The sequence below is a fragment of the Orcinus orca genome, chromosome 1, assembly GCF_937001465.1.
Source record: "Orcinus orca chromosome 1, mOrcOrc1.1, whole genome shotgun sequence".
Lineage (NCBI taxonomy): Eukaryota > Metazoa > Chordata > Mammalia > Artiodactyla > Delphinidae > Orcinus > Orcinus orca.
Genome location: NC_064559.1, coordinates 103,381,326 through 103,525,504, shown reverse-complemented (window position 1 = coordinate 103,525,504; position 144,179 = coordinate 103,381,326). Strand labels below are relative to the sequence as shown.

The following is a 144,179-nucleotide window of genomic DNA, read 5'->3' as shown; positions in this document are numbered from 1 at the left end:
TAATGGAGGGCTTCTGCTTCTGGGTGAAGTGTTTCCAGCTGTTTTAGGTCTTTTTGCCATTCTGCTCAAGATTCCAAGAGGGTGTCACTGGCCCCTTCTCCCCCTTGGCCAGGGCATGTTGGGGTTCCTTGATTGACAGGCCCACCGGATTGCCCAGTGAAGGAGGGAGATTCTCCAAAGCCAAACCCAAGTGCTGTTATCAGTGGAGGAGGATGGAAACTGTGGCAAGAGCAACAGTAGACTTTGATTGGCATGATCTCTGATTTTCTTTCTTTTTCCTTTTTAATCATTTTTTATCAAAGGAATACATGTGTATGCTTTTAAAAAGATCTATTAATATCAAAAGGCCTTTAAAAGAAAATTGTAAGCAGTTCCCTACCCAAGGCCTGCCCCATGGAAGTTACCACTTTTAACTCTTTTAGCTCTTTCTAGTGTTTACTGCCATGTTTCTAAATAGTATGCTTATGATTTATCAGTTTTAGACATCATTGACTTCCTATTGTAGGAATTATAGGAAGGTTTATACTCCCACTCCTTACATGCTCCCTTTTCCTTCTCTCATCTTCCCAAAGAAATTAATATCACAATTTTTTTTTTTTTGCGGTATGTGGGCCTCTCACTGTTGTGGCCTCTCCCGTTGCGGAGCACAGGCTCTGGACGCGCAGGCTCAGCGGCCATGGCTCACGGGCCCAGCCGCTCCGCAGCATGTGGGGTCTTCCCGGACCGGCGCATGAACCCGTGTCCCCTGCATCGGCAGGCAGACTCTCAACCACTGCGCCACCAGGGAAGCCCCACAACTTTTTTTATATCATTATTGGAGTATAATTGCTTTACAATGGTGTGTTAGTTTCTGCTTTATAACAAAGTGAATCAGCTATACATATATATATATCCCCATATCTCCTCCCTCTTGAGTCTCCCTCCCACCCTCCCTATCCCACCCCTCTAGTTGGTCACAAAGCACCGAGCTGATCTCCCTGTGCTATGCGGCGGCTTCCCACTAGCTATCTATTTTACATTTGGTAGTGTATATATGTCAATGCTATTCTCTCACTTCATCCCAGCTTCCCCTTTCCCCCTGTGTCCTTAAGTCCGTTCTCTATGTCTGCATCTTTATTACTTCCCTGCCACTAGGTTCATCAGTACCGTTATTTTAGATTCCATATATGTGCGTTAGCATGCGGTATTTGTTTTTCTCTTTCTGACTTACTTCACTCTGTATGGACTCTAGGTCCATCCACCTCATTACAAATAACTCAGTTTTATTCCTTTTTATGGCTGAGTAATATTCCATTCTATATATGCCACATCTTCTTTATCCATTCATCTGTCAATGGACATTTAGGTTGCTTCCATGTCCTGGCTATTGTAAATAGTGCTGCAATGAACATTGGGGTACATGTATCTTTTTGAATTATGGTTTTCTCAGGGCATATGCCCAGTAGTGTGATTGGCTGGGTCATATGGTAGCTCTGTTTTTAGTTTTTTAAGGAACCTCCATACTGTTCTCCATAGTGGCTGTAGCAATTTACATTCCCACCCACAGTGCAGGAGGGTTCCCTTTTCTCCATACCATCTCCAGCATTTATCGTTTATAAATTTTTTGATGATGGCCATTCTGACCGGTGTGAGGTGATACCTCATTGTGGTTTTGATTTGCATTTCTCTAATGATTAGTGATGTGGAGCATCTTTTCATGTGTTTGTTGGTAATCTGTATGTCTGCTTCGGAGAAATGTCTGTTTAGGTCTTCTGCCCATTTTTGGTATATCACAATTTTTGACTAAACTATGATTCTATTAATAACATTGTGGTTAAGAGCCTAGTTCTGGGAATCTGACCCAGTGGACTAGAGTCAGGGTTTCAGTGTTTGCTTTGCCCAAGATCACTTTGGTAAATTACTTTATCTCTTGTCTCAGTTTCCTCCTCCTTAAAATGGGGATAATAATTGCACCCTTCTCATAAGGTTGTTGTGAAGAATGCATATGAACCATTAAGCACAATGCCTGGCACACGGTAGGTGCTCAGATGTTAGTTGTTATTTTCTGTTACTTACTGGCTAGAGTGTTTTATCTTCCCCCGGTCAAGGGATGGAGAAAGTCTGGGAACTCTGTGGTCTGGTCAAGGTTTGCTCCTTCTCATTATGTTGATGTTTGCTCTTACATGTTCCTTTCCCCTTTCCTCTACCAGTGGAGGGTCTTGAGGATTAGAAGGAACCTATAGGTAGACCCAGAGTGAAGACCTGCGTAACCTTCGCTAGTCCCAACTCAGCCAGGACTGTCTTAGAGTGATATAGTCAGGGTTCATATTTTAGCATCCCACTCTGGGCTCCTTTCCTCCTCCTCCTTTTTCAGAAATCATGGCCAAGGCAGCTGGTATCCCATGATGCACTGGACTCTGATAAAGTGATTCCCTTTAAGTATCCTATCAGTGTTACCCTTCCTTAGAATATTTGCTCTCCCCTCCCCCACCCACCACCAGTCCTCTCTACATTTTTTTATGTTGGTCAGTCTAGGCCAGAGAGGTTCTCTCAATGCCTGAGTGGATTTGAAATTTTATATCAGTTGCAGTCTGAACCTTTGTCTTTACCCTGGAATAGGTGTCATTCCTTTAGGACCTCAGAAGCTGCATTAGTTACATACCAAGTCTTTCCTGAGACCAAGTCTTTCCTGAGCCCGACTCTTTTTTTTTAAACTAAAGCTGTAATTTACTGAACGCTTACTATAGGCCTCATTTTCTTTTTATAACAGCTTTATTGAGATATAATTCACATACTGTACATATCACCCATTTAAAGTATACAGTTCATTGGTTTTTAGTATATTCACAGTTGTATAGTCATCAGCACAACTGATTTTAGAATACTTTCATCACCCCATAAAGAAATCCTGACCCATTAGCAGTCACTCCCTGTTTTCTTCCAACACCCCCCCAATCCCATCAGTCTCTTTCTCTATGATTTGCTTATTCTAGATATTTTATCTAAAAGTAATCATATAACATGTGATCCTTTGTGACTGGCTTCCTTCAATTATCATGTTTTTAAGGTTGATCCATGTTGTAACATGAATCAGTATTTCATTACTTCTTATGGCTGAATAATATTCCATTGTATGGATATATTATGACATGTTCATCGTGAATAAATGTGAGTGGACTTTAGGGTTGTTTCTTCTTTTTTTTTTTTAACTTTTATTGGAGTATAGTTGATTTACAATGTTGTGTTAGTTTCAGGTGTACAGCAAAGTGAATCAGTTATACATATATGTATATCCACTCGTTTTAGATTCTTTTCCCATGTAGCCCATTACAGAGTATTGAGTAGAGTTCCCTATGCTAGACAGTAGGTCCTTATTAGTGGGTGGTTTCTTCTTTTTGTCTATTGTGCATAATGCTGCTATGAACATTTGTTTACAAGTTTTTATGTGGATTTACATTTTACTTTCTCTTGGAAAGAAATACCTAGGATTGGAATTGCTGGGTGAGAATGTTTGCGTTTTAAAAGGGGATTCATCTGGAGTCACTGATGCTTACTCCAAAGGAATGAATGAATTCTAAAATGGTGGAAGCCCTGGCTCTGTGACACCTGGGTGGGGAAGAAACTCCTGGGCAGAGGAACCATTCAAGTTTGGTGACTGCCTGTTCCTTCCACTCATGAGACCTGCCTCAAGCTCAGCCCATAAATTCCTCCTCACTCCACTCCATCTCCCCCATTCATTGCAAGTTCTCACCTTCAGGAGCACTACAGCTGATGTCTCCAAGCCTGCCAGGAATTTGGGGAATCCTGGGCTCTGTGGGAGGATCTGGGTGAGGAGGCTTACCCAGTCACCAGGCTTTGGGCGCCAAAGTTTGCCCATATTTCTCCCGGGTGGGAGTAGCGGGGCGGTGTGTGCACGCAGATGGTTTTGGTTCCACACACGCGTGCTCAGAGCAGGTGGGACAGGTTTCCTCGCTTGCTGGTAATTGTGGTATGTGCCTCTTTGGGTCATGATGCAGAGTCTTGTGAAACACCTTTGTCTCCTAGGGGTGGGGATGTTTAGTTGAGGGAACAGGTATGCGCCAGGGAGGCTGTTGACCCAGATTTAAGCCTAGCCAGCAGGGGCAGGAAGAGGAGAAGAAAATACAGGGGAAAGAAGAGGAAATGGTCTTCTAGGGCCTGGAGGCAAAGAAGCAAAAATCACAAAACAAGGTAATCAGAGACTAGAGAGGGGAGAGGGTGCTGGGGACCTGGGAATTCCAGGCTGGCTGGGCACTAGGTGGGTTTCGTGAAGGGAGATTGGCTGAGCAAAAGGGTGTCTTTCTCAGAGTGGAGAGTTCAGGAGCCCACCTCCCTCTATGTACACACTCTATGTTCCAGGCCCTGGTGTTTCCCTGTGCTAGGGATCCAGGGAATGAGAAAGGCTGCCCCATTTAGGGTGCCACCCTAAATCCCTTTTTCTCATTTCACCTCCCAGTCATCCTGGTCAGCCCTCTGCATAGAGCTTGTCCAGCCCATGCCTCTGGGCGGGTAGCCAGATAAAAAGCAAATACCTGTTCTGTTGGCTAATCTGTGGGGAGGAGCAGGACTGATTCTTTGTGCCATCCCCAACAAAGCACCATCTCTGACCTAGAGAGCCCTGCAAAAGGCAGGACCAAGGGTACCTGAGATCTGTGAGCTGAGTGGGTTAGCAGTCTCAGCCAGGAGAGGGTCATCCCCCAACCACTGCATCCGGCCTCTTTGACTTTATTGGGGCTTTCCTCATCCTGACCTCTTGGGAACCATTGTTTCAAGGTGCTGGCTATTCCCATTTCTCAGAAGGGGAAAATTGAGGTGGCTGCTGCTGTAGCAGCTTGAGAGACCATGTACATTCCCGGTGGGAACAGGGAACAGGGTAGAGGGACAAAATGGTGGAAGAGTGGGTTGTAGGGAGAGGATAAATTAAGGATGCTGGTTTGCAGCTCAGGGGCAATCTTCCACTTCCCTTACTTCCTTCTCGGAGTCCCTTGATCCTCACCCGCCATCCAGTCCTCATGGCCCTCATAGCAGCCTGGGGAGTGGGAGCTGGGGAAACGTATTTTCCCATAGATCTTTCCCCTATTGACGTGAGCCAGTGATGTGAGAACCTCCGGGGCCTCCCTGATATATCTCCGTATCGCTCCTCCTCAGCGTCTTGATCTCTAAGCCCTCAGCTCTGTGTTGACCCCCCTCCCCACTCTGAGGCGTGAGTCACAGCTGCAGATTTGTTTGAACAGAGTGGAGAGGCTGCCTATAATTTGGAGTTGGCTGGGCTTCTCCCCAGGAATGTTTATGAGGTTAGAGACTGCTTACCTTGTGATTAGCTCTGCTCCTTTTTCCTTAGAGAAGATGGCTCCCCTTCCTATCTTGCCGTTCAGAGAGCACCCAGTGGGGACCACCCTGCTAGACATCTTGGGGTATTCCTAAAGCTCCCTGGAGCCTGCTCGCAGCCTCGGGGTCACTCCAGCCCCAGAAAAGGACCAATGGCACCAAGCAGAGAGGGGCCTGGGTTTTCCTTCTTGGCTATGGTTTGGGGTCGTGGGGTGAAGTCTGTGGCCTTACAGACCGGATCCTCTGGTCCTAGAGGATGAGGTGCCAGAGAGAACCCTAGATTTAGTCACAGGCTTCTTTTAGACAGTTTGTCTCACCTACTCTCCTCCCTTGCGGTCTTTCCAGAGCTCCTTGGGAAAGTTAATGCTGCCTTACTTTTGTGAAGTGATTTATGGTTTGCAAAGCACTTTCACACTGTTCCTACACATCTACCTACCCTGCCTAAAGTGTAGGCAAGGTAGGTATTATTACCCCCATTTTGTAGATGGAAAATTGCCCGGAGAAATAAAATGATTTGGTCAAGGATTAGTAGGTGGGATTTGCTCAGATCCCACCTCTAAGTTTAGTACTTTTTCTTTCCTTCTCTTTATTTTATATATTTTATTATAGGAATGTCACACAAATACATTTTTGTTGCAGAAGTTTAAATCACTATAGAAGTATATGGACTGAAAGTCCCTTGACTCCCTTGGCTTTCTCTAGCTTAGTGTATATGAATTCAGTGCTTTTCTGTTGTGCTTACTTTCAAGAATTGCCAACGTGGCATGGTGGGTAGGAGCACAGACTCTGGAGCCACAGGGCCTGGGTTTGAATCCTGGCTCTGCTCCTTACTAGTTATATGACCTTGGGCAAGATACTTAACTTCTGTGCCTCAGTTTTCTTGTCTATAAAATGGGAATTGATACCTACCATATAGTTGTGTCGTGAGGATTAAATGAGTTAATACATGTAAAGCACTTAGAACAGTGCCTAATAGGGCTCAGCATGTAGTAATTGCTTTATTTAGGAACTGGCAATTACCAATACTATGAACATATGTGTGTACTTAAATAAATAAGAAGTCACATTTTATGAATGAATTTGTGACTTGCTTTTTTTTCACTTAATATGTCTTGGAGGTCTTTTCCTGTCAATTTATAGAGGTTTATTTATCAGCAGTGTAGTATTTCATGGTGTGGATGTTACCATACTTGACTCACACACTCACTTACTCAAGAATATTTATGCTGTTTCCACATCTTTAACTATTGTAAAGAGTATTACAGTCAACAGTTTTACACACATCTCTTTGGGCAATGTGCATGGATTTTCATAGGCCATATTCGTAAAAGTTGAATTACTCAAAGGGTTTATAAAATATGCAAACTCTTTATTAATATCACCAAATTAGTTTCTAAAAATACTTTTATAATCTCCAACGATATACATGGGAGATTAGTCTTTTTCCCTGCATCCTCACCAACCCTAGGTATTATCAGTATCTTTAAAATTTGCCAGTCACTTGATCTAAAAATGATATTTCTCGACTTCCCTGGTGGTCCAGTGGTTAAGAATTTGCCTTCCAACGCAGGGAGCCGGGGTTCGATCCCTGGTTGGGGAACTAAGATCCCACATGCTGCTTAACTAAGCCGGTGCGCCACAACTACTGAGCCTGCATGCCACAATTAGAGAGCCTGAGCACTGCAACTATTGAGCCTGCGTGCTCTAGAGCCTGAGCGCCTCAACAAAGAGCCTGCATGCTGCAACGAAGATCCCGCATGCTGCAACTATGACCCCATGCAGCCAAATAAATAAATATTTAAAAAAATAAAAATAAAAATGATATTTCTGTAGGATTCACATGAAGTAACTCACTCGCTTTACTGAAAAGCAAGAAAGGATTCTTGTGTATATGTCAAGTTTTTTCTTTTTCTTTTTTTTTTTTTTTGGCCACACCGTGTGGCCTGTGGGGTCTTAGTTCCCTGATGACCAGGGATCGAACTGTGCCATGCGCCCTGCAGTGGAAGTACGGAGTCTTAAACCACTGGACCACCAGGGAAGTCCCTATATGGGAAGTTTTAAAGCAAAGCAATAAAATGGTCCTGGTGTACTGAACAACCAGGTTAAGAAACAGAACATTACCCATACTTTTGAAGCCCCCTGGGGTCCTTTCTGGATCATAACCCCTCTGCTTCCTCCATAGAATTTGTGAATTTTGTGTTTATTTTCTTGCTTTTTATTATGCTTTTACTGCATGCTCAAGTGATATCTTGCTTAGTTTGACATGTTTTGAACTTTGTATACATGGTATCTATATTCTACTGCTTACTTTTTTATATAACATTAATTTTGAGATTCCTTCATGTCAAAGCATGTAGCTGTAGTTCATTGTACTGATATGCCATATTGCATTCATCCGTTTACTTGTCAGTGCACCATTTGGGTTGTTTCCAGTGTTTTGCCGTTGCAAGCAGTGCTGCTGTGAGCATACTTCTATGTGTCTCATCTTACACTTTTTAAATCAGAATTGAATGAAATCCCCCCCAAATGATAACTCATTATTATTTTCATTTGCATTTCCTTGATTACTGGTAAGGTTGAGCATCTTTCATATATTTATTAGCCACTTATATTTCTTCTTAGTGTTGCCTTTCTTGGTCTTTGCTCTTTTTTTTTTTTTTTCTTGTTTTCCCCTTTTCATGTCTGCTTTTTTCCAGTATTCCCTACCGCCTCTCTAAACTGAGGAATCTAATGTTCTCAAAAGAAAGAGAATTGGGAAAATCCTGGACCACATTACCTGAAATTCACACAACATATATTCTTTGATATGCCCGCTCTAAGCAAGGCACTGTACTAAATAAGCCATCGAGGTCTTCAGAGAGCTTATGATTTTATTGGGGAGATGAATGAATAAGTAGTTATGAAGGAAGGGGACCAGTGTTACAGTGTAGGATAGGTAGGGTGCAGTGGTTGCAGGAGCAGGCTCTGACTAAGGAGTGCTAGGGTCGGACCCTTAGAGCTGAGCCTTCAAGGTTGACTGGGAATTCTCCAAGGAGGCAAGGGAGGGAAGCGTATTATCCCTGGAGGAGAAAACGACATGTACACTTGTGGGGAGGTGGGAGTGTGTATTGCATTGGAAAACTCATCAACAGAAATAGAAATTTGGATTTGGATGCCTTCCTGCAATTGGATCAGGAACGTTTGGGATAGCTAATGTAGGGTACAGGTGGGGTACTGGTGGGAGTCAAGACATTATGTGATATACACTGTGATAGGTCTGATCATGCAGGGACTTTAATGCTACAATAAGGCGTTTTAAATTTTTTTGTTTGCTTTTTTAAAAAAAGCATACATTTATGTGTGTTAAACAATAACATACATACATAAAAGTGCATATATCATATATGTACAGTCAAGTAATTTTCACAAACTGGATACATTTCTCTAACCATCACCCAGATCAAGAAGCAGATCATCAAGAAGCCCCCTCTTGTCCCCTTCTAGTCATTACCTACCCTCCACCCTCAAGGGTAACCACTGTCCTGACTTCTGAAGCATGTATTAGTTTTGCTTGCTTTTATACTTTTTATATAAGTGGAATCATATAGTATACTTTTGTGTGTGACTTCTGTTGCTTAACATTTCTGTAAAGTTCATCCATGTTGCATGTTCACTCTTTTTCATTGTTGTGCAGTGTTCTGTTGTATGACTGTATCACAGTTTATCCATTCTACTCCAAAAACATTTGGGTAATTTCTAGCTTTTGGCTATTGTGAAAAATGCTGCTATGAACATTCTAGTATATGTTTTTTATGGGGAAAGTATGTATGCATTTCTGTTGAGTAGATAACCAGGTGTGGAATTGCTGTGTTATAAGGTACGCATGTGTTCATCTTTGGTAGATACTTCCAAAGTGATTGTGATAATGAGCAAACCCACCATCCATTCTGATTTTTCCACAGCCCCGGAAACTTGGTATTTTTTTTTTTTTCATTTTAGTCATTCTGATGAGTAGTTTGTGGTTTCGCCTTATGGTTTTAGTTTCTAGTTCTTTGATGATGATGACTAATAAGGTGGAACCCTTTTCATATGTTTATTGGACATTTGGATATCCTCTTATGTAATGTATCTATTGAAGTCTTTTACCCATTTTTCTGTTGGGCACCACTCTGTCTCCCTCTCATGTTCCCTCCCTCCCCACTTTCTTTCTTTAATTATACTTTTTATTTTGAAATAATTTTAGATTTACAGAAAAGTTGCAAAGATAATACTCATATACTCTTCACCCAATTTCCCCCAATGTTAGCATCTTAATAACCATGGTGCATTTGTCATAACTAAGACATTAATGTTGATACAATACTATTAACTAAATTATAGAATTTATTTGGATTTCACCAGCTTTTCCACTAATGTCCTTTTTCTGATCCAGGATTCAGTCCAGGATACCACATTGTTTTTTTGTCTTTTTGTTTTGTAGGAATTCTTAATGTATTCTGAATATCCTTTGTCAGATAGTCATAGAGTGAATATCTTCTACTCTGTGGGTTGTCATACTCTCTTAGTGGTGTCTTTTGATGAACAAAAGTTCAGAATTTTAATATAGTCCAATGTATCAATTTTTTATGGGGAGGATTTTTTTTGTGCTGTGGTTAAGAAAAATTTTGCCTTTCCAAGGCCATGAAGGTGTTCTCCTATAAAACCTTTACTGGGGCTTCCCTGGTGGCGCAGTGGTTGAGAGTCCACCTGCTGATGCAGGGGACGCGGGTTCGTGCCCTGGTCCGGGAAGATCCCACATGCTGCGGAGCGGCTGGGCCCGTGAGCCATGGCCGTTGAGCCTGTGCGTCCGGAGCCTGTGCTCCACAACGGGAGAGGCCACAACAGTGAGAGGCCCGCATACCGCGGAAAAAAAAAAAAAAAAAACACCTTTATTGTTCTGCTTTTCACATGTACATCTACAATCCACTTGGAATTAATGTTTGTATATAGTGTGAAGTAGGAGTTAATATGCATCTTTTCCCATGACAAGGCATATTACTTTAACCTATAAGCATATGGAATATGCTTATGGAAAATATTTTAAAGAGGAGCATTATGTCAAATTTGAGGAACTGGCATTTTTTATGTCTATTAGTCACTGTGTATTAGTCACTGTGTTCTCACTGTGTATTAGTCACTGTGTTCTCACTTAAATGTTATACTATCCATCTTACCTAATACTAAACTAAGGCTGAGGGAGAATAAAATTAATACACACAACAAATGAAAGCTGGAGCCAGTGCTTGAGCCAAGGTCTAACTGTTCCAAATGCTATTCTTTTTCTGCAAAGAAGAGAGAAAATCAAGTTAGGCTTGAGGAGTAATGGACCAGGCAGTAAATCTGGTGGTGATCTAGGTACTGCTGTGTATCATGTCATTCTATCAAAATAAAATATATTTTCTAAAATAAAAAAGTAAATATATAAAAAATAAAATGCAAAAAGTTGGTAGGAACCTATACTGGGGTGGGGGTAGGCTGAATAAATTAGTCTGATCTATTCATGGAATACTAGTAGCCATTAAAAGCAAATTTTGAAGAATATTTATTTATTTTTAAAATGTTTATTATTTGGTTGTGCTGGGTCTTAGTTGTGGCAGGCAGGCTCATTAGATGTGGCACGTGGGCTCCTTATTTGTGGCCCAAGGGCTCCTTAGTTATGGTACGCAGGCTCCTTAGTTGTAGCATTCAAACACTTAGTTACAGCATACATGTGGGATCTAGTTCCCTGATGAGGGATTGAACCCAGGCCCCCTGCATTGGGAGTGCGGAGTCTTAACCACTGTGCCACCAGAGAAGTCCCTGAAGAATGTTTAATGTGATGGAAATTAATGATGAAATATTAAAGGGGGAAAAAAGCAAGTATATAACTGTATATAGTAGTATGCCTTTCAAAAATATACATAGAAAAATTATAAGGAATACACTAACATTTTAATAGTGGCTATTTTGGAGTAGTAGGATTATAATAATTATTTTTTTTAATAAATGTATTTATTTATTTTATTTATTTTTTGCTGCATTGTGTTCGTTGCTGTGTGCAGGCTTTCTCTAGTTGCGGTGAGCTGGGGCTACTCTGTTGAGGTGCATGGGCTTTAGGTGCATGGGTTTCAGTAGCTGTGGCTCGCGGGCTCAGTAGTTGTGGCTCACAGGGTCTAGGGTGCAGGCTCAGTAGTTGTGGCGCACGGGCTTAATTGCTCCACAGCCTGTGGGATCTTCCAGGACCAGGGATCGAACCCATGTCCCCTGTATTGGCAGGCGGATTCTTAACCACTGTGCCACCAGGGAAGTCCAGGATTGTAACTATTTTCATTATATTCTTTAATTTTTATCTCTGGAAGTATTACTTTTTTTTTTTTTTTTTTTGCGATATGCGGGCCTCTCACCAATGTGGCCTCTCCCGCTGTGGAGCACAGGCTCCGGACGCGCAGGCTCAGCGGCCATGGCTCACGGACCCAGCCGCTCCACGGCATGTGGGATCCTCCCGGACCGGGGCACGAACCCGCGTCCCCTGCATCGGCAGGCAGACTCTCAACCACTGCGCCACCAGGGAAGCCCTGGAAGTATTACTTTTTTAAAAAAAGACAGTTGTAGATTCACATGCAGTTAAAAGAAATAATAGAGATCTCTGTACCCTTTACTTAGCATTCCTCAGTGGTAACATATTGCAAAACCATAGTGCACTGTCACAATCAGGATAGTGACATAAATACAGTCAAGGGACAGAATATTTCCATCACCACAAAGATACTTCAGGTTGCCCTTTTAGAGTCACACCCACTTCCTTCTCATCTCCATCTTCTCCTAACTCCTGGCAACCCCTAATCTGTTCTCCATTTGTATAATTTTGTCATTTCAAGACTATTATCAATACATAAATGGAATCGTATAGTATGTAACCTTTTGTGATTGACTTCTTTCATTTAGCATAATTCTTTGGAAATTGTTGTTGCATGCATCAATCATTTGTTCCTTTTTATTGCTGAATGGTAAGCATTCCATGGTATGGCTGTACCACAGTTTGTTTAACCATTCACCTACTGAAGGGCATCTGGGTTGTTTCTAGTTTTGGGGTATTACAAATAAAGCTTCTATAAATATTAGTGTGCAAGTTTTTGTGTGAACATAAGTCTTCATTTCTTTTGGATAAATGCCCAGGAGTATAATTGCTGGGTCATATGGTAGTTGTATGTTTAGTTTTTAAAGAAATTGCAAACTATTTTTCAGAGTGGCTGTGTCACTTTGTATTTCCACAAGCAATGTGTGAGTGATCCAGTTTCTCTGCCTTCTTGCCAGCATTTGGTGTACTTTTTGTTTTAATCATTCTGATAGGTGTGTAGTGGTATCTCACTGTGGGTTTAATTTGCATTTCCCTAATGACTAATGATGCTGAACATTATTTTATATGCTTATTTGCCATGTGTATATCTTCTTCAGTGAAATATCTTTTCATGTCTTTTACCCATGTTCTAACAAAATGTTAGAGAGTAAAATCTCTGTATTCATGAGAGATGTTGGTTTGTAGTCTGTTTATTTGTTTTTTTCTTTTTAAAATTGTCTTTGTCTGGTCTTGGTGCCACACAATAAGAATAGATTGATGAAATGAATTTGTTCCCTCCTCTTATTTTCTGGATGAGATTATGTAGAAATAGAATTGGTGTTAATTTTTTAAATATTTGGTAGAATTCTCAGTGGAGCCATCTGGGCCCGGATAGTTCTTGAGAATATTTTTTTTTGGCCTCGCCACGCACTTGTGAGATCTCAGTTCCCCCACCAGGGATTGAACCTGGGCCACAGCAGTGAAAGCCTGGAATCCTAACCCTTAGGTCACCAGGGAACTCCCGAAAAGTTTTAAATTACGACTTTAATTTCCTTAATAGTTATAAGGCTATTCATATTACCTATGTCATATTAGCTGAGCTGTGGTAGTTTGTATTTTTTGAAGAATTGATTCATTTTGTCTAAATTGTCAAATTTATGTTCATAGAGTTTTTCATAGTATTACCTTATACTTTCAATATGTGCAGGATCTGTAGAAATATCCTATTTCATTCCTGATATTGGTATTTATGTCTCTCTCTTTTATTCTTTGTCAGTCTTGCTAGAGGTTATGATTTGCATCGATCTTTTCAAAGAACTGCTCTTTGTTTCATTGGTTTTTCTCTATTGTTGTTCTGTGTTAAATTTTATTTATTTATGCACTTATCTTTATTAATTCCTTCCTCCTGATTGCTTTGAGTTTGGTTCTTTTTCTAAATTCTTGTAGTGAGAGCTTAAATTATCTGATATTAATACAGCACTCCTGCATTCCTTTGATTAATATTTGCATGATATATCTTTTCCCATTCTTTTACTTCAACCAGCCTATATTTTTATATTTAAAGTATGTTTCTTATAGACAGCATATAATGAGTCATGTTTTTTTTTTAATCCATTCTGCCAATCTGTTTTTTATTTTTATTTTATTTATTTATTTATTTTGGCCGTGGCCACGTGGCTTGCGGGATCTTAGTTCCCCAACCAGGGATTGAATCCAGGCCCCCTGCAGTGCAAGCGTGGAGTCCTAACCACTGGACTGCCAGGGAACTCCAGCCAATCTGGTTTTTTTTGTTTTTGTTTTTGTTTTTGTTTTTGTTTTTGCGGTACATGGGCCTCTCACAGCTGCGGCCTCTCCCATTGCGGAGCACAGGCTCCGGACACGCAGGCTCAGCGGCCATGGACCACGGGCCCAGCCTCTCCGTGGCATGTGGGATCTTCCCGGACTGGGGCACGAACCCGCGTCCCCTGCATCGGCAGGTGGACTCTCAACCACTGTGCCACCAGGGAAGCCCTCCAGCATTTATTGTTTGTAGATTTTTTGGTGATGGCCATTCTGACTGGTGTGAGGTGATACCTCACTGTGGTTTTGATTTGCATTCCTCTAATGATTAGTGATGTTGAGCATTCTTTCATGTGTTTGTTGGCAATCTGTGTATCTTCTTTGGAGAAATCTCTATTTAGGTCTCCTGCCCATTTTTGGATTGGGTTGTTTGTTTCTTTGATATTGAGCTGCATGAGCTGCTTGTAAATTTTGGAGATTAATCCTTTGTCAGTTGCTTCATTTGCAAATATTTTCTCCCATTCTGAGGGCTGTCTTTTCGTCTTGTTTATGATTTCTTTTGCTGTGCAAAAGCTTTTAAGTTTCATTAGGTCCCATTTGTTTATTTTTGTTTTTATTTCCACTTCTCTCAGAGGTGGGTCAAAAAGGATCTTGCTGTGATTTATAATGTCATAGAGTGTTCTGCCTATGTTTTCCTCTAAGAGTTTTATAGTGTCTGGCCTTACATTTAGGTCTTTAATCCATTTTGAGTTTATTTTTGTGTATGTTGTTAGGGAGTATTCTAATTTTCCCATCACCGCTTATTGAAGAGGCTGTCTTTTCTCCATTGTATATTCTTGCCTCCTTTCTCAAAAATAAGGTGACCATATGTGCATGTGTTTATCTCTGGGCTTTCTATCCTGTTCCATTGATCTATATTTTGTTTTTGCACCAGCACCATACCATATTGATTACTGTAGCTTTGTAGTATAGTCTGAAGTCAGGGAGCCTGATTCATCTGGCTCCGTTTTTCTTTTGCAAGATTGCTTTGGCTATTTGGAGTCTTTTGTGTTTCCATACAAATCGTGAAGTTTTTTGTTCTAGTTCTGTGAAAAATGCCATTGGTAGTTTGATAGGGATTGCATTGAATCTGTAGATTGCTTTGGGTAGTATAGTCCTTGTAAAGAACATTTAAGGCAAAGGAAATGATGAGAGCACTGTTACAGAAGTGGGAGGACATGGGACGTATTGGACCAGGGGCAATGAAGAGCAGTAGCAGGAAATGTGAGTTGACTCAGACTGTGGAGAGCCTTAAATGCCACACTAAGGGTCTGGCTTTTATTTGGTAGGAATTAAGTGTTTTTGTAAAACTAGCTACATTGCCAGGATTGGGAAGGCTTAAGGGCCATGTGGAAGTGTCTTCCATTTTTCTTAAATTTGGGTTCATTCCGAGAAGTGGGAGGAGGCTAATATTTGAGTACCTCCTTCTTATGTGGCAGAGAACAACCTCCATGCATTTTCAGTTAATCTTCAACCAAAAGCCCTCAGTTGGATGGTATTCCCATTTTATAGCGAGAACACTGAGAGTTAAGTAGCTGACTACAGAGACTGATTACTTCTCCACCAATTCACTCTTTCTTGTGTAGGAAGGGCTATTGTCTACCCAGAAAAGCTTCTCCCAACTCTCTGGGCAGAGTCCATTCTTTCTTCTTTCTTTCTTTCCAGCAGACATGTGGAAGGTTAGGAGGGTTCCTTAAAATGTGTTAAGAGTAAGATGGCATTTATACTTCTGGACCTTATGGCAGGGTATGACCAGATGACCTCAAGGTCACTTTCATCTTGGCTAGTTCAGCACCCATCTTCCCGTCGTTGGATGGGAGAGGCATATACTCTTCTTTTATGCTGCCATAATATCAAGGCTGGAAGGAGGCTTAGAGATACTTATTCCAACCGTTATTTTTCCAGTGAGATCCAGAGGCCCAGAGTGGCTAAGCCTCTTGTCCACCTGTACACATAACATGGGTTATTGGCAGGATTCGGTCCACTCTGCCTTGCTGATTCTCTCTCAATGTTATTATCTCTCCAAATCTCCAGCCCCCCACTTTTCCCTCTTATTGCATGCTTTCCCTCTCGGGTTTTCTATCTTGCTCACAATGTGTGTGTTTTTTTTTTTTTTTAACATCTTTATTGGGGTATAATTGCTTTACAATGGTGTGTTAGTTTCTGCTTTATAACAAAGTGAATCAGTTATACATATACATGTGTTCCCATATGTCTTCCCTCTTGCGTCTCCCTCCCTCCCACCCTCCCCACAATGTGTTTTTTAAAACTTCTTTGAGTTATGAAAGAACATCTGCTTTTCCCTTTGAAGTTAGGCTGATCTATTGTATTGCCTGTTTTCATTTGGATAATTTCTGTGTGGCTTATAGAAATAGGGGTTTGGATTCATGTACCTTCCTATGGTTTGGTTCTGGAAGGATATCTTAGTCTTATATATCAATAACTACCTGGTTGGCTGTCAGGTGCAGAAATTCTGGATTGGGGATGACCAATCCAGGGATGCTGTCTTCAGGGTTGGGGAAAGGAGAGTGCATGCAATGTGCTTCCTGTAATCCAAGGACCAGGGTAGCCCCTCTGCAACTACACAGAGCAGTGTGCTGTGTAGTCTCTGTGCATTGTAAAGAGCACTGTCAAAGTCCCCGGAGACATCCTTATCACCTAAGAGTGAACTGATCTTGGATGAGCTGATGTCACCTCCCCGGACCTCAGCTTTTCTTGCCTGTAAAATGCTGATAATAAGGCCCACTCCACAGGGCTGGCAAAAGTGCATGTGTACTGGTAGTAGACTATAAAGGTAAGAGGTTATTGTTGCTGTCATTGTCATTATTAGGGCAGCGTGGACATTCTCAGGCTGACTCTCCAGGGTGAACTGACAGGAGATGAACTTGAACGCATAGCCCAGAAGGTATTGAGGTTTCTGGTGGGGCAAGGCCTCCTCCCCTGCGCCAGTTCTCCTACCTTGCTGCCGACTCCTCGTCCCAGTGCTGGCTGGAGCCATCTCCTCTGCTGCCCGGGAGCATCTCCTTTCAGACACCCCCGTCTGACCTCAGCATTGTGCACTGCTTTGGGGGATAGAGAGACCCCTATTAAAATTAAAACTAACCTGCAATTTCAACTAATTCTCCCCGTCCTGTGTTCTTGTTGCTGCTGTGTTCATCCTGTGGCTTCTGGTAGAGGTTCTGAAATGAATTTTTGGAGGGGAAAATCGGACTAACCCTTCAAGTCTTTTGAGGAGCAGTTCTTCTACATTGGTTGAGGGGCAGAAGTTCTGTGCTTGTCGTATGGTTTCTGAGCCACTTTTCTCTCTCTCTCCGGTAGGCCGGCAGGAAGACCTATGCCATGGTGTCCGGCCGCTCATCTGGTCATTCTCTGGCCTCAGAACTGGTGGAGTCCACCGATGGACATGAAGAGATCATTAAGGTAAGCTTAGTTCACCTCCACTGTTTCTCCCTCCTCTCTTTCTTCCTATAGACATGGGAGAGGGAACGGCTGACTTCGTCAAAGGGACCTTGTGGCTTGACTAGGAAGAACCAGACCTGCAATGCTAGCTCCTGGCCATCTCCTGGAAGGATCTTAATCAACACCAGGAGACCACAGTCAGTCTGTAGTGACTTTGGTGCGACCCGGCCCCGGGCATGGGGATGGATGGGATGACCTTTCTAGGTGCTTATCCACTGTCCATGTTTAGCTGCTGGAAGTTGTGGAGACCGGTGGGAAGTGTGTTTATGGAACTTATTTTTAAAAATTAAAACAATTTTTGTTATTTCTTTTTTAAAAACAGCTTTTTGAGGTGTACTTCACATACCATACAATTGACTTGGTTAAAGTGTACAATTCAGTGGTTTTTAGTATATTCACAGAGTTGTGCAACCACCACCACTACTAATTTCAGAACATTTTCAGTCACTCCTTCTAGCTCCTGGCAATCACCAATCTACCTTCTGTCTCTATGGATTTGCCCCTTCTAGACATCTCATATACACAGAATCACACAACATGTGGCCTTTTGTGTCTGGCTTCTTTCACTTAGCACAGTATTTTCAGGGTTCAGCCACGTTGTAACATACATCAGTACTCACTGCTTTTAACGGCTGAATCATGTTCCCTTGAATGAATATACCACATTTTGTTACCCATTCATCAGTTGACGGACATTTGGGTTGTTTCCACTATCTTTTATGAATAATGCTGCTCTGAATATTCATGTACAGGTTTTTGGGTGAACATATGTTTTCAGTTCTCTTGGTATATACCTAGCAGTAGTGAAATTGCTAGCTCATATGGTAATTCTATATTTATATTTAATCTTTTGAGAAACTACCAGACTTTTTCCCAAAGCATCTGCTCCATTTTATATTCCCATCAGTGATGTATGAGGGTTCCAGTTTCTGTACATCCTCATTAACACTTGTTATTGTTCATCTTTTTGATTATATCCATCCTAGTGGATGTGAAGTGATATCTTGTGGTTTTAATTTGCATTTCCCTGATGACATCTTTTCTTATGCTTATTGCCCATTTGTATATCTCCTTTGGAGAAATATTTATGCAAATCCTTTGCTCGTTTAAAAATTCAATTGTGTTTTAATTGTTAAGATTTAAGGGTTCTTTCATATATTCTGGATAATAGACCCTTATCAGATATATGATTTCGAAAAAAATCTTTAATTTTTTCCCATTCTGTGGGTTTTTCTTCTGTTTTTACTTTTTCTTTCTTCTTCTTTTTTTTTTTAAATATTTATTTATTTATTTGGTTGCACCAGGTCTTAGCTGTGGCAGGCAGGCTCCTTAGTAGTGGCTCACCGGCTCCTTAGTTGTGGCATGCAGACTCTTAGTTGTGACATGCCTGTGGGATCTAGTTCCCTGACCAGGGGTCGAACACAGGCTCCCTACACTGGGAGCGTGGAGTTTTAACCACTGCACCACCAGGGCAGTCCCCTGCTTGCCCCACCTTTAATGGTAGTTTATAACATCTTTGTATCCATAAATGGGTGCTTAGTGTTCTAGTATACACATACCATAATTTCTTTAATCCTCCATTGTTGGACATTTTGTCTATTTCCATATTTTACAGCCATAAACAATATTTTGTTTTTTGTTTTTTTTTTAAATTTTTTTTTTTTTTTAAGCGTTACGCGGCCTCTCACTGCTGTGGCCTCTCCCGTTGCGGAGCACAGGCTCCGGACGCATAGGCTCAGCGGCCATGGCTCACGGGCCTAGCCGCTCCGCGGCATGTGGGATCCTCCCGGACCGGGGCACGAACCCACGTCCCCTGCATCGGCAGGCGGACTCTCAACCACTGCACCACCAGGGAAGCCCCATAAACAATATTTTGTCGAGCATATATGTTACTAATTTGTGAATGTGCTTTAAAATACAAGTGATAAAGAACTACTTTCTCAATTGTTAAAGATTCAAGCATGGTATACAGAGAAAAATGTGTAAATCCCCTTTTACAACCCCCTTTCCATGAATTTGCATATATGTACGGGAGTATTTATGCTAGTTTAGCTAAATTTATTTCATTAGGATGAATTTCCAGAAATAGATTTGATAGGTTAAAGAGTAAATATGGTTTATTTTAAATTTTTTATTTATATTTATTTTTGGCTGAGTTGGGTCTCAGTTGCTGCATGGGCTTTCTCTAGTTGCGGTAAGCAGGGGCTACTCTTCATTGCCATGTGCGGGCTTCTCATTGCGGTGGCTTCTCTTGTTGCGGAGCACGGTCTCTAGGCACGTGGGCTTCAGTAGTTATGGCACAGAGGCTCAGTAGTGTGGCTCACGAGCTCTAGAGTACAGGCTCAGTAGTTGTGGTGCACGGGCTTGGTTGCTCCGTGGCACGCGGGATCTTCCCAGACCAGGGATCGAACCCACGTCCCCTGCATTGGCAGGCGGATTCTTTACCACTGCACCACCAGGGAAGCCCCCAAAGAGTAAATATAGTTTTAAGTCTTCTGATCGGAATTACCAAATTGCCACCCAGAAAGGTGGTGACAATTTACCCTTCCACCAGCAGTGTATGAGGCTGCCTGTGTGGAGTTAATTTAACTGGAGTTTTCTTTTTATTGAAGTAGAGTTGATTTACAATGTTGTGTTACTTTCAGGTGTACAGCAAAGTGATTCACATTCTTTTTCCTTATAGGTTATTACAAAGTATTGAGTATAGTTCCCTGTGCTATACAGTAGGTCCTTGTTGGTTATTTATTTATGTATTTTGTCTGTGTTAGGTCTTTGTTGCTGTGTGCCAGCTTTTCTGTAGCTGCGGTGAGCAGGGGCTACTCCTCGTTCCGGTGTGCAGGCTTCTCACTGCAGTGGCTTCTCTTGTTGTGGAGCACGGGCTCTAGGCACTCAGGCCTCAGTAGTTGCTGCACATGGGCTCAGCAGTCGTGGCTCGCGGGCTCTAGAGCGCAGGCTCAGCAGTTGTGGCACACAGGCTTAGTTGCTCCGTGGCATGTGGGATCTTTCCCGACCAGGGGTCGAACTCATGTCCCCTGCATTGGCAGGAGAATTCCTAACCACTGAGCCACCAGGGAAGTCTTCTGTTTTATATAGTAGTATATATATGTTAATCCCAACCTCCTGATTTATCCCTCCCCCCCACTTCCCCTTTGCTAACCATAATTTTGTTTTCTATGGGTCTATTTCTGTTTTGTATATAAGTTCATTTGTATCATTTTATTTTTCTAAATTCCACATATAAGCAGTATCATATGATATTTGTCTTTCTTTGTCTGGCTTACTTCACTTAGTAAGATAATCTCTAGGTCCATCCATGTTGCTGCAAATGACATTATTTCATTCTTATGGCTGAGCAATATTGTATTTTGTGTGTGTGTGTGTGTGTGTGTGTGTGTGTGTGTATGTGTATATATATACACCACATCTTCTTTATCCATTCATCTGTCAATGGACATTTAGGTTGCTTCCATTGGAGGTCTCTTAATTAGTGTTGTTTTCCTTATTTCAGGTGTACTTGAAGGGGAAGTCAGGAGACAAGATGATCCATGAGAAGAATATTAACCAGCTGAAGAGTGAGGTCCAGTATATCCAGGAGGTGGGCACCCCTTCCCTTCGTGGAAATGACCTAGGTCATTTCTCTGAACCTCACATTTATTTGGCTCCCTTCTTTTGTAGGTTCTGATTTTCTCCCTTCTGCTCCCTTCGTATCTCCAAAGCACCATGCCCCCTCATGTGTAAATATCATTTCTGACCCTTCCATTCATCAACCAATCCATTAATCAACAAATACTTATTAAGCACCATGCACCTAGCACTGTCCCCCCAGTCATCCTACCTAAAATTGCCAGCCTTGCTTCCTTACTTTTCTTTTTTCTTTTAACATATTTATTTATTTATCTTTTGTTTATTTTTTTGGCTATGTAGGGTCTTAGTTGCGACACACGGGACCCTCGTTGTGACACGTGGGATCTTTCGTTGCGGCGCGTGGGCTTCTCTCTAGTTGTGGCATGCAGGTTTTCTCTTCTCTAGTTGTGGCGCGTGGGCTCCAGAGCATGTGGGCTCTGCAGTTTGCGCCACGCAGGCTCTCCAGTTGAGGTGCATGGGCCCTGCAGCGTGTGGGATCCTAGTTCCCCAACAAGGGATCAAACCTGTGTCCCCTGCATTGGAAGGTGGATTCTTTACCACTGGACCACCGGGGAAGTCCCCTCCCCACTTTTCTTAACCCTCACTCTGGCTCATGTTTCTCCTTGGCACTTGTCACCATGACATATTACATGTTTTACTTATTTGTCTTTTGGGTTGTGTGTCTCCACAACTAAAATGTTAGGTACACCAGGGCATGGTTTTTATTATCTTGTTGCTTGTATAGGAGGGACTGCGTTGCAGCCCCACTTGACTAGAATCTCTCCTTTCCCAGCCAGTACTTAGAACAGTACCTGACTCGTAGGAGTATGGGTTGTGGATAGGCACAAAGGTGGGTGAGTTGGTGTGCTCTCTTTCCCAAAGCTAAAGCCTCTTGCCCTCTCCTCCCAGGCCAGGAACTGCCTGCAGAAGCTCCGGGAGGATATAAGTAGGAAACTCGACAGAAATCCAGGAGATTCTCTCCATCAACAGGAGATACAGGTAATAGGAAATGGTCCATGGTTGGGTCCCCACTGAGGAGGTGGGGTTGTACCATTTACCAGTCACCCAGTGGGTGCCGAATCTAATGCCACTGCCAGGAAAGGCGAGAATACAAGTGATGCTGGCTTCTCTGAGCACTCACAACATTGTTAGGGCTCTCCAACAGATGGACACTTGTATTCACACTAATCAGCCTACATACAAGCACACCTGTTCCTAAAACATGTGCAAAAATTGAATTTATATCAATACAATTATTAGGTTAATGGCAGGCCATCTTATATATAAGGATTCTGTGATCAATCTTCTTGTAGTACAAAGTCTTATAAAGAGACAATTAACCTATAAATCCAAACTTCTCATAAGCTGATCTTGCTTAATTTGGTGATGCTTGTGGTGTAAATTGGAAGTCTTGGTCCTTGTCTATTATTACTGTCTGTGTCTATAGCTATCTCTACCCTGGGACAGGAAGCTCCTCCAGGTTAGGGTTCACCCCCTGACCCTCGTCTCTGTGTCCCCACACCTCAGCCCAGGGTCTGGGATGCACAAGGTCATCAGTAAATGTTTGTTAGACCAAACTGATTGGAGAATCCCTCTTGGGGTGGATGATCTTGGGATCCTGTTTTTCAGTTCTTCAAAAATTTGAGGATAGAAATGTCCCCAGGAGAGCAGAACTATCTCTTCCATGACTTCACCCTCATCTTCCCTTAGATTCCAAACTGTGTCTCCTTCATTTGCTTTTGGTTTGGTTGCGGTGGTCCTTCTCCAGTAGATCCTGCCCTCGTTCTCCTAAGGGGAAGAGTGACCTAGCAGCTAGTGCCAGCAAAATTACCCTTCGTCTTGGGCATGTGCTAGGCTTGTGTGGTGGATTCTCCCTAATTCATTTTGCTTTGGCTGGAGGTAAGACTTTCACTGCCTGAGCTCACATCTGGCTGGTGGGAGGTGCTTTGTCTAGTGACTGAAGAACCTAATGTGTTCAGAGCCCGGAGGTCCAGGCACCTTGTTTACACAAAACGGCAGTCGTATGATGACTAATCAGGCTTTGTGTTGGAAAGAACTGCAGCAAATGCCGCTTCCCCTTTTGATTTATGTTGTGTCAGACCTTGTCAGGATCCCCGAGGGGCAAAGGAAACTCTTTGTTTATGGCAGACAGCAGCTTGTATTTCCTGGGCTGCGAGGAATGTGCCTGCACATTTTCCAGTCTGCTGAAAGGTTTTAGCCTGGGGTTTCTTTCCTCCTCCCAACAAGGCTAGATAGAGTATTCCCCCTCAAGGCTGCACATGTTTCTCCACTCCCTCTTTTCTCCATTTTCCCACAGAGCACTAGATGTCTTTTTTTCTTTTCTTTTCTCCCTTCCTTCCTTCCTTCTTTTTCTTCTTCTTCTTCCTCCCCCCTTCTCTCTCTCGCTCCTCTTTCTTTCTATCTAAGATTTGAACTCTTAGAAGAATAATGTTTCAAAAATATGATACTAAAAAAAACGATACAAATGAACTTATATACAAAACAGAAATAGACCCACAGACATAGAAAACAAACTATGGTTACCAAAGGGGAAAGCAGGGAGGAGGGATAAATTAGGAGTTTAGGATGAAAATATACACACTACTATATATAAAATAGATAACCAACAAGGACCTACTGTATAACACAGGGAACTATAATCAATATTTTTTAATAATCTATAAGGGAAAAGAATATGAAAAAGAATAGATATATATATGTATAACTGAGTCACTTTGCTGTACACCTGAAACTAACACAAGATTGTAAATCAACTATACTTCAATTAAAAAAAAAACAAGGAGGGCTTCCCTGGTGGCGCAGTGGTTGAGAATCCGCCTGCCAATGCAGGGGACACGGGTTCGAGCCCTGGTCTGGGAGGATCCCACATGCCGTGGAGCAACTAGGCCCGTGAGCCACAATTACTGAGCCTGCGCATCTGGAGCCTGTGCTCCGCAACAAGAGACGCCGCAATAGTGAGAGGCCCGCGCACTGCGATGAAGAGTGGCCCCCGCTTGCCACAACTAGAGAAAGCCCTCGCACAGAAATGAAGACCCAACACAGCCATAAATAAATAAATAAATAAAGCGAACTGTCAACAAGTAAAATTAATAAACACTATTTAAAAAAAAAAAAAAAAAGGAGAAGAATGTTTCAAAGTTGATTGCTTGGGACTGTTTTCACTACCAATTTTATTTTTCTTTGAATAGGTGGTGCTAGAAAAGCCAAATGGCTTTAGTCAAGGTCCCCTGACCCCACATAGCAGCCCACCCGAGGTAGGTAACAGGGAAAATAGTGGTAACTACTGCTTGGCCAAGAGGCAGGAAATAATCCTTCCTGATCCTTTTGTTTATTGCTTTCTCTGTCTCACTAAATATGAGAGTAATATTTACTTGCTGTAAAAATTCAAACAAAGGAGAAATATATAAAGCGTAAATTTTTCCTTCCCCAATCCCACTCCTTGAAAGTATTCAAGGTTAACAGATTGAAGTGGGTGGGTCCTTTTATTTATTTAATTTTTATTTTTTTGGCCTTGCTGCGTGGCTTGTGGGGTCTTAGTTCCCTGACCAGGGATCGAACCCACACCCTTGGCAGTGAAAGCGCAGAGTCCTAACTGGACCGCCAGGGAATTCCCGTGGGTGGGTCCATTTAGAGCAGTGCTTCTCAGCCTTCATTGCCCATTAGGATGGCCTTGGGAGCTTTAAAGGATGCGTGCCATCCCTAGAGACTGTAATTTAACTGGTCTGAAGTGTGGCCTACGCATCAGGACTTTTAAAAGCTCTTCATGTGATTCTAATATTTAGCCTATTAGTTCTAATATTCTAGTCTAAAGTTCTAGAGTGTTTTTCTATACACAGACAACCATATTTAAAAGCCATATGCATCTGTGTATATACACTAATATATACACATGCACCATATATACATACATGGATAAATGTCTGTATATAATATGCACATACTTTTCACAATTCCAGTTGTGATAAATACATTATTTCTTGCTTGCTTTTTTATTTTTTTAAGCTGAAAAGTATATATAGCCTTCTTTCCATATTTGTATGTGTAAATCTATCTCATTCTCTTGAATGACAAAGTATTTCCTTCCGTAGCTGTACTTTCTTTCCCCGCCCCAACTTTATTGAAGTATAATTGACAAATAAACATGGCTGTACTTTTTTTTTAAATGACATTTGTTATTATATATTTTGTGATTACATAATAATTTAAGACACACATATTGTAGAAAATTAGGGAAATTCAGAAACACAGGAAAGTTGAAAGAAGAAAAAAATATCAATTGTAATCTACCCAGAGAAAAACCAGTTTGATGAAATTTCCTTTGTTTTTCCTTCAGTGCAAATATATACTTATGATATTGAGATTAGACTGTATATAGCATTTCGTTGCATTTGTTTCTTTGCTTGGGCAGGTATATTTTTGGATTAGGTTTGTTTGGCTCTCAAGTGCAGAGCTGAATCAGACCTTCCCATCAGTTCAGGGCTCATTATCATCATTGGTCCCATAAAGACCTCTCACTGCTTTCACTTTTTTTTTTTTTGTCTCCCCCACCAAAAGGTACTCACTCTAACATATTCAATATATGATTTAAATATGCCCATTAAATATGATTTTTTTAATTAATTATTTATTTGTTTTTATTTTTGGCTGTGTTGGGTCTTCGTTGCTGCGTGCGGGCTTTCTCTAGTTGCGATGAGCAGGGGCTACTCTTCGTTGTGGTGCATGGGCTTCTCATTGCGGTGGCTTCTCTTGTTGTGGAGCACAGGCTCTAGGCACGTGGGCTTAGTAGTTGTGGCACGCAGGCTCAGTAGCTGTGGCGCACGGGCTTAGTTGCTCCGTGGCATGTGGGATCTTCCCGGGCCAGGGATTGAACCCGTGTCCCCTGCATTGGCAGGCGGATTCTTAACCACTCCACCACCAGGGAAGCCCGTTTTTAATTTTCATAATGGACTTGTGCTGTATTTCTGTTTTTTCCTTTTTTTATCCAACACCATGTTTTTAGGCTCTATCTATGTTGCTGTGTTAAAATCTGGTTTGTTGTCTCTAGCTCCTGCATGTAAAGTTTTATAACTCCCTTTTTTCTCTTCATACTGTATCATTAAATTTTTCCTTGTCATCAGAGAGTCTTACGAGAATGCCATTTGAAATAAACACATAACAGTTGTGCTCCAGGAGGAGCCTTTTCAAACGTTCTCACCTGCCCAGCAGCATAGGCGCAGACATAGGGGAACTGACCAGATAACTTACTGACGGCTGGATTTGGAATGTTGTGATTCTAGCCACTTACTTTAGATGTGCAGTTTGGATGTTTCCCTTCCCCGAATCACCATATTTGGCAAATATGCTGTTGGCAACAAGTTATAATAACACCTGGCACTATCTGTTCAGCCTTTCTTCTCACAGGCTCCAAGCCCTACCGGATATTATCTTAGTTTTGAGGCAGGCTGTAAGGCAGGGTGTGGTAAGGAGTCTTTTCCCTGCTTCCCAGATAGAGAAACAAGGCCCACAGGACTCAGTGATAACACAGCCACCCAGGGACCCTGTCCGCTCCTCCCAGCTGAGCTCTGTGCTCTGGTTTGAAGGTGCTGCTATTTCCCCGCTGTGCAAGACCGGGAGGGACTTTTCTGTCAGACTCAAGGGAGCTGGTAACTGAAGTGAGCAGAGATGGAGGCGAGAGCATACATGCCAGTTTGGGTGTGCCTGGGGGAGAGGCTCACAGTAACCTCAGTGAGACACCTTTTCCTCCATCGAATCAGATTCCTGGACTTATTGGGTGCTTTTGCCTTAAGCTGCCCATCTGTCAGTAACCCTTCATCTGCTGATCTTTGTGCTAAGTGCAGAGAACCACAAAAGACGTGCCTTTGGGACATGCCCCTCATGATGAATGTGGCACAGTCCCTGCCCTTGGGGAACTGTAGTCCAAAGCGAAACATGGTCCCTGCTCTCAGAGAGCTCTAGTCTGATGGAAGCAGGACAGACACATGAGAACGGCATAAACATACCTGTTCCTTAATCAGTTGATACATGTATAAAGATTACTACAGTGTGTCCTAAAATAATCAGGTGATTGGAAACTAGTTGAGTTCTTTAAGGTATGAGAGTGTTTTCATATGAATAACTCAGAACTCCTTAGTGCCTATGACTGACTAACTCTCCCCTTGTGCGATGTGAATTCTTTTGTGAGGGTGGTCTGAGCAAGATGGTCCAAACAAGTGTGCGTTGTCGGGGGGACCTTGTCTTACCAAGTCACAAACATAGTAACTTCACCTTCCCTTCCCTCCTCTGGCTGCAGGTGGACACCTATCTAGATGAAGATGTCGAGAGCTTGAGGAGGACCGTGCAGGACTTGCTTGTCAAGCTGCAGGAGGCTGAGCGGCAGCACCAGTCAGACCGTGTGGATTTTGAGGTGAGATTTGGGATCTGGGGAGAAGGTGCCCTAAGGGTTGGGCCACTGGATACAGGTGCAGATGAAGTCTTCCTGGCTGGAGTGCCATCAACTGGAAAGGCTAGGCTCTGCGGCCTGGAGCACTTCCTGTCTGCTTTGCCCTTTCCTGGATATTTATAGTTTTTGTTGCCTAAGGCTAGCTCTTGAGTCTCTGCTCTACTGGAGCAGAGTGGTGATGCTGGTCTGGGAGAGCAGGTACTTCAGAAGTCCTTTCTATAAGGACTGCTGGGCTCTAGGCACCATGCAGGCAAGGACTGTTGCTGTCCAGTTCACCACTGCATCCCCAGTGTCTGGGACAACACTTGGCATCAGGTGGGTGCCTCTTAAGTGTGGACAGGGTGAGTGGATGAATTGGTGTGGCCTTAGGAAGAACTGTGCCCATGGAGTCAGGGGACTTTAGATCAAGACTTGGCTTTACAACACAGAGCTCTGTGATCTTTTTTTTTGAAATTGAAGTATAGTTGATTTACAATGTTTTTAGGTGTACAGCAAAGTGATTCAGTTATATACACATATATATATTCTTTTTCAGATTCTTTTCCATTATAGGTTATTTCAAGGTATTGAATGTAGTTCCCTGGGCTATACAGTAGGTCCTTGCTGTTTATCTACAGTATATATAGTAGTAGTATCGGTTAATCCCAAATTCCCAATTTATCCCTACTCCTGCCCAGAGCTCTGTGATCTTGAGTGAGTATCTCAATTATTGTTATGAAAGTAATACTAGGTTATTGTAGAAGATTAAAAAAAATACAAAAATCTCTATATAGAGAAAGCCCCCCACTTTTAAAAGTATGTGACGTCTTCCATGCTTTCCAGACAATTCTTTGGGTATAAGATGAGGTACACTGGGCAAACAGAGCAGTTTTCCTAGCTGCTCTGTATGAGAGTAACCTTCTGTTATCTGGTATTGTTCACCCACACGTAAAGTACTTTTTAGGTCAGAAATATGTAATCATAGGATTCTGCCCTGCCCAGGCTTGCCAGGGTCTGGTGGAAAGAGGAATCCCAGCCTGAACTCTTCTGTTTTATGGACTAAGAGAGAGAATTTTTTTTTTAGGCCACACCACGCGGCTTGCGGGACCTTAGTTCCCTGACCAGGGATCGAACCCGGGCCCCCGGCAGTGGAGGCGTGGAGTCCTAACCACTGGACCGCCAGGGAATTCCCTAAGAGAGGGAATTTTGAGAGGTGTATTGAGGGTGAGGACGAAGGGCAGTGAGAGTGATCAACTGCCTCAAGAGTAGTCGAAGTCTTACCTGAGTGAGTAGTTTAACCTCCCTAACCATCAGTTTCAACTTCTGTACAAAGGGGTCATGAAATATACCTCACAGGTTTGATGTATGGATTGAGTGAGGTAATATATGTAAGTATATTTATTATTCAAAAGGGTTTTAGAAATAAAAAATATCCTATATTTTTCTTAGTGATCCATTTAACACATGGGTTTTCTTATCCTAAATAATTTGGGCTTAGGGTAATACTAAGATTAGTTTGTCTCAGAACAGAGTAGCTGTGCAGTAAAGGAGTTTGTTGTATCTATTTCAGATTCCACAATTTGTATAATTAGGTTGACAATGAATTGGTTCAATGACCAGCTGTTCCTTACCTTATTGGAGTAGAACAGGAGGAAGGGGAGGTCGAGGCTGTAGCACTGACCAGACTGTGAATTTTAGAAAGAAATTTCTACATTGAGAGACACTGTGAAGTACTGGTTGGTTTTGGCAGCATACGGGGGGCTCTGCTGGCCCTGGGTTTCAAAGCTTGAGCAAAAGTGTCCTGAGTAAAAGCCCAAGGCTAGAAGACCCCTGACAGCTGTTAACCACACGCCCATGGCTTCTTACAGGGGGCTGCCCTTTAACCCCAAGGCATGCAGCACCCACCTACGATAGGAGATGCTCCTTGGGTTTCTCCCACTGTTGGGGTAGGTCACCACACCCTCTTATGATTAAGAGGTTCCCTTAGGGCAGAGCTGGCTGGAGCTATGGGACTGATGTGGCAGAGGAGTGTGTTTTTTTTCCTTTGTGATCCTACAGCTGGGTGTGAGGATCATCTGTGGCCCATTAATGCTGTATTCCGAGCACACATCAACCTGGGTGCAATGTTTGTGTACAGAAATGAGAGGCCTTATTTTTTTTTGTGTGGTATGCAGGCCTCTCACTGTTGTGACCCCTCCCGTTGCAGAGCACAGGCTCCGGATGCGCAGGCTCAGCGGCCATGGCTCACGGGCCCAGCCACTACGCGGCATGTGGGATCTTCCCGGACCGGGGCACGAACCCGCGTCCCCTGCATCGGCAGGCGGACTCTCCACCACTGCGCCACCAGGGAAGCCCGAGAGGCCTTATTTTTACATTCCCGCCCATGGGGCTGGCCTGTTCCAGGCTAATATGAGACATTTGAAGGCTTTTCTCTGTCTCTCCTGGTGAATTAGACTTTCTGGTCTCCTTTTCTGAATATGCGGGGTAGGAAGGGCAAGGTTGTCAGTTACCATGAGGAAAACCTCATGGTTTCCCGTTCTACTGGCTCCTGGCCGTTAGGAGGGATTTGCCGTGAGTTTGCTCTGGACAGAGCTGTGTGCAGCATGGACACATCCCATCACACATCATCCTGTGCTTTGCCTTCTCCTCCTTGATTCTGACTTGGGAGGTGCCAGACAGACTGGTTGCTGGTGTTCTGTTTCACCAGGTCTGGTTAGGGTTTCCGGAGGCTACTTGGATTCTTTTTTAGTAACTGACTGGGGAGTCAATATGGGGTGTCTGGGAAGCATTGAAATGGATGACGAAGTAACCGGGTTCTGTCATTCTTTGGCTGTGTAACCTTGACTAGGTCAGCTGATCTTTAGTTGTGAGAGGAGAGGGTTGGACTAGATGGCCATCGGTTCCATTCATGATGTTATGGAGCGGTGTTGTGCTGAGCTCTGGAAAGGTAACAGTGCCCAAGGTCTCCGCCATCGTGAAGTTGATGGTCTCCTGGGGGGTGCACACAAGTGACCGGACAAAATCTGCTCAGTGCTGTAAGAGGGAAGGGCTGTGTCTTCTGTGGACACACAAGGAAGGACTCCTTACCCGAGCTCAGAGCTCCCTAGAAGAAGGGGTGTCTAAGCTGAGACCTGAAGGATGACTGGAGTTGGCAAAATGCACGTGGGAGGAAAGGAGGCAAGTTCTTACTTTTTCACTACAAGTGCTGCTTCTCTCCTTTCCAAATTGGCTTATCATCCTTGACAAAGAGCGAATGCTTCCTGGTGCTAGTAGCCCTTCCGGGTGCCATTTTGGCCTTTCCGGTATTGCTGGAAGTGAGGACGAGGAAGATTGGGAGACAGAAGGAAGGACATGGAGATCTCCTCCCCTGGATTTTTTGTGTTTGCACGAGGAGGAAAGCTGAAACACTGGGTTAAGCTTGGGTGGCACTGGAGGGCTGGTGGGGATGTTGACGAAGTCATCCATCTGGAAACCGGTGCTTGTGGGTTCCAGGTGTCACTCTAAAGTAGAGCTTGATCAACTCTGTGACAATTAACCCTGCAAGTGGAGTTAATCTGCTAGTCTCCTGAGTGGTCCTGGAACAGTGAGTGGGAGACAGCGGTGTGCTCATCAGGGTTGCCTCCCTCCTCCCATCACTGCACCCAGATTCCTGTTTTTTTTGTTGTTAATATTTATTTGGCTGTGCTGGGTCTTAGTTGTGGCGTGTGGGATTTTTAGCTGTGGCGTGTGGGATCTTTAGTTGCGGCATATGAACGCTTAGTTGCAGCATGTGGGATCTAGTTCCCTGACCAGGGATTGAACCCGGGCCCCCTGCATTGAGGACACGGAGTCTTAGCCACTGGACCACCAGGGCAGTCCCCCTCCGGGTTTTTTTTTCCTAAGGTTTTTATCCATGTTTGTCCCTCTGCCTGCTTAACGCATCCCCATCCTGTGTCACAGGTCACACTCAATCGGTACCAGAGAGAAGCAGAACAGAATCAGGTGGCCCTTCAGAGAGCAGAGGACAGAGTGGAACAGAAGGAGGCGGAAGTCGGGGAGCTGCAGAGATGCTTTCTGGGAATGGAGATGGTAACTGTTGGACTCTTGCTCTTCAGCACTCAGACTCCTGGGCCGGAAGGCGCCTGGGGATTGACTGAGGTGGTCGCAGGGACTGTCCTTCTCTGAGCAGCTCCAGAAAATCACATTTCATAGCTTCCTTTGGCAAATACCTTCGAGGACCTTTCAGCCCTTAAGGAATGGGAAGGTCTTTCTCTGTCTAACTTAGCCCTTGACAACTAGAGTTGAACCCATTTCCATTTCAGGCGGGTTCTTGTATAGCTGCCCTTTGGCCTTTGAAGATGGTTCTTCAGGAGCCACTCAGCCTGGTTTCTTGGGGACTGGTAGCCATAGTTGGCAGGGGGGCCTGGATAATGCAGGGCCGGACTCTCCCTCTGGGCAGCTGGGTGAGGCTGAGAAGTTTCTATGTGCTGGGGTGGGAAGGGTTATCCCGGACAGGGGAGAGTGCCCCATCAAACCAGCTTGGGCTGCTGCTCTTTGGCAGCTGTCCCAGGCCCAGCAGGGGCTGACTGCCAGCCCTAGCGCCCATCTCACCCCAAACGCAGGAACTGTCGCCATCTCCTCATCTTAGATTTTCTTCCCTTTGGCCCATCCAGGAGCATCAGGCCTTACTGGCGAAGGTCAGGGAAGGGGAGACAGCTCTGGAGGAACTTCGGAGCAAGAAGGTTGACTGCCAAGCAGAACAAGAAAAGTAAGGACTCTGGTTCACTGTGAGGTTGGGGTGCAGGGAAGGGAGGGCACGGACCTGGGGAGGAAGCTGGTGCTGATGTCAGATTTTCCAGCTCTGACTCACCATGTGTGTGCTCAGCGTGGGGCCCTGCCCAGGGAGACACTGCTGGGGAGGCTCCCATCTCCAAGGAGCTCATTTTCCAGGGAGTAATAACCTGAAGAAAGGGCTTCTACAGTTTTAGAGCCAGGGTCAAGCAGGAGCTGGTAAAGTGTCTGCCGTTGTGGCACATCATTCCTTGGTTGTCATACTGGATGTGGAAGTGGTGTTATTACACCACAGCTTACTCCCCCCCAAACAAAAACCAACTGTAAACTATCTGAGGGTAAAATTGAATACTTTCCTCACAAGTCGTGCTGATGAAAATAAAATGAGCAGCTTCGTGGAGAGCTACTGAACTTCTTTCATCTGAACCATCTCAGAAACTGAGACCCACCTGTCAGCAGTGGCATCTAGGGGATCTCTGAGATCCTTTCTACTCCAGGCTTAGAGGATTTTGCAAATTCCCTCTGATCAGAGGGGATCAGAGGCCCCAGACCAATGAAACCTACAGGGCAAAGATTGAGCCATTCTTGGACCTTCACAAATTTAGAAATTTTTTACGCTGTTGGCAAGTAATATAGAAGATCTCAGATGGTAAATCAAATTTTTTAAAATAAATTTATTTATTTTTGGCTGCATTGGGTCTTCATTGCTGCACGTGGGCTTTCTCTAGTTGCGGCGAGCGGGGGCTACTCGTCATTGCAGTGCATGGGCTTCTCATTGCGGTGGCTTCTCTTGTGGCGGAGCATCATCTCCAGTTATGGCGGGCGGGCTCAGTAGTTGCGGCTCACAGGCTCTAGAGCGCAGGCTCAGTAGTTGTGGTGCACAGGCTTAGTTGCTCTGCGGCATGTGGGATCTTCCTGGACCAGGAATCGAACCTGTGTTCCCTGCATTGGCACGTGGATTCTTAACCACTGCACCACCAGGGAAGTCCCGGTAAATCAAATTTAACATTAGTATATTGGTCTGGACTTCATTGTATAAGTTGGACCTTTCTAAGTTCAACAGACATTACCTGAAGGGCCTTCTAAGGAATTCCAAGATGAACCGACACAATCCTTGCCTTCTTGGACCCCTCAGTCTTCTGGGGGGTCCTTTTCTCTCCTTTGGGATATCCTTGATCTAGGCCTGCCTGACATGAAAAATGCAGACATCTTATTGTAGGCTTCTTTCAGACTTCACAGCAGAATTGCTTGATTTTTTAAAAAAAATTTTTATATACATTTATTTATTTACTTTTGGCTGCATTGGGTCTTCGTTGCTGTGCGCGGGCTTTCTCTAGTTGCAGCGAGAGGGGGCTACTCTTCATTGCGGCGCACGGGCTTCTCATTGTGGTGGCTTCTCTTGTCGCGGAGCATGGACTCTAGGCGCACGGGCTTCATTAGTTGAGGCACGGGGGCTCAGTAGTTGTGGCTCAAGGGCTCTAGAGTGCAAGCTCAGTAGTTGTGGTGCACGGGTTCAGTAGTTGTGGCGCACAGGTTTAGTTGCTCCATGGCATGTGGGATCGTCCCGGACCAGGGCTCGAACCCGTGTCCCCTGCATTGGCAGGTGGATTCTTAACCACTGCGCCACCAGGGAAGCCCCAGAATTGCTTTAAATTACTCAGCACTCCCTCCTCAATGGTGGAGGTGCTCATGGGCAGGAGACTGAGTGGAAGGAACAGGAGAAACACAAAAGACCAGATAATCCAAAACTGAGACTTGGGGATGGCAAATGACAGCTATGCATCATAAATGCTGATTTTCTAAATAAAAGGAGACTGAGTAATAGGGCACTGGAGAGCTGAGGGTGACAACTTAGAATGTTTGAAGCTTAGGAAGGATGAGTTTGGAGGCTCAGATTGCAGTGTCCCCCACGCCGAGCACTGCCCATCTTCTAGCAGTGGGCGCTTGTCTGTTTCCTCAGGCAGACCCAGAGGGTAATGGGTACCAGCAATTCTTCAGCGCTCTGAACTCCTGGACTCCCCAGCCGCCTGACCTTTGGAGATCTTGGCCCAGTTTGCTTAGAAGAGGCAAAGGAAGCAGCAGTGGCTGGGAATCAGGAGACTTAGAAATGGACTTGTGTGAAGAGGCTTTAAGGGTCCTCAAATCTTATCTCCCTCTTGATATAAAATCCCTGCCAAAGCTTGATGGTCTAGGGTATCATAATCCCAGCTTGTACTTGAATCTTTCCAGGAAGGAGGAGTTCATTACACACGAGGCAGTCCACTTTCTGACAACTTTAATACTGAAAAAGTCTTTCCTGTGTTAATACAAGAACTCCTTCCTTGAAACATCTACCTATTGGCTCTAGTTCTATCCGTAGAACTATCCAGAATGACTTATCCTTTCTAACCTTTCTGAGCCTCAGTTCCCTTATTTGGACTAGATGATCTCTAGTGATGCTTCTGATGTGTTGTTCTAAGGTGTCCCACCACCTCCTCCTTATAGCAGACCACTGGGGAATCAGGCAGAGGGAATCATGCCTGATTGAAAGCCCCTGAGCCCAAGGCCCTTACTGTGACTGGGTGGAGAAAGCATCTTTTCCCCTTGTCTCAGCCTTGTGGTCTTAATCCCCAGAGCTGCTAACCTGGAAAAGGAAGTGGCTGGGTTGCGGCAGAAGATCCACCACTTGGATGACATGCTTAAGAGCCAGCAGCGGAAAGTCCGGCAAATGATAGAGCAGGTAAGCAGGGTTAGATCTTACCCTGCTCTGGGTTACCCCCTCTGGAAGTTTCCACATTGTCTAGCCCTGTTTTCCTGTCAAGTCTACACCTTTATTGATTTATTCTCTTGGGTATCTTGGCTTATATTCATTAAGTGTCCCGTAAAACATTTATGGCAACCGATTACGAGGTTAGGGTGATTGGGATTTGCTTTTCTCCCATCTTTCCCCTACTTGTTTGGTTATTTGCCTTGTGCGTTCCCATGGGAGAAGAAGGACGAGGTTATTCTCGCCCACACGTTGAAGAGTGCTGGTAAATGAGTAATTAAGTCCCAGTAAACTCACTTATCTGTGTGTAGATTTTCAGCCTTTGCCCCTCATGCACATTTTCTGCCTTCCCTTGCCTGAGCTAGGGTAGCACACTCAGAATATGCCATTTTGTAGAATCGTTTTGAGAATTTAAGATACCCTAATTGGGAGGGCATAGTTGCTGCATGTCAGCTCCATGAGGGCTAGGATTTTTCTGTCTTGTTCACTGCTATTGCCCATTCTCTAGAACAGGGCCTGTCATATGGTAAGCACTCAGTAAATATCTCTTGAACCAATACGTAATTTGTCTTTCCCAAAGTCAAATGGAAGGGGTTTTGAATCATCCATTACTTTGGATTATCAGGGTGGTGTTCCCCTCAAACCCCTGCCCCCACACCTGGGGTAATCAAGAGTTTAACACTCACTGAAACAAGGCTTTTATAGAAAAGCTAAGCCAGCCACTTGAGAGGTGCAAAACTCTGCCCTTTGTCTCTGCTGGCTCCCCCGCCCCCGGCAGCCGGGCAGCCGGGCGAAGTGCGATGAGTATGTAATGAGTCATTTCAGAACAAGCTTCAGTGTCTGCCATAACTTTGCAGCTCCAGAATTCAAAAGCTGTGATACAGTCAAAGGACACTGCCATCCAGGAGCTCAAGGAGAAGATCGCCTACCTGGAAGCCGAGGTGTGTGTTCTGGGCAGCCCTGGGAAGGGAGCAGACTCTTGAAGAAAAAACTGGACATAGGGAGGGGGAGATTCTGGAGGGGGTCTCGAGCCTGTCTAGCTGCTGCTCGGAAGTGAGTAGCTGGGGTGGTTGGATGATCTTCAGTTCCGCTGAGTGAACATTTTCTAAGACTCTTCAGGGAGTTGCAAACAATGGTAAGACCTGTCCCCACTCTGAAAGGATATATCCTCATGGTGCAAGCCCTGTGCCACCTAGCAGCATGGAGGCCGGCCCTTCATTCTGACTATATGGGCTTGGCAGAGGAGCTGACAGTGGAGCTGAGCTTTGAAGGAGGATGCATTCTACGGGTGGAGTCTTCTCCTTGGCTAAGGCGATGGGCTCGATTAGCTAATGTGTTCTTGGTCTGATTTCTACCATACCTCAGGGCCCCTCCTGTCCATTGACTGACTACCTGAGATTGCTTTGCAGCCATTGTGTGAGGGTCCCAGCTAGTGGGGGAGATAAAAAGAAATGGGAGACAGGGTTGTTTATCTCCAGTCTAGATTTATAGATAAAATACATTTAAAAAATACCTAAGAATACTTTATAGAAAAGCATATGGACAAACATAAGTAAATATCTCAGCAGACTATAGGAAATTATATGCAGGAAATGTATAGAGAGGATTTACAGGAGAGGATCAGTGCTGCACAGTTATTGAGAGAACGCACCTTCAGGGAAGGAGGCTGGAGCAAGTAAGTACTGGAGGGAGAGGGCATCCTGGTGGCACACACGGTAGGGGTTGGGGTGACAGCAGCGCACAGAGGTGGAGACCAGAATGAGCTGGTTAAATGTGGCACGGGGCAAACCAGAGGAAGCCCAATTCTAATCTCATAACTTGTGTTACAGAATTTAGAGATGCACGACCGGATGGAACACCTGATAGAGAAACAGATCACCCATGGCAACTTCAGCACCCAGAACCGGACCAAGACTGAGAACCTGGGCAGGTGAGTGGGCATGAATGGAGTGGGCCCCAGGTAGGAAGTGAAGGAAAGAGGGACAGAGCCGTGGGAAGGAGACCTTTAGTGCCAAGGCCAGGATGAGGCTCTTCTAAATCCAGCTTCATTCTCTCAGTCTCGAATCTGACCCATTCTCCACCTGAGCCACTTTCTAACCAGCTTAGAGTAGAGCCTGATACCAGAACCCCAAAGAGGCCCATGAACAGTGCTAGAGGCGCCTGAAGCCCCTAAAGTCGTATGCAGAAATTGTGAATGTATAGTAAGGGCATGTTTCCAGGGAGAGGGCCTTTTGTTTCCAAGAGATTCACAAAAAGGTCCAAGACTGAAAAAAAAATCAAGAATCACAGCCATACCCACTCCTAAGGTGTTCAGCTGCACCTTCTCTTTTCCCCACCCCTGCCACCAGACAAAAGTACCAGTCCCCTAACCTCTTAGCACTGACAATTACTATTTCAAGGCATGAGAACCGAGATCAGCGGGCCCTGCAGGATAGAATCCAGAGGCAAACTGGAGGGGCGGCTCTGTGAAGGGTGGGCAACAACAGGGCACTCAGCGTTTCCGACTTTCTTTTCAGCGTTAGGATCACCAAGACCCCCAGCCCAAAGCCCATGCCTCTCATCCGAGTGATGGAAACATGAGCTGAAGGAGACAAGATGCTGCTGTTGCTGGTGCCTCTGGCCTGAGGAGCAGCCCACCACCCCTGGAGGCTGCCGGCCCTGACTTTGACTTCCCGACTGCTCCCTTCATGGTTCCGAACGCCAGTCCTCTACGCTGGGCGGACGGGGGATGAGCTCCCCCTCTGGGCACTGCAGCCTCTGGAGGCCGGCGATATCCTGCCTACAGGACCCAGGGCAGTAGCCTTATTCCCATAGTTAATATTTTTCTCTGTAGCAGAGCCTCCCTTCTGTTGTAGACTGGAGTTTGTAGCAGGGGCCGGTTATTCTGCCCCAGAAGCCAGGCCCTCCGCAGGTCAGGAGAGGTGACAAGATCTACCTCAGCCCTAGAGGCTGGAGGCACACATGTCAGCAGTGATTGGAGAGTGGCCCCGGGGCATGAAGTTCCTTCCTTAAACACAGCTCAGTTCTTAGCAACAAACTGTTTGTTTTTCTAATTGCTCCACCCTCAGCCCATGCTGACCTGGGCCTCCTGCAGACAGACAATGGGGCTACCTGTCATGGCCTGTGAACCTCAACTTTGACTGGACGGCCTTGTCTTTTGGGGAGGGGGAATGTCCTTCAGGGAGTAGCTCATAGCAGAAAGGTTCTGTGAGGCCACGGACAGTTACGGGCGACTTCTGTCTGTTGTGAGGACTCCCAGAATCTCTTAGGGTTTCCCCCTAAGTTGCGGAGCAAGATACACCTCATTCTTCTCGACTCAGAGCCTAAAAACTGTTTTCACTGGGTTACATCAGTCTCAGCGAAGAAACTCTCATGGTATTTATTTGGCTAAGTTATTGGTGTTTTTGCTTACAACTGATTAAATACCAAGAGTTCAGAGTTCTGCAGCCTTCTCTTGCGGTGTTTGGATTTGCTCTGACAGAGGGAAAAGAGTGTTCCCAGTGGACTTGTCGATTTCAGAATGATGTCATAGTCTTTTTCTCTCTTTCCTGCTGCTTTTCCCTTCCTCCTCCAAACCTCAGGAAGGCAAGTATTGATATATTCGCCCTGAAGCATCTGGGTCTGAGTGTCTGTTGTTTGGGGGAAGAGAGCAATCAGGAGGGATTGAATTCTTCCCTTAACCCCTCTGCACCCCTCTGCTCCACAGTCAGTTTGTTACCCTGGCTCTGAGTGAACCTGCCACTCATCGAGTTTCTTTAGGGCTCTTCCTGCAGCCTTAAGGAGGAGATAAGCGTCAGAATGTGGTACCGTAGGACACAGAAAAATGAAAAATAAAAATTAAGTCTTTAAGTTCTACTTGGCTCAAAACCAGAAGCCTTAAGTCTGTGGTTTCTGTGCATCAGGCCTGAGCTCCCATGCTGGCTTTGTCCATCGTGTTCTGGTGTTCTGGTGTTCTTCTCGCCATTCCCATTTGTGAAACGAGGGGGCTGGACCAGATAATCTCCATGAGCCCTTCCAGTTCTGATATTCTTTCCTGTGGCATGTTCTTTGTGGGGTGAATTTAATAAATTATGTTAATGTGTCTCTTTGAGCTCCTGGCCTGGTTTCTTTTCACTTTTCAGGGAGGATGAAAGAGCATAATTTTAGTGCCTCTTGCAGGTGGGCACCCTGCTGTCCACATCTGGGAGGTATGGAGACATCCCCAACACGATGATGTGGGGACTTTGTGGCATTCAGAGGAGTTAGCCTGTCTCTGTTAAACAGCTCAGCTCCATAGTCTGAGTCTGCATTGCAGGAGGTAGCCCCTAACTTGAGCTCTGACCCTGTCTGGGGTGGTGGCCTTGTGGGATCCCTAAGGTTGGCCACTGCGTGTCTTCCTCAGTTGGAAAAGATCTGCTGACAGACAGAGGTCCTGTGATTACTTAGAGATTTACCAATCAGCACTGGAGGGAGACGACTAACTCCATGTGATTCGCAGAAATGAAAAGTACTCTGGAAATGCTGACTGCAGCTGTTTGAGGCTTTAGTTTTTGGCTATCTCTAGGCATCATTCAGTTAATCCACTGATCATCTTTTTCTTTCTGACAAAAAATGTAGTTGACTGCAGGGCCCAACGGGGACATAGCTAAATTTACACGAATCTTCCCTGTACCAAAGAAACTAGAAATGGAACCCCTGTCATCCCTGGCTGCATTTCCTCTCTAGTCCCCTTTCTCCTTCAATCAAAATAATGTAAATTTTTCTCTTGTGACTTTTCTTCCCCTGTCTGCTTCTCAGCTAATTCACATCCAGGCTTCAGGATGCACTGGATACCTCCTTCCATTCCGGACCTGGGTTTGTCTTCTGACAGCCTGGGTTCTCTTCCTTCTCTGGAAGTCTTGCTTGGCCTGGGTGTATCTAGACTGTGCTTGTTCTCCGAATATTAAGAGGGTGGAAGCAGGGTGCGGTTACCTGAGGTGCCAAGGCGACTGACTTGCGTGGCTGGAAGGAGACAGGAGCGAGTGAGCCACCGCACAGGAGAGGGAGGCTCTGGGCTGGGTCTCAAGGACGTGGTTGGATGAGCAGAGCTTCCATCTGGAGATAATGAGGTGGTCTGGAAACGTTCTGGAGATTAGAACTAGAGCTCTAGTGGCAGTTCCCTGGAGGTCCAGTGGTTAGGACTCTGCGCTTTCACTGCCTCAGGCCCGGGTTTGATCCCTGGTCAGGGAACTAAGAGCCCACAAGCCACGTGGCACGGCCGAAAAAAAAAAGAACTAGAGCTCTAAGAGATTCCTGGGACCAAAAAGTGCCCCTGGTGTATATTCCCCTGAGTTTAGTTGTACCACTGCTGAAAGGAACAGGGGCTAAGAAGGGTCTATGGGAAGAAAAAGTAGCTGAGGGAAAGGTAGTTTATATCCTGGCAACTTTTCCATTAGAGATGGAGAATAGCCCAGGGCCTGAGAAAGGGCGTGGTGAGAAGCTGCTCCTGACTTCAGCGGCCTGTTTATTGCCTGAGTTATGTCATTTGTAAGCCAACTCCTCTGTGCTCCTTGAATATGTCGCAGAGGGAAGATTGAGTCTGACTCCCTGGGACCTTTGCCATGACGGCCTGTTTATTTGAGCTGGGTGTTGAGAGCTGCCCGGACACGCAGCCATCATCAGCAGGCTGCTATAAACCCGGAGCATCACCCCAACATGGGAAAAGCTTGCAGAAGCACTCCTTGCCTCTGTCCTCCCACCTCTTCATTTGTCCCCTCCCTGAGTAGAAAAAATTCTGACAGGGACATGGCATTTCAACCAAATGGTACATTGGACCTCTTTTTTTTTTCAGTTTTTAATTTTATTTTATTTTTTACTTTATTGAAAAAATATCTTTATTGGAGTATAATTGCTTTACAGTGGTGTGTTCGTTTCTGCTGTACAACAAAGCGAATCAGCTATAGGTATACATATATCTCCCTATCCCCTCCCTCTTGTGTCTCCCTCCCACCCTCCCTATCCCACCCTCTAGGTTTTCACAAAGCATCGAACTGATCTCCCTGTGCTATGCAGCAGCTTCCCGCTAGCCATCCATTTTACATTTGGTAGTGTATATATGTCAGTGCTACTCTCTCACTTCCTCTTTTTTAAAACTAAGTATCTAAAGCCAAAAATTGATTGGCTTATTTTCAACTCTATTTAAAAAAATTTTGTATTATGAAATGTTCCAAGATGTACTCTGTAAAGATGATTTGACATGACATGGCTTAAAGCAACTTAATTTGACTGAGGAGGGTAATATCCCTTGGGGTAGAAAAGCAAATTTCTGTCTTTAATCAGCTCTTCAATGTGTGTTGCTGTTTTTTGTTGGGCCTCTGCTAATCCCGTGGGCTCCCTCATTCCTCATTGCCAAGCGTTGCGGAGCTTGGGCCTGAGTTTTGTTCAGGCTCTGACCCAACAGCAGATGTTAGCCTAGGGCCCTTGGCCTCTTTTCCATGCTTCGATTTAGGACTCTCACTTCCGCAAGGAGAAAGTGTTTCCTATCTTCCCTGTCCCAGTTCTAAGCCCCATGACCTTGAAACTCAAAGTTGGAGACCTAAATATTCTCTAGCCCCTCTTTCTCCAAGGAAAATCCTTATCTAGCCTGAGGCTAAAGGAGATGTGTTTTTAAAAGGTGAGGAATTTCTAACTCTGTGTGCTCTGTGGGTGGGCAGTGAGACCTACTTTGAACTCTAAAATGTGTGTGGCCTTTCTTCTGGAATCTCTCTTCCTCTGGAGCCCTCTGGGACATGGGATTGAGGGTAGATGGTGGTAGCTTAATTAATTTCCTGACCAGGTATTGGTCGCCAAGTCTTAGACCACAGGATCTCACAAGCTGAGGGGAAGGAAGTCATTTGTCCTCTTGACTTAATCTGTCAGTTCAGGGGGGTATTCTAGGCCAAACTCGCATATGTCTGCAGGAGTTTGAGGACACATATCTGTTTTATATCTATTTCTATGTGTTTGCGTTTGAACTGGCCTGCTATGTAAAACATATGATTGTGGGGGAAAATTGGAAAAACACTGATGTTTAGGAAAAACTCAGTTTTTCACCTGTATGTCTCCTTTACTGCATACACAGAACACTTCACTTCTGGTCACCAAGTATGTGGGGGTTTTTCCCCCTATAACAGGCAATTCTCTGCAACACCAGCTGGGTGTCCTACAATTTAACTCAATTCTGACACCATCTACCTGGAGATAAGGTTAAGGGCTCAGTCTCAAGAGACTGTCCCTCCCCAACCTCAGATGCCAACTGCAAGTAGCAGGTCCCTAGCTGGACTTTTGTCTGACTTGCCTGCAAACCAGAGGTTCCCACAACCCCCTCCTTGGGTTCGATTAATTTGCTAGAGAGGCTCACAGAACTCAGGGAAACACCTACTTACCTTTACCAGCTTATTAAAGGATATAATAAAGGATGCAGATGAACAGCCAGATGAAGAGATCCATAGGGCAAGGCCTGGGAGGGTCCCGAGTGCAGGAGGTTCAGTCTCGGTGAAGTTGGAGTGCATCGCCTTCCCAGTATAAGGATGTGCTCACCCACCTGGAAGCTCTCCGAACCCCATACTGTTGGTATTTTATGGAGTCTTCCTCATGCAGGCATGATTAATCGTGAACTTCATTTCTAGTCCCTCTCCCCTCTCTGGGTAAGTGGGGGACAGGGCTGAGAATTCCAAGCTTCTAATCATGGTTTGGTCTTTCTGGTGACCAACCCCCATCCAGGAGCCCGGCCGGAGTCCCCTCATTAGAATAAAAGATGATCCTAGTGCATTTATCACTTAGGAATTGACAAGGGTGTTAGGAACCCTGTGCCAGGAACCCAGGGCACAGACCAATACATATGTTTTCTATTATCTCACAACTAGGCTGTAGATCTGTCTCCTTGGATATATTGTAATCTCAGGGTCAGGAGGACCAAAATTGACTTCCTTTGAAACTACCTTCCCTTTTCAATTCTCATACTTCCTCTTAGTAGAGAGAATCACTTTCTTCAGTGATTTAGAGCCATCTTTGACTCTTTGCATTTCTTTATTCCTTATATCTAGTTTGTCAATATGTCCTGATGTTTCCTCTTTTGAGATATCTCCCAGACTTGCCCCTTCCCATGTTCACAGCCTCATCTTAGCCCATCTCTTTAAGCCTGGATTACCACAGAAGCCAGTCCTCACTGGTACCCCACCTCTAGCCTAACCTGCCCCAAATCCACCCACCTCACCACTGTCATTTGAATTACTCCCAGATACATTTTCATCCTATCAGCAGGGTTATTTAGCCAGGACAAAAGAAGGCTGATGGAAACATGATAGCAGTCTCCAAGAGATGAAAATCTGTCCTGTAGAAGGAGGTGCAGTTTCACTCCACCTAGCTCCAGAGGGGAGAACTCAGGCTTGTGGGTGGTACCTGCAGGGAGATGGCTAAGAAACAAAAGGACAGTTAGAGTGTCAGTTGGACTGTCTTGACGAGTTAGCAAGTTTCCCTACATATGCCAGTAATATCCCAGTTAGAAAACAATCTAAAATAACAAATACAAAATACCTAGAAATAAACTTTATTTGAAATGTCAGTAATCTATGTGAAGAAAATGACCACATTTTGTTGAAAAATATGGGAAACTTAATGAAGAAAAACTTTCCTGGATGGCAAAGTTTAAAATCGTAAAGATGTCAATTCTTCCTTAATTTATTTTTAGGCTTCGTGTACTTACAGTGAAAATTCCAAGAGTCCTTTTAGAATTAGATATAATTATTTTAAAAATTCATCTGGAAAAATAAACAAGGGAGATGGCAAAGAAAATTTTGAAGACAGACCTTAATTGGAGGATTATTAGCCTTGGCGAATAGTGAAATATTACATAGCTAGGCAGAAATAGACTCAATTTTATATAAGCATTAAAAAAAGGATAAAAGAAGCATTGCAACTCAATGCGGGAAAAGGCGTTTGAACAGTTGGTTAAGAATTTAGAAAATAAAAGAAAAAAGAATTCTAACCTTAAACAGTACACCTGAATAAATTCTAGGTAAATGAAAGAAATTAAATACTACAATTTAACTGTAGAAAAACTAGAAGAAAATACAAATGAATATCAACTCTGAGAGGAGATCCATTTAGAATTTTAGTATTAAAGGTCATGAAGGTATATGTCAATTATATCCCAATAAAAAATAAAAATAAAGGTCATGAAGGAAAATATTTTAGTTCATAAAAATGTAAACTTTCTAAATTGAAGAACTAAAGAAGGCCAAAAAATGGGGAATTATTAGTGGCAAATATGATGAAGAGGCAACATTTTTGTTGATAAGCTCATATTGATAAAAGTACTAAGATCCTTCTAGATCACTGGTCAGGATAAGAATGGATAGTTCAGGGCTTCCCTGGTGGCGCAGTGGTTGGGAGTGCGCCTGCCGATGCAGGGGACGCGGGTTCGTGCCCCGGTCCGGGAGGATCCTGCATGCCACGGAGTGGCTGGGCCCGTGGGCCATGGCCACTGGGCCTGCGCGTCCGGAGCCTGTGCTCCGCAACGGGAGAGGCCACAACAGTGAGAGGCCTGCGTACTGCAAAAAAAAAAAAAAAGAATGTATAGTTCATACAAGAGTTCATATTCTTTTTTCTGCACATGTTTATTAGGCTCCTACTCTGTGCCTTGGACTGAGGATTCAGGTGGGTTTACGACAGTGAGCAAGACAAGCTCAGTCCTGCCATTGGAGCCCTTATGTTAGGTGGGATAATGTGGGTTGCAAATCAGAGAAAATGCAGCTCCAATTGGCTTAAGCAATAATGGATCAGTCTGACTGGCTCAGGTGACTAAAAAGTCCAGAGATGCTTTAGGCTCACATGAGCCTTCATAGAATAATTTGAGGTTTCACCAAAGACCCAGTTTTGTTCCATTTCTTCTCTGCACAAGAGATCTGTGCTTCTTATAATAGCGTAAAATGGGAAACATGTGTCCAACAAAAGAGAAATGGATAGGTACATGCAGATGCATTCACTACAAATGGCCTTTATGAAGACTATGTCACATCAGGGAACTGTGCTTAGAATGTTAAGTGAAACAAAGTAGGACACAAAATTTTATGGACACTTATTACAGCTTAGCAAAAGAAAAAAAATATTTCTAAAAAAAAGGCTAGAAATAAATACACCTAACTGCTAACCATGTTAGTGTTAAGGCAGGATTTATTTTTCTGTTGGTTTTTGTTACCTTTATCCTTCAATTTCCAAATTTTCTACAGTGTTCACTCTTCCCTCTCCAGCAGGGTTGTGTTCCCACACTGCCTTCTGTTCATGCCAGGATCATTCCTCTCTTTGTACCTTTGCTAGTGTTATTTCCTTCGCCTGGAATGCCTTCCTCTTTTGCCCTATTAATCCATCAAATATTTATTGATAATTGATACAGGCGTATAGTGCAGCTTGTGGAATGTAATGTACATGAAAACACTTTGTAAACTGCTTTACAGATGTTAGTTGTTATTGTTAGGAGAAAAAAAAAAGATGAGGAGGATAAGGAAGAGAAAAAACTATTATTTGTACAAAAATGTGCCAGGTGCTAGGGGAGGCCAGGATGGAAAAATATAGAACAGGGTTGCAGTCCTCCAGAAGTTTAGAATCTTGTCAGGTGAGTAGAGGAAAAAAAATACCACCATGTGGAATAGAAATCGATAGAAATGAAATGAATAGAAATAGATAATGGAACATGTGAAATGCGAATGTGAGAGAGGCAGACAGTGATATAAAAGGAAACAGAGAAGGGTGGGGAGGATGTGGAGCTAGAACCAGGCCCTGAGGGATTTGGGCAGGTAGGTTCAAAGAGAAAGGACATAAAGAAAGCTTGCGTTGGGATAAAATGTGGCATGGGGTGGGGTGGGGGGATGAGCCCAACTGAAGATCCTGCTGGAAAGTGGTAGGAGGTTAGGGGGAGGGGGAGATAAGTAGGGTGGGCCTTGCCACAGGTCTCTGCTGGAGTTTTTAAAAACTAGTATGGAAGTCCCAGGTGGATGGTGGGCAGAGTTCTTCCTTGCCTGTCTTGTTCGATACTGAATATCTTAGTACATAGAAAAGTGGTGCCTGGAACACAGTAGATGCTCAATAAATATTAGTTGAAGGGAAGTTGGAATGAATGAATCATAGGAGTGACATCATAAAATAGGAAGGCTAATCCGAAAGAGGTGGATGACATGGACTGAAAAGGTAAAGGCTGACAGCAAAGAGACAAGTTAATAGATTGTTAGGGTACTTCCAGGCAGGAAATAATGAGGGACTGAATTGGGATTATGGCTGCTGGACTTGAAAGTACAGGACTGGTGTGAGAGTCATTTGGAAAGAACCGATAGGCCTTGGTGACTAACCAACCAGATCTACAGAGATGGAGAGAAAACAATCAGAGCTAACATCAAAGAAAGTTAATCATGCTTCAAGACTTGGCCTGAGTTCCTCTTCCAGGAAGTCTTCCCAGAATTCTCAAGCCTGTGCTGTGTGTTCCCTTTCTGAAATCAATTAACATAAATAATCTGTATCGCCCTGTATTAGGATGTAATAATTATGACATTATAATTCAGACTTTGCATATGTTTGTTTCCCCAACTAGATTGCAAGCTTTGAAAGGTCAGGGAAATATCTAATCCCCACAGTGCCTGGCCCTGGTACTGCCACAAAGTCCCCACTGATTTAGAAGAAACCTGTATTCTCCTCTGTGCTGAAGAGGGCACTTACCTCTGTTTCTTGTTTTGAATTGTTTTCATCTTCTCTCTTAATTGGTCCCAGGTAGTATGGAAGAGACCAATCTGGAGTATTAGTATCCTCCCCATGTAAGAGTCGAATGCCAACTATTAGCATTGTTTTCAGCAATAAAGGATTTTATTTATTCCTTCATTCATTTGTCAGTCATTCAACAGTAGGGAAATAATGTAGCATAGAGCTTAAGAGTCCATGAGCTTTGGATCTTGCTTCTAATCTTAGATCTGTCATTCACTGGGCCATGCCGGTTTGGAAAAGTTATTTAATCTCTCTCAGTTTTAATTTCCTCATCTATAAAATCAAGATAATAATGTCTACCTAATAAGAACATTTACTGAGTGCTTACTGCCATTTACTTCCCGTTTTACAGATGAGGAAATTGAGACACAGAGAAAGGATGCACAGGTAGGAAGTGTGGAACCAGGAGTCAGTCATAGAAAATCTTGTCCCAGAGTCCTTGTGAAATGGGAGGGAAGCGGGCAGCGCACAGCCTTTGAAAGAACAACATAGCCCGAGGACATGACATAAACTGATTTGAACCAAATGGGCCCAAGATGGCAGACAAGTTGACTTCCACTAGACCTTGAGCCTCAGTATGTGCTCACTGTAACGCATCAGCAAGCTAAATTACACAGCCATAGGCACCATGACAGTTCCAAGGCTGACCATAAGGATCAAAAAGTGGGCGGTGGGGGCTTCCCTGGTGGCGCAGTGGTTGAGAGTCCGCCTGCCGATGCAGGGGACACGGGCTCGTGCCCCGGTTTGCGAAGATCCCACATGCCGCGGAGCGGCTGGGCCCGTGAGCCATGGCCGCTGAGCCTGCGCGTCCGGAGCCTGTGCTCCGCAACGGGAGAGGCCACAACAGTGAGAGGCCTGCTTACCGCAAAAAAAAAAAAAAAAAAAAAAAAAAAATAGTGGGCGGTGGCCCAATTCCTGGAAATCCCCGCCCCTTCCTGAAATACTCCTCCCATTCATTAGCCTATGAAATTACCCACCCTGATAAAAACTGACAAACCCATACCCTGGTGCCTTTCTTACCTTCTAAGGTTGCCCACACTCTCTGGAGTGTGTTTCTAAGTAAGTCCACTTCTTACCTATCACTTTGTCTCTCACTGAATTCTTTCTGGGATGAGACATCAAGAACCTGAGCTTCCTTAAGTCTTGTGATCTCAGTTGGAAGACTGGGGGTTTTGGCCGCGTTGGAGTCCTGGCCGCATGGGTTTGAGTCCCAGTCAGGGTTTTGGCCGGGTTCGAGTCCCTGTACGTGGGTTCAAGTTCCAATCTGAGGTGCATGGTTTCACTTGTGCTTAATGGTGGGCTCTATAACGTCACAGGTGTGGCGATCGTCAATATAAAACCACATCTAAATATCATATGCAATGTGTCTGGCAGTGTCAGCACTGAATATGCTAATTATTGTTAATAAATCTTTTTGAGCATCTAATATGTCAGTGGTATAGGGTTGGGCTTTGGGGATATTAAGAGGAAAAGACTCTGCCCTCAAGTTACTCCGAGTCTTAATAACCAGATATTTGTGTGCCAGATATTTGTGTCCCAAGAGGCAAACAGACAATCATAAACTATCAGTGCTAAAGCAAACTTTAGAAAACATCCAACCCAACTCCCTCATTTTCCAGAGGAGAAAACTGAGGCCCAAAAGTGGGAGTGTGGTATGAGTAACTAAAGGTTGAAGCTTGGACAAAAATCCTGATCTCCTACAATGGAGTGGTGTGTCCTTGGCATAAGAAAGTGTTCAAAAAACACAGAGAGATGGTCCTTATCCAAGACCTGTGTGCAATTACAAAGCAGCTTTCCTTGGGAAGCAGAAAATGGGAGAAGTGGTCACTGACGGATGGAGGGAAGCCCACCAGATCCGCCCGGCTCAGCTGTCTCAGCTGGTCTGCAACTTTTTAGCATTCTCTGTTTTCCTAAATTTCAACTGGCCATTTGCTTTTGCTTTCCTGTCTTCTCATGAGGGTGGATGTTCCATTCCTGCTCACTTCTCTAACCAGGGTGTGTCCTTAGCTAAATGACCATATCTCTCTTATCCTCAGGCTCCTTCTCCACCAAAAAACAACCACCACCACCACCAAAAAAAGGGGGTTTGGCCAAGGTTCCTTCCAGTTCTAAAATCACACGGGTCCTGGGACTTCCCTGGCGGTCCAGTGGTTAAGACTCTGTGCTTCCAATGCAGGGGGCATGGGTTTGATCCCTGGTCGGGGGAACTAAGATCCCACATGCTGGCGCTGGGGGGTGGAGGGGGGCACAGCAATGTTTCAGAGCACATTTCGTCAGCCAGTGAACCTGAAAACAAGAGGAGTTTCTTTGTTTGCCAAGCGGCGGTGCTTGCCACAAGAGGGCAGCAGGGCCTTGAGCACCTGGGCAGGTGCCTACTGTGGGCCCCACAGGAAGACAAGCAGGCTCTCTCCTCTGACCGTGCCTAGGCCCCCGGAGTTTTCCTGTTGTAAATCCCAAACTCACTTATTTAGCGAAGGGCAGCCAGCCAGATTGGAGTGAGACAAGGGAGCAGTTTTGCAAATTAAGTCTAGCACCAGAAAGATGAAAGACCAGGCCTAAAAAGAAATTGGATTCTAGAAAAGTAAATACTTTATGAAAAATTGAAAACGTATCCCTGCCCTAGTTTAAGTTGCCTACGGCTCACATCATCGGAGGCAGAGCTTTGAGAAGAGCTGGGAGTATATTACAGACCAGTAAACATTTTAGTAGGCTGAAAGGTTTAAAGCTCATTTGGAAGGCTTGTGTGTTAGACCAGCATTTCTCAGAGTTCCTTGAGAAATTTCAGTTCATTTTGCTCATGTTTAATAAGCTCTTAAGAAAGAATTCGTTCTGGAAGTTTCCAGAAAGCTCAGCCAAACCAACACTAAATTAATTAATTAATTTATTAAGGAGAGGATGAAAATTATCTTGTGTTTACTGAATGAAGAGCACCGGCCTGGGCACCTGAAGGGTCTGAAAGGATGGAGAGGAAGTTCAGTGAGGGTGCAAAGGAGGGCTGGGTGCTGCCTTGGCTTATCCTCTTCAGAGTTCCACTCAGCAATAATCACATTTGAGGTCATCACAACAGCCCAAAGATTCCACATGGCCTGCCCAAGGGCCTTTCAAATATATAAAAGAACTTTGTTCCTTGAGAAGACAGTTCCCCTTAGATTATAATCTTGCAAAATACCTAGAACACCCACAGAACAGGATCTATAAGGACATGAGCTTTATATAGGAAGATAACATTGCTCATTCACCAGCAAAAGAGCTAGAGCTCTGTTTTTGTCCCCCTCTCCCAGGGCCAAGGAGGGGTCATGGTTGGGATTAAGCTGCCCACTGCCTTACTCAACCAGCCTCATTTCTGAGCCTCTGCTACCTTGCCAGTTGTTTCCAAAACAGAAGGACTTGCCTTTCCTCACCTCTCTGCCTTTGCATATGCTATTCCCTCTGCCTGGAAATCTTTTCCCTGCCTTATCTTTCCAGCAAGCTTGTACTCATTCTTCCAAACCCCACTCAATGATACTGGTGAAATCTTCCATGACTCCCCAGAGAATCCCCAGACAGCTAATTATCCTTCATCTGTGCTCCCAGAGCAGCTGGTATAAAACATCACATTGTACAGTAATTGTTTGTTTTCATGTCTGCGTCTCCCCTCAGGCCTGAGAATTCCTAAAGGACAGGGGCTGATGGTTTATCCCTGTATCCTCAGTCCTATATTGCCTGGCACACTGTGCATACTCAGTCAAGGCTGGCTGAATGGAAATGGATTCTCTTTCCTGTAACCAGCAGGGTGTTTTGCAAGGTGACTGACCAGGATCACTGAACAAAAGACAGTCATTCCTGAAGGGAGCCCTGGGGCACTTGCCTAGTATCAGGAGCTAAATACCTATAACTGATTGCTAACATTGAATTGCATTGGAGGGCACACATCACTCAAAACTCGATGGAGGCCATTTGTCTAGAATCCATTTTATTTACAGCAGAAGATTACGTGTAAGGAGACACCTTCTGATGGTGTGACTAAGCTCTGGGACATGAATTTAAGGGAGTGGTGAGTGTTCCATGTTGAAGGTCTTTATAATCTATGATATGTTTTGGAAAAGACTGTCCAGAGTGAGTAGGTTAAATATGAGTAAATGATGGGACTTCCCTGGCGGTCCAATGCTTAGGACCCTGTGCTTCCACTGCAGGGGGCGTGGGTTCGATCCCTGGTAGGGGGAACTAAGATCCCGCATGCTGCATGGCACAGCCAAAAACCAAAAAAACAAACAAAAAAACCCCAAATAAATATGAATAGAAGACCTCTGCTTTCAAGTTTATGTAATAGAATGGCTCAGCTCTGGGCTCTGGACCTGGGGGCAGGGGCTTTGGTAGCTGCAGCGGGAATGACCTGGTCCTCTATGAATGGGTGTTTGGGTTGGATACCTAGCTGCCATTTCTCTACACAGCAGCTTTGCCTCATTTGCAGACCTCTGAGGAATCAGTAAATATTAGTACATATGTGTTGTCAGTAAATAGAGTTTGCAAGAGCTGCCAACACCTCCCGATGCTTTGTGCTTGTGCTTCTCTCTGGCTCCGAGTCTTCCTCTCTGCCTTCTTGTCCCAAAGCCTCTGGGCAAGGATGTGGGGAGAGACAGCTGTATTGAAAAGGACCAGAAGACAAAGGAAGGAAGGGGAAGGTAACCTTCAAGGGGAAAGTAAGTGGGTATCATAGTTGATTCCATTCCGGGCAGGGGATTCCCTTGCAGGGCATTTTTCGGAGACGGAATTTCTTGATCTGCGCCTCAGTCAAAATAACAATGAATATGAGGAAAGAGGAGAGAATGGCGCATGATCTGGACAGAAGTGATAGCTGAGGCTGGGAAATGATTACCACCCACAAATCAAAATAGGTAAAAGTTCAACATTGTGGTTATTAGAACCATGAATTTATATTGTACATTTTTCAAGTTTAGCACAATTTCTTTGCTCTATGTCTTAAATAACCTCACTATTTTATTAATTTTTTGTGTGTGATAGAATATGCACAACATAGAACTTACCATTTTAACCCTTGTTAAGTGCACCTTTCCGTGGCATTAAGTACAGTCACATTGTTGTGTGACCGTCACCGCCATCCGCCTCCAGAACTTTTTCACCTTCCCCGACTGAAACTGTATACCCGTTAAACACTAACTCCCCAGTTTCTCCCCCATTAAGCCCCTGGAAACTACCATTCTTTCCGTCTGCATGAATTTGACTATTCTAGGAAACTCACTGTTTTGTAATTAGACTATTTTCATGAGAGTGTCCTGCAAAATCTTATTTCTAAAAGTATCTCTTCATATAGATGAAGTAGGTGTCATCATGCCTAGTTCGTAGTTGGAGAAACCAAGCTGAAGAGAAGTTCAGTGCATCAGATACAAGTGGCTGCTTCTCCAGATCTATTCTGCCCTGTTCCCTTTCCCTCTCACCCTTCTTTCTTTCAGCAAGTCCCAAATTTTGTTGGTATTCACAGGCAAACTATGCACACAGGGAAGGGGCTACTCTTAGCCCCAGGAGTATGTCTTGATGCATTTGAGTCAATCACTGTAATTTCAGTTCCTTTGCCAATGATTGGTATAGGGGATTAGTAGGTGATACACTTTTGGCCTATGAGACATGAGAGAAAGCTGATGCAAGGATTCTAAAAAGGGTTTCTTTGCTTTGACAAATACACACTTCCTATTTTCTGCTTCTCAGTATGGTGGCCACATGTGTGAGTGATGCCTGGAGCTCAGCAGCCATTTTGTCACCATGAGAAGAGTTAGCCACATCACCCAGATAATACACTGAAGATGGAAGAGGGGCAGATGGAAAGAATCTGGATCCTTTATCATGTGAATGACCTTCTGAATTCACCAACTCTGGAACTCCCCACTTTTAGTCTTGCTATTTATGCAAGATCATAAATTTCCTTATTATTTAAACCACTTTTGCATTTTCTGTACTTGCAGCCAAAAGTGTACTATTGATAAATGTCTTGTTAAGGATTAAAGCTAAACAGGAACCAATGCAGAGGACCCACGTCTCACATGCTTTTCTACTGGATGATGCTATTGACTCAGCATTGGTCTTTTTGTTATGAGCTAGCCCAACCTATTGTATTATTTCTGAACTGTTGGCTCTGGGAAGCAATTTCTAGGAAAAGGGACCCCTGGAAAATTGAGTTTGATTTTCAGAAAAGAAAGGGGAGGGGAGACGTTGGAGAAAATGAAGAGAGACACAAATAACAGAGTGACAATTGCCTAGGGAGTTGCAACTGGAAGGATGGTAAAAAATGATATTTGGGAATAGCTCTGTGAAACATGCCAGTCAGGTGTGGTGAGACGGAATGGATGAAAAAAGCCAGCCAGTATGGCTGTAAGAACCAGGGAGCTTTTCTCTCCAATGGGAAACCCAGCAAATCTCAGAGATTTGTCGTGTGACAAAGTAGAAGACAAGGGCATCATATGAAGGTGACGAGGTAAAGGGCTTTGAAATACTGCAACTACAGAATACTGATAGGAAACTAACGTAATTATAATTACACACGAAGCTGACATCAACGCTCACTTACATTAAACCTGTGGCAGATTGTACTAGCTATTCCTCAGAGCCTACACAGCAAACTTTCTTTTAGACATGTGAGCTGGGCATGTGATCCTGGTTTGGACAATCACTGTTCTTCATTCTCCAGGCAACTTCAATCAGTCCAGGTGGTAGGCACATGACTCAAGGAATGGCAAAAGTCCTTCCCTAGGAAATTAGATACAGACACTGCGAAAAACAAGGTGTTTTTTGCTAATAGACAAAGAGAAACAGAGATGAGCAAAAATGAAAGGCAGAAGAAAAAGAGGGAGATGACCTTGAGTTCTCTGTGTCAGACCTTAAGGCCTAGGTTCCTATAACATTTGCTCTAAATCTATGAGCTATCCCAGTGTGGCAGATTATGTTTTCCAGAAATGGCCACCATGATATATCCCATCCCCTATACTCTAATTACACTGCAACATCGATACTCCTTCCATGGAGTGGTGGTGTCCATATCCCCTCCCCTTGCACCTGGACAGACCTTTATGACCACTTGGACCAAAAAAGTATGGTGGAAGTGCTGCTATATGACTTCTGACACAGAGTCATAAAAACGCCATACACTATCGCTTTATTCTCTTGGGACATCTGATTTTGGAAACCAGGCACCATGCTTGAAGAAGCCGATAGCCACATGAAGAGACCATGTATAGGAGTCATGCCAACAGCCCTAGATGAGGTCCCAGCAGACAGCCAGCCTCAACCACCAGAAATGAGACATTTCCAGATGAACCCAGCCATCGAGTCACCCCTAGCCTTTGTCTTCCCAAGTGAGGCTCCAGGCATCAAGCAGGGGCAGAGACAAGTCATCCCTATGTATCCTATCTGAATTCCTGACCCACAGAGTCCAAGAGAATAATAAATCGATGGTTTTAAACCACTAAGCTTTGGGATGGTTTGTTACACAGCTACAATTAAGGAAATACCCGGTGTCCTCCTTAGCTATGTGAACAAATAAATTCTCTTTTTTGCTTAAGCTAATTTGAATTGAGTTTGTCACTTGCAACTAAAGGAATCTTGACTCATAAACCCTCTAGTTTCTAGGTCTTTTTTTTTTTTTTTAAAGAAGATGTTGGGGGTAGGAGTTTATCAATTAATTTTTATTTTATTTTTGCTGTGTTGCACCTTCGTTTCTGTGTGAGGGCTTCCTCTAGTTGTGGCAAGCGGGGGCCACTCTTCATCATGGTGTGCGGGCCTCTCACTATGGCGGCCTCTCTTGTTGTGGAGCACAGGCTCCAGACATGCAGGCTCAGTAGTTGTGGCTCACGGACCTAGTTGCTCCGCAGCATGTGGGATCCTCCCAGACCAGGGCTCGAACCCGTGTCTCCTGCATTAGCAGGCAGATTCTCAACCACTGCGCCACCAGGGAAGCCCTGTGTCTCCTGCATTAGCAGGCAGATTCTCAACCACTGCGCCACCAGGGAAGCCCTAGTCTCTAGGTCTTATCCACTCTAGCATATCAGTTAATTCAGTTTACCAAAAAAGTGATTTTTCATGTGGTCTTCACAGAAAAAAGTACAGAAAGGTAGTGAAAATGAAAGAAGAGTCAGAATTAGTGCAAAGGCCTAAAAAAAAGAGCCCTCTTTTTGTTTTCTTCAACTCATGACTCCCTGGGAAATGGCATGCCTTATTTCCTCATTCACGCCATTTAATTTTTCTGCTTAGGGTTGGGTGCTGGCCACTGATCTGCTGAGTGATTTTTTTTTTTTTTTTTTTGTGGTATGCGGGCCTCTTACTGCTGTGGCCTCTCCCGTTGCGGAGAACAGGCTCCAGATGCGCAGGCTCAGCGGCCATGGCTCACGGGCCCAGCCGCTCCGCGGCATGTGGGATCTTCGCAGACCGAGACACAAACCCGTGTCTCCTGCATCGGCAGGCGGACTCTCCACCACTGCGCCACCAGGGAAGCCCTGCTGAATGACTTTTGAAAATCATTGTACCTTGCTGGATCTACTTCCTTTTTCAAAGGGTGATAGCGGAGGGAGCTATTCCTTTACCAGCAAAATGAGGGAATAGGGCTAGATGTGATATTAATTAGTATTTTTTTATTGGATTATAATTGTTCTACAATGTTGTGTTAGTTTCTGCTGTACAACAAAGTGAATCAGCCTATGTGTATACATATATCCTCTCCCTCCTGAGCCTCCCTCCCTGTTAGTACTCTTAATAATAGCTCTGTGCTAAGTATTAATATTATGTTAGGTGTTTCCCACATATTCTCATTTGGTCCCCACCATGTCCCTATGCAGCAGGTATTATTAGCCACTTTATGGTCCTTTCCTGGACTAACATTCTATCAACCTTTGTTGAGCTCCTTCTCTTGTGCCTCTCACTCTGTTACACTCTGAGGGCATGACAAGTCACATGTAACAAGTTCCTTGTTTTCAAGAAGCTTATGTTCAGATTGGAAAGGTAAAGCTAAACTAAGTATTAAATTGATCTAAACTGAGTAGCACTGACCATAGATGCAACAGGAGTTATATTCGTTATCTATTGTCCTGTAACAGATTACCACAAATTTAGCAGCTTAAAACAATACACATTTATTATCTCACAACTTTTGTGGTCCAGGAGTCAGGGTTCAGCTTAGCTGGGTCCTCTGCAGGGTCTCACAAGCCTGCAATCAAGGCACTGGCTGGGCTATGTTCCCTAGTGGAGCCAAGAATCCTCCTCCAAGCTCACGAGGTTGTTGGCAGAATTTCTTGCAGGCTTAGGACTGAGGGCCCTATTTTCTCGCTGTCCACTCAGGGCAACTCTCAGTTCCTAGAGGCTCCTGCAGTTCCCTGTCATGGGCCTTCTTCACCAGCAGTTCACAACATGGCAGCGTTCTTCTTTAGGGCCAGCAAGAGACTCTCACCCCAGTCAGCTAAGAAGGAATGTTATCTAATGTACCTGTAACCATGGGAGTGACACATCATCATCTTCACTATATTCTATTGTCTAGAAGCAAGTCACGGGTCCTGCCCACACTCAAGGGGAGGGTATTACAAAAGCGTGTGACTCACTGAAGGGGAGATGGGGTCACTGGAAGGTGTATTTGTTGCAGGGATTTAAAAAAGAGAGAGGGGACTTCCCTGGTGGTGCAGTGGTTAAGAATCCGCCTGACAATGCAGGGGACACGTGTTCGATCACTGGTCCGGGAAGATCCCACATGCCGTGGAGCAACTAAGCCCGTGCACCACAACTACTGAGCCTGTGCTCTAGAGCCCGCAAGCCACAACTACTGAGCCTGCGTGCCACAATTACTGAAGCCTGTGCACCTAGAGCCTCTGCTCTGTAACAAGAGAAGCCACTGCAATAAGAAGGCTGCACACCACAAAGAAGAGTCGCTCACCGCAACTAGAGAAAGCCCGTGCGCACCAACGAAGACTCAATGCAGTCAAAAAAAAAAAAAAAAGTGCTTAGAATAGTGTTTGGCACATAGTTACGTTGAGAGAGACAGTCCTTCATGGGTCTTTCATGCTTCTACCCACCTTCCTGGGTATGACAAGAATGCAAAGCGCTGACTGTTTTTACCAGGGTCATTTCTCAGGGTTATGTTTACAGTTAGCAGCTGTGAGTATTGAAGTAAGCTCTCCCTCCAGGACAAACAACAGGTTTGCTTACTGCTTCCTACAAAACAGCGGGTTCCCCAGCTGTGATGTAAGCCCACCAAGTGCACAGCATTCATCTGAGCCCTTCATGTCATCCCTGTGGCACTTGGCGGGGCAAGAGGAATTGATACAAAGGGGCTGAAGCTCAAGTTGCTCCCTATGTCGCGAGTAAAAGTCCTTTGTCTCTGACCCAGGAATTCTGTGTCTTTTATCAGCATCCATGATACAGTAACAGATTAATTTATTAGCCTGCCAGTAGAGTAAAATCAAATACCAGACTTGAGCAGTTAAGTGCTTAAGTAAGCTATTTTTCATTATTTTTGCTCTTGTTCTTCTTACTTGCCTTTGCCAGGCATTCTGCACAATATCTGCAAGTTTGTGTTCGGGTAGGTAGCCAAAAAACATCAATTGCTGCCATATGCAAAGAACTCTACTGTGTTGTTGGGGGAAACAAAATGAATTTGAAGTAACGGTAACTTCAAAATCACTGCTCAATACTGTATGCTATCATTTATACGTGGAGTCTAAGAAATAAATCAAAGTAGTGAATATAACAAAAAAGAAACAGACTCTCAGTTACAGAAAACAAACTAGTTGTTACAAGGGGGGAGGAGAGTGATAAAGGTAGGGGATTAAGAGGTACAAACTACTGTGTATAAAATAAATAAGCTACAAGGATATATTGTGCAGCACAGGGAATATAGCCAATATTTTATAATAACTATAAATGGAGTATAATCTTTAAAAATTGTGAATCACTACGTTGTATACCTGAAACTTACATAATATTGTAAATCATCTATATTTCAATAAGAAAAAAAAATGGATATTTTAAAACTTAAAAAACAAAATCATTGCTCAATTGAAATTATTACTTGGACACTCTAATGTCCAGGTCTAAATCACTGAGACCATATAGTTTCCTCTACATATGCTTTTTTACATAGATGGGGCAAGTTTTTATGTAGTTGCAATATATGAAAAGAAAGTTGCACAAAAATAACTGGGCCTTGGTTCCTGTTACTTAACAGCTGGATGACTTTAGTTCAGTTTCCCAATACTGAAATAGAGAAGCGAATTCATGACCCAGTTGTCTCACAAGATTGTTGGGGTCATTCAATAAAATAATGTATATAGGGACTTCCCTGGTGGTCCAGTGGTTAAGACTCCCGCTTCCACTGAGGGGATGGGGGTGGGGCGCCGATTCCATCCCTAGTCAGGGAACTAAGATTCCGCCTGCGAGCCCGCGGGGACTGAAAAAAAAAAGTATGTAGACACATAAGGTACTGAGCAAACGAGTTGTTATAATTTAAGACTATGTTGACACAAACATCAAGTTGTCCTAATATTATTGTTTTTTGAAGATTATGAAATGAAAGAAAAATAAAATATCCTCCACGTCAGCAGATGAATCTGTCACCTCCACTCCAAGCTGGGTTACCTGCTCACCACCCAAAAGGACACTCCTAAGAAGAGCTTGAAAGGTGAACTACAACCCCCAGCAGGCTTTGCGCCCAAATTGCGTCACATAACCTTAGCTCCGGCCCGGGCCCAGCCCTCTCCCCGCCCCCACCATTCAGAAACTACAACTCCCAGGAGGCTTCACGGCGTCTAAACCGTCCTCTTTCCCCCCGCCCCCTGTCTCCCCTTTACCCGCGCCGGCAGCTCCGTGGCCGACTCGGGTCCCGCCGTCGGCGGAGCGGGCGCGCGCGCCGGGGGTCGCGCGGCTGCTGAGAAGGCCGAGCACGCGCGGAGGGAGTGGAGGCGTAGGGTGGTGGGAGTACGGCTTGCTCGCTCGCAAGATGGCGGATGAGGACGGGGAAGGGATTCACCCCTCAGCCCCTCACAGGAACGGAGGTGGCGGCGGCGGCGGCGGTGGGGGGTCTGGGCTGCACTGCGCCGGGAACGGCGGCGGGGGAGGCGGCGGCCCGCGGGTTGTGCGCATCGTCAAGTCCGAGTCCGGCTACGGCTTCAACGTGCGGGGCCAAGTGAGCGAGGGCGGGCAACTGCGGAGCATCAACGGGGAGCTGTACGCGCCGCTGCAGCATGTGAGCGCCGTGCTGCCCGGGGGGGCGGCCGACCGGGCCGGGGTGCGCAAGGGGGACCGCATTCTGGAGGTGTGAGTATCGGGGCTGCCCGCCGCCCCACCCCTTCTCCTCTGTCTGTCCCTGCATTTCCCCTCTACCCCTGTCAGCCTCAGGCCGCACCTCCCCTCAACCCCCGAACCGGCCCCCCGCCCCTCCATGGAGATTGGCCCTTTTACCTCCCCACACCCCGGGTTTCTGGGACCTCCGCACCCTCCCTGTAATCTCCAGTGTCCCAGCGCCCCTACTGCTTTTACCCCTGCCCCCATTGCTTTGGCTTCTTTTCTGCCCCCTTGCCTTCCCCTTTGGCATGCTGCTTTCTGCTCCTCGGTGCCCCTTGCTTTCCTCTTGTTGAACCTTTTCCTGCTTCTGACTGACAGCATCTCCTTTTCTGACCCAGCCACTGTGTGTCCTCCCCAAGTTCTCATCTTGAGCATCATAGTTTCTTGTTCTCCACCACTCCTTTTAGCCCCCGTGGACCGTCCCTTCTGCCCTCTAAACCAAATAGGCAGGACCTTTGGTCGGCTCCTACTTTTCTTCCGGAAACATCATCCCTCCACGCTGCACTCCTTTTTCTTTCCTTAGTTACCCTCTCCTTATGGTTAAGCACTCTATATTTTTCTGTCCTACCGTGTGTCCCTTTCCTCCCCTCTTTTTTGTATTCATACTCTGAGAATACCTTCTTTTCTGACCCTTGCTTTTTTTTTTTTTTTGATGGTGGTGTCGTGTTTGACATGATAGTTTCTCTTCACAGTAGTCCCCTTATCACACCAGTATTTTGAATCTAGCGTCTCCATCACCACATCCCTCTGAGAGCATGCCTGTTCTGGCCCCTGTCTTCACTTCTGCACCATACTCATATTTCTTTTTAGTCGGGTTTATGGTAGAGCTCTCCTTAGCTCCTACTTCCCCCCAACTACAGCCCCTTTTGGGTCTTTGACCTCCCCACTTTTTCAGGGCATGCCATTTTCATTCTCTCTTCTAGTCTGTTCTCTTGTGATATCATGCTTGACTTTATCCTATTCTTTCTCTCTGAGGTTGTTTTCCCTTCTTTCTCTTTTTTAGGCTCCTTCATGTTGAAACCCATCCTGTTTCCTTGCTGCAGTGCCTCCCGCTTCATATTGCTTCATCCTTACTTCCTCACCGAATACCTTAAAGCTCTGGCAGGATGCTGCCCTGTCTTGCAGTTTCTTTGCAGACCTCCTCCTACTCCTTTAATCCAGGTGTTACATTTGTGTTTTTATACTTTGTATTAAGATTTGTGTAGTGATTGCTGATTGACTGGTAGGTGGTGTATGCTCTCATTGTCTCCATTCTCCTCAGCAGTCTTCAATCCTATATCTCTCTCCTGCTTACTGACTCTTGTATATTCTTTTTTCACACTTTTGCCCTCTCTTTCAGTGCTAGGATTTGCCCTCATGAATCTTTCTCTCTCTTTTTCTGGCTGCTCCGCGCGGCTTGAGGGGTCTTAGTTCCTCCACCAGGGATTGAACCCAGGCCCACCACAGTGAAAGTTCAGAGTCCTAACCACTGGACCGCCAGGGAATTCCCTCTTTCTCATTATTATAAATGTTATTTTAACCATAATTTCCATAACCTTCAGTCTTTCCTCTAGTAGAACAGTAGGTTTATACAGTAGGTTTGATCAATGTTTCAAGGGGATAAGTATTTTGAAGGACCTATAGAGTAGTCTGTCCCTTCTTATTCAGCTTATGCCTCTTACCCTTATCCTTGACATTCTTACTCTATGGTATCCATTCATTCTGTTTCCTCTTACCTTCCACCTCAAGAAAGAGTAGTTCACCAAAGTAAGTGTTTGAAGCTATTATACCTATCCTCTGTCCTTCCTGTAAATAGATGCGTTCTTTTTTCTGTTAATGTCCTATGACTTTTCTGGTACTCTGGCAATATATTCTTAATTTTTTGGGTGTCAGGGCATTCAGATGCAGAATGCAGTAGTGACCTTTTGCTTTGTACCTGGGCACCTAATTCTTTTCTTTCTAGATAACTCAAAATCTGCGGCTGATGTTTCCTTCTGATAGAAGCTCTTGGAATTGTCATTTTCCTTTCCCTTTGGAAGTTAACTTTGTATCCAGCTGTTTATTTTTAAATTTAAAACTGAAGTATTTATTTAAAATTATAAATTTATCATAAAGTTCTAAATCATTTACTCTTTACTGGAGTAGAGTACTGTGGTTTTTGCAGCAGAGTCCAGATATAAACTAGGTACTCTAAAGGAGACCTCAGATGATTCCCCAGACAGACAGAAGGACTTGCCTGAGGCCCAGGTTCCAGTCTAGGCCCATTTCTTCTTCTAGAGAAAAGACATTACATTTTAGTGGTGATGAGTATACAACTTTCTCTCTTTTAGTGGGTGGGGCAAAAAGAGCACTCTTTGCTTAGAGAACCTTTTTCTGGAATGTTGTGATGATTGGACATCTACCTGGCATTGGATTCTCACCTTCCAACTGTATTTTGATTTCCAAATTCTTTGAAGTTTCTCTGCTACTATAGTGAAAATAGTAATAGTTGTAACAGAGCCAAGATACGTGGTAAATTGTTTGGGTCCTCAACTATACAGTTTCTTTCTCTGTCCTTCCCTTCTTCCAAAGTCTGCATCTTCTCCTTAGGTTTTCAAGTGAGAGGAGGAAAACAGAGAGCAAACAGACATTGTTCTTGAGGGATATCTGTATCTGCTACTTGTTTTGATCTTGGTTAGGTTGATGCTGATTTTCCTAAAGCATTCTTTAGGCAACACTTTTTTCTGTCTCTCACCCATGTTCCTTAAATTAACCTCTCTGTTGTCCCAGGTAAGCTTTGCATGTTGATGAAGTGCCATCATGTTGATGAAGTAGGGTCAGAGTAGGCATAGGTAGATTATTATTGTGTAGATGTAGTTTGTATCGAGTTATAGGTGGATGTGTGAACCTTCTTAAACAGATCATTGTTGATTAAGACTTTTCCCGATTTTAGACACTTTCCTCCAATATGCAAATTATTGTATTCCAATTTTCATATATTGCAGTAGTTTGGACAACAGATAGAGGTTTGAAAGAACAGATGAGATTTACGAGAATAGAAGCTTGGACAAAAAAGAGCATTTTTTCTGTGCATTTCTTTAAAGGCTGCTTACCAAGGCCTTGTCCTAACTGAATCTAGGAGAAGTCATTAAATTAAATTCAATATGGTTTGGTTTGTCCTTTCTCCCTTCAAAGCTGACTAGATTCTAACTGGTTAGGGAAAGAGTCATGTTGCAGGGCTTGGTGCTGGAGTATGAACAAGCCTTCTGGGCTCTGAATTTTACTGCAGATGGAAAGTTTTCTTGAATGGCAATGTTAGCCTTCACCTTGTAATTTTTCCAGTGTAACATATATTGAGTGTCTTCCCTTTGATGTATATACACTTGGAGACTAGTGAGTGAAGGATGCTTTCAACAAATAGAACCAAAATAAATATGTCTTTGCACTAATCATATAGCATGTGAAGAAATATTAGACTTCAGGTGATTTTCTTAAGGTTAAGATAGTTTCAAGGGCTCTTGATTGATTTCTTGAGAGATGCCCTTAGGAGGGTTTAAGTGTGCAGTGGATATGGATATTGTACTGTCTATTTTTGAGAGATTAGGTTTGTCTGTTGGCTAGTTTGTTTTGTCTCTTTGGTGTTTGGGTAATATGGTCTTCAGTAAGCATGGACCCTAAGGTTGGCTTGTAAGCATTCAATATCATGATATATTTATGCTAGGCAGAGAGTATATGCCTTACTTCTTTTTTAAAAAAATTAATTAATTTTATTTTTGGCTGCGTTGGGTCTTTGTTGTTGCGTGCGGGCTTTCTCTGGTTGCGGCGAGTGGGGGCTACTCTACGTTGTGGTGCACGGGCTTCTCATTGCGGTGGCTTCTCTTGTTGCGGAGCACGAGCTCTAGGTGCGTGGGCTTCAGTAGTTGTGGCTCGCGGGCTCTAGAACACAGGCTCAGTAGTTGTGGCTCATGGGCTTAGTTGCTCCGTGGCAAGTGGGATCTCCCCGGACCAGGACTCGAACCCACGTCCCCTGCATTGGCAGGTGATTCTTAACCACTGCACCACCAGGGAAGTCCCACCTTACTTCTTGATAACTACAAGATAATATAACTTTTCTGTATTAAAGTTAAACCATAAGAAAAAGATGTTTGTGGGTGTATATATATTTGTTTAGTGATAATTTATTTTAAAAACGTATAAATATGTCATGGGCATTCTTTTTTTGTTTTTGTTTTTTTAAAATTTTATGTGAAAATTTGAAAATTGACTAAAAAGAGGTTGGGGCCACACAAAATATTTTTATGAGTTAAAAAAGTACATTCTTAGGATCTGCTTTCTCAGTTGTAGCTGAATTCTATTTGGCTTAGATTTTCCAGGTAGGTTTTGTAAATGGTGTTTGAAATCATGGTTATTGATCAAAGGAAGTTTTTATGGCAGTGATCCTCAAGCTTTAGTGAGCGTAAGAATCACTGGGTGTGCTTGTCAAAAGTATGGATTCTCAGGCTCACCCTTTAAAGGTTATGATTCAGTAGGTCTTGCACGGGGCCTAGAAATCTTTATTTTTTACTCCCTGGCCAGGTGTGGGTAATGCAGCCAACATACCCACCCCATACCTGGAGTGAAACTACAAGCCTTCAATTCTCAGTTCATTTTATTGTCGTGATTATGTAGAGAGTCATTAGCTAAGACTATATGAACAAAGTGATTTATTAGGCTCTTGAAATCCCAGCCCTTAGGAAAATCAGTTCAGTAGATAGTGGACTAACTGTTGTATCTAATCATCTACACTTTATTTTTTGAATCTTGATAAGCTGTTGTAATAAAGGTGAGGGTTAAGAGGTAGAGCAAGTTAATAATAATTATTATATTACTTTGCAATTTGTATAGTGTTACAGTTTGCACAGTGTTTTTACATTTGATCTTCACAAGAGCCTTGTGAGATAGGGAAAATATAAGCTCCTTGGTGGCAGGGACTATGTCTATGCTGTTTCCGTAGCTAAATATCTAGCGGCACATAGAAAGTACTCTTCTATAAACGCTTGCTGAATGAATGTATGAGTATTATCCCTGTTTCATAAGAGAGGAAACTGGGTGTTGCACTAATGAATGTTAACCAGAATTAAACCCAGGTCTTTGGAAGCTAAATCCAGTGTATTTTCCATTTCTTTGTTTTCTCAGCTATTCTTGACTGTTAATAGTCAACTATTCTTGACTGAAGTCACTTAAAATTCTTAAAATTCAGTCATATCCCTATGAAGTTGGATAGCAGTTGAACTTTGGTTCTATGATTTTGAAATGTAACCGTGTTATATCTTTTTTACCCTGTCTCTCTTATTGTTAAATTGGGTAGAAGACGGGGGACCAAAATAGGCATTCTTTGCCCTTATTTGTTGCTATCTTTATTGGTTATCAGTGAAGAGAGCATGACGATTGTAATTGCAACCCCAAGAAATACTTTTAATTCCATAGGTAGTGGAGGCGGCAAAATAATAAAACTAAATTTGAAAAGAGCATTATCTTCCCCACAGAAATGTCTTCTGCAACGTTGCTGTGACCAGGAAAAGATTTTTTGTTAGTAACGTGAAGATTTGTTTGGGTCATATAAGTTATGGTGAAGAACAGTTCTTTTTCCAGCCACCACTTTTCCAGTTTGTTTCAGGAGAGGGTTTATTACCACGCTCTAAAGGATAATTGTTTTTTTAGATAAGTCCCGTTGGGAATAATTCTTATGATCTGGTAGATAAGCAAAGAGACTCAGTTGACAAGCAAACATTTATGATTTATGATCACTGCACGGTGCTTTGGGAGCATGATCTGTGGTAAGTTCATTGTTAGATGCTGACATTGCTGGCACAAAGGATATTGTAGTGGTTTAGGTTAGCGCCAGTTAGGGTCATTCTGTTCTTCTACTGTCAACTATAGAGATGGTTTCTGTGCTTCACTTAGGCAGTCTAGTAAGAGCCAGTGTATGGGTGGTGCAATTCCAGGCCCACATTTGGAAAAAAAAATTTAGGCAGTTTAAAACCATTTTTAAAAAAATTGAAACTCATAGATTTTGTATTACACCCAGTTAAAAAAAAAAAACCACCTGAAACAAGTTTCACAAAACTGTGTTTACTAGTATCATGCACTCTGGTATTTTTTAGTCCGTCAGTATTTTGGGTTTTTTGTTTTGTTTTTTGAATGCTGATGGTGGCCCACTGCATTAATTTCATGACTCATTAGGTTGTAATCCACTGTTTGAAAACCAGTGATTTAGGGTATCAATTTTATGATGTTGGCTAATAATCACCTCATGTTCAGCCTGGTACCACAATTAAGCACAAACTATGTGTAAAGTACTGTTAGGCTTGTATGAGTCACAGAGTCCCTGCATCCCTGCCCTTGGGAAACTTACACTGCGGTGGGGAAGGTGCATGTAAACAATTTACTGCATGTAAAGCAAAATGAAATAATGGAGATAAATGAAAAACACAATGGAGTTTAGAGGTAAGAAGAGTGAATATGCTTGAGAAGATTGGAAGATTGGTGGGTGGATGGGTCATAGAAGGCTTTTAAACTGTGATTGAAGGACTGGTATAATTTTAGTAGGCAGAAGAGGGGGAAGATTTTATAGGCTGAAGTAACTGTGTGACCAAAGGGAGGATCTTAGGATAACAAGGAATCGAAAGTTGCTGTTTGTTTATAGACACCTGTGCTTCAGGTTAGATCAAATGGGGTTTTGATTGCCGTGCTGAAAAGTTTGGATTTTATTCTGTTTTTGAGGTCAGAATATCGTTATATTTGCATTAATACCCAGGACTCCCTGAGAATTTAGTTTTTATTTAATTATTTACCTGAAGAGGTTGAATAACATTTCCAAGGCCAAAGAGGAAAATCACTGTTAGAAGAATTTCAGAGCATCTACTCTCTTGGGCTGTCTTGTACTATATAAAGAAGGGAACTAAAGACAACTAAGCTCTAATGCCCAGAGCTGGGAGCAGCTGGTGAGGAGCTGGTTGCCTTTAATTTGTATATGTATTTTACTCACAGCACAGTTCAGCTTCTCAAATATCTGTTTCTCTTTCTCTTATGTTTTATATGACTGTACTTACTATTGTGTTTACAGTTGGTAAGTTTGATCCTATATGCCTTAGGTCCACTTGTGCTCTGCCCTACAGATGTTCTGTTTTAGCTGTACTCCTCTGATTTGAAGATGCCTCCTTTAATTTAAATCTTTTATTTTGGCAGACAGCATGTTGCTGGGAGTTGAGTGGGACGGAAGACAGACAGGGAACTTAATATGTATAGTACTAAGATTTATACCTGAAGTCTACATTCAAAGTGAAAATTCTTACAAAGATCCTTCAAATAAGTTTGTTTATTTATTTATTTGTATGTGTTGGGTCTTCATTGCTGCGCGCGGACTTTCTTTAGTTGTGGCAAGTGGGGGGCTGGTCTTCGTTGTGGTGCGCGGGCTTCTCATTGCGGTGGCTTCTCTTGTTTCGGAGCACGTGCCCTAGGCACGCGGGCTTCTGTAGTTGCAGCACGCCGGCTCAGTAGTTGTGGATCGTGGGCTCTAGAGTGCAGGCTTAGTAGTTGTGGCGCACTGGCTTAGTTGCTCCGCGGCATGTGGGATCTTTCCGGACCAGGGCTCGAACCCACGTCCCCTGCATTGGCAGGTAGATTCTTAACCACTGCGCCACCAGGGAAGCCCCAGATAAGTTTAAGAATTGGTGGTGACCGTACAGTGAATTTCTCCTGTCAGTATTGTGAGGGGTACTTCAGAATTAGATTTTGTGATATGGTATCAGTCAAATGCTAGGTAGTATGTGTGTAGTCTTTTTTGTTTATTATTTATTGCTCCCTGCTAACTAATAAGGTTTTCATATAGTTGAGGAAATACACCTATCTGCAAGGTATTAAAGTTGCAGAGTAAGGTACTGCATTTGAGTACTCTTATGTGTACTTCCTTTAATGAACTTCCGTTGTTATGAAAACATCTTTTAAAAAAATGGTTTTTGCTTAAGCTATCTGAAATTGCAGATTCGTATGTCAGACCTCAGAGCAAGACTAGAATGACAGGTCTGTGTATTCTGTGGACTTGAAACACAAGTAATTAGTTTACTTCTCTTTGGAAAAGTACAGAGCAGTCTGCAGAGTCAGCTGCTTGTGTGGATTTTCTCCCAGCTGCTTTGAAGAGGCTGATTACCCTTACAGAACTATTCAGTGTGATTAACCAGGAAGCTCTCTCTCTCCCCTCCAACACCCTGCCCCCGACAGTACTTTTATATCTGTGGGCCTATCTAGTTATATTTATTTAGTATGTTTTGAAAATTGATTATCTTAATATTTGGAGATGTGATGACCTCTGTGAAAGTTTTGGAAACTTCTTCCACTTCTTTTGCTGATCAGTTTAATCATGATAAAGTTTGTAATTTAGTGTGCAGTTTGTCTACTGAATGTATCATGCAGGTTACTTAATTCTTTTTACCCAAAATTATGATCATTTTGATTCTGGTAGGGTTAAAAACTATTTTTTGGATCTGTTTTCTCAAGGTACGTAACTTGCATCTCTTTTCTTAGAAACGACAATGAGTTTTGTTCTCTTTACCTGGTGTTTTGAATCCAAGGAAATGTGACACTAAAGTTTCCCTTTCTGAATTGTGTGCTAATAGATTATTTTAGATTTCCCTGGCCTACCAAATTATCCTTTATGTTTCTGATTTGGAAAAGGTCTTACTGTAACTTTCTTCTTATTCAATATGCTGAAATAGACTACAACTTAACAAAAACTGTACTGTAGTCTGTGTTCCTCAGCTTCCAAAAAATTGTGCAAACTTAATTTGGGTTAAAGGATGGTATTTGATTGCTGAAAGGCCATATGACTTAAAAAGTATCTATCTTGTTATTCATTTCTAAGGGCTTCTTACATAGATGAAGGTATTTTGAACTGTTTTTTCAGTAGTAGTGATAGAGTTACACTTTTCCTCACACTCAAATACAGTACCTCTGGAGACGAATTGAATTTTTAGGAAATGGGTGTTGGGATTCAGGGTGCAGTTTGTCACCGCAGAACAGACTTATCAGATCACATGAAGAAGCATGTTTTTAATTGCATTATGTGATAATTCAGAAATAGTAGTGAAATAGAACTTTAAAATATTAAGATACCTCCTTTGGTAATTTACCTGACTTGCAAACTAAGGTTTTTGATAAAGCAAGTAGATTTTATTCTTTAATTAACTTTCACTGTACACCAAACTAAAAACATTGGGGAGTTGCGTTTAAATTGGCCATTTAGGCAATGGTTCAAATTATAGAAGATCTCAAAGACTGAGTTGGTGTTGAGAAATGCTTTAGGACTGATTATGTTTGTTTTGCTGGTGAATAATTGAGGGGGCCTGAGAAATAGGGTAGCTAGGAGGAGAATGAGTTAGTCAGGTTAGGGAAACCATTATGGCTATTAGCAACTTTCTTACCTTTATCTAGCATTCATTATCCCCGCAGTGTGAAGAAGTAACCTATTTTCACATCTAGCTTTACATTTAAATTGAACCATAGAGTTGTTATATGCTGATCAAGTTTTTAAAGACCAAAGTTGAAAAGTGAGCAAACAAAAAAATCTTATCCAAACAAGATAAATGTATACTTTTATAGCTTTAGTATCGGGAAATTTCTTTAAGACTTTACTGGTAATACTTTAGCCTCTGTCGTGTGAGGAAACCCATTGTGCTTAAATTTTTTTTTTTTTTTGTGGTACGCGGGCCTCTCCCTGTTGTGGCCTCTCCCGTTGTGGAGCACAGGCTCCGGACGCGCAGGCTCAGCGGCCATGGCTCACAGGCCTAGCCGCTCCGCAGTATGTGGGATCTTCCCGGACTGGGGCACGAACCTGTGTCCCCTTCATTGGCAGGTGGACTCTCAACCACTGCGCTACCAGGGAAGCCCCTGTGCTTAAATTTTTTAACTAAATGTGGTACATTTAGTTTTTATGAGATGAAACAATATAATTATAATAGATTATTCCCAGAATTAACATAAAATACAGGCTGCTTTTTAAATGTCAACATGTTTATTTCTTATTCCTTCTTCTTACCTCATTTTGCTATCCTTGGAATCAGTGTTTATTTTTTAAAAAATTAATAGAAACAATTTACTTTTATTTTCAGTATATTTCAGTAAAAGAAAACATAGCCTCACTTTGGAATTGCTTACATAATTGAATGTCATATTTTACTCTTAACCATTATTTTTAATGCTACCCACAATAGAAAACAAAATGATCACTAATACTAAGGCTTGAAAAATGTAGAGCTTGCATAATATTTTTAGTACTTCCCTCTAAATAGTGAAACCAGTATAAAAGTTAAAAATAAGGAATTAAATTATGGAAGTGCATGAAGGAAAACCAGTATTGAGTTTATGTGCTAATCTTAATAATTTTTTTCATTCACTCAGGGAAAACTTTTAATGAGTGCTTACTACATGACACATACAATATTAGACACTGGGGATAGGAAGCTGAATGACATGTAGTCTTTGCACTAAGGAATTTTAGGTTTGGTGGAGAAAGCGGCAGCCTTAGGTTATTTCTCAAGCATAGTTGACCTGATTCTTATTCCTCCTCCCTAACCTCCCCCCCCGTCCTGCCTCACCACAATGGGATGAACAAGTTTAGAGCAATTCCTCCAAGCCGCCATAAGTACTCTTCTGCCCTTAGTTATCTAAACTAGTAATGCAAGTGCCTAGAGACTATGTGCATATTCACAGGAGTCTTCCAGACACAAAATGTACTAAAACTAGGAGGACTGTATAGTTTATTGTCCAGACCAAGACACTTGAAAGGGGCCCATTAATTATGCTAGGATAAAAGGTGTAAACTAGTTGTGTCCTGGCCATGTGGAGCACAGATCCAAAGTCTTAGTAATTTTAATATAGGAGGCTGTTTTAAAATTCTAAGACTAGAATTTTGTATTTTATTAGGAGGGAAATGAACAAGTTTGTTTTTACTCTTGGTGTCAAGTTGTTACATTGGCTTTACAGATAATTATCAGATAACAAATGAACTTCTGAATAGCTTGATTATAATTTTATATTGATTTTTAAAATACCTTAAAACCTTAAGCCTTATTATACTTTTTTTTATTGAATGACAAGATTCATTTATTTAGAAATAAGTCTACCTGTGTAGATTATATTTGTTTCCTGATTGCCTTGGAACTAGAAGTTTTGAGGAATCTATTACTCCTTCCCAAGTAGTAAACCCTTGTTACTTGTGGCTGGAGGTATTGTGGTCGAAAGACAGATGATGCTTATTTGTACTTTTCCTGCCTCAGGCAGCATTCTTTGTGAATAGAACACCCAGCCAAAGGTAATGGTGAGCAGCTTATTTGACATGTTATTTATTCTTTTTTCCCTCTTTGGGAAGACTAGATGCTGATTGACATACCTCTCAGTTTCTCAACCCTGCCAGGGCCATACTTTATCGTTATTAGTACTCTCTTTTGCCCAGCATTAAATTTTTGGATGTAGGTGCTTTAAAATATTGGTATAAATGTTGAATTTTGCTTTTGATACTTAAAAAAGGCTTTGGTAAGGGTTTGTGAATTAGGGCTCTCCATAGAATGCACAGCCTCCACCATTATAAACTTCCCCCACCAGAGAGGTACATTTGTTAGAATTGATGAGCCTACATTGACACATCATTGTCACTTAGAGTCCATAGTTTACTTTAGGGTTCACTCTTGGTGATGTATATTCTATGGGTTTGGACAAATTTGTAATAACAGTATCTGCCATTGTAGTATACAGAGTAGTTTCACTGCCCTAAAAATCCTCTATGCTCTGCCAATTCATTCCTCTCTCCTAAGCCCTGGCAACTACTGATCTTTTTACTGTCTCCATATTTTTGCCTCTTCCAGATTATCATACAGTTGGAATCATAGAGTATGTAGCCTTGTCTTCTTTCACCTAGTAATATACATATAAGTGTCCTTCATGTCTTTTTATGGCTTGATAGCTCATTTCTTTCTAGTGATGAATAATATTCCATTGTCTTCTGGATCTACCACAGTTTATCCATTCCTCAACTGAAGGACATCTTGGTTGCTTCCAAGTTTTGGTAATTATGAATAAAGCTGCTTATAAACATCTGTGTACAGGTTTTTGTGTGGACAAAAGTTTTTGACTCCAAAGAGCGTAATTGCTGGATCCAGGTGGTAAGAGTATGTTTGTTTGTTTTTTTTTGCGGTGCACGGGCCTGTCACAGTTGTGGCCTCTCCTGTTGCGGAGCACAGGCTCCGGATGCGCAGGCTCAGCGGCCATGGCTCACGGGCCTAGCCGCTCTGCGGCATGTGGGATCCTCCTGGACCAGGGCACGAACCCGTGTCCCCTGCATCGGCAGGCGGACTCTCAACCACTGCGCCACCAGGGAAGCCCAAGAGTATGTTATTTTTATAAGAAGCCACCAAACTGTCTTCCAAAGTATACCCTTTTGCATTTCCACCAGCAATGAATGAGAGTTCCTGTTAAGCCATATCCTCATCAGCATTTGGTATTGTCAGTGTTTTGGATTTTGGTCATTCTAGTAGGTGTTTAGTGGTATAAAATTCATTTTTTAAATTATAAAAGTAATGTATTAGTAATGTTAGAAAATTTGGAGACTAAGGAAAAAAAAATCACCTATCGTATCATCCTAACACAACTACTTTTTGTATTTTGGCTGTCCTTTTTTAATGTATTTGTTATGAAGTCATACTGTTACATATAATTTGTGATCTAATTTTTAGAATTAATAGACCATTTTCTAGAATAGTTTTAGATTTATGGAAAAATTGAACAGATAGTGTAGAGTTTCCATATATACATCCCCCACTCCCACCATACAGTTTTTCTCTTATATATGGTTATTTGTTACATGTTTAACATTTGTTAAAATAAATGAACCAATGTTGATACATTATTACCAGCTGAAGCCCATAGTTTATTCTGATTTCATTAGTTTTTACCTAATGTCTTTCTATTCCGGGATCCCATCCAAGATACCACATTACATTTAGTTGTCATGTCTCCTTAGGCGCATATTGGCTGTGACATTTTCTTAGTCTTTCCTTGTTTTTGATGACCTTGACACTTTTTTTTTTTTTTTTTTTTTTTTTGTGGTACGCGGGCCTCTCACTGCTGTGGCCTCTCCCGTCACGGAGCACAGGCTCCGGATGCGCAGGCTCAGCGGCCATGGCTCACAGGCCCAGCCGCTCCGCGGCATGTGGGATCCTCCCGGACCGGGGCACGAACCCGTGTCCCCTGCATCGGCAGGCGGACTCTCAACCACTGCGCCACCAGGGAAGCCCCTACCTTGACACTTTTGAGGAGTACTGGTCAGGTATTGACTATTAGAATTTGTCTGATTTTTTTTCATGATTAGATTGGAGTTTTGGTGATTTTGGGAGGCCAGTCACAGAGGTAAAGTATCATTTTCATCAGTTCATATCAACTGTACATACTATCATCATGATTTATGACTGTTGATATTGACCTTGATCATCTGGCTAAAGTAGTTTGCCAGGTTTCTTGACTTTAAAGTTATTCTCCTCCTCCTCTCCCCCCTCTTCATACTGTACCCTTTGGATAGGAGTCACTATATGCAGCCCACACTTAAGGAGTGGGAAGTTATGCTTTTCTCCTTTAGTATGTAGTAACTGTATAATTTATTTGGAATTCTCCATAGGAGAAGAATGTCTCTTCTCCCCTGTGTATTAATTTATTCTGTCATTTATTTATATCAGTATGGGCTCATGGATAATAATTTTATACTTCGGGTTGTATAATCTGAGACTGCCACTTTATTTTGTTGCTCCAGTTGTTCCAGAATCAGCCATTGGTAGCTCTTTCAGTTGGCTTCTGTGCCCTTCCACCATACTCTCATCAATGTGTGTTTTTTTGTTTTGTTTTGTTTTGTTTTTGAGCACTTCCTTACTTTCTGGTACTACACAGTGCTCCAGGCTCATCTTGTGTGTTTCCTGCCCCAGTCCTAGAATCAGCCATTTCTCCAAGAGGCACTGGTTCTTTTTACTGGAGAATGTTATTAGAAACCAAGATCTAGGCATTAGGTATGGTTCTTGCTAAGAGGGTGTACTTTCAGGCCCTCTCAGCTGTCAGAGCAAAGAAATATATGAGTGTTTATTAACCCCTGTATATACACATATCTATAAATATTTCTATATGTAACCATCTGTATTTATATTAAGTTAAACATGAGTTCTTACTGATGTCTTTAGCTTTTCTTCATTACCATATGGATGTTTTATCCCCTTCCCCTTGCTGATTTGTACATTTCCACTCCAACAATGAGAAACTTGGCTCCCTACATCCACCATTTATTTACTTAATTTTTCAATTCCAGTATACATGTGTAGTAATACCAGAATTGTTAACCTGTACCCCTGCGGGAAACAACTTTACTAACTAGAATACAGTACTTATGTACAGTCCCTTTGGCCTTTAATCTTACAGAATTCATTCATTTCCAGTTACTTAGGTCTGTACCTTTTCCCTCCTACCTGCTTCCATGAGGTTTTTTGAAATAGAGGCCCGCGTACTGCAAAAAAAAAAAAAAAAAAAAAAAAGAAATAGATTTGAAATACAGTTAGAGTCTCTTGTTATAGCCTGGAATTCTCTGAACCTATGATTTAAGAAAAAGTTGCATACATTAAGGTTTACTCTTTGTGTGGTAAAGTTCTGTAGGTTTTGACAAGTGCATCCTCTCATGTATGCAGTGTTACAGTATCACACGGAATAGTTTCTCTGCCCTAAAAATCCCCTGTGCTTCACTTATTCATCCCTCTCCTCCCTCCAAGCCCCTGGCAGCACACTGATCTTTGCCTTTTCTGGAATGTCATATAATTAATTGGAATCATACAATATGTAGCCTTTTCAGATTGGCTTCTTTCCCTTAGCAATATGCATTTAAGACTCCCGCATGTCTTTTTGTGGCTTGAGAGCTCATTTCTTTTTATAGCTGAATGATATTCCATTGTCTAGATGTACCACTTTTGTTTATCCATTCACTTATAAAGGACATCTTGGTTGCTTCCAGTTTTTGGCAATTATGAATAAAGCTGCTATAAACATCTGTGTGCAGGTTTTTGTGTGAATATAAGTTGTCAACTCAATTGGGTAAATACCTAGGGTGTGATTGCTGGATCTTATGGTAAGACTATGTTTAGCTTTTTAAGAAACTGTCAAACTGTCTTCCAAAGTGGTTCTACCATTGAATGAATTGCTGTTGCTCCACATCTTCACCAGCATTTGATATTATTGTGTTTTTTTTAACCAGTCAAATAGGTATTTAATGGTATTTGCAGTTCTCCAATGATGAGTGATGTTGAGTAACTTTTATATGTTTATTTACCTTGTTTTTTTTGTTTTTTTTTTTTTCTTTTTCGGTACGCGGGCCTCTCACTGTTGTGGCCTCTTCCGTCGCGGGGCACAGGCTCCGGACGCGCAGGCTCAGCGGCCATAGCTCACGGGCCCAGCCGCTCCGCGGCATGTGGGATCTTCCCAGACCGGGGCACGAACCCGTGTCCCCTGCATCGGCAGGCGGACTCTCAACCACTGCGCCACCAGGGAAGCCCTATATGTTTATTTACCATCTGTATTTCTTCTTTAGTGAGGTGTCTGTTCAGATCTTTTGCCCATTTTTTAATACATTAAAAAATATCTTATTTATTTAATTTGGCTGTGCTGGGTCTTTCTTGTGGCCCACGGGCTTCTCTAGTTGAGGCTCATGGGCTCTAGAGCGCACAGGCTCAGTAGTTGTAGAACTCGGGCTTAGTTGTGGTATGTGGGATCTTAGTTCCCCGACCAGGGTTAGAACCCGGGCCCCCTGCATTGGGAGTGCAGAGTCTTAACCACTGGACCACCAGGGAAGTCCCTGCCCATTTTTAACTGGCTTGTTTTCTTATTGTTGAGTTTTAAGGTTCTTTTATATTTTGGATACAAGTCCTTTATCAAATATGTGGTTTCCAAATATATTTTCCCAGTCTGTGACTTGTTTTTCTTAACAGTGTCTTTCACAGAGCAGAAGTTTTTAATTTTTATAAAATTCATCTTAGCAATTTTGTCTTGCATGGATCACAGTTTTGTTGTCTAAAATCTCATTGTCATACCCATCACTAGATTTTCTCCTGTGTTATCTTTTAGAAGTTGCATTTTTATAATCCACTTCTTAACATAACATTGGCCCAAACATATTTACAGATTATTTTGTTCTTCATATTTACAATTTTAAATGGTTGCTTTATAGTTAAATTGTTTTGCTATAATTTTCTTTATCATTCATTTCCCCCTATTGCTGACTTTTTATAAGAACAGAAATTTGGAAACAACCTAAATAATGAACATACTTGTACCTTGCTTTTTCTGTGTTCAGGATTATTTCATTTCTTTCAACAAATACTTGAGAATGGTCCAAATGCCACTGTAAAGTTCTTGCCCTCATGGAGCTCATATTATGATGATTTCCTTAGGATAAATTCTCAGTAAGGCCATTTTGGGTTGAAAGAACATGAACATTTTTATGACTTTAGATGCATATTACCAGTGAAATGGCTTTCCATTTTCTACCTGTTTATGTAGTCATCGTCTCATTTTCCACATAAGTTAACATTAAGAGTAACTGAGATAATAGTTTTGTGCTTTTAAAATTGTTAACCAGATTGTTTATTAGAAAAAATGCAAGCGTTTTAGAAACCTTTGACCATTTACTTTCTCTAGTTGTACTTCTCTTGTCCTGTCAGTAAATTAGGTGTTCTAAAATGTTATTATTTCTGAAACAAAATTCCAAAAAGTTCTTGGTATTTAGTGGTCTGGCATTGTACTTTGGTACAGACACGATCAAGCTTGACTTCCTTTGGCTATTTTTATTGCTTATGCATGTCTGAATCCCTTATCTCCAGAGTGTAAGGGCAAAGTACAGCATGATTGCTAATACAATTAGTCAGTTATGTGACTTGATTGTTTGCCTAAGTTAGATATCAAAGAGGCAGAGGTGGATGAAAAGGAGTCAACCTAAGCCAGCCAGATGATTTAACTGCAAAATTTAAAAGGACATGTCTTTACATTTCAGTAGAGTAGTTCCTTGTTTTTAAAGTCTAGTGTCTAGTATAGATGTACTCAACAACTGGGCAATGAACCAGTGAAAAGTCAAAGGAAGGGTTGTTCTTTTGATGAGTTAGGGGACTGTTTTTCTCCAACTTGTAAGATCTTCACCCAATTTCCAAGAAAATATATTGCAGAGAAGATAGGGAGTTTGTTTAAAAAGCTTTGTGTAATTGAAAAGATAGAAAAGCTATGTTAAATTTTTAAAATTACCCATAGTTACCCTAACTTAGCTATTTTCATAGTTTACATACTGTGTCTATTTGGGGGCAGAAATATCTTATGTGCTCATAAGATCACAATGGACGATATTTTTATATTTTAAATGCAAAAAACCTCAAACAATATTTATAGTCTTTGTTTTTTGCATTTTACATATTATAAGGACTTTTCCATGTTTGCATATAGTCTTCATAAATATTTTTTGAGTTGTAAGTTCATTTGCTTGATGTACTTCAATGTTATTAGAAGTTTTTCTAATGTTAGCTATTTGGCTGGACAAATTCTTTTTCAAATACTCTGTGAGAAGAAAATGCTTTACAGCCTTGAATGCTTAAAAATCTAAAAAGGGGATTCTAGGACTCCTAAAAAAGATCAATTATATTTATAATGTAATACAATAGTATTAATCAAGTGTTGAGTGAGTTTGATGTTTCTCACATTATAGCTTTAATAAACTAGACAGAGGTGCTGTTGCTCTCTGGCTTAATTTTATAATCATCTGTTGCTGACATTCTTAACTACACTAGGCTTGAAATACGTGTCCTGTTGTTTTTAGGAGGTTAAGACAAAAGGCCAAAGCAGTAGTAGGGGTAAAACTAGCTCTGGCTTAATTTTCTCTTCATTATTTTGTTGAAATAGGCTTGTAAGACGTGAAAGTATTGAAGGCTTAGCTAATTTTCCACAAAGATATGGGAGGTGAAGGAAAAAGGGTGTGTTTTATCCATTAGACAATTTTGTACTGCAGATATGTGTAGAGATTCCTCTATTAGGATCTTCATAACAACATTGTCAATAACAGCAAAAAAAAAAATTCAGAGTAATCTAAAAGTAGAATAGGGGCTGTTTCACTCTGATGATGGACTATTTTACATTTATAAATGAGGATATTATATAATTTTATTTTAAAATCAACTTTATTGAGGTTTAATTTACATACAGTCAAATGCACACATTTTGAGAGTTTTAAATCTGAGAAAAGTATAGATCCATTTAACTACCACCCCAATCAAGATATAGAGCACATATAATTACTTCAGAAAGCTTCCTTGTGTCTGTTGTACCCCCTACCCCTGCCCCCTCCCTGACAGACAACCACTGATCTGATAATTATCACTATAGAATAGTTTTGTCTATTCGGAACTTCAAATAAATGAAATCAAATCAAACAGACTCTTTTCTGTCTTCTTTGCTCAGTGTATTTTTGAGATTCATCCATATTGTGGGCATCAGTAGTTTGGTCCTTTTTATTGCTGAGTAATACTCTGTTGCATGAATGTGCCACAGTTTATCTGTTTACCTCTTGATAGACATTTGGCTGTTTTCAGTTTTGGACTATGATGAATAAAGCTTCAGTGAACATTCAACTATAATTGTCTGTACGGACATGTTTTCATTTCTCTTGGGTAGATACGTAGGAGTGGAATTGGTAGGTCATATAGTAAATGTGTTTATGTTTCACATTATAAGAAACTGCCGGATTGTTTTTGCTTTATGCTCCCATCAGCAATGCATGAGAATTCCATCTCTTCCACATCCTTGGCAAAACTTTTTTTATTTTAACCTTTTTGTGAACATGTAGCCGTTGTGTTTTAACCTACAGAATTGAGAAGTGTCTCCTACTGCTTGCAGTTATAGGACTTTATTGTCTGTTTTTTACAGGCTGCCTCTGGGGGACTAACTACACTTTAATTACTTTCCTGCGTGTCGCAGGGGGTCAAAATAATATTCTGCTTACCACATAGAATGGCTCCTTCCTGTGGCACGTATAGTGATTGGCTGTGTCATACTTCCATCCATACCTAGTTTCATTATATACAGGTTCCTTCATAAACAGTGTACAAATCCTGACTATTTAGAACTTTTTTTCCCTGCTTTTTTGGGAGTGTTTATATTAGCTTTGCAGTTTCCTCAGCTGGCTAACTTTAGTTGAATAAAAGTCTTACTTAAAGCCACTCCCGTTAGCTAGCTAAAGGCCTCTCCAGTGGGGTCAAATTTTGGTCTTATGTAAAAAATGAGGGGCATTTTATTAAAATTATCAAGTGTATCTTTACAATGCTGAAGACACAAAGTAATTGGGTATCATCTAGATGCGTAAGGAAACTAAATTTTGGTCTTAGTTGTGGATGGTTGGATTTTTTGGTTGCCTTCTTTTTTCCCTCAACATTTAATTTATTTTTAAAATTAATTAATTAATTTTATTTATTTATTTTTGGCTGTGTTGGGTCTTCCTTGCTCCGTGCGTGCTTTCTCTAGGTGTGGCGAGCGCGGGCTACTCTTCGTTGCGGTGCGTGCACTGCTCATTGTGTTGGCTTTTCTTGTTGCGGAGCATGGACTCTAGGCACGCGGGCTTCCGTAGTTGTGGCTCGCGGGCTCTGGAGTGCAGGCTCAGTAGTTGTGGCGCATGGGCTTCGTTCCTCCAGGGCATGTGAGAACTTCCCGGACCAGGGCTTGAACCCTTGTCCCCTGCGTGGCAGGCGGATTCTTAACCACTGCGCCACCAGGGAAACCCTCTCCACATTTTATTTTGAAAAATTTCAAACATACAGAAAAGTTGAAGGAATTGCACGAGAATACCCGTTTACCACCTAGATTCTATAATTAACATTTTACTGTATTTGTTTAATCACATATCTGTTGAAAATTTTTGATGGTGTGTTTAAGCCTTTTTCTTTGTAGAAAAAGCATTGATGGGTAGAACTTACTGGGCAGTACTTACTTTTGTGTGGTATAGGACTTAGTGGTTCTCTGATGCGGTAGTTCTCTTTTGAAGTTGACTATCTTGTGTTTCCTATTATCATTGGTTGAGAGCTCAGTCATTTATTTTCAAATGAATTCCATCTAGATTATGTTACAAAGACAAAAGAAAAGCAAGGGAAATTGGTCGTAGAAAGGGTTTGTTTGTATCATCAGGAGGCCAAAATACTGCCAACCTGCTTGACCAGCTGATAGAAATGCTGTCACATGAATAACTACCTTTTATTGAGTGATTACTGTATTCTAGAGCTTTATCTCATTTGGGGTCTTACAACAACTCTGTTATCTTATTAACCCCATTCTATGAGTTAAGAAATTGAGGCTTAATGAGATTGAATCATTTGCCAAATGTCTCATCTCTTAAATGGCACAACTGGTATTCAGACGGAAGTCTCTCTGACTCCAAAACCCATGCTTTGAACCAGAAGTCTTTAGTGCTGAAAGTTCCCTTTCTGCAGAATTTCTAGTTTACATTCATTTTTGTCTTCAGAATCGGCCAAATTGGGCCACACCTAATATGAGTCTGGTATAGTAGCATTCTTGTGGAAAAGGGGATATCATATAAACATTTTTATGACTATGAAGGGCTCTTAATTCTTGAGGAGGGAGGGCCCTTTTTGAAATCAGGCATCCTGGGGTTTTTACTGACCTATTTCATTCTCTGAAGAATTAAGGAATTTCCAGCTTGTATTAAATTGTGGAATGTATAGAATTCCTTCTACAGTTGAACCAGATAAGTATTAGCAAGTGTGTTTAGAATATGACATTGGTAGTTCTTTCCTGTTTCTTTGTTTTTGTTGTTATTTTGGGTTTTTTTAAGAGGGTTTTTGGGATGATAGCCAATTTGAAGCTTGGTCTTACTATTAAAGAAGTGAAACCTAAGCAAGCTTCCTTGCTCCCTGCCTACTTTTGGAGTAAGCCTCACTTAAGTTTGCCAATTTTCAGGGCTTATTTCTGTGAGTGACCCAAGGAACAGTGTATTCTAACTTGAAAACTGAATGGGTGGAGGTATGCATTGAAAACAATAGTTTTTAACCTTTCTGGAGATTACATACTCCTTTTTTGAAGCTGATGAAAGCTGTGGGCCCTCTTCCCAGAAAACAATGCATATATGTAGACAAATATAATTTTACATACAAATTCTGTAGGGGTTCACTGACCGCCGCCCGCCCCCAAGCCTATCGACAGAGTAGTCCAGATTAAAAATCCTTTAAAATTAGGAAAAATTAGGGAGCTGAAAAATAAGATTTGAGCATCAGTTCTTAAACTTTTTTCACAAATGCTGATCTCATAAAATTGATTATACTAACATAAAAATCATGTTTTAGTATCCAAGATATTTACTTCAGTCTCTACAGTATTAGTTTTCCTCACTTTGTTAAAAAAAAAAATTAACAAGGATATTCGTGAGTTAAGATTCCTAGGGATAGATCAAATTCTCTCTGTTGATTTTTAACTTTTGCCTTTTCCATTTTATTTCTTCTACCATCAAAATATTTTCCCAGAACTAGTAATTAGGTCAAAGATTCAGATGAAATGCTTTACCAATCCCCAACTTTAGGTTTACATTTATTCTTTAACCAAAATCTCTTCATAACCCATAGATACATAGTACTTCTTTCCTTAATATACTTTCTGGTATGAGTGTTCAGGCATTGATCTTGGCAAGTTACATGTTTTATTACATTAATCTTCACAACGACTCTGTTAGGGACTTATTATTGTCTCTCTTTTATAGATGTGGAAAGCAATGCTAAGAAAGGTTAAATGACTTAAGACCAGTTCTGGCAGGGCCAGGATTTGAACCCATGTAGATCTAGCTCCAAAGCCCATTTTCTTCTATTTTACCATCCTGCTCTATGATCAAAGAACTGACCACTTTTTCTGGCCACTGGTCTGACCTGATCTGAATTTTAAAAGCTCAAATTTCCATCAGTGGAGGGAGCTCTTTATTTTCTTCTATAGCTAGCCAGTTGTAAAATTGCTGTAGTGTGTGTGTGTGTGTGTGTGTGTGTATTTAAGTTAGATTTTAGGTTGTGAAATGTCAAGAGCACTGAATTTACTGGCTAGATTGTTAAACCTAGAATAAGGAAGGAGGCTTAGCTGGATGATCTCCTGCCTGTTCTGTTTATATAAATGGATGTTTCAGATACCATACTCTGACAGACAATTCCAGTGATTGAAAAGTTTGTGGAAGGCTTGTTACTAAACCTAGCATCATTTGCAGGAAGGAAAAACCCTAATGGTTTGGACCAAGAGTGAAAAAGAGTTTAAAGGGTAGATAAGCTTTTATGAAACTGACTAAAGTCCAGGTGTGTATTTCCTAACCCTCTTGAGATAGCCGTGGGGGGAACCTCCAGGTCAGCTAGCTGCCTAGTGGTTTTTGCTGAGATAACAGGCGGGGTCAGCATTCTGGGAGGGTAGTTCAGTTTGCTGAGTGAGTTTTGTGAGACTCAGCATCTTTCTTGACAAAATTATTGTTCTTCCAAACCTTGTACTTTTCCTAGTTTCAGCCTTTTTATACACAGTGGAACAGGAAGGAGAATGCGTAGGTTGATTTACTATGTAAACTTAGCGATACATTTTTTAGTTTGAACTGATTACACAGGGCTTTAAGTGAGATAGCACAGAACAGAAAAAAAGTAGATACTAATTGAAGTGATTGGGAGAACAAAGGAAGTTGGGTCAGATAATAAAATTTTAGAGAGTTTATCTCCTTGCCTTTTTAAAAACTGAGTGATAGAGGAAACTAGTGTGTATGAAGATATATATCATTTAATTCCCAAGGTGATGAAACTTGGTATAAAGGAAAATTAAGCTGACCGATTTTAAGATATGGGGAGAAATCAGATACAAATGTAAAAGAACTATCTTAAGTCATACTTTTTGGGTCTTTACGAATTAAGGGAGCATATTTTGTGAAAAATTTCTTTTGACAGAATTCCGAATTCTAAGAAATTTAAAAAGAACAGTTCAAATGGCAGGATTGTTAAAAGCCACTTTATTGTATTGTATACGTGCTTAGTTAGGATGAGGAAATTGGCTTTAAAAGCTTTGTTCCCTCATCAGCTTCACCCTCCTTCCCTTGTGTTTTCCTGAGGCTGTGTGCGAGGCTTTAGCATAGAGGAAGGGTAGGTCCTTTCACCTGTTGCCATTTTTTCCCCCTGCCATAAGTTCACACACACTTTTTCACATTATGATTTGTAAAAACATAAACAGCTTTTCTGGAACCAACTGATCTTTTTATTTTGTGTTTCATACTTCATGACACTGGAGTGGGGGCAGGAGGGTGGAGCTATAAGGTGTTTGGACCCTTCTGGTTTATGGGATTGTCTTTTTCCCTTTTTCCCCTTAGGAACGGCGTGAATGTTGAGGGGGCGACACACAAGCAGGTGGTGGACCTGATCCGAGCAGGCGAGAAGGAATTGATCTTGACAGTGTTATCTGTACCTCCTCATGAGGCAGATAACCTAGATCCCAGTGACGACTCGTTGGGACAGTCATTTTATGATTACACAGAAAAGCAAGCAGTGCCCATATCGGTCCCCACATACAAACATGTGGAGCAGAATGGTGAGAAGTTTGTGGTGAGTGTCAGCCCAACTCCATCCTCAAACACCTAGCTTTTGTTTCTCCCAATCTTATCATTTATGATATATATTAGAGCACTAGGATAAATGACTGCCACCTAGGTCAGTTTGCCTACCAGGAATATGGGTTTACACATAAATAAAAGACACTGGCCCTGATTTATTGCAGGGAGTGAACTACAGTAATGGAAGAAGAGGTATATTTCTGCTTAAGTATAACTCCATTTTATTCTAGACAGTTTTAAGTTTGGATTTGGGCCTTTTGCAATCATGTGTGAGTTTATTTTGTTTGTTCTTTTATTGGTTGTCATATCTCTTTGCTAATAGCAGTCTCTCACTGTTGACTCTGTAGAGTTATAGAGCAAGATTAATTTTAAAGTATGGTGTGTCTTCCAAAACATTTGGGTAATACAGAGTTTGTCCATGTCAGAACCTACAAGTGCCCTATACCCCACTTCATATCTTGTTCTTTTTCATTTTCTTTGGAGATATCTGTGTGAATGATTAATTCTGGTTTTCTCCAAGGTCCTCATTATATTCTGCATGCAATTCACATGGGCTATTTTATACATTTCCAGTTTCTTGCTGTTGTAGATATGCAGGAAAGCCCATCTTGAATTCTGGATGATGTGTGCCAGCCCCTTTCCCAAATGCCTTTGTTTGTTCTTTAAAACCTAATTACAACTGATAGCCCAATCTGCTTAATTTTTCCCTTGGTTGCAGTATTCTTTATTTGCCTTTGATTATTTTGGGAGTGATGGTATAATGAGAAATTCATTAATCTTTGTGGAAAATGCAGTGCATTCTGTAGGTATTGGCAAACAGACTACATGTGTTTAAAGCTGATCTGCTGTTTAATGTTGCAGTCTCTGAAACTGAGATTTGTCCCCTGTATAGGAATGAGCTACTGGATATTTATGGTAAATTCTTTTTAATGTGGACATGAGAAAAGCAAGCAAGGAAGCCTGAAAAGTTCCAGAAGGATCAAATAATGTTTGACTGCATCTGTAATTTAGCTGGAGATGATAGCATGTAGGTTTTATGTCAGTCTGGTCTATGTATTCTCCGAACCATACACACAAAATTTAGAGTTTTGTGTTTCAGAGGTGCTATACTTTTTTTTAACCATTTTTTAAATTGAAGTATAGTTAATTTACAATGTTGTGTTAGTTTCAGGTGTACAGCAAAGTGATTCAGTTATACATACACATATATATCTATTCTTTTTCAGATTCTTTTCCATTATAGGTTATTACAGGATAGTTCCCTGTGTTTCCCAAGTAGGTCCTTGTTATTTATCTATTCTATATATAGTAGTGTATATATGTTAATCCCAAACTCCTGATTTATCTCCCCCACCCCAACCTCGTGCCCCACTATCCCCTTTGTTAACCATAAGTTTGTTTTCTGTGTCTGTGAGTCTATTTCTGTTTTGTAAATAAATTCATTTGTATCATTTTTTTTAGATTCTGCATATAAGTGGTATCATATAATATTTGTCTTTTTCTGTCTGACTTACTTCACTTAGTATGATAATCTATAGGTCTATCCACGTTGCTGCAAATGGCATTATTTCATTCTTTTTTATGGCTGAGTAATATTCCATTCTGTATATGTAGCACCTCTTCTTTATCCATTCATCTGTCAATGGACACTTAGGTTGCTTCCATGTCTTGGCTGTTGTACATAGTGCTTCTATGAACATTGGTGTGCATGTATCCTTTCAAATTAGAGTTTTTCTCCCGATATATGCCCACGAGTGGATTGCTGTGTCATATGATAACTCTATTTTTAATTTTTTAAGGAACCTCCATACTGTTTTTCATAGCGGTGGCACCAGTTTACATTCCCACCAACAGTGTAGGAAGGTTCCTTTTTCTCCACACCCTCTCCAGCGTTTATTATTTGTAGATTTTTTTTAATGGTGGCCATTTTGACTGGTGTGGGGTCATACCTCATTATAGTTTTGATTTGCATTTCTCTCCTAATTAGCAATGTTGAGCATCTTTTCATGTGCCTCTGTGTCTTCTTTGGAGAAATGTCTATTTAAGTCTTCTGCCCATTTTTTGATTGGGTTGTTTGGGGTTTTTTTGATATTAAGCTGTATGAACTGTTTGTATATTTTGGAAGTTAATCCCTCATCGGTAGCATCATTTGCAAATATTTTCTCCCAGTCCATAGGTTGTCTTTTCATTTTGTTTATGATTTCCTTTGCTGTGCAAAAGCTTTTAAGTTTAATTAGGTCCCATTTGTTTATTTTTGTTTTTACTTCCATTACTCTAGAAGATGCATCCAAAAAAATATTGCTGTGATTTTGTTTTGTCAAAGAGTGTTTTGCCTATGTTTTCCTCTAGGAGTTTTATAGTATCTGGTCTTACATTTAGGTCTTTAATCCATTTTGAGTTTATTTTTGTATCTGGTGTTAGAGAATGTTCTAATTCATTCTTTTACACGTAGCTATCCAGTTTCCCCAGCACTACTTATTGAAGAGACTGCCTTTTCTCCATTGTATATTTTTGCCTCATTTGTCATAGATTAATTGATCATAAGTGTGTGGGTTTTTTCCTGCGCTTTCTATCCTGTTCCATTGATCTATATGTCTGTTTTTGTGCCAATACTACACTGTTTTGATTACTGTAGCTTTGTAGTACAGTCTGAAGCCAGGGAGCATGATTCCTCTAGCTCCATTCTTCTTTCTCAAGATTGTTTTGGCTATTTAAGGTGTTTTGTGTTTCCATACAAATAAAAAATTTTTTTGTTCTAGTTTTGTGAAAAATGCCACTGGTAATTTGATAGGGATTGTGTTGAATCTGTATATTGCCTTGGGTAGTCATGGTAATTTTAACAATATTGATTATTCCAATCCAAGAACATGGTATATTTTTCCATCTGTTGTGTCATCTTCAGTTTCTGTTATCAGTGTCTTATAGTTTTTGTAATACAAATCTTTTGCCTCCTTAGCTAGGTTTATTCCTAAGTATTTTATTCTTTTTTATATGATGGTAAATGGGATTGTTTCCTTAATTTCTCTTTCTGATATCATTTTTAGTGTATAGAAATGCAACAGATTTCTGTATATTAATTTTGTATCCAGCAACTTTACTGAATTCATTGATGAGCTCTAGTAGTTTTCTGGTAGCATCTTTAGGATTTTCTATGTGTAGCATCATGTCATTTGCAAACAGTGACATTTGCAAACAGATGCAAAGCATCTGTTTCTTCTTTTCCAATTTGGATTCCTTTTATTTCTTTTTGTCTCTGATTGCTGTGGCTAGGGCTTCCAAAACTGTGTTGAATAAAAGTGGTGAGAGTGGGCATCCTTGTCTTGTTCCTGATCTTAGAGGAAATGCTTTCAGCTTTTCATCATTGAGTATGATGTTAGCTGTGGGTTTGTCATATATGACCTTTATTTATTTTATTTTAAAATTTATTTATTTAATTTATTTATTTTGGGCTACATTGGGGCTTCGTTGCTGCGCGCAGGCTTTTCTCTAGTTGTGGTGAGTGGGGGCTACTGTTCATTGCGGTGTGTGTGCTTCTCATCGTGGTGGCTTCTCTTCTTTCTTGTTGCCGAGCACGGGACCATGGGCTTCAGTAGTTGTGGCACGCAGGCTCAGTAGTCGTGGCTCGAGGGCTGTAGAGTGCAGGCTCAGTAGTTGTGGTGCATGGGCTTAGTTGCTCCACGGCATGTGGGATCTTCCTGGACCAGGGATAGAACCCGTGTCTCCTGCATTGGCAGGCAGATTCTTAACCACTGCGTCACCAGGGAAGTCCCTATATGGCCTTTATTATGTTGAAGTATGTTTCCTCTGTGTCCACTTTCTGAAGAGATTTTATCATAAATGGATGTTGAATTTTATCAAAAGCTTTTTCTGCATCTATTGAGATGATCATATGGTTTTATTCTTCAGTTTGTTAGTGTGGTGTATCACATTGATATGCAGATGTTGAAGAATACTTGCATCCCTGGAATAAATCCCACTTGGTCATGGTGTATGACCCTTTTAATGTATTGTTGGAGTCGGTTTGCTAGTATTTTTTTAAAATTAATTTATTATTTATTTTTGGCTGCATTGGATCTTCGTTGCTGCGCAAGGGCTTTTCTCTAGTTGTGGCGAGCGGGGGCTACTCTTCATTGCAGTGTGTGGGCTTCTCATTGCAGTGGCTTCTCTTGTTGCGGAGCATGGGCTGTAGGCGTGTGGGCTTCAGTAGTTGTGGCATGCAGGCTCAGTAGTTGTGGCTCGCGGGCTCTAGAGCACAGGCTCAGTAGGTGTGGTGCACAGGCTTAGTTGCTTTGAGGCATGTGGATCTTCCCGCACCAGGGCTTGAACCCGTGTCCTCTGCGTTGGCAGGCAGTTCCTTAACCACTTTGCCACCAGGAAAGTCCCAGTTTGCTAGTATTTTGTTGAGGATTTTTGTATCTATGTTCATCAGTGATACTGGCCTGTAATTTTCCGTTTTTGTGATATCTTTGTTTGGTTTTGGTATCAGGGTGATGGTGGCCTCATAGAATGAGTTAGTAAGTGTTCGTTCCTCTGCAATTTTTTAGAATAGTTTCAGAAGGATAGGTGTTAACTCTTCTCTAGATGTTAGTAGAATTCACCTGTGAAGCCATCTGGTCTTGGACTTTTGTTTGTTGGGAGTTTTTAAATTACTGATTCAATTTCAGTACTGGTAATTGGTCTCTTTATATTTTCTATTTCTTCCTGCTTCAGTCTTGGGAGATTGTACCATTCTAAGAATATGTCCATTTCTTCTAGGTTGTCCATTTTATGGATGTATAGTTTCTCGTAGTAGTCTCTTATGATCCTTTGTAGAGGTGCTATACTTTTAATCATAAGACATGTAAGAAGTAGAAATCAAGATTGGGCCCTAAAAATGGAGCAGATTGGATATTGAGACCTTTGGGGAATTACCTGAGACCTCGAGAACCTCTGTAGACTTAGAAAAGGAATGAAACTACTAATTGTCCTTTTTTAAAAAAATCAACTTTATTGAGCATAATTTACTAACATTAACATTCACCCATGTTAAATGTCTAGTTTCATGAGTTTTAATTAAAGCACATAGTTTTATAATCACCACAATCAAGATATAGAACATTTTCATTGTCCCAGGAAGTTCCCTCATGCCCCTTTGTAGTCAGTCCTCTTTCCCTTCCACTGCCTCTGTCAACCACTGATCCCCTTTCTGTTACTGTATTTTGCCTTTTTTAGAATGTCAAATAAATGGAAGCATACAATATGTAGTCTTTCATGTCTAGCTTTGTTCACTTAGTGTAGTCCTTTAAGATTGATACATGAGGGCTTCCCTGGTGGCGCAGTGGTTGAGAGTCCGCCTGCCGATGCAGGGGACACGGGTTCGTGCCCCGGTCTGGGAAGATCCCACATGCTGCAGAGTGGCTGGGCCCGTGTGCCATGGCCGCTGAGCCTGCACGTCCGGAGCCTGTGCTCCGCGACGGGAGAGGCCACAACAGTGAGAGCCCCGCGTACTGAAAAAAAAAAAAAAAAAAAAAAAGATTGATACATGTTGTTGCATATATCAATAGTTTATTCCTTTTTAATTACTGATAGTATTCCATTGGATGGATTTACTACAGTTTATTTATCTGTTCGCTTGTTGTTGCCCATTTTTGTTGTTTCCAGTTTGGGGCTATTATTAATGACGCTGCCATGAAATAACATTAATGTACAGGTCTTTATGTAGATTTATGTTTTCATTTCTCTTGAGTACATACACAGCTAGAAGTGGAATTGCAGGGTCAAATGAGAAATTGTCAAACTGTTTTCCAAAGAGGCTGTACTGTTTTTGTATTCTCATCTGTAGTGGAGAGTTCCAGTTGCTCCGTAACCTCTTGAATACTTGGTATTTTCAGTTTTTTAAATTCTATCCATTCTAGTGAGTATAGTGGTGTTTCATTCTGATTTTAATTTTGCATTTGCCTAATGACTCATGATGAGTGTATTTTCATGTGCTTAATGGCTTTTCTTATATCTTCATTGTTAAAGTATCTGTTCTGCTCTTGCCCATTTAAAAAATTGGGCTGGGGCTTCCCTGGTGGCGCAGTGGTTGAGAGTCCACCTGCCGATGCAGGGGACACGGGTTCGTGCCCCGGTCCAGGAAGATCCCACATGCCGCGGAGCGGCTGGGCCTGGCTGAGCCATGGCCGCTGAGCCTGCGTGTCTGGATCCTGTGCTCCGCAATGGGAGAGGCCACAACAGTGAGAGGCCCGCGTACCAAAAAAAAAAAAAGGGCTGTTTGTCTTATTTTGTTTTAAGTGTTATTTATGTATACTGTATATCAGTCTTTTATCAGATAAATGCTTTGTAAAATATTTCTCCCAGTCTGAGGCTTGCCTTTTTATTTTATTTTTAACAGTGTCTTTCAAAAAAACAAGTTTTAAACTCTGATGAAGTGTAGTTTGTCAATTTCTTTCTTTTATGAATAATGCTTTTTGTGTTCTAAGAAATCTGCCTACCTCAAGAACACAAATTTTTATGTTTTCTTCTAAAAGTTTTATAGTTTTAGCTTTCTGATTTTGTAATAACTTTATTTCGAAGTATGATTCACATCCCATAAATTCACCCATTTAAAGTGTACAATTCAGTGGTTCTTAATATGCTCACAGAATTGTGCAACTATCACCACAATTTTAGAACATTTTCATCATCTCAAAAAGAAACTCTAGGGGCTTGCCTGGTGGCGCAGTGGTTGAGAATCTGCCTGCCAATGCAGGGGACACAGGTTTGAGCCCTGGTCCACATGCCGTGGAGCAACTAGGTCCGTGAGCCACAGCTACTGAGCCTGTGTGTCTGGAGCCTGTGCTCCGCAACGAGAGGCCGCGACAGTGAGAGTCCCGCGCACCGCCATGAAGAGTGGCCCCCGCTCACCGCAACTGGAGAAAGCCCTCTCACAGAAACGAAGACCCAACATAGCCATAAATAAATAAATAAATTTATTTAAAAAAAAAAAAAAAGAAACTCTATACCCTTTAGCCATCATTCTCCAAACCTCCTATCCCCTCTAGTCCTAGGCAACCACTAATCTACTTTCCATCTCTATAGATTTGCCTATTCTGGATGTTTCATATAAGTGAAACCATATGTATTTTCAAGGTTTATCCATGTTGTAGCATGTATCAGCCAAATGACACTCCATTGTATGAATATAGCACATTTAATTTATCTGTTCTTCAATTGATGGACATTTGGGGTTCCTTATATTTTTTGCCTCTTGTGTATATTGCTGGTATGAGCATGTGTGTACGAGTTTTTGTGTGGATACCTGTTTTCATTTGTCTTGGAAAGAAATACTTAGGAGTAGAATTGCTGGGTCATATGGTAACTCTTATGTTTAACCTTTTGAGGAAATGCCAAACTGTTTTCCAAAGTGGCCGCATCATAGTTTTATTCTTATGTTTAGTTCTGTGATCCATTTTGAGTTGATTGTTGTATACTGTATGATATAAGGGTCAAGGTTATTTTTTTCCCCCATATGGGTATCCAGTTTTAGCAACTTGTGTTGAAAAGAATATTCTTTCCGCACTGAAATACCTTGACATTATTGTTGAAGATCAGTTGAACATATATGTGTGGTTTTATCTCTGTATACTGTTCTGTTCCATTGAGTGTATGTCTGAACATTTTAATATTTATGTCATTTTGATGTTGTTCTCTTTTTAGTGTCTTTTTCATTGGGAATGGGTCATATCTTCTTGGTTCTTTGTACAGTGAGTAATTTTGGATTGTATCCTGGGTATTGTGAATGTTACATTGTGTAGACTCTGGATTCTGTGATATTTCTCTGAGGAATATTGATGTATTTGTTTTACTTGGCAGTTAACTGTAAGCTGTGTCAGCTTCTGTGAGTTGCACTTCAAGTCTCATTTCAATTCTTTCAGCTTTTGCTATGCTACTTTTGAGTCTGTCTTGTGTATATATCATTTAGGGAGGGATCAGCCTGAGATGTATGTGATGTTCGTTCACAGAATTAAGGCATCCCCTTTTCTGGTTCTGTCTCTTTTGGGATTCTCTACTCATTTTGGTGGCATCCATGATTGCCCAGAACCTTTCTCTCTTTCCTCTGGCCAGAAAGATGTCACAGTTTTTCTTGGAGTTTTAGTTGCTTAAGTTATGCTAATTTGTGACTGATGCTCCCTCTCAGGGCAGAATCCCCTAAAAGCAGGAAACTCCCCAACTCTGTCAATTGCTTCATGTTTTGACTCCCCTTTACAATTTTAGTGTACCATTCAGAATCCTCAGGTTATTGGTTTTTGTATTTTTTCCAGAGCTTGTAGTTGTTCACTGGGAGGGTTGGTCTATAGAGAGTTTACCTGAAGCAGAATCTTCAGTTCTATCCATTTTTTCTTTATGTATAATGAAGTCATTATGTCTTCTTGATGAATTGACACCTTAAACATCTCTTGCATTGTTCTTTGTTCTGAAGTCTCTCTCTAATATTAACATATAGCCACTAATAGCCGCTTCAGCTTTCTTTTGGTTATTGTTTTCATTGGATATCTTTTCCATTCTTTTACTTTTAACCTATCTGTATAATTATACTTAAAATGGGTTTCTTGTAGACACCATATAGTTGTATCTTGCTTTTTTTGTGCAATCTGGCAATCTTGGTCTTTTACTTGGAGTGTATAGTCTGCATACTTAGTATAATTATTTTATTTATTTATTTTTAAATTAATTAATTTATTTTTGGCTGCATGGGGTCTTCTTTGCTGTGCGCGGGCTTTCTCTAGTTGTGGTGAGCAGGGGCTACTCTTCGTTGTGGTGCGTGGGCTTCTCATTGTGGTGGCTTCTCTTGTTGCGGAGCACAGGCTCTAGGCACGCAGGCTTCAGTAGTTGTGGCTCGCAGACTCTAGAGTGCAGGCTCAGTAGTTGTGGCACATGGGTTCAGTAGTTGTGGCTCGCGGGCTCTAGAGCGCAGACTCAATAGTTGTGGCGCACGGGCTTAGTTGCTCCGCGGCATGTGGGATCTTCCCGGACCAGGGCTCGAAGCTGTGTCCCCTGCATTGGTAGGCGGATTCTTAACCACTGTGCCACCAGGGAAGTCCCAGTATAATTATTGATGTAGTTAGGTTTAAATCTACCATATTCTTTATTATCTATATCTCATGTGTTCTTTATTCCTTTTTTCCTCCTTTCTTGCCTTCTTTTCAATTAATAGAGTATTTTTAATGATCCCATATTATCTCCATATAATTGTTGTTTTATTTTGTTAGTGGTTGTTCTACATTTACAGGATACATCTTTTTTTTTTTTAATTTTTTTTTTTATTTTTAAATATTTATTTATCAACCCATACATTGTTAGTATAGACATCGTGCAAGGTTAAAACATATTCAAACATCAAGATCCACATTCAGGGCTTCCCTGGTGATGCAGTGGTTGATAGTCCACCTGCCGATGCAGGGGATGTGGTTTCATGCCCCGGTCCGGGAGGGTCCCACGTGCTGTGGAGCAGCTGAGCCCGTGAGCCATGGCCTCTGGGCCTGCGTGTCCGGGGAGCCTGTGCTCCGCAGCGGGAGAGGCCACGGCAGTGAGAGGCCTGTGTAAGTTCTATAGGATGGAAGTCTGGGGTGAAGGTGCCAGCAGGGTTGGGCTCTGGTGAGAGCTCTCTTCTTGGCTTGCAGATGGTTGCTTTCTTGTTGTATCCTCACATAGCAGAGGAAGAGGAAGAGAAAGAGGAAGAGAGGAAGAGAGGAAGAGAGAAAGAAAGAGAGAAAGAGAGAAAGAGAGAAAGAGAGAGAGAGAGAGAGAGGCAGGGTACATCTTTTTAAGTATTATCTTCAAATAATACAATATTACTTCTCATTTAGTATAAGAATTTTATAGCAGTACATTTCATTTCCACCTTCTATCCTTTGTGCTGTTGTTATACATTTTACTTCTATATGTACTATAAAGTCCATGATATTTTGTTGTTGTCTTTGCTTTAAATAATTAAAGAGGGGACTTCCCTGGTGGTCCACTGGGTAAGAATCTGCACTCCCAGTGCAGGGGGCCTGGGTTCGATCCCTGGTCTGGGAACTAGATCCCACATGCATGCCACAACAAGGAGTCTGCATGCCGCAACTAAGAGTCCGCACGCTGCAACTAAGAGTCCACGTGCTGCAACTAAGAGTCCACGTGTGGCAACTAAGAGTCTGCATGCTGTAACTAAGAAGCCCGCATACTGCAGCTAAAGATCCCGCATGTGGCAACTAAACACGCCACAACGAAGATCCCGTGTGCCGCAGCTAAGACCTGGCACAGCCTAAGTAAATAAATATTAAAAAAATAATTAAAGAGATTGAAAATGAGAAGAGTTTCTTTATATTCAAGCACATATTTACCATTCCTGGTGTACTTCATTCCTTTGTGTAACTGCAGTTTCCATCTGGTATCATATTGATTCTGCCTGAAGAATTTCCATTAATATTCTTGTAGTGTAGATCTGCTGGCAATGAATTCTCTCAGCTTTTGTTGATCTGAAAAAGGCTTTATTTCACCCTTATTTTATTTTATTTTTTTTCGGAGTTTGTAAGTTGTGTTCTGACACCTTTTTAAAATGTGCAGGAATGTCAGGGACACAACTTGACCCAAACTAAACCTGTGGTAAGAGCTGGGTTTAAAAGGGTCTAGTTTCATTTTCCCTTAGGAGATTTTTATTTATTTTAAAATTTTTATTGGGGCTTCCCTGGTGGCGCAGTGGTTGAGAGTCCGCCTGCTGATGCAGGGGACACGGGTTCGTGCCCCGGTCCAGGAAGATCCCACATGCTGCGGAGCGGCTGGGCCCGTGAGCCATGACAGCTGAGCCTGCACGTCCAGAGCCTGTGCTCCGCAACAGGAGAGGCCACAACAGTGAGAGGCCCACGTACAGCAAAAAAAAAAAAAAAAAAAAAAAAAATTATTGAGTGTAGTTGATTTACAATGGTGTGCCAGTTTCTGCTGTACAGCAAAGTGACACAGTTATACATACATATATCTATATATATATCTATATATACTCTTTTTCATATTCCTTTTTCTTTTTAAATTTTTGAATTTTTATATACGGCAGATTTTTATTAGTCATCAATTTTATACACATCATTGTATACATGTCAATCCCAATCGCCCAATTCATCACACCACCATCCCCACCCCCCACCCCCCCGCCGCTTTCCCCCCTTGGTGTCCATACGTTTGTTCTCTACATCTGTGTCTCAATTTCTGCCCTGCAGACTGGTTCATCTGTACCATTTTTCTAGGTTCCACATATATGCGTTAATATACGATATTTGTTTTTTTCTTTCTGACTAACTTCACTCTGTATGACAGTCTCTAGATCCATCCACGTCTCAACAAATGACCCAATATCGTTCCTTTTTAGAGCTGAGTAATATTCCATTGTATATATGTACCACATCTTCTTTATCCATTCGTCTGTCAATGGGCATTTAGGTTGCTTCCATGACCTGGCTATTTTAAACAGTGCTGCAATGAACATTGGGGTGCATGTGTCTTTTTGAATTATGGTTTTTTATGGGTATATGCCCAGTAGTGGGATTGCTGGGTCATATGGTAATTCTATTTTTAGTTTTTTAAGGAACCTCCATGCTGTTCTCCATAGTGGCTGTATCAATTTACATTCCCACCAACAGTGCAAGAGGGCTCCCTTTTCTCCACACCCTTTCCAGCATTTATTGTTTGTAGATTTTCTGATGATGCCCATTCTAACTGGTGTGAGGTGATACCTCATTGTAGTTTGGATTTGCATTTCTCTAATAATTAGTGATGTTGAGGAGCTTTTCATGTGCTTCTTGGCCATCTGTATGTCTTCTTTGGAGAAATGTCTATTTAGGTCTTCTGCCCGTTTTTGGATTGGGTTGTTTGTTTTTTTAATATTGAGCTGCATGAGCTGTTTATATATTTTGGAGGTTAATCCTTTGTCGATTCATTTGCAAATATTTTCTCCCATTCTGAGGGTTGTCTTTTCGTCTTGTTAATGGTTTCCTTTTTTTAAAAAAATTTTATTTATTTATTTATGGCTGTGTTGGGTCTTCGTTTCTGTGCAAGGGCTTTCTCTAGTTGCAGCAAGTGGGGGCCACTCTTCATGGCGGTGCTCAGGCCTCTCACTGTCGAGGCCTCTCTTGTTGTGGAGCACAGGCTCCAGATGCGCAGGCTCAGTAACTGTGGCTCACGGGCCTAGTTACTCCGTGGCATGTGGGGGTCTTCCCAGACCAGGGCTGGAACCCGTGTCCCCTGCATTGGCAGGCAGATTCTCAACCACTGCGCCACCAGGGAAGCCCTATGGTTTCCTTTGCTGTGCAAAAGCTTTGAAGTTTCATTAGGTCCCATTTGTTTATTTTTGTTTTTATTTCCATTACTCTAGGAGGTGGATCAAAAAAGATCTTGCTGTGAGTTATGTCAAAGAGTGTTCTTCCTATGTTTTCCTCGAAGAGTTTTATAGTGTCCGGTCTTATGTTTAGGTCTCTCATCCATTTTGAGTTTATTTTCGTGTATGGTGTTAGGGAGTGTTCTAATTTCATTCTTTTACATGTACCTGTCCAGTTTTCCCAGCACCACTTATTGAAGAGACTGTCTTTTCTCCATTGTATATCCTTGCCTCCTTTGTCATAGATTAGTTGACCATAGGTGCATGGGTTTATCTCTGGGCTTTCTATCTTGTTCCATTGATCTGTGTTTCTGTTTTTTGTGCCAGTACCATATTGTCTTGATTACTGTAGCTTTGTAGTATAGTCTGAAGTCAGGGAGTTGAATTCCTCCAGCTCCGTTTTTTTCCCTCAAGACTGCTTTGGCTGTTCGGGGTCTTTTGTGTCTCCATACAAATTTTAAGATTTTTTGTTCTAGTTCCGTAAAAAATGCCATTGGTAATTTGATAGGGATTGCATTGAATCTGTAGATTGCTTTGGATAATATAGTCATTTTCTCAATATTGATTCTTTCAGTCCAAGAACATGGTATATCTCTTCATCTGTTGGTATCATCTTTAATTTCTTTCATCACTGTCTTATAGTTCTCTGCATACAGGTCTTTTGTCTCCCTTGGTAGGTTTATTCCTAGGTATTTTATTCTTTTTGTTGCAATGGTAAATGGGAGTGTTTCCTAAATTTCTCTTTTGGATTTTTCATCATTAGTGTATAGGAATGCAAGAGATTTCTGTGTATTAATTTTGTATCCTGCAACTTTACCAAATTAATTGATTAGCTCTAGTAGTTTTCTGGTGGCATCTTTAGGATTCTCTATGTACAATATCATGTCATCTGCAAACAGTGACAGCTTTACTTCTTCTTTTCCAATTTGTATTCCTTTTATTTCTTTTTCTTCTCTGATTGCTGTGGATAGGACTTCCAAAACTATATTGAATAATAGTGGTGAGAGTGGACATCCTTGTCTTTTTCCTGATCTTAGAGGAAATGCTTTCAGTTTTTCACCATTGACAACGATGTTTGCTGTGGTTTGTCGTATATGGCCTTTATTATGTTGAGGTAGGTTCTCTCTATGCCCACTTTCTGGAGAGTTTTTATCATAAATGGGTGTTGAATTTTGTCAAAAGCTTTTTCTGCATCTATTGAGATGATCATATGGTTTTTACTTTTCACTTTGTTAATATGCTGTATCACATTGATTGATTTGTGTATATTGAAGAATCCTTGCATCCCTGGGATAAATCCCACTTGATCATGGTGTATGATCCTTTTAATGTGTTATTGGATTCTCTTTGCTAGTATTTTGTTGAGGATTTTTGCATCTATATTCATCAGTGATATTGGTCTGTAATTTTCTTTTTTTGTAGTATCTTTGTCTGGTTTTGGTATCAGGGTGATGGTGGTCTCATAGAATGAGTTTGGGAGTGTTCCTTCCTCTGCAATTTTTTGGAAGAGTTTGAGAAGGATGGGTATTAGCTTTTCTCTAAATGTTTAATAGAATTCACCTGGAAAGCTGTCTGGTCCTGGACTTTTGTTTGTTGGAAGATTTTTAATCACAGTTTCAATTTCATTACTTGTGATTGGTCTGTTCATATTTTCTATTTCTTCCTGGTTTAGTCTTGGAAGGTTATACCTTTCTAAGAATTTGTCCATTTCTTCCAGGCTGTCCATTTTATTGGCGTAGAGTTGCTTGTAGTAGTCTCTTAGGATGTTCTGGATTTCTGTGGTGTCTCTTGTAACTTCTCCTTTTTCATTTCTAATTTTATTGATTTGAGTCCTCTCCCTCTTTTTCTTGATGAGTCTGGCTAGTGGTTTATCAATTTTGTTTATCTTCTTAAAGAATCAGCTTTTAGTTTTATTGATCTTTGTTATTGTTTTATTTGTTTCTATTTCATTTATTTTTGCTCTGGTCTTTATGATTTCTTCCCTACTGCTAACTTTGGGTTTTGTTTTTTCTTCTTTCTCTAGTTCCTTTAGGTGTAAGGTTAGATTGTTTATTTGAGATTTTTCCTGTTTCTTGATGTAGGCTTGTATAGCTATAAACTTCCCTCTTAGAACTGCTTTTGCTGTATCCCATAGGTTTTGGATCATTGTGTTTTAATTGTCATTTGTCTCTAGGTATTTTTTGATTTTCTCTTTGATTTCTTCAGTGATCTCTTGGTTATTTAGTAACGTATTGTTTAGCCTTCATGTGTTTGTGTTTTTTACTTTTTTTTCCCTGTAATTCATTTCTAATCTCATAGCATTGTGGTCAAAAAGATGCTTGATATGATTTTAGTTTTCGTAAACTTACTGAGGCTTGATTTGTAACCCAAGATGTGATCTCTCCTGGAGAATGTTCCATGCGCACTTGAGAAGAAAGTATAATCTGCTGTTTTTGGATGGAATGTCCTAAAAATATCAATTAAATCTGTCTGGTCTATTGTGTCATTTAAAGCTTCTGTTTCCTTATTTATTTTCATTTTGGATGATCTGTCCATTGGTGTAAATGAGGTGTTAAAGTCCCCCACTATTATTGTGTTACTGTCGATTTCCTCTTTTAGAGCTGTTAGCAGTTGCCGTATGTATTGAGGTGCTCCTGTGTTGGGTGCATATATATTTATAATTGTTATATCTTCTTCTTGAATTGATCCCTTGATCATTATGTAGTGTCCGTCCTTGTCTCTTGTAACATTCTTTATTTTAAAGTGTATTTTATCTGATATGAATATTGTTACTCCAGCTTTCTTTTGATTTCCATTTGCATGGAATATCTTTTTCCATCCTGTCACTTTCAGTCTGTATGTGTCCCTACGTCTGACGTGGGTCTCTTGTAGACAGCATATATATGGGTCTTGTTTTTGTATCCATTCAGCAAGCCTGTGTCTTTTGGTTGGAGCATTTAATCCATTCACGTTTAAGGTAATTATCGATATGTATATTCCTGTGACCATTGTCTTAATTGTTTTGGGTTTGTTTTTGTAGGTCCTTTTCTTCTCTTATGTTTCTCACTTAGAGAAGTTCCTTTAGCATTTGTTGTAGAGCTGGTTTGGTGGTGCTGAATTCTCTTAGCTCTCACTTCTCTGTAAAGCTTTTGATTTCTCCAGCGAATCTGAATGAGATCCTTGCTGGGTAGAGTAATCTTGGTTGTAGGTTCTTCCTTTTCATCACTTTAAATATGTCATGCCACTCCCTTCTGGCTTGTAGAGTTTCTGCTGAGAAATCAGCTGTTAACCTTATGGGAGTTCCCTTGTATGTTATATGTCATTTTTCCCTTGCTGCTTTCAATAATTTTTCTTTGTCTTTAATTTTTGCCAGTTTGATTATTATGTGTCAGCATGTTTCTCCTTGGGTTTATCCTGTATGGGACTCTGCGCTTCCTGAACTTGGCTGGCTATTTCCTTTCCCATGTTAAGGAAGTTTTCGATTATAATCACTTCAGATATTTTCTTGGGTCCTTTCTCTCTCTGTTCTCCTTCTGTGACCCCTATAATGCGAATGTTGTTGCGTTTAATGTTGTCCCAGAGGTCTCTTAGGCTGTCTTCATTGCTTTTCATTCTTTTTTCTTTATTCTGTTCTGCAGCAGTGAATTCCACCATTTTGTCTTCTAGGTCACTTATCCATGCTTCTGCCTCAGTTATTCTGCTATTGATTCCTTCTAGTGTAGTTTTCATTTCAGTTATTGTATCGTTCACCTCTGTTTGTCTGTTCTTTACTTCTTCTAAGTCTTTGTTAAACATTTCTTGCATCTTCTCGATTTTTGCCTCCATTCTTTTTCCGAGGTCCTGGATCATCTTCACTATCATTATTCTGAATTCTTTTTCTGGAAGGTTGCCTATCTCCACTTCATTTAATTGTTTTTCTGGGGTTTTATCTTTTTCCTTAATCTGATACATAGCCCTCTGCCTTTTCATCTTGTCTATCTTTCTGTGAATGTGGTTTTTGTTCCACAGGCTGCAGGATTGTAGTTCTTCTTGCTTCTACTCTCTGCCCTCTGGTCCACCCTTATGTTTTAAAGATATTTTTACAGGGCATAATATTCTGGGGTGATGGTGTTTTCTTTCAGTACTTTAAAAATGTCACACCAAGGAACCACTCTTAGTTTCGTCAATTTTTTCTGTTGTTTTGTTGTTGTCGTTGTTATTTAGTCTCTATTTCATTTATTTCTGCTCTGATCTGTATGATTTCTTCTACTAACTTTGTTTTGTTTGCTCTTTTTCTAGTTACTTTAGGTGTAAAATTAGCTTGTTTATTTGAGATATTTCTTTTCTCCTGTGGTAGGCTTGTATCGCTATAAACTTCCCTCTTAGAACTGCTTTTCCTGTGTCACATAGATTTTGGATCGTTGTGTTTTCATTTTCATTTGTCTCCAGGTATTTTTAAATTTCTTTGATTTCTTCAGTGACCCATTGGGTGTTGAGTAGCACATTGTTTAGCCTCCATGTGTTTGTGTTTTTTGCAGGTTTTTCTTGTAGTTCATTTCTAGTCTCATAGCATTGTGGTCAGAAAAGATGCTTGATATGGTTTCAGTTTTAAATTTACTGAGACTTGTTTTGTGACCTAGCATGTTATCTATTCTGGAGAATGTTCCATGTGCACTTGAAAAGAATGAGCAGTTTGCTGCTTTTGGATGGAATGTTCTATATATATATCTGTTAAGTCTGTCTAATCTAATGGGTCATTTAAGGCTAGTGTTCTGTTATTGATCTTCTGTTTGGATCATCTGTCCATTGTTGTAGGTGGGGTGTTAAAGTCCCCTACTGTCATTGTGTTACTGTCAGTTTCTCCCCCTCTGTGTCTGTTAATGTTTGCTTTATGTATTCAGTGCTCCTATGTTGGGTGCATATATATTTACAGTTGTTATATCTTCTTGGATTTATTCATTGATCGTTATGTAATGTCCTTCTTTATCTCTTATTACAGACCTTGTTTTATAGTCTATTTGGTCTGATATAAGTATTGCTATTCTGGCTTTCTTTACATTTTCATTTGCATGGAGTACCTTTTTCTATTCCCTCACTTTCTGCCTGTGTGTGTCTTTATATCTGAAGTAAGTCTCTTTTAGGCAGCATATATATGGTTCTTGTTTTTGTATCCATTCAGCAACTCTATGTCTTTTTTTTTTTTTTTTTTTTTGCGGTACGTGGGCCTCTCACTGTTGTGTGCTCTCCTGTTGCGGAGCACAGGCTCCGGACGCGCAGGCTCAGCGGCCATGGCTCACAGGCCCAGCAGCTCCGCAGCATGTGGGATCCTCCTGGACTGGGGCACGAACCTGCGTCTCCTGCATCAGCAGGTGGACTGTCAACCACCACGCCACCAGGGAAGCCCAACTCTATGTCTTTTTTTTTTTTTTTTTTGCTGTATGCGGGCCTCTCACTGTTGTGGCCTCTCCCGTTGTGGAGCACAGGCTCCGGACGCCCAGGCTCAGCAGCCATGGCTGACGGGCCCAGCCGCTCCGTGGCATGTGGGATCTTCCCGGACCGGAGCACAAACCTGTGTCCCCTGCATCGGCAGGCGGACTCTCAACCACTGCGCCACCAGGGAAGCCCATATGTCTTTTGATTGGAGCACTTAGCCCATTTACATTTGAAGTAATTATTGATAGGTTTGTACTTATTGCCATTTTATTGTTTTGGGGTTGCTTTTATGGCTCTTATTGTTCTTTTCTTTTTTTTTTTTTTGGCTCTTTTTCCATATCTTTAGTGTTATGTTTGGATTCCTTTCTCTTCTTTGTGTGTATATCTTTTACAGACTTTTGGTTTGTGATTACCATGAAGTATATATATAGCAATCTATCTGTCCATCTATTTATATGATTATTTTAAGTTTCTGATCTCTTAATTTCGAATGCATGTTAACAATCCTGCATTTTAACTCCTCGCCACATTTACTGTTTTTTTTTTTTGCGGTACGTGGGCCTCTCACTGTTGTGGCCTCTCCCATTGCGGAGCACAGGCTCCGGACGTGCAGGCTCAGTGGCCATGGCTCACGGGCCCAGCCGCTCCGCAGCATGTGGGATCTTCCCAGACTGCTGCACGAACCCGTGTTCCCTGCATCGGCAGGCTGACTCTCAACCACTGCACCACCTAGGAAGAACCACGTTTACTGTTTTTTTTGTTTTTTTTTTTGCGGTACGCGGGCCTCTCACTGTTGTGGCCTCTCCCATTGCGGAGCACAGGCTCCGGACGCGCAGGCTCAGTGGCCATGGCTCACGGGCCCAGCCACTCCGCGGCATGTGGGATCCTTCCGGACTGGGGCACGAACCCGCGTCCCCTGCATCGGCAGGCGGACTCCCAACCACTGCGCCACCAGGGAAGCCCACGTTTACTGTTTTTAGCATCATCTTGTACATCCTTTTTTGGTGTGTGTATCCATTAACTGCTTATTGTGATATTGATGATTACGATACTTTTGTCTTTTAACCTTCCTACTAGCTTTATAAGTAGCTGATCAACTACCTTCATTGTATGTTTGCCTTTACCAACGAGATTTTTCCTTTCATAATTCCTTCTTTCTAGTTGTGGTCTTTTCCGCATAGAGACATCCCTTTAACATTTCTTGTAAAGTTGATTTCATGGTGCTAAACTCTTTCAGCTTTTTCCTGTCTGTAAAACTTTTGATTTCTCCTTCAAATCTGAATGATTTGAATAATTATTCAAATTATTGAATAATTTACCAGGTAGAGTATTCTTGGTTGCAGGTTTTTTCTTTTCATCACTGTAAATATATTGTGCCACTCCCTTCTGGCCTGCAGAGTTTCTGCTGAAAAGTCAACTGATAGCCTTATGGGAGTTCCCTTGTGCATAACTAGTTGCTTTTCCCTTGCTGCTTTTAATATTCTCTCTTTATCTTTAATTTTTGCTATTTTAATTACAATGTGTCTTGGTGTGGTCCTCTTTGGGTTGATCTTGTTTGGGACTCTCTGTGCTTCCTGGATATGGATGTCTGCTTTCTTTCCCAAGTTAGGGAAGTTTTTAGCTATTATGTCTTCTAATACGTTCTCTGCACCTTTTTCTCTCTCTTCTCCTTCTGGGACCCCTGTTATGTGAATGTTATAAGCTTGATGTTGTCCTAGAGGTGTCTTAAACTGTCCTCATTTTTAAAAATTATTTGTCCTTTTTTTCTGTTCAGCTTGAGTGATTTCCTCCACTCTGTCTTCCAGTTTTCTGATCCATTCCTCTGTATCATCTAATCTCCTGTTGAATCCTTCTAGTGTATTTTTAATTTTAGTTATTGTATTTTTCATCTCGGTTTGGTTCTTCTTTATATTTTCTAACTCTTTGTTAGAAACTTCTAACTTCTCACTGTGTTCATCCAGTCTTCTCCAAAGTTCTTTGAACATTTTTATGATCATTACCTTGAACTCTATTGCATAAATTGCTTATCTCCATTTCACTTAGTTCTTCTTCTAGGGTTTTGTCTTGTTTCTTTGTTTGGAACATATTCCTCTATCGCCTCATTTTGCCAAATTCTGTGTTCTTATTTCTATGTATTTGGTAGGTTGGTATGTTTCCTGATCGTGGAGAAGTGGCCTTATGTAGGAAATGCCTATGGGCCAGCAGCATACTCCCCTCTGGTCACCAGACCTCTATGCTTTAGGGGTGCCATCTATGTGGGCTGCATGGGCCCTTCTGTTGTGTCAGGCTGACTACTGTGGGTGCCTTGGTAAGCATGGGTGGCCCCTGATCAGGTTGGTTGCCAGGCCTTGCCTAGTGCAGAAGTTGCCAGTGACTGGTGGGTGGGGCCATGTCCTGGGAAGGTTCTGGGGCTGGTGTCAGCCTGCTGGTGAGTGGGGCCAGTTCCTGACTTCGCTGGCTGTGGGGCCCAGGGTTTCCCAGAGTTGATATTGACCCACTGGTAGGTGGGGCTGGATCCCTGGGCAGCTGGCCAATAAATATATGGAGAGGTGATGATCAGCATCATTACTAATCATGGAAATGTAAATTAGGACCATAGTGAGAAATCTTTTCATACCCATTCCACTGGCAAAAATTAAGAGGATCTTTTTATATTATTACTGAAAGGAGTAAAAATTGATGTAACTGCTTTAGCTTACAGTTTGGCATTATCTCCTTAGGTTGAATATTCACATACCTTATAACTCTGCAGTTCCTCTTGTAGGGTATACCCAGGAGAATCTCTTATATATGTACTACAGGGGACATATGCACAAATGTTCATAGCAGCATTGTTCATAATAGCCAAAACTAAGAAGTAGTAAAACCCAGAAACAACCTGAATACCCATCAACAGAACAGATTTTTGAAAAGCGAAACAACGAAGTGTTGTATACAACAGAATAAACAACAAAGATATATAACGTTGTGGATGAGACTAAGTGAAAAAATAAGTCCCAAAAGGCCTCATTCTGCATGATAGCCTTTTCATAAAACTAAAATACCCTTCAAAAATTAAAATAAAAAATATAAGGATTACATATAAATGCAGGAAAAAACTATAAAAAAAAACAAGGGAATAACGAAACATGGTTGAGCATAATAATTTTGGGAGTTAGAGAAACAGGGAGATAGGGTGAAGGAGGCAGAGACTATATGGTTAGAAATGTTTTTGTCAAGGTCTTAGCTTTTAGTTTGCTTTTCACAATGTTAAAAATAACTAAATTGGGACTTTCGTGGTGGTCCAGTGGTTAAGACTCTGCGCTTCCACTGTAGGTGGCACAGGTTCAATCCCTGGTTGGGGAACTAAGATCCCACATGATGTATGGCATGGTCAAAAAAATAAAAAATAAAAGTAAAATAAAAATAACCAAATTAAATATCCAAACAAAGAGTTTGCCAAAATGAGACTGTGTTATGAACCAAGGATTGTGATTAATCCAGTTCTGTACGCCTGAGGTCCAAATAAAGAAAATAGATACCATTTATGACCCACATTAGGGAAAACACATACACACACACACACACACACATACACACTAAACCTAAGTTCTTTAGGATCATGTTGTTTCCTTTTGCTTTTTTCTTTCCAAGAAGAAGCCTAAATACTTCAGTATTTGGGAAGAATCCCTTAGTTAAGGATCTTACACCTTTCACCCAGAAATCAGCTAGCTGTATCTCCTTTTGCTATTATAAGCAGCTTATGAATAGCAAATAATGTGTCCTTTTGAAGATGAATTTTCAGCTAAAAACAAGATTAAATGGCAAGGTAGCATTGGAAACAATTTGTTGATCATAATGTACATTGAAGATTCATTCAGATCAATAGCATGGACTAGATCAGGGTCTATTTGACATTTGTAAGCAGAACTTGGGTGATGTTGTCATGGCCAAATTGTCATCATTCTTTTTTTCTAATCACTTTTGCATTGTATAAGGAGAGTCTCTTCTGTGTGTTCAGTAGCACAATTCCTGTTGGTTACTAGAGGTTTGAGAAAGTGAGAACATTTTAATATTCAGATCCTACATAGAATGAGATGTTACCATTTAAAAGCCTTAAGAAATCTGTAGGTGGGGATTAAGGAAGCAACAAAATAAAGATCTCTGATATCTGGAATTTTGGGTTTTGCTATTGAATACAGAGCCCAGATATTACTAGAATTGCTTTCCCTTCAGTGGTTTGTGCTATTGTGAGAATTTATCAGTTACTGTCTTCTGGCATTCATTCCATAGAATTAATTCATGAGGATAAAGAGAGAAATGGCATGGCGTGGATTTTCAACATTTACATATTGAGAAATTTGGAAATTATTTCAAAGCTGAAGTTTGAAACTTTGACTTGCAGAATCCAGAGAGACAAAATTAGATCACTGATCAGAGATAGGTTGTACACTTTGCCCACTCGTAATTCATTCCTTTTCCCTTATTGGGGTCTAACTCAGCAAAGAGTATCTCAGGAGGACTGTAACTTGTTACCCTTGGAAGCTGGCTTTGCAATCTGAACATTCTAACTTTTTTTTTAATAGATCTTTATTGGAGTATAATTACTTCACAATACTGTGTTAGTTTCTGTTGCACACCAAAGTGAATCAGCCATATGCATACATATGTCCCCATATGCCCTCCCTCTTGAGCCTCCCTCCCATCCTCCCTATCCCACCCTTCTAGGTCATCGCAAATCACCGAGCTGATCTCCCTGTGCTCCCTGTGCTGCTGCTTACCATAACTGTTTTACATTTGGTAGTGTATATATGTTGATGCTAATCTCACTGTGCCCCAGCTTCCCCCTCCCACCCTGTGTCCTCAAGTCCATTCTCTATGTCTACATCTTTAATCCTGCCCTGCAACTAGGTTCATCAGTACCTTTTTTTTTTTTTTTTTATATTCCATATATATGTGTTAGAATATGGTATTTGTTTTTCTCCTTCTGACTTACTTCACGCTGTATGACAGACTATGGGTCCATCCACCTCACTACAAATAACTCAATTTCGTTTCTTTTTACGGCTAAGTAATATTCCATTGTATATATGTGCCACATCTTCTTTATCCATTCATCTGTCGATGGACATTTAGGTTGCTTCCATGTCCTGGTTATTGTAAATAGTGCTGCAGTGAACATTGTGGTACATGTCTCTTTTTGAATTATGGTTTTCTCTGTGTATATGTCCAGTAGTGGGATTGCTGGGTCATATGGTAGTTCTATTTTTAGTTTTTTAAGGAACCTCCATACTGTTTTCCATAGTGGTTGTATCAATTTACATTCTCACCAACAGTGCAGGAGGGTTCCCTTTTCACCACACCCTTGCCAGCATTTATTGTTTCTAGATTTTTTGATGATAGCCATTCTGACTGGCATGAGGTGATACCTCATTGTAGTTTTTTTTTTTCCCCTGGGAATACTTATTTATTTGGTCTATTAACACCAAGATCTGCAAAAAACAAACAAAAAAACACAACTTCTAAACACAGAATAATAAAACTTGAACATTAACATTCTTCTTCGATTTTGTGTAAGCTCTGCAGTATGGAAAATATACAGACTTCAAACAGCTGCAAAAATAGTGTCTTTGGGGGAAAATAGAGTTTCTACATCGATACAAGAAAAATAGGCATTTTTCTAATCCAGCCCAGTCCTGGGGCAGGTGGAGGGTGGAGAGTCACCATTTGCCACCCGGAGGAATGCCAGTTCTCCCTCTCCCCTACTACCCACCTGGGGCTGGGCAGGCTGGGCTGCTGCTTAAGACAATCTTAGGGTGAAAGCGAGATGAAAATGCCACTTAGGAAAACGCTTGGTTCCCCCTCTGCCAGCAGCTGGATTGGTCAAGTGTTATGGCCGTTTCGAGCTGCTTTGGTCAGCTCCTCCAATGAGAGGGAGGTAGGGGGATGGGACTGAGAGGATCGGGGAATCTATTCGGGTCTCCTCATCTGTGTCTGGGGAGGAGAGGTAAGGAAATCTGTGGTGTCCCCTCTCCTTTAATCATGGCCAACTTGCTCCATGATAAAGACATGGGCCCCATACACTGTCCTTTGGACTCACACCCAGGGGTGGGGGACCCAAGACCTTCTGGTTGAGTTTTCCACCAAGTGAGGGGGTGACAAGAACACGGGTGTGACTTGTGAGCTGCCCAGCTTCTAGTGGAGGAGGCAGGTCCCCTCACATTCGAAGGGGCAGGGGTCCATCGGAAAGAGGACCCAGGGCTTTGACACAATAAATGAAAGTGCTCAAAGGCCAGGAGGGAAGGGCTCCTTCATCCCTCATCTCAGGGGAGCTCGGGAGGGGCCTGCCACCAAGGCTCTGGTCTCCATGGTGAAGTGGGGGTGGGGCCCTCAGACCACCAGGGAGCTCTGGAAAAGCGCAGGCTCTTCTGACGGTGGGGGCGCTGCCAAGACTCGAATGGCAGCGAGGAGGCCTTGGGGGGCCTCTGGATCCTTCCGAGGCGGTGGCCTGGGGCTGGCCGGGGGAAGGGGGGACCCCGGGCTTGAGGGGCAGTTACGGAAGATGAAGCCCATGCTGGGGAAGAGGGGCTTCATCAAGCTGACGGGGCAGAAAGCCGAGCCGGTTGGGTTGAAATGGACTTTGTTCTTGTCAGGACAGGAAGTCAGGAAGGCCAGGTCAGGACCTGGGGACGTGGCCTCTTCAAACACCCGCAGTCTCTCACAGCCTTCCGGGGGTTCCCGTTTGAAGATGTAGCTGTGATTGGGCCGAGGGGAGGCGGCAAAGGCAAGGACTGGAGATGGGCTGCCCTCTTCAAGGAAGGCTGGGTGGCCTGGAGGGGAAGCTTTGTCACTGGGGATGGACGTCAGCTCCTCGGCTGCACCCTGGTGTTCCTCACGGCCAGTCTGGCCAGAAGGCTGGGGGGATGCCAGGGGCATGGAGGGAGAGCTGGCAAGGTTTCCAGGCTCCAGGAGGAGGAGGGGATGATCACAGCTGCCGCTCTGGAGGGGAGCTGGGGCTCGGTGTCCGTCAGGGATTTCAAGGATCCGCAGCAGCTCCTCCTCACCCTGCTCTTTCACAAACACCTCCTCCAGCTCTTGGTTGAGCCCTTCCAGGCTCCGGTGCAGGCAGGGGCTCAGTCGCAGGACAGAGGACCCTGAGGGGAAGCTGGGAGGGGACGCCCTCAGTGCTCCCCGCACAGCATGGTCCCCTTGGAGGGGGAGCCCCGCTCCTTCTCTTTCCCGCTGCGGCTAAGCTTTGTCCTCTGCAGCTGTTGCTTCAACTTGGTAATCTCTTTTCGGTGGTCTGTGCTGCCCCAGGACGCTGAGCGCTTGTGTGTACACGAGCTGGCCCGCTCACCTTCAAGCTCTTGCCAGGACAGGGGGGTCTGGGTGGCCTTGTCATTGGTACAGCAGGTGAAGGCCCCATCAGCATCTCGTGGCCACTGGCCCAGAAGGTAGGAGCTGAGGATGGTGTCCAGGGAGAATGTACGCCGTACCTGGGGTGGCTAAGGCCTACACACTGGCTTTTCTGGGGCCACGGAACACGGGATGCTGGCTGCGCGGCCACTCCCGTCCCGGCGCTGGTGCGGCTGCTGCAGCTGGAAAGGGACGGTGGCCCTGAGCGGCTGCAGCCCAGCCCGGGGAAAGCCGGCGGGGGCTGGGGGAGAGCAGCCCCGCCGGAGGCCCCCTGCCCCTCCGTGCCCTGGCCCCCAGGCACCTCCGCCTCTGCCGCCCACTGCGGCCCCCGCCATCGCCCGCCCGCCTGACTGCTGGCCTGCCTCGGCCCCACAGCGAGCCCCACACTCTCATTGTAGTTTTGATTTGCATTTCTCTAATAATTAGTGATGTTGAGCATCTTTTCATGTGCCTCTTGCCCATCTGTATGAATATTCTAACTTTTGAAGTTTTGTAGGATATGGTCAGTTGGAGAAGGCAGTGACCAGTGATCACTAAATTCAGCGTGCTATCGCAAGCTTGACAAACATCATCTAATTCCATGTATGAGCCAGCCAGTCTGAGGGTTTACATTAAGGTGGAAAAATTCTAGAAGCACTGTCAGCCTGTGTATATCTTTAGTTCCTATTTGATAATCTTCCTTCAAGTCCAGAGAATATATTTTTTGACGGATATTTTCATTTGTAATGAGACCATGGTCGTTTCTCATGGATCATGGACATTCATGAGTTGATTCAGCAGGGAGTCAGTCATTTTCTTTGCAAATGAGTGTGTCCAAACCAGGGAAATGGATGCTAATGGATCTTGGTTAATTTTAAGGGCAAGTGAAGAACAAAGTAGTCTGTTGTGATCTCTTTTTGTATGTTTCTCATTTGCTAATAAGCACAGTTAACTTACAAACAGTTTGTGTTTCCATACGAATTGTAAAATTTTTTGTTCTAATTCTGTGAAGAGTGCCATTGGTAGTTTGATAGGGATTGCATTGAATCTGTAGGTTGATTTGGGTAGTACAGTCATTTTCACAATATTGATTCTTCCAATCCAAGAACATGGTATATTTCTCCATCTGTTTATGTCATCTTTGATTTCTTTCATCAGTGTTTTAGCCTGAGAAAACCATAATTCAAAAAGAGACATGTACCACAATGTTCATTGCAGCACTATTTATAATAGCCAGGACATGGAAGCAACCTAAATGTCCATCGACAGATGAATGGTTAAAGAAGATATGGCATATATATACAATGGAATATTACTCAGCCATAAAAAGAAATGAAATTGAATTATTTTTAGTGAGGTGGATGGACCTAGAGTCTCATACTTCAGTCTCATAGAGTGAAGTAAGAAAGAGAAAAACAAATACCGTATGCTAACACATATATATATATATGGAATTCAAAAAAAAAAGAATGGTACTGATGAACCTAGTGACAGGGCAGGAATAAAGATGTAGACATAGAGAATGGACTTGAGGACACAGGGCGGAGGGGGAAGCTGGGGCGAAGTGAGATTAGCATCGACATATATACACTACTGAATGTAAAATAGTTATGGGAAGCAGCAGCATAGCACAGGGAGATCAGTTCAGTGCTTTGAGATGACCTAGAAATGTGGGATAGGGAGGATGGGAGGGAGGCTCAAGAGGGAGGGGATATGGGGATATATGTATGCATATGACTGATTCACTTTGTTGTACAACAGAAACTAACAGTATTATGAAGCAGTTATCCTCCAATAAAGGTCTATTAAAAAAACAACAACGGTTTGGCTCTTTTGGAAGCCATTCCTACCTGCATTAAAGTATTACTGAACTGTCAGGCATCCTATTTATAGTTCTGTTCCCTTTGACTTCACATTTAAGTGGAAAGAGGTGGGTGGTGAGAGGCTATTTGATGTTACTCTTCTCACCTTATAAGAAACTGAAATTTTAGGATTGAAATTGTCACAAAGGCCTCTCAAGTTGTAGGGTTCTTTCTACCCTAGGAAATGTTTTTCTAGACTTGCGATCACTCAAGTCATCATCATTGAGGAAATCCAGTCATAGTCTTTCTGTGTGTTATCAAAGACCTAGTCTACTCTTCCCTGGAAAAAGACATTGGGGAATACTAATTCACCAATGCCACTAAGCTAGCTTTACTCCCTTCCTTCCTTCCTTGTGTGAGGAACTCAGACTGATTTTTAACACCAGTAGGGTTGTAGACTTGCTTTTTAAGCAAAGGAATGATGATGTTCTTGAGAAATTTGGGAAGTTTAGTTTGAGAAGTAAGTATATAAGACCAGGTTGACTGAATAAGACTTTCTTGAGACTGCCTGCCCTTAAGAGAATGTGTGGTCTTGTCTGAGGGGAAGACTGTTTTCCTTTTAATGCTTTTGTACTTAAGAAGGAATACTTGGTAATATGTGTGATTCATTACAATCAGTTATAAATTTGAGCGATAATTATAAGAAGAAAACTCATTGATCAGGATCATACTCATCCCTGGACACTATTTGATAGTGGTTAGAGGCTTTGCTTTCAAGTAGGGGAGGGATCATAGGAGGAGAGTTGTGAGAGAGGAGTTTTTAAATTATTGTTGCATTTAATTTATACTTCCTAAATCACAGAAGCATGGAAAAGATTCTTCCTGAGATTGAAGGAAGGGCTTTGGTGTATACATTCTCAGTGACTAAGTCTTTATTGATTTATTTATTAAATTGAAGTATCGTTGATTTACCATATTGTGCTAATTACTGCTGCACAGCAAAGTGATTCAGTTATACATAAATATACGTTTTTTTGTATTCTTTTCCATTATGGTTTATCATAGGATATTGAATATAGTTCTCTGTGCTGTACAGTAGGACCTTGTTGTTTATCCATTCTGTGTATAAAAGCTTACATCTGCTAACACCCACCTCCCACTCTATCCCTCCCCCAACCCCCTCCCCCTTGGCAACCACCAGTCTGTTCTCTATGCTCAGTGACTAAGTCTTGATTACATGAGTAGATGACCTATTTTGTGCACATTTAAATTTTTGAATGATTTTTGCTAAGCCAGTAAATGTGATTTGGGGCTAATTTTCCCATCTCTGCATAATTTGATATGTTCTGAGAATACAAAGTAACTTAGATTATTTGATGTTTTTGGATTATGCATCCCACCACTTTCCTTTATGAGGACACATATTTAAGAATTACACATACATACATTCATTTCTTCATCAAATATTTACTGAGTGCCTACTGTGTGCCAGGCCCTGTTCTAGAAGTTTGGCATGCATCTGTGAACAGTAGACAGAAATCTCTACCTATTTCTTTTTTATTTTTAAAATATTTATTTATTTATTTAGTCTGTGCTGGGTCTTAGTTGTGGCACGTGGGATCTTTGTTGTGGCATGCGGGATCTTTTAAGTTGTGGCATGCGGGATCTGTAAGTTGCGGCATGCAGGCTCATAGTTGCGGCATGTGGGCTTCTTAGTTATGGTGTGTGGACTCCTTAGTTGTGGCGTGCGGACTCCTTATTTGTGGCATGCGGACTCTTAGTCATGGCATGTGAACTCTCAGTTGTGGCATGCATGCAGGATCTAGTTCCCCGACCAGGGATTGAATCCAGGGCCCCTGCATTGGGAGCTCAGAGTCTTACCCACTGGACCACCAGGGAAGTCCCTCTACCTATTTCTTTATGAGGATTATTAACTGTTTATATGAGGAGGTCCTTAGAGTACATTTATTCTTCAACTTTTTGTTAACCCTGTTTTAATGATGGAAGGGAGAAGAACAAAACTAGGGATATCTGACTTCAGGAAAGGAGTTTTTGCAAAAATGATCTATTTGGTAACAAAAATGTCACTATTGCTTACATCAGTTTTAGATCTTGTCTTTGGAAGTGTGGTTCACACACAAATATTAGTCACATTGCTTTATAATCAATTCTAATTTTTTACATCTCTCTCCAAATTTGCCTGCTTGTTCATTCACTTTACTTACCACATTGGCTTTGAATGATCTTTCACTTTCTGAAAATAAAATCTACCCTTAAAATCTGGTAATTGCCTCTGAAGATATTTAAAACAATGTGTTGGAGGTAATTGTAATATCAAAAATAAGATCATGGGCCCCCTGAAGGCAGTAGCCCTCTTTTGTACATATAATTTCAGGCATCTTTATTAAAAGTAAATCTTGTTTTACAGTGACCTTGAACATATATTCTCTGTTAAGTGTGTATCAGAATATACCTAACCGGTATCAATCTGAGCCTGACTGTAGGTGATTCTGTGATTTAATTTGCAGTAAGTAGGCTTTTTTTTGTTCTTCACCCTCACCAGGTATACAATGTTTACATGGCAGGGAGGCAGTTGTGTTCTAAGCGGTACCGGGAGTTTGCCATCCTACACCAGAACCTGAAGAGAGAGTTTGCCAACTTTACATTTCCCCGACTTCCAGGGAAGTGGCCATTCTCTTTATCAGAACAGCAATTAGATGCCCGACGTCGGGGGTTGGAAGAATATCTAGAAAAAGGTAAGCCAGCCTATTAAACTCTACTATCTTGAGTAAAAATAGGGTCTAGGTATATATTGCAGCTCCTAAACTGCATAGCTAAGTTTCCTGAAACTCAACAGTGAAAGTAAATCAGGTTTTTGACTTAGGTGTTGAATGATCTGAGCTTTGAAGCCAAGAGTAAAATGTTCAGTACAGCAATTAATAGCCTATTTTATTGACTCGCCAAACACTTAACAACAACAGAAAAATGCATAATTATTTTTTGATGCATTAAGGACCTTTATTTATTTGTAGCGTTATATTTTTGCACACAGCAAACATATACAGACTCAGCAACATGCTAAATTGATTTGGGAACTAGATGGGCAGTATTTAAGACATTTTTATGAAAGTGATTTTGGTTCACTGGCATGTCCTACTTGAAAATTCCTTATTCCTCTTACACGTGTCCATGGATAGGTTTGATGAGTTGTAGGTAAGCTAATGTTCCCTTTTTCTAAGTAGGTTATAGGTAGAAATATTAAAACTTATTTGTTATCTCAGGACCTCCAAACAATACATTAGGAGTCTTTGGATGTGGATGCTGAAAAGTTTGTCTAGAAAGGCAGGGAGAAATGACACAGATCTCCTGAATAAGATGGTTCAGTTTGTGGCTCAGAGAAGAGACCTTGTTTTGCTACGTTATAGTTACATAATTTGCTAGGCATGCAATAGGCTTTTCTTTAAAATACTAATTTAACAGAATAATGGTCTTATGTGGTATTTAATAATTCTGTGTCCTTGTAGAAGAACTAATTGACCTAGTTGAATTTTTTTTAAACTTTGGTAGAGAGCTTTATCCCTGAAGAAAAACCATTTCCCCCATAGAAGGTAGTTAAACTTCATCTATTTTTAGCTTTTCTCTAACATGGAATGGCCTCCTAACACAGCCTTTGGGAAATGAGAAAGAGTACAATTTTTTTTTAATAAAATGAAGTAAAATCAGCAGTGTAATTTATTATCCTCAGGAGAATGTTAGGAAATTAACTCTCTTAGATATAGATGATTACCTACCTACCTGCCTGTTTTCTTTTCCTTCCTTCTCCCTTTCTCTCTCTTTTTTTTAGTTGTAGTTGTTTTGAAGTTAAAGTTAGTGAGGTGAGAAGATGAGAAGATGTGCTCAGCTTAATACTTGATTACCTACCCATTTTTTTCCAAAGTGGCTTTAAATGCTTATGATTCTCTTACTGGCCTGCTCCTAGGCCAAATAGATATTTTTCTTTGTATTTTAATTTTGTGTTTATTCCTAATTGACCTTACCCTTGCTCTATTGTCTAGCTTATTAATAGTTAACAGAAGACAGCAAAGTTAGATTTACTGAACTTTTATTTCTCTTTTACAGGTAACTTCCTTTGTCTATGTTTAATATTTTTAATAAGCTACATCTTTGTACGTCTATTATTCCTCTGTTCTGGTTCATATTTATATAAATGTTTGTTGTGCCGTAAAATATCATGTGTCAGGGATGGCATACTACCTCAGCACTGCCTGCTAATGATGATTTATACTTAAACCTTGATATGTTCTTGACTTTATATTCTTGATTTTAGGGCCTCATGCCAGATTCTGTCTTTGTTTTCTATAGTGTGCTCAATACGAGTCATTGGTGAGAGTGACATCATGCAGGAATTCTTATCAGAATCAGATGAGGTAGGTGAATACCCACTATAGTGACTATTTACCTCTTGGCTCCTTGTGGGGGAAAATAAATTAAAGATATCGATGATGGATTGAATTGCCATAAATTCTCTAAATGACTATTTTTTCAACTTCCTTTTGTTATGTGTCCTGCTTATCCTTCAAGACCTAGTGCTAGGTCCACCTTCTCTTTGAAGCCTCCCCTGATATTCAAGGGATACACATTGATTTTTCATTCCACCAAGAACTTCTGCAGTCAGTACACATAATTATCACCTTGTTGCTATCTCAGTCTCTAATTTTTTTTTTTTTTTTTTTTTTTTTGTGATACGCGGGCCTCTCACTGTTGTGGCCTCTCCCGTTGCGGAGCACAGGCTCCGGATGTGCAGGCTCAGTGGCTGTGTCTCACGGGCCTAGCCGCTCCGCGGCATGTGGGATCTTCCCGGACCGGGGCACGAACCCGTGTCCCCTGCATCGGCAGGCGGACTCTCAACCACTGCGCCACCAGGGAAGCCCTCTAATTTTTTATACATATAGTCAGATGATCCCTTTATAATTTTACTTTACTAGATCATGAGCTACCTGTAGGTAAGAGCTAAATCTTTTTTTTTCAGCTTTTTGAATATAATTGTCAAATATGAATTGTATATATTAAGGTGTACAACTTGATGTTTTGATATCTGTATACATTGTGAAATGATCACCATAATCAAGTTAACTAACCTATCCATCATCTCATTACCATTTCCTCCTCCCTTTTCTCTTCTTTCCTTCCTTCCTTTCTTCACTTCAGATCTACCCCCTTAGCAAATTTCAAATATAGAATATAGTATTGTTAACTATGATCACCACGCTGTACATTAGATCTTCAGAACAAGAGCTAAATCTTGAACATCTTTATATTCCCAGTGCCTTACCACAATGTCAGGCATTTTGTAGGTGCTTAATAAATATTAATTAAATAGAAGAATGACTATGTAATGCTGCTGTATTAAATAGTGTGTCATCCACTAATTATTTTATATGTATATGTTTTATTTCCCCAGGTAGATTATAAGTTTCTTACAGACAAGGGCTTTTATAACAAAGTAATGCTTAGGATGGTTTTAGGCAATGAATAGTAGTTTTTTTAAAGTGGTAAATGAAGATGGACTTGTTTCTAAATAGTTGTTTCTCTGTAATAAAAATTACAAGGTCACAAATTTGTTAGAGGAATGTGTTAATTTTCAAAAGCAGTAAGAGAGAAAGACTTCTTTCGAATTAAGGAGGATAAGAATTGTTTACTCTTTGCTAGAAGAAAATTGGACATCAGACTAACTCAGATTCCTGAGTTTCATCAATTTTTCCTTTCAAAGGTGTCATGATTATTTCAGGGTTCAGAAAGGAACTTAGGATACCTCTTGAGCCAATCTAGCATGCGTAACCATTTAAAACCAGAGAATATTTGTTGAAACTACTGCTTTTGGTTGTTTTCTTTTCTCATTTGTGAGTTCTGAATGTTTGAAAGTAAGCCAAAAATCTTATCTGTGTTTGACCTAGACTGATTCACACAAGTTTTCTGTTTTGAGATATGAACACGTTGGGTTCAACATATTTCTTTCCTCCCTGTTCATCTTAAAGGTTAACTTCTGCTGCAGCCTAAAGTCAGCTTTATGACTTGAAATGTATTGACTTATGTCTTTTTTCCCCTTTTCATTGGAACTCACTTTCTTTCTATCACAAGTTTAGGTTGTTTAGCTAGCATGTTGCAAGGAGAATGAGGATATACTGGGTCATAAATTCTTTTTTTTTTTTTAATTAATTCTTTTTCTGCCTTTTCCCCAGAACTACAATGGTGTGTCTGACGTAGAGCTGAGAGTAGCATTACCAGATGGAACAACAGTTACAGTCAGGGTTAAAAAGAACAGTACTACAGACCAAGTATATCAGGTAAATTAAACTTGAACAAGTAGGCTTGACATTGGTTGGTTTAAAACTAAGAAAGATAGATTAAATGAGTTAATACATATAAGGAGCTTGGAGTATCTGGCATGTAATAAATTTATTAAATGTTAGCTGCTGCTGTTGATGTTATGATTATTAACGTGGAAGTACTTTGTCCTCCTTGAAAGAAAGATACAATAAATATCCCCAGGTTGTAATGGTTGTGATTAGCACCCCCTCTTTTTAATTGTAAAAGACTTTCTAATGTATGTGAAAATAGAATAGTACAGTGAAACTCCATGTACTCATCACTCATATTTAATAATCCTCAAGATTTTGCCACATTTGTGTTATATATCCTTTTTTCCTTTTCCTTTGTTTAAATATTTTAAAGCAAATTCCATGTTTTTTGACCTGTGTATATTTCAGTATACATCTCTAAAAAATATGGATGTTCCTCTTACATAATCACAAAGCCATTATCAAACCTAAAAAATTAACTACTTCCATGGTATTAACTAATAATAAATCCATAGTCAAGTTTTCCCAATTGTCTAAAAATGATTTTTAACAGTTGATTTGTTATAATTTGGATCTAAACAAGGTCCTTATGTCCTTAAAAAACATTTGGTTTTTATGTTTGTTTTAATATAGAGTAGTCTGCCTTCCCTTCCCTTCCCCAACTTTTTTCCCTTATGTTATTGTTTTATTGCAGAAATTGGGTCTGTGTCCTGTGGAATGTCCCACATTCTGAATTTATTTGTTTGCTTCTTTTGTCTATTTGTGTCATTTAATATGCCTTTCTGTCTACTTATATTTTCTATAAATGGAATTTTTCTCTAGAGGCTTGATTAGATTCAGGTTCAGCTTTTTGATGAGAATACTTCATAATCGGTGCTATATACTTCATATTGCTTCTCAACCGGAGGAACACAATATCTGGTTATTTACTTTTAGTGATTAATCAGTAGGTTTACATGGTAATAACCTGATGTCTCCATTGTTAAGTTCTTCACTGATCTTTTATCCAATAAGTGTATCACTGATGATTACTGTCCTAACCAGTGATTTCATTAAGGGTTGCAAAATGCTGATTTTCCAATTTTCTCATTTCTTCACATTTATTAACTAGAATTCTTCTGTAAAGAACTTTCCCTTATCAACTGAGGCTATTTAGTATCCTGAAATACAGTTTATAGGAAAAGGGGGATAAATATTTAATTCTTCCCTTTTATTGCCAGTTTTTGGCATAAAGGATCAATGCCCTAGCTGATTCCAGTGATGTCCAATGAGATAATTATTTTTTTAGTGTCATGTGGCTTTTTAGATACTCAGTATGATTTAATCAAGAACATATATTCTTTTTGGTGCTCACATTGTTCTGTCTTTGGTCAGTGGAATCTCCTTCACGTCTGCTCCTGTATTTTTGTGGTGCAACCCATTTGTTTATGATAGCATCCTTGCTTTTTGGTAGAACAAGATGCTCTGGGCTCATCTTTGTATATTTCCTATACTAGATCTTGAATGAGTCATTTCCCCAAGGAGTCTTTACTTTCAGTGAGGAATGATATTTAAAGATCATGATCCGGGTGCTGGGTATAATTGTTTCTTTTAGGCCTTTTCATTGGTCTTTAATCCTGATTTGATCAAGATTTTCAGGGAGACTAGTGGGTTTCTGGATATTAGTACTTATTTCTCCTTTGTGTCAAACAAAAACTTTACCCCCAAAATATTTACTGTATACCATGGCAAAGGATATGTACAGGATCTGAGGTATTTCAGAAATTATAAAATGGTGGATTGATTGCAAGGAAAACATTAATTTTATATAGCTTATTGATGTTTTGTTTCATTTTCAATACTTCTCTAGCAAGGCCTAACTTTTTCTTTCACTTCTCTCCTCACCCTGTTACTGAGACTTCTAGCTATAAGCCATTTTCCAAACCTTGAGAAGATTTCAGTTTCTATCTAGTGCAGTAGAATGGTAACTTAGAACACTTACAGTCTCCAGTTTCTGCCTCACATCAGGGATGAACCTAGGTCTGATATGTGAGTAGATACAGGAAGAAGGATATCATATTTGGTTTACTGAGACACTAATACTCAATAATTTTCTCTTATTTAATTAACACCTTATTTATACATTTTGGGATTGATCTTGAAAAGGAATTTTGGTACTACTAGTTTGTGTTTTTTGCTTTGTGTTTTCTTGTTGTTATTTGTATGTAATTTCAATTTTCCTTTATTTGCATATGGAGTCTTTCAATTTCTTTTTATTTATCATGTTGGGACCTTAGTTCCTAGAGAGAAGGACTGATACTTGTTTAAAATGTCTCTGTTGTCCCAACATTTTGCTATTTTCACATGGATAAGGATGATGATAATTCTTAGGATATAGAGGTCCCCAGCATGAGACGTGGATCATCTGAAAAGTAAACAAGAATAATTTGTGAAGTATGAGCAAAATTGATAAACAATGTTTTAAGCTCAAGAACCAAAGATATAGATCTTGTATGTTAACAGCCTGTATATTAAATGTAGGCTGAATGTGTGAGACTAGATATTTAAGAATTTATTTTCTTTTTAAAATCTGTCCTTATGTAGCACATTTTTTGTAAGTGCTATTCTAAAAGATCCTCATGATATGAAGTCCTATTTCAGAGAGCAAAGCTGATATTTAAGGAGAGACTGTTATTAGCTTTAATTGGAGGGGAGAAACTCATATTTAGAGATCATAGCTGTTTGGATCAAATAAAGGTATTTTTCTCTTTTATTTCATGCATATGTATTCATACATACAAAAAAGAGTAGCTGTGGACCATGAATTTAGTTTCTATGAAACCAAGATGGCAAAACCCTTCTCTTCTCCCCACTCCTCATGCATATACCTGTCTTTTCCCACAGGACTGTCTGATTTTGTTTTCCTGAAACTAATCTATCCTGTTTACACTTTAGGCTATTGCAGCAAAGGTTGGCATGGACAGTACGACAGTGAATTACTTTGCCTTATTTGAAGTGATCAATCATTCCTTTGGTAAGTGCCAGTAACTAATATTACGTTTTGTTTGAGGATATTTTATCCTAATACTAAGAAACTGAAGCTCCCAAAAGCTGTCAGATTGAAACTGTTTGCCTAGAGGAGAAGATCTTGAAGACAAGGGGCAATCCCACTAATTGGGACTGTTTCTAACAAGCAGACAGGACAAATCCCATTAAGCGTAATCCCACTAAGGCTAGATACCTGATCACCCCTTTTTCCTCTGTTGGCAGTATCAGTTACTTACACCCAGCACTGAATCAGATACTTTCATGAGATTTTTAAAAATCAGAGTTCAAAATTAATATATTCCAATGAAACAGCCTTAAAAAGAGGGGATTTTCTACTTAGCCACAGCTTGTTTTAGCGTACTTTATGGTTTTTGTAGATTTTTAAGAATAGCTTTTTGTTTTCAGGAGTTAGAAAGAAATATGTTGATTAAAAGCCTTTGCTTTTTAAAAAAAATTAATTAGTTTATTTTTGGCTGTGTTGGGTCTTCGTTGCTGCATGCGGGCTTTCTCTAGTTGCGGCGAGTGGGGGCTACTCTTCGTTGCAGTGCGTGGGCTTCTCATTGCGGTGGCTTCTCGTTGTGGAGCACGAGCTCTAGGCGGGCGGGCTTCAGTAGTTGTGGCACGCAGGCTCAGTACTTGTGGCTCTTGGGCTCTAGAGTGCACGCTCAGTAGTTGTGGTGCGCAGGCTCAGTTACTCCGTGGCATGTGGGATCTTCCTGGACCAGGGCTCGAACCCATGTCCCCTGTATTGGCAGGTGGATTCTTAACCACCGCTCCACCAGAGAAGTCCTGCAAACCACTTTTGACACGTTTGATCAGTCACAGCACCTTCTCCATACATTGCACAAATCTTTTTTTGCGTTTCAGTTGCGCTTTTACCTTTCTTGAAATAATAAAGCATGATATGCCGAAAATGTTGCTTTTTTCTTCCATCTTCAATATTAAAATGGCTATACAAAAATTCACCAATTTTGATAAGTTTTTTTAAATGCATGCTGATATGATAGCTGTCACAATACAATCCGTTTCGAATGAAGTTAAAGACAACTAAGCGCTACTGGAGCCATTTTATGGAAAAGACCGAACGAACTTTTTGGCCAACCCGGTGTTTAAGTTTGTGTAAACAGATATCCTCTTCCTAGGAAGTTTTATTGCACTGTGACAGAGATTTTCTCTTATATATTCTTTTATAAAAGCTAGGGATAGTTGCACTGAGACCACAAAGGGGAGGAAGTTGGAAGGCTTGCTTTAAATGACAGATTTCCTACGGTTTATGGGTCTTTTCCACATCATATATGTACAGGGCTAAGGCCAGAAACAACAGATAATATTGACTGATCAGAACTTCCTCATCCCGGAAAGGGAGAGAGTTTGGTAGATTTGAGTCGCCTTGCCATCCCAGGTCAAGGTAGAACAACTTTGATTCCCCCTAAAGCAGCTATCTCCCAATTGTTTATTGTCTTCCCAAATCTCTGCAGTCTAACTAGGCAGATATAAATATTACAGAGGATTGCTAAGGATCCAGGACACTTGGATTCTAATCTTACCTTCTTCTCTAAGCTTTAGTTAACAAATAAAATGGGAAATATTAAATCTGTCTTTTGCTCTGTTATAAAGCCAAGTAAACATCAAGAGAAGAAAACTCCGCCTTTTTAAAGAAAAACAATATAGAAATTAAAAGTGGTAGTGTTTTATACTGCTTGAGCATTGTTAGGAAGAGGAAGTAAGGCTACCCAGAAGTCACTTTTCTTTGGTAAATGTCTTAGACTTGTGGGGGGATGTGGAGAGCCTTTCAGCTCTTAACAATAAAAGCTGTTCATTGAGAACTGCCACATGAGAGACTCTGAATGCACCATAACTGGGTAAGAGGGGGAGGCTTGCTTTAAAGATGTTCAGTGGACATTGCTGTAACTTAACTCAGTTATGGATCAGATTTTTTAACTGACTTTGGAGTAGGTGATGTCTGCAAAGTCAGCATGTTAACTGAAAGGCATGTCATTCAGGTGAAAGATTTCAGTTAGCTTGAGGCTCAGTTGGCCAGTCATATTAGAAGGCGTAGATCTGGCTAGGCAAATTGATATTTTGTGGTCCCAAGGCAGAGCTCCTGGATGGAACTAAGCTGATGTGCTGGTTAATGATAACCTCCATTCTTGCCTGCTTTACACAGTTCATACTAGGGAGATGCCTTGTATATCTTCTCACTCTAGCTTTCTTTGCTTTGTCTTCTCTTTAGTACGTAAGCTGGCACCTAATGAATTTCCTCATAAACTCTACGTCCAGAATTACACATCAGCTGTGCCAGGCACCTGCCTAACCATTCGAAAGTGGCTTTTTACGACAGAAGAAGAAATCCTCTTAAATGACAATGACCTTGCTGTTACCTACTTCTTTCATCAGGTGGGTGAACTGATCTCCCTGGAAAGGCCTGATTTCTTTTTCTGTTTGTATGTAGTGGTCATTTGCCAATACAGTGTGAATCCTTAGGTAAGCTGTTTTGTCTCCTGGATCTTAGTTAAATTTGTAAAATGTTCTGTCCCATTTTGACAAAAGATAAGTTTAAGAAGGTGGGGGGACTTCCCTGGTGGTGCACTGGTTAAGAATCCGCCTGCCAGTGCAGGGGACACGGGTCCGAACCCTGGTCCAAGAAGATCCCACGTGCTGCAGAGCAGCTAAGCCAGTGCACCACAACTACCGAGCCTGTGCTCTAGAGCCCACAAGCCACAGCTACTGAGCCTGTGTGCCACAACTGCTGAAGCCCACACGCCTCGAGCCTGTGCTCTGCAACAAGAGAGGCCATCGTGATGAGAAGCCCTCACACTGCATTGAAGAGTAGCGCCCACTCACTGCAACTAAAGAAAGCCGGTGCACAGCAATGAAGAACCAACGCAGCCAAAAATAAATAAATAAAGCCATTAAAAAAAAAAAGTTTAATAAGGGGATATCCTGGAGTTCAAAATGTATTTATTATTATTTTTTAAAACAATAACAAATGAACATTATGGGGCTATGTTCTTTTTCAAAAAATTTTTCATCACAATTATACATACATAGAGCTTAAAGTATCAAATAGTTCTACACAGGTTATTATGAAAAATATTAGTTATTCCCACTCTTTTCCTCTCATAGGCAACCATTTCATCTCTTTTAGCTTGTTTTTTGTTTTATTTCATCTTTTTAAAAAATTTTATTGAAGTATAGTTTATTCATAATGTGTTAATTTCTGGTGTACAGCAGAGTGATTCAGTTATACATATATATTCTTTTTCATAGTCTTTTCCATTATGGTTTATTACAAGATATTGAATATAGTTCCCTGTGCTACATAGTAGGTTCTTGTTGGTTATCTATTTTATATATAGTAGTGTGTACCTGCTAATCCTAAACTCTTAGTTTATCCCTCCCCCAGCCTGTTTCCCCTTTGGTAACCATGAAGTTTGTTTTTTATGTCTGTGAGTCTGTTTTTTGTTTTGTTTTGTTTTTTGTTTTTTTTAAATTTTCTTTCTTTCTTTATTTATTTATGGCTGTTGTTGGGTCTTCGTTTCTGTGCGAGGGCTTTCTCTAGTTGCGGCAAGCGGGGGCCACTCCTCATCGTGGTGCGCGGGCCTCTCACTATAGCGGCCTCTCTTGTGGAGCACAGGCTCCAGACGCGCAGGCTCAGTAGTTGTGGCTCACCGGGCTAGTTGCTCCGCGGCATGTGGGATCCTCCCAGACCAGGGCTCGAACCCGTGTCCCCTGCATTGGCAGGCAGACTCTCAACCACTGCGCCACCAGGGAAGCCCCTGTTTCTGTTTTGTAAAGAAGTTCATTTGTGTCATATTTTAGATCCCACATATAAATGATATCATATGATATTTGTCTTTCTCTGTCTGACTTCACTCAGTATGATAATCTCTAGCTCCATCCATGTTGCTGCAAGTGGCATTGTTTGATTCTTTTTTATGGTTGAGTAATATTCCATTGTGTGTGTGTGTGTGTGTGTGTGTGTGTGTGTGTGTGAGTGTGTGTATACACACACACGTACCACATCTTCTTTATCCATTCATCTGTCCACGGACATTTAGGTTGCTTCCATGACTTGGCTATTGTAAATAGTGCTGCTATGAACATTGGGGCGCATGTATCTTTTCAAATTAGAGTTTTCTTCAGATGTATGCCCGAGAGTGGGATTGCTGGGTATTATGGTAATTCTATTTTTAGTTTTCTGAGGAACCTCCATACTGTTTTCCATAGTGGCTACCCCAACTTACATTCCCACAAACAGGTATAGGAGGGTTCCCTTTTCTCCACACCCACTCCAGCATTTGTTATTTGTAGATTTTTTTAACGATGGCCATTCTGATTGGTGTTAAGTGGTATCTTATTGTAGTTTTGATTTGTATTTCTCTAATAATTAGCGATGTTGAGCATCTTTCCATGTGCCTATTGGCCATCTGTATGTCTTCTTGGGAGAAATGGCTGTTTAGATCTGCTGCCCATTTTTTGATTGGGTTGTTTATTTTTTTGTTATTGAGTTGTATGAGCTGCTTGTATATTTTGGAAATTAAGCCCTTGTCAGTAGCATGGTTTGCAGATATTTTCTCCCAGTATGTAGGTTGTCTTTTTGTTTTGTTTATGGCTTCCTTTGCTGTGCAAAAGCTTAAAAGTTTGATTAGCTCCCATTTGTTTATTTTTGCTTTTATTTCTATTGCCTTGGGGAGACTGACCTAAGAACACATTGCTGCAATTTATGTCTGAGAATGTTTTGACTGTGTTCTCTTCTAGGAGTTTTATTGTGTCATGTCTTATATTTAAGTCTTTAAGCCATTTTGAGTTTATTTTTGTGCATGGCGTAAGGGAGTGTTCTAGCTTCATTGATTTGCACACGGCTGTCCAGCTATCCCAACACCACTTGCTAAAGAGACTATCTTTTCTCCACTATATATTCTTGCCTCCTTTTCAAAGATTAAGTGACCATAGGTGTGTGGGTTTATTTCTGGGCTCTCTATTCTGTTCCATTGATCCATATATCTGTTTTTGTGCCAGTGCCACACTGTTTTGATTACTGTAGCTTTGTAGTATTGTCCAAAGTCTAGGAAGATTATGCCTCTAGCTTTGTCATTTTTCCTTTTGGATTTCTTTGGCAATTCTGGGTCTTTTATGGTTCCATATAAATTTTAGGATTATTTATTCTAGTTCTGTGAAAAATGTCATGGGTAATTTGATAAGGATCACATTAAATCTGTGGATAGCTTTGGGTAGTATGGCCTTTTTAACAATATTAATTCTTCCAATCCAAGAATATAGGATCTCTATTTCATTTTATATTTACTTCCATACCTCTATTATAATTTGATTATATTACTCCTACTTGATGTTTCCTATTCAAGCAATATTGCTTAATTACCTGCTATTGAAGATGGGACTTTAGCTCCATTTCCTCCCCCACTCCACTACATATTCGTACCTTTTCGTCTGTCCTATCTTCTTACTATAGTCAAATTACAATATTTGTTAGATTAATATTCAGTGTTTATACTGCTGTGACTGTAAATAATGAATTTAGCAGAGCCATATAGAGAATACTATCCTTACTTTTTACTTTCTTTTAAACATTTTGTTTTAAAATTATTTTGAAAATAATTAACCCATTTCATAACACTTTATAAAGTATCCCATTACAATTCTAATTGGGTTTTTGTTAAATTTATAGTTTAACTGAAGAAGAGTCACTATTTTTATTAAATGTGGTATTCCCAACTAAATGTGTGATGTTTCTGTTTTATTCATCTCATTTTTTGTTTCCCCAAATAAAGTTTCTGTTTTATTCATCTCGTTTCCCCAAATAAAGTTCTGTCATTTTATGTTTCACATATGCCCCTTTAAATTATTCCCAAGTATTTTATATTTTTATTACAATTATGAATGGGATATTTTTTCTTTGTATTGTTGGAATGGAGTAATTATTTACCAGGAGTCAGAATATCTGGTTCAAGTACAAGCTCTCCATTGGGTAAATCCTTAACATAGCTTTGCTGAGATCTGTTTTATGATCTATTAAAGGGTAATAGTAGTACCTCACATTTTTTTAATCAGTATCAAAATTTAAACAAAGCAGAGCTTGTGAAATTACTTTTTGAATTATAAAACTGTAAAGCAAAAATAAAATATTTAGGTATATAGAAAGAAAAGCTGTTATTTTTGTAGCAGTATCTCATATGCAACAACTTTTCTGAACTCTTCTGTTTCTTCAAACAATTTTTTAAACAGCTTTATTGAGGTATAATTGACATACAATAAACTGAACATATTTAAAATTTATAATTTAATACTTTTTTTTTACCCCCTTAACCATTTTAAAATGTACAGTTCAGTAGTGTTAAATATATTCACATTATTGTCAGTGGAATCTCAGAAATTTTTCATCTTGCAAAACTAAAACTCTACCCATTAAACAACTCATTTCCCCCTCCCCTACCTCTGGCAACTACCATTCTACACTCTGTGAATTTGACTACTTTAGGTATCTCATGTAAGTAGAATCATACGTTATTTTTCTTTTTGTGACTTGCTTATTTCATTTAGCATAATGTCCTTAAGGCTTTTTCATGTTGTAGCATATGACAGGATTTCCTTCCTTATTAAGGCTGAATAATTATATTTCATTGTACATGTATACCACATTTTGTTTATTCATCTGTGGATGGACATTTAGGTTGCTTCCACCTCTTGGCTGTTATGAATAATGCTGTCATGAACATGGTTATGTAAATATCTCTTCAAACTTCTGCTTTTAATATACCCAGAATTGGGATTGCTGGATCATATGGTAATTCTATTTTTAATTTTTTGAGGAAATCGCCACACTGTTTTCCATAGCAGCTGTACCATTTTACATTCCCAGCAGTGCACAACAGCTCAAATGATTTTTTTGATTGACTAGGTAAACAGTTGTGCCTTTTGGAAAATAATACTAAATTTTTTCCCTCACTTAATTTTAGTTATTTTTTTGTATCGTATGTTGATGTTGGGAATATCTCATGCATCTCGTCAATTCTAAGATGCCATCAGTTGTAAGATGCACTAGTATTTTATGTACTGCCAAGAGAAAAAAGCTACCAATTAAACAACACACGTTGATTATAAGATGCATCCCAATTTTAGGAACAATAAAATGTGAAAAAATGTGCACCTTAGAATTGATGAAATACTGGATAATAATGATAGTAATGTGCCTTTTCCTTAAAAAATTGATAAGGTCAAAATCCATAGTAGGATATATTTAATTTCTGGCTAAGCCTGACAGACTAAACATACTTTTAAACTACTTCTTCCTGAAAGCTCACTAAAGTAACATTAATGGATTTTAAGAGGCATAAACCTGCAAAGAGGAGAGGATGAGACACAGCAGATGAGAACAGTCAACAGTTTTTAGAAAATGAATGTTTGAATGAATCAACATGACTTTGGTTATTGTGGAAGAATTGGTGAGAGGCATGTGGAAGGTTACAAACAAACAGGCAGTTAACCTAAGAGGAAAAAAAAAATGTACAAGAGAGGAAGCCCTGGTACAGTACATGATTTAGTTGTGAACAATGTTTACATGCTTACAATAATCAATACTCATTATTGATTTAATTAATTAATTGATTTTTTTTTTTGGCGGTACGTGGGCCTCTCACTGTTGTGACCTCTCCCATTGCGGAGCACAGGCTCCAGACGTGCAGGCTTAGCGGCCATGGCTCACGGGCCCAGCCGCCCCACGGCATGTGGGATCTTCCCAGACCGGGGCATGAACCCGTGTCCCCTGCATCGGCAGGCGGACTCTCAACCACTGCGCCACCAGGGAAGCCCTTGATTTAATTTTTATTGAGGTGTTGAAGGAAGAAGAAGTGAGAGTGTAGGAGTGGTATAAGAAAGCTAAAACTTATTTATTTATTTTATTATTATTATTATTTTTGGCCGCACTGTGTGACCTGTGGGATCCTAGTTCCCTGACTAGGGATCGAACCCATGCCCTCTGCAGTGGAAGCATGGATTCTCAACCACTGGACCTCCAGGGAAGTCCCTAAAACTTATTATTTTTAACAGCAAGTCAACATTGTCTAAAATTGATAAGTTAAAAAAAAAAATTGATAAGTTAGGAATTAGCAGCATAGGCATGACATTTAGAATTATGAAAGGAATATCACAAAAAACTGTTTACAGTGCTTTAAAGTATCTGTGTAATGAGGCTGTTGAATCAGGAGACTTTTTTTTTTTTTTTTTTGGAGACTTATTTTTATTAGGCACCTCTTAGTAATACACATTTAAAAAAATTATGTATGTCTTTTACCTTAATAAAAAATTTTTAATTAAGGGAAAAGGGAATCTAGTGTGGTAATATTTATGTTTTTCACTCAGGGCTAGTCAAGCAGTATAATCCTGATTAGAAATGAGTGAGGAGAGAACATTTTTACTGCCCCATGTGAAAATAGGTCACTTAGAGCTGCTGGAGTAGATGTTCACTCTGGGTAGATGACCCACCTCTGCCCTGGGGAAACATTCATCAACATTTAAGTGCTATTACTAGTCAGACACAGTTCTAGGTATTGGGGAAACTGAATAGATAAACCAGTATTCATTTGTTTGTTTTCCCTCTTTACTTCTCTCCCAGCTTTTCAGTAACTGATTTAAATTTGACCTGGAGCAGCTGAGTCTTTTGGCGATAAACAACAGAATGTTCAGGTTCTTCAGGACATTGGTGGCAGTTCTTGTTGAGCATCGCCTCTGTGAATATGATCCTCTCTAAGTGAATCCTTGCTTATACGGCTAGGGCTGGGGAGACACTGGCATAATCTTTCCATTAGGCAGTCCCAGGCAGGATATTAATTAAGAAGGATATTAAATTCCTTCTTAGAGGAATTTAACAGCTAAATGATGCTAATATAAATGATAGTAATAGTAACTATTTATATATATTTATATATACTTTACAAAACTATTAACATCTTTTATCTCATTTTGTTGTCCACCTACAAGATGAATGTTATTCCTGTTTTACAGACTGAGAGGGTTTAAGTGACTTACTCAAGTGCATATTGGTAGGTGACAGCTAGAATTTGAACTAGTCTCTTTACTTCAGTCCTGAATTCATTCTGTTATGCAAATATTTTCCCTTAAAAGACTATGGGGAATGATTTCTGCCTTAAGGAAATCAGCAGTTTTCTGATAAAGATTTAAGTGGGCCCCTGCCTGGTGTCTGTGTAGAGTTGTCCTTTCAGTAACTCACTGAGGTTAGATCCTGAATGCCCTAGACAAATGGTTCTATTTGTTCTTTTTCTTTTTTTTCTCCCAAAGATCAGTTTTCCCTTCCATTAGATTTTTTACGTTTTTCTTGGAGTGGAGGAGGAGTAGAGTAAGGTTGGAAAGGGGGTGTATGTTTCATATGGCTGAACCAGGAATAGTTTAGAATTAGCATATTAGAATATTATATCTGGGTACCTTCATGCCTGTATCAAGTCCTCTCTGAAAGTTTTTCGGTTCATGGTCTCAGATTTATCACTTCCTCTCTTCCAGTTGTTACCACCCTAGATTAAGGTCTTGTTTCATTTCATGCTTAAAGTACCACAACATCGTTGATCTCCCTTGTTTCATTCTCTCCTTGGCTTAAATCATTTGGGCAGTCATATACAGATCAATCTTTCTTAAAAAACAACAGTAACAACAGTTTTTTTGTTATTTATTTTAGCTCTCTACTCTCCTTAAGTCTAAATTCCTGTGCCTGCTCTTTAGGATCCTTCATACCCTATTAACCTACCCATTCAGAATTATTTTTCATTGTCCCCTAACATGTACCCTTTATTCAAATCAGGCAAGTCTGTCTCCTGAATGTATTTAAGGTCAAACCCATTCCTGTTTCCTGACTTTAGCTTGTAGTTTCTTCTATTCAACCTCTCCTTTGAGGTCCAACTGAGACTTCCTTGATAACTATGGTTAGCAATAAGCTCTCCTGTTCTGGCTGCATGTATCACTTACTATTTATGTCACACATTTTTTGCTACTTCACTATTATCTTTAATACAGTATTGTATACTATCTTGCAGTGTTCTGTAATTCTTTCTCATGTATAAATTAACCAGAATTTAAATCTCTTAACAGGAGAAACCAGATCCCTCACGTGCCTAGAACAATCCTTGAGCACATACCAGACACTCATTAAATACTACTTATTCCAGTAAATATACCCATGTGGCAGAGTTTACTGGTGATAACAGATGGATAAGAGTTATTGTGAAAATGAATCTATGTCTCTTTATTTTTATCAAGAATGTACTTGATACTAATTTTTACATTTCTTTCTTCCCTGCCTTGTTTTGGTGACAGGCTGTTGATGATGTGAAAAAAGGTTACATCAAAGCAGAGGAAAAATCCTACCAATTACAGAAGCTGTATGAACAAAGGAAAATGGTCATGGTAGGTTTATGTCCCCATAATCTCTTTATAAAATGCCCCTTTTTATCTCTTTTTTTAATGTAATTTAATTTTATATTGGAGTATAGTTGATTTACAAAGTTGTGTTAGTTTCAGATATACAACAAAGTGACTCAGTTATACATATATCCATTCTTTTTCAGATTCTTTTCCCATATAGGTTATTACAGAATATTGAGTAGAGTTCCCTGTGCTATACAGTACGTCCTTGTTGATTATCTATTTATCCCTATTTTACATATAGTAAAATATAGAGTGTATATGTTAATGTGTATATGTTAATCCCAAACCTCCTACTTTAATACATATAGTGTGTATATGTTAATCCCAACCTCCTAATTTATCCCTACCCCGCACCGTTCCCCTTTGGTAACCATTAGTTTGTTTTCGAAGTCTGTGAGTCAGTTTCTGTTTTGTATATACATTCATTTGTATTATTTTTTAGATTTCACATATGAGTGATATCATATGGTGTTTGTCTTTCGCCTCCTGACTTCCTTCATTTAGTATGATAATCTCTAGGTCCATCCATGTTGCTGCAAATGGCATTATTTCATTCTTTTTTATGGCTGAGTAATATTCCATTGTATATATGTACCACATCTTCTTTATCCATTCCTCTGTTGATGGACATTTAGTTGTTTCCATGTCTTGGCTATTGTGAATAGTGCTGCAGTAAACATTGGGGTGCATGTATCTTTCCGAATTTTGGGTTTCTCCAGATACATGCCCAGGAGTGGGATTGCTGTATCATATGGTAGTTCTATTTTTAGTTTTCTTTGGTTTTTTGTTTTTTTTACTTTTTTATTGACAGAATTTATAGCAGTTTCATATTACAGAAAAAACTAAGGAGATAGTACAGAGTTCCTATCTTAATATGGTACACTTGTTATATATTAACTAAAGTCCAACAATTATTAATTTCCTTAGGTTTTTTTTTTACATCTTTATTGGAATATAATTGCTTTACAATGTTGTGTAACAAAGTGAATCAGCTATGTGTATACATATATACATATATCCCCATATCCCCTCCTTGTTGAGCCTCCCTCCTACCCTCCCTATCCCACCCCTCTAGGTTGTCACAAAGCATTGAGCTGATCTCCTGTGCTCTGCAGCAGCTTCCCACTAGCCATCCTTTTTACATTTAGTAGTGTATATATGTCAGTGCTACTCTCTTACTTCGTCCCAGCTTCCTCTTCCCTCCTCAAGTCCGTTCTTTATGTTTGCGTCTTTATTCCTGCCTTGCCACTAGGTTCATCAGTACCGTTTTTTTAGATTCCATATATGTGCGTTAGCATACAGTATTTGTTTTTCTTTTTCTGACTTCACTCTGTATGACAGACTCTAGGTCCATCCACCTCATTACAAATAACTCAATTTTGTTCCTTTTTATGGCTGAGTAATATTCCATTGTATACATGTGCCACATCTTCTTTATCCATTCGTCTGTCGATGGACATTTAGGTTGCTTCCATGTCCTGGCTATTGTAAATAGAGCTGCATGAACATTGTGGTACATGTCTCTTTTTGAATTATGGCTTTCTCAGGGTATATGCCAAGGAGTGGGATTGCTGGGTCATATGGTAGCTCTATTTTTAGTTTTTTAAGGAACCTTCATACTGTTCTCCATAGTGGCTATACTAATTTACATTCCCACCAACAGTGCAGGAGGGTTCCCTTTTCTCCATACCCTCTCCAGTATTTATTGTTTTATAGATTTTATTTTTCAGTATTTTTAATGAAGTATAGTTGATTTACAATGTTGTGTTAATTCCTGCTGCACAGCAAAGTGATTCAGCTATATATATATGTGTGTATATATATATATATATATATATATATATACACACACACACACACACACATATACACATACTTCATTTTAATATTCTTTTTCATTATGGTTTATCATAGGATATTGAATATTGTTCTCTGTGCTGTACAGTAGGACCTTGTTGTTCATCCATTCTGTATATAAAAGCTTACATCTGCTAACACCAACCTTCCACTCCATTTTTCCTTCAACCTCCTCCCCCTTGGCAACCACCAGTCTGGTCTCTGTGTCTGTGTTTCTGTTTCGTAGATAGGTTCATTTGTGTCATAATTTAGATTCCACATATAAGTGATATTATATGGTATTTGTCTTTCTCCTTCTGACTTCATTTAGTATGATAATCTCTAGTTGCATCCATGTTGCTGCAAATGGCATTATTTTGTTCTTTTTTATAGCACTGAGTAGTATTCTATTGTATATATGTAACACATCTTTATCCATTCATCTGTTGGTGGACATTTAGGTTGTTTCTATGTGTTGGCTATTGTGAATAGTGCTGCTATGAACATAGGGGTGCATTTTTTTAAATAAATTTATTTATTTTATTTATTTTCATTTTTGGCTGTGTTGGGTCTCTGTTGCTGTGTGCGGCCTTTCTCTTGTTGTGATGAGTAGGGGCTACTCTTCATTGAGGTGCGCGGGCTTCTCATTGCAGTGGCTTCTCTTGTTGCCGAGCACAGGCTCTAGGGGCACGGGCTTTAGTAGTTGTGGCACTCCAGCTCAGTAGTTGTGGCTCGCGGGCTCTAGAGCACAGGCTCAGAAGCTGTGACGCACGGGCTTAGTTGTTCCGCTGCATGTGGGATCTTCCCAGACCAGGGCTCTAACCCATGTCCCCTGCATTGGCAGGTGGATTCTTAACCACTGCACCACCAGGGAAGCCCGCATATATCTTTTTGAATTACGGTTTTGTATAGATATATGCCCAGGAGTGGGGTTGCTGAGTCATATGGCAGTTCTATTTTTAGTTTTATGAGGAACCGCCATACTGTTTTCCACAGTGGCTGCATCAGCTTACATTTCCACCAACAGTGTAAGCATGTTACATGCACCACAACTACTGAGCTGGTGTGCCACAACTACTGAAGCCTGTGCGCCTAGAACCTGTACTCGGCAACAAGAGAAGCCACCACAATGAGAAACCCGCGCACTGCAACGAACACCCAACGCAGCCAAAAATAAATAAATAATTTTATTTATTTATTTTTTAAATTAATTAATTGTATTGGAATAAGAATGGAAACAAGTTAGCCACTGAACTTAAGCCCATAGTCTTATATCTAGGTGGAATAGTTATTTTATCACTCATGTAACAAAAAGGGAACCATCCACCAATGTTCTGCATACCAACAGGCTGAAATAGACAACACAAAAATCTTTTAAATAGAATTAAGTTTTGGGACTTCCCTGGTGGTCCAGTGGTTAAGACTCCACGCTCCCAATGCAGGGGGCCTGGGTTCAATCCCTGGTCAGGGAACTAGATCCCACATGCCACAGCTACGAGCCTCAACTAAAAAGATCCCGCACACGGCAACGAAGATCCCGCATGCTGCGGGGCAGCCAAATAAATAAATAAATATTTGAAAATAAATAAAAATGTTTTTTAAAAAATAGAATAAAGTCTTGGCAGAATTTTGGTAAAGGGAATTTTGCTATGTGGGAGACAGGATTTTAAAACTCAACTTCCACCTCTTCTTTAAGATAATGGTATTGTCTTCTATATATTAATGCATGATTCTGACCAACACATCTGCATCTTCTACGAAAAGGGCTATCCACCTCTGCAATAGTTCTTTGCCTTTGTCAAAGCCAGCAGAATCAAAGTAATTTCATAAGGCCTTCTGAATATGGAATACAGATTGTTTCTTTGCACATATAGCACTCTAAACACACTAGCTTCCATTTATACATTTAACAAAAAATATTTGTTGAGCACCAAGTGTGTGCCAGGCACAGTGCAAAGTGCTAGAGAAATAAATAGGTTTGGGTTGTTCTGTGGCAAAATATAGAAAATCTGAGTTTAACAAGCATAGTAATCTATTATGAAATTATTTTTTAGACTCAAGTTTGTATCTTGTAATCCTCAGTTAAGAACACAAGTGCATTTAGTACATTGATAGGTTTCCCCGTGGGTCATCTGAACTGAGTATAAAATATGCTTCTCTTGAAAACCTAGTGCCAGTGTACAAGTGTGTACCGGTCCCATAATACTGCAGTCCTATTTTAAAGACCTCCCCCCTGACAAAAGTTTGGGTTTTATTCAGGTATCAGTGTTCAAAGACATTAGCCTAGTCAATGGTCAATACATTGAAACTACCACCTCAGATGGACCCTTCAGAGCCCGTAGGTCTTGATACCATTATAACAACTTAGCACAGTTGATAGGCCTGAGATTAGGCCGTATCACTACGATTAGTTGCCAGATCACTGTGAGACCTTCAGCAATTCACAAACTTGTCACTTTCAGTTTCTTTTCTGTAAATTGGGGATGTTCAGGTTGTTAGCTCTCAAGTAGAATCTTGACAAAATATTCCAAAGTTAACAGATAAATAAGCTTTGTGTAAGTTCCCTTGCTCTCCGAATACAGAGGACAGCTCATACCTTTGCCATAGTTTGTAATACCCAGTGTGATCAAAATGTTTTTGTTTTTTACCGGTTTGCAAAGTTAGATTGAATCTCAGATTAGGATGGTTGAGAATATAGTGTACATAAGACTTGTTTTTTCTTTTTTCTCTCTCTCTCTTTTTTTTAAGTCTTTAATATTTATTTATCTTATTTTTGGCTGCGTTGGGTCTTCGTTGCTGCACGTGGGCTTTCTCTAGTTGCAGCGAGCGGGGGCTACTCTTCGTTGCGGTGCACGGGCTTCTCATTACAGTGGCTTCTCTTGTTGCGGAGCACGGGTTCTGGGCGCGCAGGCTTCAGTAGTTGTGGCTCGCGGGCTCCGTAGTTGTAGCTTGCAGGCTCTAGAGTGCAGGCTCAGTAGCTGTTGCACACAGGCTTAGTTGCTCTGTGGCATGTGGGATCTTCCCGGACCAGAGCTTGAACCCGTGTCCCCTGCATTGGCAGGCGGATTCATAACAACTGCACCACCAGGGAAGTCCCTCTCTCTTTTTTTTCAACTCTCACACAAGCAGTGAACATGTGTAACTTATATCTTGCCATTGTTGAACTGACAAATAAGAAGTTTCTGGGTTTGGGGTTCCCTGGTGGCGCAGTGGTTAAGAATCCGCCTGCCGATGCAGGGGACGTGGGTTCGAGCCCTGGTCCAGGAAGATCCCACATGCCGCGGAGCAAATAAGCCTGTGCGCCACAACTACTGAAGCTGCACGCCTAGAGCCCGTGCTCCACAACAAGAGAAGCCACTGCAATGAGAAGCCCGCGCACTGCAACGAAGAGTAGCCTCCACTCGCCGCAAATAGAGAAAGCCTGCATGCAGCAACGAAGACCCAACACAGCCATAGATAAATAAATAAAATAAATAAACTTATTAAAAAAGAAAAAAAGTTTCTGGGTTTGTGTTTGTCAACATAATTTTTAATGATTTCACAAAAGGCAGTATTATGTGGAAGTCAGTGTTTCTCAAAGTGTAGTTGCCAGCCCAGTTACATGGGAATCACTTGTCAAGCCTGCTCAAAATGCAGATTTCTGGAGCCCACCTCACATTTACTAAACCAGAACCTCTACGGGTATGACCTAGAAATATTTGTGAAGATTTTTACAGAAGCACCCTAGTGAGTCTGCAGCTTTAGGTGCTTGAGAAACACTACCCTTGGAATTTGGGAGAGTTGGCTTCCAAGTTTCCTCTCAGGCCTTTATTTCAATTTTAGATCTGGTTTGACCCTTGGCAGGTTGTTTGGGAGAACAGAGAGTTCTCCAGAATGGACCTCCATCCCTCACCTAAAGTGTTTTGCTCTGTTAAGTACTGTCTCTGCTTTAATAACCGTCCTGTTTCAGTATTTACCTATCTTGCTGAACATTGAACATTTATAAAATGTCCCATGCCATACCTGTCCTCTTCTCTTGCCTGATGTGCACCATCATCTAAGCGGTATACAAGTCAAGGAGGGTAATTTGGGATACATATTTAGCTACTCAGAATTTAATATGAAAGGAGAATAGACAGGATAATTTTTTGTTTGAAGTACATAGCTACACCCTTATGTAAACATGTTTGAAAACAAAAATTAACTTTCCTTTGGAAATTTGGATGTATGTAAAATTTTAAATATTTCTTCTCTATGTTTTCTGCAAATCGAGGAATGTAGAGATTGCCCACTTAAAACTGAGAAATACTACCTGACCTGATAATCTCGGGAAAACCTTAAATTTCCCCAATGACACCTTACCTTAATGGAGCCTTTAAAATTTTTTTTTAAAGCTGTCATGTATTGAATACCTAATTATGTTCTAAGTACTATGCTAGATACTTTTCAAGGTCACAAATAACTGTATGGTATAGATGCTATTATTATTTCCCTTTTTTTTAAAAAATTTATTTTATTTATTTATTTATTTTTTTGCGGTACGCGGGCCTCTCACTGTTGTGGCCTCTCCCATTGCGGGGCACGGGCTCTGGACGCGCAGGCTCAGCGGCCATGCCTCACGGGCCCAGCCGCTCCGCAGCACGTGGGATCCTCCCGGACCGGGGCACGAACTCGCGTCCCCTGCATTGGCAGGCGGACTGTCAACCACTGCGCCACCAAGGAAGCCCTATTATTTCCCTTTTTATGGAAGAGGAAACAAAGGCTCCTAGGATTTAATAATTTGCTAGAGTTCAAATAACTTGCCCAAGGTTACAGAGTTAGGAAGTTATGGGTCCAGGATTCAAGCCTGGGGCGTTCTGGGCCCAGGCTCTTGATCACTACTCTGTGCTGTTTGCTGCTTGTTATAACCCCAGAAGAGTTCTCTCCTATCATCCACTGCCTGTCATATTTACCAAAGTATAGATAGTAGCCAGCGATTTATTTTTGTTCATAGTGCCAGTAGAAGGCCTAAGCAGTTTATCACTGGTTCAGGATGGGTGATGGTCAAGGGGGATGGATGGGGTAATGGAGGGAGACAGAGAAGAAAAATGATGCAAATGAAGTATTTTGGCACTTCTGTATTGACCCTGTCCCTGTGTTCTTGCTACCCCTTTATAAGTTTTCACCTTTAAAGTTGCTATTATTTTACCCAAGCAGAAGTAAATACAAAGTAGGGAAGGGAGCCTGTGGTGTAATTTTTTTTCCCCCTGGGCCCTTAGGTCTTCCCGGAAAGTCCCTGGTGGCAGTAGAGACAGTCTTAGGTGCCATTCCTTGGTACCAGAGCCATAGGTTGCCTAGGGTCCTTCTTGTGCCTGTCTCTTCTTTTCTCTTGGTGAGGCGGAAGGCAGCTCTCCAGTGTATTCTAACCTCCGTACCCATCTAGGTGAAATCAACTAGGGTGCTAGGCCTTTGTCTTCTCTCTAACTCTCTGCGCACATCACCACTATGCCTTGTTCTTCCTGTGTGGCATGCAGATGGGGGTGTCACACAGACTTGAGACTATTTGCTTGTTTCCCCGGCAATCACTGAGGAAACCAGGTCAGAGTCCCTGCATCTTCTTTTTTCCTTATCATCTTTCCCTATTTCTCTTCTCTCCTTCCCATTCATTATCTTTTACTCTCTCCCCTCTCAACTCAACATAGTGAGTTAAGTAAGAGAGAGGCCAGCCTTAACTGTAGAGGAGAAGGGACAAAGAGTTCAGAGGCCTCTCTGGGTCAGTCTTGGCGCATTGTACCTGTGAGGGTCACGTATGTCACTTGTTCTGGGTCTAGATGCTTTTTAAGGAGACATATATGCGGGAGACCCAGGGGCAGTGGGGCTAAATGGGACTAGTTGGTAATAGAGAAAGGATCAGAGGCCTAGAAATTAAACCTGGCTTCTAATCCTGGTTGTGCCACTTACTATTACCTGTGACATTAAGCAAGTCTCATTATTATTCTGAGTTTCTGTAAAATGACTAACTTTTAAAGTTTCCTTCAGCTTAAACTTTTTATGAATATGAGATTTGGGATAGCTTAATCCTCATCACTGAGATCATTCTAACTTTTGATTGGAGAAGAGATGAGAAACATTAGCTCTCTTACCTTAATTATAAGGATAGATTTGATTCCATCCCTTAGGTACAGTGAAAATAGAGGGCTGGACTAAATGGCATTGTGAGTTCCCTCTAGTCCTAGGGCTCTTGGTTGCGGTATCTCTTCTGGCTTCATTTATATATATAAGTAGAGAAAGAGAGCAGGGTTGGAAGTATGGAGTTGGAAGTTAGAAGGATAGTGGATCATCTAGGAGCCCTGTCCCAGCTTGGCAATGGACGTGAGACCAGAGGCAAGGTCTCCAGGTTGCGAGGTTTCTCTCGGTTCTTTTGTGTGCCATCGCAGCAGCTCCTGATGACGGTGTAGTTCCATAGTAACACTGTTTCTCTTTCCTTTTTTCTCTAGTACCTCAACATGCTAAGGACTTGTGAGGGCTACAATGAAATCATCTTCCCCCACTGTGCCTGCGACTCCAGGAGAAAGGGGCATGTTATCACAGCCATCAGCATCACGCACTTTAAACTGCATGCCTGCACTGAAGAAGGACAGCTGGAGGTGAGAGTTCATTTAGCATGTAGCTGGGAAGTCAGGGGGCGTGGTCCAGGAACACCGGGAATACTTTGATACTCACTTGCTATGTTTTAATTCCTCCTTGTGGGGGAAATGATATCAAGACTGTTTTGACTGGGGTAAATAGGCTCTGGATCTACACTGCTCCTCACCTTCACTGGCTGCTTACACTGACTTTTATTCTTCTGTCACAGTCTTTTCCCTGAAATGATGTAGACATCTCTACTGATTTCTTTTCTGCTGTCTGGTTCAGAACCATCTTACCTAAGCTCCCCAGCATTCTCAAACTTATGCTCTTGTTCTCGGTTGTTTAGAACCAGGTAATAGCATTTGAATGGGATGAGATGCAACGATGGGATACAGATGAAGAAGGAATGGCCTTCTGTTTTGAATATGCTCGAGGAGAGAAGAAGCCTCGATGGGTTAAAATCTTCACACCATATGTGAGTGGTAGTTGGGGAAGCATGCACGGGGAAAGTAGATTGGGCTTAAAGTTCTCCTTAAGCTAAATGCGTAAATGGAGAGAGCTGTAGAGTGTTGTTTTGAGATCTGAATCTGTTTGAATCCTAGAGCCCCAGGTTCTTCCTGACTTTCCTTTAGGCCTGAGTAGGATTGGCAATTTCATATCCCACTTGACTCACAGTTAACCACTAGAAGGAGCCAGAGAATAGCAGATGAGCCAGGCCTGGGTTTTATGGAGCTTGTTAAGGTTTTTCTCTAGGCTGAGCAAGTTTGGAAGGTGACTCTGGGCAGGAGTTCAAAGGCATGGTCCTTTGGTGCCTGGTCTTGAGAAGCCAGTGAGTGTTGCTCTGTTTTTTTTTTCAGTTCAATTACATGCATGAATGCTTCGAGAGGGTGTTCTGCGAGCTCAAGTGGAGAAAAGAGGTAATTCTAAACAATCTTGAATTGACCTTTTTATCTTTTTTTGTTTGTTTGTTTAAAATGTATAGTCCTGTGGCCAAATACCTGGGGCCCTCATCTCCATCTGTCTAGGAGTATTAGTTAGAGACTGGTTATCCCATGTGAGCCAGGATATTCTTCCAGAGAGGTTATTAGCCTTGGACGCTAAACGGACTATGCCAAAAAGCCCTTCTTCCATCGTCTAGAGATTGGCCATTGGCTACAGGCTATTCCATCTCTCATGACTTCATGCACCCTCCTCTGCTTGTTTTTTGTCAGTCGCCCTCCGTGTTCTTCCTGACCCAGAAGGGCAGCTGTCCTCAGTTTTAGCCATTCTGACTGGGTGAGACGTGAAAGAGTCTGTCTAGGCTAACCAGGAGTGCGTGTGCATGAGAAGGTTTTTGCTGCTGCTTTCCTGCTGTCTGTATATGCCAGTGCTGGAACAGAATTTAAAACATTCAGAATAATTAGCTACTTACTCTCAGAGAAGATGTTTCCAAGGTTCAGAGGGTAAAGTCAGGAATAAGAAAATTTATATTCTTGGTATAGTAGAAAGAACATTGGGCTCTGGGAATCAGATCTGGATTCTCTCCCAGCTTTTTTTCTCTCTGTGATCTTGGACAAATCAGCCTCCCTGGATCTCAGTCTTCTCATCTTTCCTCATCTGTGAGACAGGAAGGCTGAACCAGATAGTTAATATCCTAGGTCCCTTCCAACTCTAAAAGGCTATGATTCTTTTTTTTTTTTTTTTTTTTTTTTTTGCGGTACGCGGGCCTCTCACTGCTGCGGCCTCTCCCGTTGTGGAGCACAGGCTCCGGACGCGCAGGCCCAGCGACCATGGCTCACGGGCCCAGCCGCTCCGCGGCATGTGGGATCTTCACGGACCAGGGCACGAACCCGCATCCCCTGCATCGGCAGGCGGACTCTCAACCACTGTGCCACCAGGGAAGCCCAAGGCTATGATTCTTGATGGAAAGTTATATCAAGTGAAGAGGCCAATCAGATCAAGTCATCCATCCAGTCATACGTTTTCTGTGTGAGGGGTTGTCTCTAGATGGGAGGAGATGAGGACACCTAAGGCTTCCCAGTAACTCTTTTCTTTTTTTCCTTTCAGAACATTTTCCAGATGGCGAGGTCACAGCAGAGGGATGTGGCCACCTAGCCTTTCGTTACCCTCTTCCCTTCTCTTCACCCTCATCCTCTTATCCCTTTCGTCTCCCATGTCAGACAGAGTAACCATTAACACGAAAGAAGAGAAAAAGGAAAAAAGTCATTATATTCAAAAGCCCTAAACTAAATATTATTAATAATCCCTCTGAATTTCATATCTCTGGAATTGAGCTGGTAGAGAACAACAGATGGGTCAGCACCAGGAGTCAACTGAGTTAAGACAGGAAAAGAAATAAGCCCAACCGACTCGCCAAAGGTATCTTTGTCTTTTCAACTGGGCCTCATACCAACAGACTCTCCTTGTACTATATTTTTAGAACTGGAACTATGAACTCCATCCATTTGCACTGTTCAGGCATATATATGTATGTATGTAAAAATTATATATACACAAATTAGCTGCACGTATATACATATATATATTTCTTTTTAAATTTCATATTGATGGCAGTACCTTTTTTAGCTTGTGTTTTTACACACCTTTCACTAGAATTCATGACTTCTCTCTTGCTCTCTTTATTTTGAAACAAACTTTAAAAAGGAAAAAAAAAATTTACAGGGAAAAATACCTCTCCTCATGAAGGACTCGAAAAGTTTACAACCTGCTTGGGTTTTTCCCCCCTTTTTTGTATCGAATGAAGATTCTGGATCATGGGTTGCCATAGAGTCTGAGGAGCAAGGAGCATAGTTTCTTTATCTTCCAAGAGGCTGCTGGGGAGGAGAAAGAGGTGTGTTTCTCAAGGGCAGCAAGGCTGCAGATCTGCAGCGAGAGTCTAAAGACTTGGTGTGGTCTCTCTTGATTCCAAGACAACTTTCCTGGTCCATCTCAGTCTCTTCCACTCATGGCTTTTAGCCACATTCCACATCTTCTTGCTTCCCGAGGGCCCCCTGTATGGTTTCCCTCAACAGGCCTAGAATGATGGGGAGGGCGGGCTCAGGAGGTTGACGCCACAGACACCTGAAACACTTAGTGGTCATGATTTCCCATTTCCCTGCTCTTTCTGAAGCAGGGATGGTACTCGGGACCAGAGTTAAAGCTGATACCTTTAGGCACAAAGATTGGACTTAAGTAGGGGGAGGGAAAGAAGAAAGCCCCTATGAATATAAGCTTTTCCCTACTCCATTGCTGACCAATAACCACCCATAACTATTACATTCTCTGTGACTTCCTTAAACGCCCATGTTGGGGAAGGATCTGACAGCATCCCCAAGGCCTTGGGGAAACTTGGAAGGGTCGGTGGCCCATGCCGGGCAAACCATACCCCGTCCAAGCCAGCTGAGGACCCAGGAAGGAGCAGTAGTAATATGGTTGATTTGGGTTGGATCTCAGCTTTGAATTAAAAGGAACCTGAAGGAAAATCTTTTTGTCCCTCAGAGAGCTCCTCATCTGATCTTGCAGTTAGACCTTTTGAGACCTGAGAGCTACATGCCAGGATCTGGGGCCAGGGCTGACTGGGGTAGAGCAACATTCTCAACCCCCAGCCTCCAAAGGTACTGCATTGGGAGCTCTGATGCAGTCAGGCTCCGATGCACCTGAAACATTTTTGAGCCTTCTTTACTTTTTTCCTTCTCTACCTTCTAAGCAGAAACCTCCATAGGATGGCATCTTTTGCTTTGTCTAACTGGGAGGCAACCATAGTTGGTTGTAGTCGACTCCACTGAGCAGTGTTGGGGTGGTTTGAAGTTTCTGTTTTTGTAACTTGTTTTTGCAGATTGTTGTGAGGCCACTTTGCTTTCTCTCTCACTCTGTTGTCTTGGCAGGCGCTTGCCCCAGGGGGTGTGGGATCATATAGGACATCCTATCTTTCCTCACCTTCTCCAAACCCAGGTGGAATCACAGAGTGCAAAATATAAGAAAGCTGAATGTTTAAAATTGCAGGGCGTGATCCCTGATTTGGAAGCTTTGGCACAGAATTAACTTCTTCTGGCTTAAATGAATTTAATAATGAGCCAAGGGACCCTGGAAAGAAGGTATGTTGATTGCCCACTCCAAGATGCTGAAGAGGCTTTTGGCACCAGCTTCGTTCAAACTTTAAAAATAGCAGTTTGCCCCTATTCCTTCAGAGTGGGAGAGGAATGAACAAATCCGGGAGTCCGTGGGAAGCCCAGATGCTGACCTGTGATGTGAGAGTAGCGGGGATGCCTTTAGCGTGCATAGACGCTGCTCCTGTGTCGTTCTGACCTGGCACTCACTTGGTGCTTGGAGATTGGGTGAGGGCCCTGTAGGTAGTTAGCCTGTTTGGCCCCTGCTTGAGGCTGTACCACTAACAAAGCCCCAGCTACAGTGAGAAGGGGAAAGCAGGGAAGCCCTGGAGGACAGCGCCGCCTTCTCTCCCACCCACAGCAGCGTCCTGCAATGGAGGCAGAGGTCGCTGTGGCTGTACAGCTCCATCCAGTCAAGCTCTTCTTTGCACGAAGCAGTGTTAGTGTGATACCCTTTCCCCCTTGCTCTGCACTTCCTTTCTTGAATCCCTACCACCTTTCTCAGTCCAGGGTTCTGCCCAGGGAGTCTTCTGCTCAGTCTCTTTTTGCAGTTTGTCTCCGGGAAATAGAGAGGCTCCCCTTTCCCCCTACTTTGCCCCAGCAGAGCCAGCAGGATCTCTCTGATCTCTTGTTGTCCTCCCTTCCCAACGGAGAGTTTCTATCCATAAAAACTCAGAGTTTTTATGGATCAGGAGAAAATGCAGGCCCTGAGACACCTATCCCTGCAGAAAGGGTTCCCTTGGGCCATGCTTTGGGTTTTCTGCTCCTTATATTTTTATTTTACTCTCCATTTTTCTGCCCTCCCCTTGCCCTAGGTCTAAGCTCAGCACAGGCGAGTGCTCGGGGCAGCTCCTAGGCCTGGACAGCTCTCAGGGAGGAATTAGAGAAATGTTCAGCATCCCCGTGCCTGGCCCATCCAGTTTCATCCTTTAGTTACGCAGGCCAGTAGCTTCGGGTTATCCCCTCTTATATCTGCAAACCCAATGCTTGGAGCAGCAGCTCTAACAGGAGGTGATACCTCTCTCTTTCATTTCAGAATTTGCCAGCTTAGGGGCCTGGCTCTTGAAGGCAGTTTTCTTAAAGGGGACTGCATCCTGGGTGACCCGAAGTCTCCAGACCTAGAGGGACAACTGTGCCCTCCCTTCTCTGCTTCATGTTCTCTGGCTGGATTGATTCAGCGGTAGAAACCATTTGGTCTTTTGCACCCCAGCATACTGCTAGGTTCCTTCCAGAGTCACTGTGTCACATTAGCTTCCTTTTGGAGGGAGGGTGACGTGGTTAAATACTCAGATAGCAGAGGCAGTGGGTGCGCATCTTTAGTTCCCCATCTTCCGGTTTCACCTCCTGCCCTCCTCTTGCCCTAAACCTGAGCACATCATGCCAGGCCTCACTCATACAGGATGGTGTCAGCTCACTCCTCAGCAGTAATCTAGGGTGTGTGGGAAGCTTAAGGCTCTGGGGAAGAACAGAATCGAAGAGGGGATGATGTGGGTGGAGGCACTGGCCAACTAACTGCTAAACTTGGACACCAGTTTTATATCACATCCCCCTTTGTAAGCCAGTGAGCAGGGCTTCAGTTTTCCCCAGACCATGCACACTTTTAATTTATTTGAGAGAAACTCTAATTGTATTTTCACTGCAGTATCTTGTATTTTTTATTTGTGATTTAAGAAATGTGAAGAGAAAATACACAGACACATAATGGCTAACAGTGTTTCTTTCATTCCTTGTTCTAGAGCTAACCACTCTAAAATTGTTTGGTAATGTCACTTAGTGTAATTAATTGTAACATATTCTTTTAAATAAATTGATTTATTGATGAAACTATTCTTTGGTTTCCTAGACTTACAAATCCTTCGGGTTGTGTGGGAAGAGGTGAAGAAAGACGTTTGAGATTTGAGTTTGAATGATCAGTCTGAAAATGGGAAGGAACATCTGACTAGTTCTCCTGACCAACTAGCTAGTGAGGCGGTTGTTTGAGAGCAGGAGATGGGGAAGGGTGGGAAAAGGAGAAGCTGGGAGGCCCCTGGTCCAAAGTTCTATTTCCAGAAAATTCCTCCTTTGAAAATTCCTTCTTCCCCCTCAGCCCTCAGGGTTGGTTGTGCCAGCTTGCACAAACTCCACGTTAAGACTCACAGGACTTCTGTTCCTCAGCCTTATGCAGAT

The 144,179-nt window shown here is 41.4% G+C and overlaps 3 protein-coding genes across 9 annotated transcripts in view; 2 read left to right on the top strand and 1 right to left on the bottom strand.

The window, feature by feature from the left end:
• The window catches only part of TUFT1 (tuftelin 1), a 50,765-nt gene extending 3,887 nt beyond the window's left edge, over window positions 1-46,878 (top strand). Inside the window, exons 1-13 of one of the 4 annotated variants that reach the window (XM_004285213.4) lie at window positions 16,269-16,579; window positions 16,809-16,883; window positions 17,297-17,398; window positions 20,946-21,032; window positions 21,971-22,060; window positions 24,271-24,336; window positions 27,372-27,485; window positions 31,440-31,568; window positions 32,153-32,247; window positions 34,884-34,989; window positions 35,874-35,957; window positions 36,846-36,946; window positions 37,533-46,878. In XM_004285213.4, coding sequence (XP_004285261.1) covers window positions 16,463-16,579; window positions 16,809-16,883; window positions 17,297-17,398; window positions 20,946-21,032; window positions 21,971-22,060; window positions 24,271-24,336; window positions 27,372-27,485; window positions 31,440-31,568; window positions 32,153-32,247; window positions 34,884-34,989; window positions 35,874-35,957; window positions 36,846-36,946; window positions 37,533-37,596 — 1,230 coding nt within the window. In that variant the 5' untranslated portion in view covers window positions 16,269-16,462 and the 3' untranslated portion in view covers window positions 37,597-46,878. Of the gene's footprint in view, window positions 1-16,268; window positions 16,580-16,808; window positions 16,884-17,296; window positions 17,399-20,945; window positions 21,033-21,970; window positions 22,061-24,270; window positions 24,337-27,371; window positions 27,486-31,439; window positions 31,569-32,152; window positions 32,248-34,883; window positions 34,990-35,873; window positions 35,958-36,845; window positions 36,947-37,532 lie in introns of those variants that run through there. The other 3 variants (XM_004285214.4, XM_004285215.3, XM_033415511.2) reach the window with 3 other exon arrangements.
• Window positions 46,879-58,528: 11,650 nt separating this feature from the next.
• Window positions 58,529-143,840, top strand: SNX27 (sorting nexin 27). Of its 4 annotated transcripts, none has more exons than XM_004285216.4 (12): window positions 58,531-59,043; window positions 82,493-82,724; window positions 112,230-112,422; window positions 114,029-114,093; window positions 115,906-116,010; window positions 118,960-119,038; window positions 121,286-121,449; window positions 129,394-129,483; window positions 137,796-137,945; window positions 138,275-138,403; window positions 138,786-138,845; window positions 139,975-143,840. In XM_004285216.4, exons 1-12 carry the CDS (start codon window positions 58,727-58,729, stop codon window positions 140,020-140,022), a joined length of 1,632 nt encoding a protein of 543 aa, XP_004285264.1. In that variant the 5' UTR covers window positions 58,531-58,726; the 3' UTR covers window positions 140,023-143,840. The 4 variants fall into 4 exon arrangements, with proteins under 4 accessions (XP_033271537.1, XP_033271538.1, XP_004285264.1 ...); XM_033415648.2 differs by having other exon boundaries at window positions 58,839-58,972; XM_033415646.2 differs by lacking the exon at window positions 138,275-138,403 and having other exon boundaries at window positions 58,529-59,043.
• Window positions 105,909-108,267, bottom strand: LOC101282049 (protein FAM117A-like). The gene is given in 4 exon segments (XM_033415649.2): window positions 105,909-106,909; window positions 106,912-106,948; window positions 106,950-107,689; window positions 107,692-108,267. Coding segments are annotated over 4 exon segments (1,356 nt in total). The 5' UTR covers window positions 108,221-108,267; the 3' UTR covers window positions 105,909-106,859.
• Window positions 143,841-144,179: the final 339 nt, after the last annotated feature.

Coding starts and splice junctions, on each gene's coding strand:
- SNX27 (XM_004285216.4), top strand. CDS start 58,727: ATGGCGGATGAGGACGGGGAAGGGATTCACCCCTCAGCCCCTCACAGG. Junction 112,423..114,028: donor GGAAGAATATCTAGAAAAAG/GTAAGCCAGCCT, acceptor TGTTTTCTATAG/TGTGCTCAATACGAGTCATT. Junction 119,039..121,285: donor AGTGATCAATCATTCCTTTG/GTAAGTGCCAGT, acceptor TCTTCTCTTTAG/TACGTAAGCTGGCACCTAAT.